The sequence below is a fragment of the Boleophthalmus pectinirostris genome, unplaced genomic scaffold (genome assembly GCF_026225935.1).
Source record: "Boleophthalmus pectinirostris isolate CB_2022bp ecotype Guang Dong unplaced genomic scaffold, ASM2622593v1 HiC_scaffold_17, whole genome shotgun sequence".
In the NCBI taxonomy this organism is placed as follows: domain Eukaryota; kingdom Metazoa; phylum Chordata; class Actinopteri; order Gobiiformes; family Gobiidae; genus Boleophthalmus; species Boleophthalmus pectinirostris.
In genome coordinates this window covers 19887186-20030739 of record NW_026571115.1, presented here as the reverse complement: position 1 = coordinate 20030739, position 143554 = coordinate 19887186, and the positions used below count along the sequence as shown (strand labels likewise).

At 40.0% G+C, this 143554-nt stretch overlaps 8 protein-coding genes and 1 long non-coding RNA gene across 18 annotated transcripts in view; 1 reads left to right on the top strand and 8 right to left on the bottom strand.

The window, feature by feature from the left end:
• arhgap17b (Rho GTPase activating protein 17b) overlaps positions 1-8463 on the bottom strand; it is a 13760-nt gene extending 5297 nt beyond the window's left edge. For 3 of the 5 annotated variants that reach the window (XM_055152350.1, XM_055152348.1, XM_055152347.1), the window contains exons 1-10: positions 8066-8462; positions 5267-5306; positions 2321-2425; positions 1226-1302; positions 1023-1134; positions 823-899; positions 632-734; positions 466-534; positions 308-389; positions 71-198 (exon numbers count right to left, since the gene is read on the bottom strand). In XM_055152350.1, coding sequence (XP_055008325.1) covers positions 71-198; positions 308-389; positions 466-534; positions 632-734; positions 823-899; positions 1023-1134; positions 1226-1302; positions 2321-2425; positions 5267-5306; positions 8066-8118 — 846 coding nt within the window. In that variant the 5' untranslated portion in view covers positions 8119-8462. Of the gene's footprint in view, positions 1-70; positions 199-307; positions 390-465; positions 535-631; positions 735-822; positions 900-1022; positions 1135-1225; positions 1303-2320; positions 2426-5266; positions 5307-8065 lie in introns of all 5 variants that reach the window. The other 2 variants (XM_055152346.1, XM_055152349.1) reach the window with 1 other exon arrangement.
• A 2704-nt stretch (positions 8464-11167) lies between these two features.
• Positions 11168-14075, bottom strand: LOC110168203 (meteorin-like protein). Its single transcript, XM_020933626.2, has 4 exons — positions 13993-14075; positions 13503-13897; positions 12398-12457; positions 11168-11810 (listed from the first exon to the last, which is right to left on the bottom strand). Exons 1-4 carry the CDS (start codon positions 14073-14075, stop codon positions 11470-11472), a joined length of 879 nt encoding a protein of 292 aa, XP_020789285.2. The 3' UTR covers positions 11168-11469.
• A 1795-nt stretch (positions 14076-15870) lies between these two features.
• On the bottom strand, positions 15871-17996 carry cbx8a (chromobox homolog 8a (Pc class homolog, Drosophila)). The gene is made up of 5 exons (XM_055152353.1): positions 17758-17996; positions 17612-17655; positions 17231-17296; positions 16925-16991; positions 15871-16663 (listed from the first exon to the last, which is right to left on the bottom strand). Exons 1-5 carry the CDS (start codon positions 17824-17826, stop codon positions 15968-15970), a joined length of 942 nt encoding a protein of 313 aa, XP_055008328.1. The 5' UTR covers positions 17827-17996; the 3' UTR covers positions 15871-15967.
• A 3110-nt stretch (positions 17997-21106) lies between these two features.
• On the bottom strand, positions 21107-27430 carry cbx4 (chromobox homolog 4 (Pc class homolog, Drosophila)). Its single transcript, XM_020934548.2, has 5 exons — positions 26979-27430; positions 26851-26894; positions 26257-26322; positions 24451-24517; positions 21107-23741 (listed from the first exon to the last, which is right to left on the bottom strand). The coding sequence occupies exons 1-5, from the start codon at positions 27045-27047 to the stop codon at positions 22368-22370; spliced, it is 1620 nt and encodes a 539-aa protein (XP_020790207.1). The 5' UTR covers positions 27048-27430; the 3' UTR covers positions 21107-22367.
• A 46313-nt stretch (positions 27431-73743) lies between these two features.
• Positions 73744-95384, bottom strand: tbc1d16 (TBC1 domain family, member 16). Of its 3 annotated transcripts, none has more exons than XM_020935115.2 (13): positions 94991-95384; positions 92755-92976; positions 92467-92629; positions 92048-92329; positions 87011-87205; positions 86386-86533; positions 86130-86294; positions 84021-84169; positions 80544-80678; positions 79143-79329; positions 78319-78498; positions 77032-77178; positions 73744-76101 (listed from the first exon to the last, which is right to left on the bottom strand). In XM_020935115.2, exons 2-13 carry the CDS (start codon positions 92933-92935, stop codon positions 75802-75804), a joined length of 2232 nt encoding a protein of 743 aa, XP_020790774.1. In that variant the 5' UTR covers positions 92936-92976; positions 94991-95384; the 3' UTR covers positions 73744-75801. The 3 variants fall into 3 exon arrangements, with proteins under 3 accessions (XP_020790774.1, XP_055008948.1, XP_055008949.1); XM_055152973.1 differs by lacking the exon at positions 94991-95384 and adding an exon at positions 93130-93457; XM_055152974.1 differs by lacking the exons at positions 92048-92329; positions 92467-92629; positions 92755-92976; positions 94991-95384 and adding an exon at positions 91074-91211.
• A 97-nt stretch (positions 95385-95481) lies between these two features.
• On the bottom strand, positions 95482-101392 carry gaa (alpha glucosidase). Its single transcript, XM_020931692.2, has 19 exons — positions 100590-101392; positions 100364-100521; positions 100091-100256; positions 99913-100009; positions 99702-99821; positions 99060-99178; positions 98804-98935; positions 98590-98700; positions 98298-98411; positions 98112-98196; positions 97884-98001; positions 97661-97794; positions 97438-97589; positions 96872-97020; positions 96661-96802; positions 96226-96324; positions 95987-96151; positions 95755-95907; positions 95482-95641 (listed from the first exon to the last, which is right to left on the bottom strand). Exons 1-19 carry the CDS (start codon positions 101079-101081, stop codon positions 95576-95578), a joined length of 2772 nt encoding a protein of 923 aa, XP_020787351.2. The 5' UTR covers positions 101082-101392; the 3' UTR covers positions 95482-95575.
• A 244-nt stretch (positions 101393-101636) lies between these two features.
• On the bottom strand, positions 101637-113041 carry LOC110166443 (serine/threonine-protein kinase/endoribonuclease IRE1). The gene is made up of 22 exons (XM_020931680.2): positions 112770-113041; positions 110426-110549; positions 109203-109236; positions 109006-109078; positions 108767-108839; positions 108207-108329; positions 107465-107566; positions 106919-107180; positions 106649-106727; positions 106236-106395; positions 106036-106151; positions 105764-105961; positions 105415-105679; positions 105246-105333; positions 104976-105165; positions 104759-104858; positions 103666-103865; positions 103409-103556; positions 103189-103316; positions 102987-103110; positions 102847-102914; positions 101637-102775 (listed from the first exon to the last, which is right to left on the bottom strand). Exons 1-22 carry the CDS (start codon positions 112845-112847, stop codon positions 102272-102274), a joined length of 3237 nt encoding a protein of 1078 aa, XP_020787339.1. The 5' UTR covers positions 112848-113041; the 3' UTR covers positions 101637-102271.
• Positions 113042-113130: 89 nt separating this feature from the next.
• LOC110169937 (uncharacterized) lies at positions 113131-113942 on the top strand. Its single transcript, XR_008632084.1, has 4 exons — positions 113131-113362; positions 113428-113498; positions 113683-113716; positions 113890-113942. It is a non-coding gene; the product is annotated as an uncharacterized LOC110169937 (long non-coding RNA).
• A 115-nt stretch (positions 113943-114057) lies between these two features.
• On the bottom strand, positions 114058-136585 carry tex2 (testis expressed 2). 4 transcript variants are annotated; one of them, XR_008632083.1, is made up of 14 exons: positions 136237-136582; positions 135548-135641; positions 125964-127527; positions 124613-124813; positions 123467-123815; positions 121138-121430; positions 120532-120675; positions 120360-120459; positions 117270-117390; positions 116781-116903; positions 116326-116535; positions 115748-115868; positions 115283-115517; positions 114058-114637 (listed from the first exon to the last, which is right to left on the bottom strand). XR_008632083.1 is itself a non-coding variant. In XM_055152972.1 (13 exons), exons 3-13 carry the CDS (start codon positions 127497-127499, stop codon positions 115362-115364), a joined length of 3345 nt encoding a protein of 1114 aa, XP_055008947.1. In that variant the 5' UTR covers positions 127500-127527; positions 135548-135641; positions 136237-136585; the 3' UTR covers positions 114058-115361. The 4 variants fall into 4 exon arrangements, 3 of the variants coding, with proteins under 3 accessions (XP_055008947.1, XP_055008946.1, XP_055008945.1); XM_055152972.1 differs by having other exon boundaries at positions 114058-115517; positions 123476-123815; positions 136237-136585; XM_055152971.1 differs by having other exon boundaries at positions 114058-115517; positions 135515-135641; positions 136237-136583.
• Positions 136586-143554: the final 6969 nt, after the last annotated feature.

Genomic DNA, 143554 nt, shown 5'->3' with positions numbered 1-143554 from the left:
CACTTCTGTTGCTAACATGTTTATATAGCCATCACCCTCAAATCAGGGTGTAACTTAACATCTTGCATACCTCCTCTTTCATTCCCGTTTCCAGAAGCATCATGACACAGGCCTCTAATGGCAGAGCAATCTCCCGGTTACTCTTCTTCAGATGCTCCTCCAAAGCTGTACCAAATGCAGGTTTTTCCATCCAGGAGTCTAGCCAACAAGAATTCAGGTTCACATTATGTTAGCAAGTTTTCTGTAATACAATATTTTCTGGCTAAATCACCACAAATCCATGATACTGCTCAAATGTAGGTGCTACCTTGTTGCATTTGTATCGTTGGTATAGCTGTCTCCAGCACTGCTAGGGATTGTCTGTGGAAGTCAGCCTGGGCCTGCAACAGCTGTAAAACATACAAACATATAATTATATATTTTCTCAGTGTGTAAATATTTAGAATGAATACAGCGCATACCTACCAAAACATAATAGCGTGCATATTCTCCCTCCTTGGAAGCAAAGTTGTACATGTCTGCAGAGAGCTGGTCCTGTAGATAATGTAAATAAAAATATAGAATTTTTTTTTTAAAGATTAAATATTAGTGGCAACATTAATACCACAACAATGGGGCTTGTATTACTAACTTTGCATATTTCTACTTTGTTCAGAGCCTCATCCATTTCATCTTTGAGGGAGTCAACTTTAGCTGCCATGGCTGGGTTGTTAGACTTTGTTGCTTGGTACCATCTGCAAAGGGTAAAAGGGAAATACAGCTAATAAATCCATATAATAAAAATAAAATAAAAATAATTATAAATAAAAACAACTTTGTCACCTTGTCTTGGCTGAATCATAGTCTAAAACCAGTTTAGCGAGTTGCTTCCTTTGCTTTAATATATTTGGAATATCCACCTGTAAGAAGAACAGTGCCTTCAGCAGCAAAAATAAACTTGTTTTTATGACAAATTAGAGTGCGAGAAAACTGCTTACTCATGAAAACACAGGCATTATAAACCAGAGATAGATGAAGTGTACCTCTGCCAGCTGATTGAGGGGCTCCAGGACGTCCCGCTCCAGAAGAACCTCATGCTGCATTAGTTCAGTGGCTAATCTGCCCTCAGCCTCTGCACAGGCATCCATCATTTTGCTGTTATGCACAAAAACATTAAGACAAGACATGCTGGTTACAATCTTACATTTTTAAATAGAGATAAAGCTTTTTTGTTTTAAATTCTCACCCAATCATACTTTCTTCTCCCAGCTGACTGCCTCCTTCTTGCATGGCTTGAGATAGTGCTGTCAAGGGTAGCTTTTTCTGCAAAGTACAGAACACTTCATTCAAACCTGCTCTTTATTTGTGCACTCAATGAAAGACTACATACTGTGTTATTTTGTATTTGAATTCAAAGGATTTGGTGAAGCATATACTGTAATTCTTATACTTAAAGGTCCCATATTAGACTATATTCTGATCTATGTCATAATGTTCTTTCCTCATTAGAAACATACCCAGTTTTTTGTTTTGTTTCATTCACACATGTATAACATACAAACCCTGCATATTTAGGAGTTCTCTCGCAAACAGAAAACACCTTGTGATGTCATGTGGTAATACAGGAAGTGATCCACAGTGTTTTCAAACTCCATACACACTACATTTTGATGGATAAAGATGTTAACTTACAATATACCACTTGATGACATTATGAGGTGGAACAAAGCATTTTGAGCTTTGGGGCTGTAGTCAGGCTAATAATGCAGGATTACTTAGACATGTGTGAATAAAAACAAACAAAACATAACTCCAGGTATGTTTTTGATGAAGTAACAACATTATAACATGGCTTAAAGCTCAGAAGAATCAATTTTGTGCAATATAGTGCATTTAAATTACATGGTAAATGCCACGGAGGTAAAACTGGCTGCTCCTACCATTTTCACAATTTGTAGTGTGATATATTTAACTTAACTGTATTGAATTTTACTCAACAATTTGAGAAGAACAACTGATGTCTCTTAAAACCACAAAGTTTCCAGACTGCTGCCAAAAGCGGTGCCTTGCACAGAGGAAATTTCTGACATTGTGCCAAAGCTGAATATTTTTCTCCTGAGTATCAGTGTTACATAAGCGGAGAAGATGCTGTGTGCTCATTCCACTGGATAGCGAAGCCGTGCTAACACTGACACTGCAGTCACACTCAATCACTTTACATTCCTGTCAGAGCTGCATCTCTCCAAATGAAACTGTGTGGTATGTTGTTTACAATGCTATAACAAGACATTAACGACAGTGCAAAGTCCTAGGGTAGAGTTACAGGAGTCAGAAGACATACATGTCTCTTCTCTGTGTCCGTGCCCAGCTGTCCTTGTAGACAGGACACCAGCTTCTTGTGAGCATTGTGAGACACCAGGCGTACCAACTCCATTCTCTTCTCGATCTGCGAATATCACAAATATTTTAACACCTTACTCTGGTTTGTTAATAGTTTGTTTGTTTTTTTCATATTACAAAAGTCTAATGAATATATAGCAATATGTCTACAAAAATATTTTACATATTTAAAGGTGTGCTATGTAACTTTTCTGGTTAGGGTCCGCTACCTACTTGTCTCCATGGAGATGTTATTGCTTTGCCAGGGATGTTACACAGTATGGCGTTTAGTCTATCCATTTTGCATTTTTTTTCATAGCTCAAAAATACTATATAAATACATGCATTCTTTCTACAAGCAGGGTTGCCTCTCCACAGATTTGACCTGTAACTTCTCCTGGTGGTATTGATGAGTTTTAAGTTTAAAGCTATACTGTGGAACTTATAGGCTAAACAATAACATCCCAAAGGAGACAATCTACCGTACAGTGGAGCCTCCGGAAGAGTTATATTATAGCAAAACTTTAATACTGCATTTAATTTTTTCTATTTTTGTATTTTGTTTGTGTCATTGCTGATGAGGAATCACTGACTGTCATCACAAACAACTCCTCTATCAACTACAAATAATCAAAACATTTTCAAATATATTAATTACACTTGAAAGCACAGGAAATGAACTTTGACCAAAACTAAAAATGATCATAGTCTAGTTCCTCTTCCTGTTTCAGTGTAAACAGACTTTGACAGTAATTACCATCTAAGTCTCCCTCTTCCGTTACTTTTATGCTTACAGATCGTCTTCTCCCTATGCGGCCCATAAAGCATTAGGCATATGCTTTCCATCTCTTCACTACTGCTGAACAAAAAAGTCACAACATTGCAGTTCGAATGGTTGCACTACGGTAATCGCAAAGGTGGCAATTATTTAGCGGTAATAGACTTTAAAACAAAACATGATTTATTCATATGGTCATTTTACAACATTAGTCAAAGAAATCATTCAATTAAATATTTCTTCCAATTTTGTTCAGTCCTACTCTACACTTTTTTCCACTGGGTCAGACCACAACTGGAATTCAGCTTCCTGGCCTGGTTGCCATAGATTGATCCCAGGCTGTGATTAATCCTTGGAAGTGTAGCTCTTTTTAGGAGACATTCTGATTGCATCCAGACATCTTACATTTAGTGCCAAAGAGGCTAATAAAAGAGGCCAGACTGGAGCTTTGTGGGCGGGACAAAAGAGCTGGGATACACTGGGAAACCCCATTGTGTCTGTTAGTGTAAAATGTGCTCTCAGAATGAAGTGAGGCAAGTGATAGCTATTTAAATGATGAATTAATATATTGGGAATGCTGAAGTGTATGCCTCTGTCTTGCAAAACTCATTGTTCTGTTGCAATACTAAAAACGCTAATGCTAAACGCTAAACACAATTCTGACAGGCAAGTCATAAAAGCAAATTTTAAAAAGAGCTTGTTGGAAACTATACATTTTAGACATTATAGATTCCAGTAATGTTTCATAAAAAGTAAAGGCAACAAAGATTTACAATTCTAGTCTGACAGCTTTCCCTGCTCTATCAACACTGTAGACATGTCTAAGCAGGATCCAGAAGTTCTTGCCTAATGCAGAGGATCACAGACAAATGGGGAAAGTGCTGAAACAAGCACCATAGAAATCACTGATAATATGTATAATAGTAAGTATAATGTTAAAAAAATCACAGAGTGAATAAAATACAACATAATTTCTCTGTTAAACCTAAGAAAAAGGGGGGATAGTCTACTCAAAATGACCACTGAGAGATATCTTCAGTGTTGGTTTGACACAGGCATTCCTTACAAAGACTGAAGGAGTGTCCAAAGCTGTGCAATCTCCTGCCAGTGATACAAGCGCTGAAGTATGGCAGACGAGAAAAACATACACTTGAAGGGCTGGGTTGCTTTCTTAACTTATCTTAACCAAGGACAAATGATCCACTGTAGTAATGATACAAGTGTGTTTTTATAACTGATTATATAAAGGTCTGTGTCGCTGAGTATGTTCTACTTGAAATTTGGTAGCTAAAGTTTTGTCATTTATAGCCCAGGATGGAGATCCAAGATGGACCCAAGACTCTGTGGTTTTCAAATTCCTGCAGTTTTAGTATCTATTCTTCTTAGCAACTTTGCCAACAGTTTTTGGCCATAGCCTTTTTGTACAAAGACATATATTCATGAAACTGCTTGCTTAGCACACCCACTACCAAGCCACACAGGGTTCATAGTTCACCGCTGCTTGTCATAAAAGTACTAATTAAAGCTTGTTCAAGGATTTTTCATTCACAGACATTAACCCTTTCACTTCTTCTCCAACTCAGTTTTTTTTTTTCAAACTTGTTTGAAAAAAAAAAAGACCTATAACGTCTTCAGTGCCAACCCCAGATGTGGTGATGCAATAGTGAGGGACTTTGAAGAAGAATGTTAATAGTTCAAGGCTCCAGATGGACTTGGCCTCTGCACAGCGTTGTGGCTTAATAGCTTTAACAGAGTTTCATGGGAAACTGTAAGTCTCCTGGATTATGTTTTATTACAACCTCCCCAAAAACAACGTTAAAAGCACACTCTGATACACAACATTACACACTTCGTTGGTAATAAATCTTATGACTAAAACTGAGAAGGAACATTATTGTGTCATGGGCTCACTTCTAGTGCCTCCCTGCACATTCGAGTTTTGCCATCCTTTTAAATGCAAAAATAATTACACATTTTATGGCTTAACTTGTGCAACTATACAGTAAATAAGTTAGCTTATTTTGCTAAGACATAACTAAGACCAAGACATTACAAATTTTCTATTTAAAAACATACACTATTACATTATTTCCTATATATTTATTCAGTAGGAGACATCTGAAACCTCACCTGTAATAGATCATCACTAAGCACCTCAGTTTTCTCAGCCCTGTGAACAAAAACAACACACATAAATCAGATTACTAAAAGAGGCAAAAAAGGCATTAACTTTCTTAAGCAACGGGTTTAGAAGATATGGATTTAATTATTTATTATTTTATGAATAGATGGTGTATTTGTGATGCACAACGGGTCATTTAGCCCGACCTGCACTATTGCTCATTAGCCACTGGGTAGTGTGTGATAGTAAACACGTGACTTATGTGTGTGCCTAAGAGTACTACTGTTGCCCTGGGGTTCCACTCTGATGCATTTTACCGGCCAACATGTTGTGGAACAACATCTATTGACAGATTAATAATTAAAGCAATCATATAAAGCATCACAAAAGATATAAGATTGTTTTTATTTTTCCAGCTGATTGAGTTGGTGCCTGTGGCTGTTTTCCATGGCAGAGCTGTCAGATTCCTCCGCCCAGTCCCAACATGACTTCCTGTTGTATCATCTGCACCTTGTTTGTTATGGCAACAGTGAAGGTGTGTGAAACAGGGCGGGAATCGTCCAGTCAAGAGTTGTTCTTCGAAGCACAGTACACATTTGGTCATAGTTTCTCACATACTGGACAGTGACATCATGCTAAACATGCAAAGAACTTTCAACACTAATTTGCTAAATGTGATGGACTACAAATATGACCTTCAGTATTGTATGGATGTTTATTATACAGTCAAAGAATAGGCACTGGTTTGAGTTTCTTCTGGGCAGCAGAAATGACATCACTTAGCCTCCTTGCACAGCAAACGTCTCCATAACACACACATGAAATCCCAGCTGAAGTCTCTGGAGACTCATCCTCCCATCATCACACAGAGCCATACATTTGAATCTCACAGGGATCAATTACAGAAGTCATTACCTAATGCTTTTGTAGGACTCAAATCTAAATGTTACCCCCTCAGTGACAAGTGTATGCTAATGAACAAGGCCTTGGGATCTTCAGACAAAAACTGTAGGGAAATTTATTTATTTTTGTTGATTTTTTTTTTCATATTTATATATTTCTTTTTTCCCCAATCAAATTTAAATTATGGTGACAGCTCAGAAGGTAAAATGTTAAACAAGAATAAATCAAAACATTTGCAGAATTGTGCCACTGTGACAAAAATGTCCCTATATAAATACATGTCCCATATATACCACGATAAAACTACAGAAAATAGGACAGTGGGTACATGTAATGTAATGATCATTACTATGACAAACTGATGCAGGGATCGCTTTAGTCACAGCATGCTTTGCATGTCAAAGTAACTGACCAAAGGCCCATCACAGATTTATGTTAAACCAGTGACACAAGTCTGACTTGTTTAAATGTTGACATCTATGGATTTTTTTATAACAGCTAGACCTGATCAGTGTTATGATGTCACTTTATTTATCCATTTAACATGTATAGAGTTTGTTTATTTTACAGGGCAAGTAAAACATGGCAGTATTTTGTTTTTATTTCTCTATATACTACAATCATGCTTTTGTACTACAAGACTGATAATATGAGTAAACCAGGGAGTTATTAGATACTAGTTGTTTAACTAATGTTCTGTAGAAACTGTATGTGTTGGCATTCATTACAATCTTCTCTCTGGTCAGAATAATTACTGTGCTCATGTTACAGAGATCTCTGAAGGAAAAGACTACATGTACTATTTTAGTTTCTTGTCAATATTAAATTAGCATTGATTTGACTAAAAGCACAAGTGGTCTTGCTGCAGACGCTCTAGGTTCCAAAAATAGATCTCACTCTGAGTACAGGCAGCAACATAGGACTACAATGTAGTTATGTAGTAGCATGTATTAACATAGAAGTAATATGCAAAAAATTGGCTTCTTCAAGTTAGGCCAGTTTGCTTTTTTTAAACATGCCCTTGGTGTTCTTGGCTGTTTCTGTATCCCTCATCAACAATTATGGAAATGCTTACTCCACAAAAACGGTCTCTTCCTGAGTAAGACGACTACAATGTGGACAGAAGTCAATTAAAGTACTAAAGAAAGATGGTTTGACTTCAAGCCATGATGACTTATGACTTAGTATTCTTCCTGGTTATGAAAAAAGGTGATTTTATAGCTTCACAATAAAAGTATGCAAGGAGGAGTCATTTTGTTGCAACATTCACGGACATTAAGTTGTGGGCAGGAGGACCACAGCTCTGCAGATGAAAGGAAAGAAAGATTACATGATTCTCTGGCACTGGGTGTGTTTGCAGGCCTGGTGCATGCTTTATGATACTTGCCTTAACTTTGTGCAATATATATTACTCAATGAACACACTTTTTTCCAATTCTACACATATTTAGCCCAGACTATATTTTGAAATGCAAAACACATTGTTGTATCAGTGGTAGATATATTTACAGGTGAGGGTCTGTAGCTGTGTGAGTTTGAAAAAGCCCATTTCTTTAGCATTAGGTAGGCCCTTTCGTCACGTTATCAACTGATCTGGAGTTGTGGTTTAGAGAAAACTGAGACTCAACAACTGTCCAGATTTGATCTGATTGGTCTGATTGGACCAGTGGTTCTATATTTAGGTTAGAACAGTTCTTTAGATGTTGGGTACAGTTCATATAATTCCTATTTTCAGTCTGAGTAAAAAAGCTGCTTTGTACACTCTTTTAACACTGAATAAACACAGGCCTACTACGGCTCATTAAAAAGTAACAAATACTACCGTCAGTGTGTGCCTGTGACTTTGACAAATGTGTCATAGCTTTGATAAATACACTGACAATAAAGTGGATTGTAAAACTCACCTTCCCACTGTCTGGTTGGCGAGTTGCCTCATGCGATTGAACTGTTTCTTCATGGCTGTTTCTCTTCAGGCTCCTTTAAACGTAAAAACTTGGCGACACGCCGATTTTCATCCAAAGAAGAAAAAGTAAAGTTACGTCGCAGCCATTGTGGCTGGAGCTCCGATCACTTCTGTTCAGTGCGCAGTAATCCCAGTGACATTCGCCGTCAGTCTCTAAGCAAAAGAACAACTATTAGTCACTTAAAAGTGTCCCAGTGCAGCCCCTGGACCCCCATATCCAGCAGTTTGACACGTCTCAAGAAGTGGTCCGGGTTCAAGCAGTGCGCGAGAAAGAAGGAAGTGCGTTCACTTCCCTACTGCAGCCGCGGAGCTGCAGGGCCCTGCGCTGACATGTGATACCTCAGACCTCAGCGGGAGGAAAGGAAAAGTGACTCAGCCTTCGCCCTGGTAATGTTGTCATGGTAAAGTGGGCTATTGATTTACTTTGTTGGCCTATAGTAAAACATCATGTAGTAATCGATTGTATCTAAATCTGTTCAAAGGCTGATCACGGGCCTATAAACGCACTCAAAGTTTATATTGTGTTTAACTCATTAGGCTGTTATTAACTAAAGGGCTACTGCATACTTTTGCAATGTAAGTGTGTTTTACATTGGCAATTTTACATATTATACTTATTATAATATAGGCCTACATCCAATTTACCTACTGATGTTACCCTTTCAATGGGATATATTGCGTTTTTATTGATGGTAACAAACCCGCGCACAACTGCACTTCAATTTGGTAACGGATACTCAAGCTAAACAGAAATCTGCTGCCATCTGGTGGTCCTAGCGCAGTGTAGCAGTTTTGTCTGACTTCTTGCCTTATTGTTAAAGGCGTAAAATCGTGGGACATTGGCCTAAAATAATCTGCACAAAGTTGTATATTTGTTATGTGGTCTGTATCTTGTCAAGCAGTTGTTTATTGACTGTGATGATGATGACAATTGTTGAACACCGTCCGAGTTGTAGCTCATGTAGACTATACATATTTACCATTGTTTGTATTATAACCTTTAAACGACTGATCAGTGGTTGCCTGGAAAATCCACCACGAAATCTCTCTGTATCACATCTTTGTGAAGTATGGTGGCGCGTGTACTCTGGATCCCAGGCAAGGTTAATACACTAGTATTGTTCACAGCACCATATTGATTTCAATGGTACAGTTTTACTCCACTATAATTATTATGTATATATATATATATTTTTTTTAATTATGTTCATTCCAAAAATTCTAAAACCTAGATTTTCCATCTTGAAAATAGTGAAAAAACAGATGTTTCTTTAAATGCAGAAGCCATCAGTCTGACTGGTCTGGACACCTGTGGACACCAACCAACTTCAAAAATCTAATTCTCAATTTCAAAGTCTAACTGCTTTAGTTAGTTTTCAAACACTTATATCTCTGCACCATCTGTAGCTCGACCTTGGTGAATAGTGGTTGAGGCTTTCTGGGCATCACGCTGTTCCCATATTGTACCCCTGGGCCTCCCCTCAGCAGTGGCCCACATGGGAACGAGGGCCAGGCGCTGGGATAAACCAATTACCCCCCGGCCTGGGCGGACTCCTGCCGCTGCCCCGTCCAGCCGCACGGCCTCAGCCCTCCTGGGTATGTCCCGTAGAGAGCCACAGGATTCCCATACATGACAACTGTGTGTTGTCAAAGGCCTGGTGAGGGGTGAGGTGAGTTGGCATATTTGACATGGTGGGCCCCTGGGACAATGCTGAAGGAGAACACTTCAAAACGGGCTTTAAGCCAAGAGTTTGGGACAACAGGGTCATTATTTTTCACACAATTTATAGTGTTATACGACTGGGCATAATTTTTAGTTCAGTTTTGAAAATACACCTTTTGCAGCATTTCAATTTAGTAGAAAAAAATTATACAGTTTTGTGAAAAAAAATAGTACACAAAAATGAGTATCATTCTCTTTTATTTTAAAGCTGCTGTAGGAGATCGCATTCGTACCCTTTACACTTTACTATTTAAACATTTTCTATTTGTCTTAACAAATTGAAATTAAACAAACAAAAACTGTGAGAAGTTATATGAGCTATTGTTCAGATTTTTTGCTTTAAAAACATATTTTTCTTGGCAGATTTGTACAAGCATTTGTGGACCAAGGACATTTTTCGAAAATAAATAACTTTTATTTTCCGATATTATTTTGTAGCACAATTGGAAGAGCTTGTGATCAGGTCTACCAGGCTCTGAGATTTTTCTGGAAGATAATATCATGTTTCTACTGACTTGACATTGATACTGATAATCTTTTTCTCATTTTTTATTTTATTAATTCAGGACATACTATTTCAGCTTTTTTAGCAATTAAGTGTCAATGAGAGTGTGAAGCTTTCCTTCAATATCTAATTTAATATACAAATAGTTGCTATAGATGTAGCAACTTGGTGCAATTATGAAACCACATTAAGATGTTTTCTGGGCACTAGTGATTATGTCTGCTGTCCCTTGTCACTGTGGAGTCCTCCAGTCATTTACATTTTCATTGGTCCCATTTAGTCCTCATAAAGCATTCAACACAGCGATTTGTGCCCCCCACCTGGCCACGGAGAATGTGGAATGAGGCCAGCAAAAGACACTGTTGCTTTAAAAGTCAATTAATTGTTTAGCTCTTGTGGGCGGAGCTGAGGGGAGGGTCTGCACCGGATTTGGGGTCCCAAGTCTGTCTTTTTATTTATCTCTGTCATGATGGAGAGGAACAGGGGCAATCTACTCATTCATTCAATTTTGAAGTATAGAACTGATCTGTCCTTAATTCTATCATAAAAATCTGATATAAGGGTGAGTGGGAGATAAGAGCTACAACATTTGATGTCTCACTCTGTAGATCAGTGGGGAAAGAAATACACGGTTTACAGGTTTCAAAAGCCAAAAGTTTACACTCAAAAACAAGTAAGTAAAGACAAGTATCAGCATTTAAAAGTTTATTCACATTCATTTTACAACCCTGAGACCAAGCAGTCTGAAATGTACCTTTATGTGTCAGACAACAAAAACATCATTACATAAAGCAACTAATAAAGCTATAGGGCAGATTTGGTGAGTAGATGAGGGGGTGGGGCATCTAAAGAACAGACCCCACCTCCTCATAATGTCCCACAGAAGCAGTGGAACAAAGACATGAGACTCTCATGGAGCTGTGGGATGCCCCAGCGGTGAGCCTCTCCAAATGAGTGCTCCAGCAGAGAGTAAAATACCCCGTCCTGGTTGGTGATGCTGCGTGCCACCTCCAGGGCACAGCTACTTGCTATGACAACATTAGACTGGCCTCTGAGTGCTGTACAGAGGTGAGGAGGCCTGTGGATTGGGCATGTACCAGACAAGTTGAGCTGTTCCTCAGTCCAAAGGAAAATCACAGGGGTTGCTACGTGCTGCCCTGGCGCTGTGGTACACTGGCAGGAAGTCTTTGAATCGGGGGGCACACCCTAACCAGGCGTTCCCAAAGTGCCCTGACCCTGTAAATAAGAACTCCCCCTCTCCTGGTTTGATGTGGCACTGCAGGAGCGTGGAGATGTGTCCGGACCAGGAGGGACTGGACATGGGGTGTAAACGGGTAAACTTAAGTTGTTGTTCAAACAAGCTGCCATGCTGCCTGTAGACTCTGGTCACAGACACGTGTATCAAAGAGGTTTGTCTCTTAGAGTTATGAGAGACCTTCTGGATGGAGCCTCGGACAACTGCAAAGATAAACATTTGTGCAGTTAGATTCTGATCAGTAATAATAATGATTTGTAATACTTGTTTTCTTTTTATAAATGCTAACTTTTTATTGCCATTTTTTATACATTCTTACAGCAAACATTTGTAACTGTCTATAACAATAAGCACACACAAAGTGAAAAACAATGTGTGTAGATAGATTATGGATCAATATTTATCATTTATAGTTTTTTTCTTAAATGCCAATATGTTTATTGCAGAAAAACTTTGAAACCATCTACAACCATTAACAGACACAAAGTGGGCCATTGTTTGACTAATACAAATGTAAAAATGAAGGAATGTGCTTTTCCTCATATTTATTTAATGGCCCATCCCATGTAATAAAGAACTTTTATAACATTTCCAACAGATTGCCGAGGACTCTTTTTACCGCTTTTTTACTATATCACGTTTTTAGACTACAAGCTTGGTCATCTTCACTGTTTGTCAGCTTTTGAGCCTTGTTCTTGAGAAGCATCTGTTCAAGACTTTAAGTAAGATGCTGAAGCTCTCACTTCTTTCGTATTTTTATTTTTTAATATAGTTTGGTTCCAGTACTCACCAAAGTCACTGATGCAGACAGCCATGAGCAGCTCAGTGTTGTTGCAGGGACGACACAAATCTGTAAGACAATAAAACCCAAAGACTTTTAACTATATGCATTTTAAAATACCAAATTATTGTGTCAAGCTAATTTAGAATAGACAAATTACACTCTACCCATCTCATTACACACATCAAAATTCTTATTTGCAGGAACCACGGTTACACCAAAGAATGCTACTAACACACTTTTGTCTCTTCTCAAGATCAGAACCTAGACATGCCTTTGCTCCTCTATACCCCCTTGAATGACCCCACACTGATAGAACTTGAGGAGTCAAAAACTGCTCATTTAGAGGTTAGACAGACAGCTGTGCTTAATATAGGTCCAGAATGACATCAGTGCCTTGAGACGCTCACAGACAATCAAGAGGCATTTAAGGAATCTGACAAGTATTTGCACACTCCATTCAGCCTCTGTGGCCTGGTGCCCTCTGCTGCCCTGTGATTCTCGTCTGCAGTCAGTGCTTTGTCTCTCAATCGGGGCCAGACCACCAGACAAACAGAGGTGACCACCACCATGCACTTTATAGTGTAGATACTTAATGGCATTTTCTTTTGCTACTAATTACCGATGCATATAGCCTACTCTGATTTAAGAGAAAAAATTACTTTATATAGGCCTATCATTGTGCTCAATTTTATTTAGGTGAAAAACTGTTTACTAAATTGCTTAAAGTTGAAAGTTGCTTTGCTCAGGCACGTAAGGGTTCAGTTTTTTTTTTTAAGTATTATTATTATCTTGAAATCTTGAAAAATGCAAGCAGACTCAAAGGGCCTTGTACAAATATGACAAAAAAATGATTACTCCCTTATGTGCTTAGGTTTTGATTGAAGACCATCTTGAAAAACAACAAAGTTTATTATTTGCCAGGCTTGAAACCAACGCATTGATTTTAAAATGCATATTTATATTCACTCAAAAGTGCATTTAAACGGGCTGTTTATTAGGATGATCACTGATAGGCTATTGCATTTGTACTTTTATTACATGTTTAAGACGGATTATTCTCATAATAATAAAAGACTAATAAGTAATTCCCCAATTCCCCAATAAAACCCACCTCCTTCTAGCCCTGTTTGGTCAGGACTGGCCCCAGTCCTCGGGTAGGTCAGCTCGTACTTTAAGCCCACGCTGCGTCTCCTCCACGACACAGCATTCTGGACACTAGCCTCGAGGTAAATGACCGGCATCGGCCCGTGGTCTCCATCCGCCCGAAAACACGCCATCTTCTCCATGGCCAGCAGCTTAAGCCGGCCAGAGCGCTCAATGAACACGTTGACCCCGCGTAGGGACGGGGAAGGTTTGATGCAGACAGTTGGGTGCAGAGTGGAGGACAGAGTAGGCTCCAGGACAACCCTGAGCGCCTGACCAGGGGAGGACCACCTTATCCAGCCCGTAGCGCAGCGCAGTCGCACCTGCAGCACCAGCCCGGGGCCCTTCTCATCTGTGAAGCTGCTACATCAACCACAAAGACCCAAGACACTGTGACAATGCATGGAGAGTGGGGAAAGCTACATTTCTTGATTTATTTTATTTTCATGCATGCTTACCTCCCAGTCCAGTTGCAAAAATCAGCTGTACAGCTGGTTAAAAATGCTGCCAAATATACCCAAATGATCACGTTGTACAACATCTCATCCATAAAAACTGTAGCCATCCAAAATGAAATCTACGGTGACACATTGGACCAACATCAGGGATCATTCGCTGTGGTCTATCTCGTTCTCAGAATGGGGGTAGGCCTATATAGGATAATCACTTATATAGCAACCCTCTCTCTCTCTCTCTCTCTCTCTCTCTCTCTCTCTCTCTCTCTCTCTCTCTCTCCCCCCCTCGCACACACACACGCACACACGCACGCGCGCTCAATTCGGGACGGTGGAAATTGAGGACGCAGGGGGGCTGGGGTGTTGTCCATATATAGGCCGTATAGGCGCCTTAAAAAAAAGTTTTGAGCTATAGCTTAAAAATATACTTAGTGTTCAAGATATTCATTGTTGAATTCCTTTTTTAGACCCTGAAAACACTTATTGCAATCCACTGGCTATAAGTGCTCATACCTGATGTCGCCGAGGATATTTGGTTATTTTAAATAGCATATGGTTTTAGGCTAGGTCCAACTCGACCGCTCAAGCAGTGGTTCTTGGGCTCCCTCCAGCGACAAGAAACATATTGACCACACCATCGGGGGTGCGACGCGACGTTGGACATGCACCTAAACGAAGCTAAATCACAGCTTTTTATAACGTCAGAGGAAAACCACTGAGTAAGCCGTGCGTAATGACTCACATGGAGATCATTGGCAGCAGGTCAAAGTCTAGGGGGCAGGTGGAGATTTAAGCCTATAGAACGTGACCATTGTGCGCAAATCTCTGCAGGGTAATTGTTTTACCTAGAGATTGTATCGGGCCTCGTGGTAAATTGTCGGTACCTCAAACTTTGACGTTTGACGTAAACATTTGACGTTCTACAAACCGTGACTGTAAATTACGGAAAACGCGCACTGCATTCAGAAAGTCTGAAAAAACTTTAAACAACTAACTAACATCACTTTAGGCCTCAGTCTTTAAGGCTGCATCAATAAAACCACTTGACATGATTTTTTTTATTTTGGCTACAATTGTGATATCTAATCGTTGAGGAAATTAACTGTCAGATGTGAGTAGGTTTATAAAATAAAAATAATAGGGTACAGTGGCGTTAGTGTAATTGAAAAATAAGCGTACTATGCGGCCTGTCTTCAAACAGCATTACCACATGTTCATACGCACTGCAGACGCACGTTCATGCTGACTTCGTTTAATTTCTGGCAGTTAACTTGGTGTGATTCCAATGGGCTAGGCCTATCTTATTGTCTTTTGGTTACTAGCGGTTCTGACACCTGAGAGTTGATCTTATAATATTTTAACAATTAAGTCCAGAAGCGATGCTCTGTTGGAAGTTGACTTGAGATTTTTTTTAATTGTGAGCTTGCGAGAAATTACTTCTTCTCAGGTCTGACCTTTCGGCCAAAGGGTGCCTGGGCCTGCGCAGATCTTAATGTCGCTTGGCCCGTCAGAAAGACATATTGTGCGTTCTGAACTCGAGACTTGGCGTGAATAAAACGTTAAAATTAACCTACTGCAAAGAGGCCTTGTAGGCTGAAGTGAGACATTAAACTAAATCTTTTTGTTTTTAATTTCCAAGGCAATAGGCCTGTTTATATAAAATATGGATAGATATTATTTATCCGAATGCACTTGGGTGTGCCAAGTTTCATGCTTTATGCTATATAGGCTACAATGATTTAATCCCAATAGGCCTACATATTCTACAGATTTTTACAGAACTGTGATTACGTATCCATTGAGTCTATAGGCCTACTACAATTCCTTTGGGAAGTACTATGCCTCAACACATCCCCATCAATTGACCAAGAGCAGTCTTCATTAACACTGGAAAATTTATTTTAGCAGCGTATTAAAAGTGTACACAATAGCAAGCATCTTTTAGTGCTGTGTTAGATCTGCTGATACAAGAGGACGCTCATCTTTTGTCTTTGAAGAAGCCTTTAGCTGTGCTGCTTTCACGGATGGTCACTGTCAGAAAGTTCATAGTGACGTCGGTCACGGTCACAGCGTCCAGGCGGTTTAGAGGCGGCATCCACGAGGAGCAGTAGTCTGGAAGGGGCGCGTGATCGTTTGGGTCTGAGAGTGCAGGGATAATGGCGGGTCGGTGTTTAAGCGGATGGAGAGACATTCTGTTCACAAAGTGAGTTCTGGTGTCCCCTGTGCGGCCCAGCGAGCACGTGTAGGGCGCACCGGACTTTGGGGTGATAGTTGTTTCCTCTTCAAATCTTTTAGTCAGCATATTGAGTGTGTGGTCTGACGTCTCGGCGGAATAATGTAAGGACCTTGTTGTAGAACACTCCTCCAGTGACCTGCTGCGTTTGACCTCTTGGTATTCTAAAGGCATTTTGGGTTTGCGTCCACGCTTTTTGGGCATCACCTCTTCGTTAGTTACGGATACTCTGTGCCTTCTGTCCGAGTCTAACAATCCAACAGGGACACTCTCCCCTCGGTTGACTGCGCTGGGTGGGTAAATAGTGGGCACCACTGCGCGCAAACCCTCACGCGCCCTAGGTGTAATGACGCACTCTGAAGTGGCATAAGAGACCTGTCCAGCTGGCCTTGATGCTTCCCTTCGGAACTCATATGGCTTGTCTCTAGCTTTGGCCTGCGCCTGTGGACAAAATAATTATTAGGCTATATTTGTGAAAGTCAGACAGCGTTCAGAAAACTAAACGCGCGCTTGTTACGGAGTAACATTGGGCTATTGTGACAACACTGACACTTCAACACTTGGCACTTGTTTATGGGAATGTGCGTGCAGGTGGCCTATGTCAAAATTAATTATTGACGGGAGATTGCCAACAAATCTGACCCAATGTTAGCTGGTCTGTGACTCCAAAAGAGTAAACAAAGTTGACAGAAAACAGCATACCTTTAGAAGAAATGTCTCTGGCTTAGGCCCCCTCTTTTTAGGACCAAACCGCTCCCTCTCTCTTTCCCTGCAAGAAATGGGCTACAATTAAGACAGTTGTCAATGTTATAAAATTATTAACAGTAAAAAAACTATAGTTAACAGAACTGGGACTTGTCACACAGTTAGAGCATTGCATCGCTCGTTCAAACCCGAGCTTTCTTGAAGAAAAGCGGCATATAGAGCCAGCTCTGTATTTGAAGCGTACTGTTCCTGTTACATAACCCCATGCAGAGCGGTGTGCTCGGGCCTGTGTCAGGTCCTCACCTCTCCTCGAAAGCGGCGAAGAGTCGCTGGTCCAGGATGTTCTCCTCCGGCTCCCATGTGCTGTATCTGCGTCACAACACACCACCACACACACGTTGAGTCGCGAGGTTACAAAGTTGATCCAGAGACACACATAACCACCCTGTACTCGGATCAGCGCTGCGCAGCGATTGCGTATATAATAGCGGATCGTGACGCAGAGGCTAAAGCGTGAGGAAACATGCATCTGAGCAGCTTGTGGACGTTTTTAGTCCGAGCCTGATGTGCACAGATTGTAAATAAACTATGTGAAGCATAACAGCGCACAAAAGCTGTCAGCTAGGCGCTGCAGTAGTGAGAGCGTCCAGAAAGGAGCGCTGTCCTTCGCCGCCTCATACTCACTTCTGAGACCAGCCCTTCCATTTCACCAGATATTCCCAGCGACCCTGCAAAATAAAGACAGCAAAGGTTAGGAGGATTGCCTGTCGACAACACGAGAATACAGTGGACGTGTAGACAGAGAAAGGACGCAGAAATGCACGGAATACCCGTCTGATTCGCCTTTTAAGGATGGACTCTGCCGCAAACACGCTTTCCCCCACAGCAGACAGCTCCATAGCTTCCTGCGCTCACAATCCGTCGTTTGGTGTTTTATAAAGCGTCCCCGTGTTGCTCTGAGCTTGTTTAATTCGCCACATCCCATAATACGCGCAGAAACGTCATGACGTTTGAGTGCGTTGCCAGGCACAGAGAGCAGGACGCTGCTACGTGCCTCGGTTTTGTGAGCGCGAGGAGAAGGCGGAGTCCCGCTGCTTGGGCGCGTGCGCTGGAATGTGTGCGTGCAGCAGCGGCAGACGCACGCGGGCCCAATGGCTGCACTGGGCCTCGGACATAAGGACCACAGAGCATTTGATCTAAGAACAGATTCATATGAGTAGAGACTGAAATGGTAATGCACCAATAGCATATTCATCAATTAAAAAAACAAAAAAAAATTGTAAGGAGAAATAATAGTCTAATGGAAAATATATTTAAAATAGAAGGAACAATTTATTTGTGAAAATGAATTTATATTAGGCTGTTAAATTTAATTATTCTCTCATTTGACCAGTATTTAATTGAATGGGCTCTTGAACCATGTCATGGTTAGTTTTTCAAAATTTAGCCAGGCTTGTAAATGCTTTATAGCCTTTTGTTATACGCATAAACAAATAATCAGCGTAACACCTCTGGAGCCATTCTCCCCTGAAAATTACATTCTAAATCTCGGTAATAAATGAATAGGCTATATTTTTTGCGTACAAAAAGAGTTGTCAGGTTTTGCGCACTAATCCTTTATAGCCTAGAAAAAGGATTGATACGCGAATTCAGACAATCCCCCAAGGATGTTTTTTTTTTACACATTTTATTTCCTGTTTTAATAAACTGTTTCACTTATTCGTATTGCGTTAAAGCACAAAAACAAAACAAAACAAACAAACAGAAAACTACATTTTTTTAAAGTGTCTCTTCCTTTCTTTTTCTACTTAAATCTGACAGTGGAACACTCGAGATGAACGTTTGAAGAGAGGAGAACATGAGATTTCTTAATGGCGCAATTTGTAGAATAGGAGTTTATTATTATTATTATTATCATTATTATTATTATTATTATTATTACACATTTTTTTTTTATATGTCTCACCACCAATTTATAGCAAATTTGATGAAAGAAAGAAAAAAGGTGAACAAAATAACGCGGGCTTCCCTTTGGATTTCTCTCGGGATTTTTACTTTTCTGAGTAAGGTTGTGTTGTTCATTGGCTGTACTGAAGCATTTATACACCTATTCTTTGGCTTCAAACTATTTGTATTCAGCTTTATATTGACTGAAACTTCTTTAGAGAGAGAAAGGAATTTTGAGTAAATGGGCCTAAATGTGCGGAAACAAATACGTTTGTGAATTAAGCATCATTGATATATATATTTAAAATAAATTCAGAGAAGTCTTTCTTATGCTTTTTTTTTTTTTTTTTTTTTTTTTACTTTGTCAATTGGCCCTCAAATCATTGTATTTGCATGGAGACATTTCAAGGGGACATCGACACCTTGCGTGTGTCTTTGGTGTAACCCTTCTGCAGGGGTGGTTGGTCTTAGACGGTGGTCTTTTTAGCGATGGGCACCATATCTAAATATCAATGTAATTTGTTGGTTGGTTTGTTTGATTGGTGTTTTTTCTGCAGCAGGCGCATACAAGCCAGGTGCTTCTTTGGCTGTCTCGCAGCAGTCGTGTGTCTTTTATCGTCACCTTTCGTCCATTTTGATCGTATATGAAAATATTTCTCTAGCCTCTGGCACGAGTCTAAACGTGCAGTGGACAAAAAGACGTAGGCTATGCTGCAGCCACTGGAAATATATGAACCACCATTTTGATAGCGCGTGCGGACCGACATTTCACGACGTAGTGGTGGCTCTGCTCCGTGTTTGGAAGTAGCTGCGAGAAGTGTGAAAAGCTCAAATAGAAAGCGCGAGGCGAGCAGCAATGGCGACGTGAATAAACAGAGACGCCACTGTGCCTCGTGTGAGACACCACTGGTACCGCTCTGTTTCTGGGCAACTACTGCCCCACTTTGCTGCGTCACTCCGACAAACCACAAGCCCCGCTCAGGCAGAGGCGTGTGGCTGCGACCTGCCATGTTTCTACATTAACAGTTGCACGGATAGGCGAAATAATCCTCATTCAATACAATTCCCTTTGCAACACTGGCACAATTTCAGGTGTGTCCCTTATAAATAAAACATTACCAATCAAATACGTATTTTTTTTAATCAAAGGACGTGCGTGGCCTCTGTCGGGTCACATTCCTTTATTGGGCTCCTAAATCAGTCAGCTGATCCCGGTGCTGACACAAGCTCATAGCAACTCACACCGCGCGTCCTGCAGCTGCAATGATAAAGAGGGAATGTGAAACATCACACTGCCTCTATAAATATGCCCCTATGCCCCGAGCACTGGTCCACTTTCTCGCCCCTAAGGCCAAAGACACAAGTCTATATTCTGGGTTGCTACCTTGACGCACAGGGTTTACAGCTATAGGCCCTTAAGTGGAAGAGACACAGAGCCAACGCACTACGCATTCAGTTTAAACGGCGCAGATGATCTATGACCTGTGAGTGCTCACCTGTGAAGTGCGACTCTAACTTTGCGCGTCCAAAGCGCCTTATGTGGGTAACAATTTGGCCTACTTAGACTAATAAAATGTGTTTTGTTTTACAAACACAGAAGTGCTCAAAATTACATTCTAAAAAGTAGATCAGGGAAGTGTAAATTGTGACTTTACAGCATGTAGGCTATAGTAGGCTATTATGATCCCTAAAACGTAAATGTAAAAAAGTAATTACGCCTATTATATTTTAAATCATGGACATCTTTAGCTTGAAGCCATATTAGAACTACCATTAGTTAAACGTGACACTGATGTAAAAGTAACATTAAAGGCCTATAAATCAGAATTTGTGCGTCACTGTGACGCAGTCACACGAGTAAAGGGAGCTTAGCTGTAAATCCCGTGAAACCTGTCTGTCGTTAGTCGAACGGTACTGAAATATGACAATGTCATCACTCTACTACATCTCCATTATGTTGCCTATTCCATGCAGTAATAATGGAAGTTCACATTGAACCTGGTGGATTAAGAGGTGCTGATAATGCAACAGTTACAAATTTTTTTGCCCATTATGCAACTGCGCTGTGCTACTCTGTTCATTTCTATTCCATTGTGCATGGTGTGCATCTTAGGAAAAATGAAACTGTTTCATGATTTTTAAATAAATAATCAATTGTGTAACATTGATTTAATACAACACGCAGATGGATTTTTTTTCTGTTTTATTGTAAGACAGCATCCAGTAGGCCTAAGCTGTGCCAACACCAACCATCTTTGAAAACATACTTCAGAACAATCATTTTGACATTGGACCAAGTGCAAAGTAACAAAAAAGCAAAAGATTAACAATGAGTAGTACACAATCTAAATGTGCAGAAGCCAAGCAGCTTAGTGGATCACTTTCAGCTTCTGATGCAGAGAACATTGTTTTGTTTAGAACAACAAATTAACCCTCAATAAAATATGTTTTCATAGCAATTTTGCATTCATACTGGCTTTGCATTAACTGTGCGTAGAAGGCAATTCAAACTCAAATGTGGGTTTACATCCAACATGTTCCCTCCAACTAAAACTGACATTTGAACTATAAGCAGCAAAATGGAAACAGTAAAATAAACATGTTCCACAGCTTAAACTAAAACAGTACACGTTCATTTGTAGGAACCCTGGTAGCTTGTTCTAAACATAAAGCATTCACATATTCTTCAGAGCATATATTTAACTTCAAAATGAGATGATTAAAGCGCTAATCGCTGTGACGTTTTAGGCATTCCTACAGACCTACTACTTTTCAAAGCAACTCCAGCAGTTGTAAGGTCCATAACAAGGTCATAAATCACAGCCTCATTATGGGCAGAATCAATAGGTTTTCTTAACAAGAGCGAGTTTGAAAAATGACACCAGTTCCTGAATGGGAACTGACCTTTGAGAATGTACATGCCTCCATTTTCCTTTAAACATCAATGAAGATTGAGCAGGCAAGTAGAAACGTCCATGTTTTGCTAATAAAAAATCATGTACATGTAGTTGTAGAGCTGACAACTAAACATCAATATGAAGGAGGACGACCAATTAAACTCACACTAGCAGTTTCATGACTTCAGAAATGATTAATGCAACTAAGTGCTTTCAGTTTGATCTTTTATCAACATACCTAACCATTTCCTTTCAAATAGGACCAAAACAGATTAATATTAGTTATACAAAATAGTTATGAAACTTCTCTGGTAAGGGTTATACATTTGATACAAGACTCCTACCAAGATAATATGTCACTACCAAGCTGATATTATTCAGAAGTGGAATGCACCCAAATGCATTCACTCAAATTCTTGAGGGCACTTTCGTGGCTACATCACAGAACAGTTGCAGTATAAAATGTAAGAAACATATTGAATTTTGCATTATAAATTATGAATTTCAATATATCCAAAATTTGTATATTTTACATATTCACATAACATTTATTGTCCAATAAGCTGTCACTGGTGACCTTAATATTTTTCTCTTTTTTAAAAAGAAACATATTCCTTGAAGGTGACAGTGAGACTGTTCGTTGTAATGTCTGTAATAATAATATTCCCCATAAAAGGAGAGGGCGTTTTTGGTGCTTCTTGTGCCTTCTCTGAGTGTTTCAGTGCATCCATTGGAGGAGGGTCTCTGACTTCAGGCTGAGACTGTAGCTCTGGTTGTGGTTGTACTTCCAGTTCAGGTGTTTTTTTACTCTTTGGACAGCTTAGGTCCATGGGTTCATCTTGGCTGTCTGTGGTGTGATAAGTGCACACACTGTTATAGGATCGGCTGCAGTGAAGGTCCATAGGCGTGTCCTGTGGAGGGCTCACCACGGCACTGGGCACGCTGAGGCTCCGAGACATCAGGAAAGCTTTAGACACACTCCTCTGCTCCACTGGGTCGGACAGCTTACGTTTGCGGTCTATGGGGAAAGAGGGGATCCTTATCTGGTCCACAGCGGTCGGTATGGGGATGTTCGTATCAACTGTCCATGAGGCAGGAGGCGAGCTTGCAGTCAGCTGTAAAGGCAAGTCGTCTGGTAAGTCTGCTTGACCGCGAGCCACCTCTGTATTGTACTCCTCTGCTGTGCTTGGCGATGGTTTGGAAAAGTGCCGATCCTTTGGGGAACACTTGATTGGGATTTCGGCTGCTGGGGGAGACTTTCCGTTATCCGGGTGGAATGCCTCGGATACTTTGGTTCTGTGCAGTGGACTGCTCTCCAAGGGCTTGGTGCTTTCCATGGCCTTGTCTTCTCCTGAAGATTCGCCATGTTTAGTCTTTAATCCATTCACCTTACTGTCCATATATTTGCTCATGACAATAACAATACGTCCATTCTTGTTTTTATTCTTGATTATCTTCATTTTACTGCTGATAGTGCTGGGCAGGCTTATATCCTTAGGGTCTGATTTCAATACTTGAACAGTGTCAAGCTCTTTAGCTGGTTTTCTCACTTCTACTGCCATCTCCTTCACTTTGCTCAAGCAGCCTGTGTCTTTGTCTCTGACCCATTTCTGTTGCAGGGCCAGCGGTAAGTTCCAGCCAGGATTGGATGGTTTACTGGGCACCTCCTGAACTTTGACCACCTCCTTAAGCCTAGAGGCCTGGGTGTCATACATGCTGGGGTCAGGCTCATAGTGGTGGTGCTTCTTGCTGTTTAACTGGTAAATAAACTTCTTCTTTCCAATGCTCTGGTCAGTCGGGAGCTCCTGGCTGCTGGGCTGGTACTGGTGGTGCTTCTTACTGTTGAGCTGGTAGTGCTGCGGCTGGGACCGTAGCACCGGGACAGGATCCGCCTTTGGGACACCCTCGGGTTCTGGAGGGATCTCCTCCAGGGCTTCAGGGATAGTTGATCTCCGTGCAAAGGATGGGACCTAGATATTAGAAAAAACATCAACTTGTATTAGGACAACACCGTCAACTGTAGATGGTAAGTCTGCTAATCCAATACATTAAATTGTGATTACAGACAAATTAAAGACAAAAATTGAGTGTCAAAAATGCAATGCCCCTCCCCCTCGTGTCTGCCTGACCCTGAGCCGTCATAGAGGCAGTGCAGCAGAACGTTCGAGACACTTTGGCTGTGACCCGGGGTCAGCCCGGTGCCACCAGACGTGTCACGCTTTAGCCCTGAGCACTGGCCACGTGTGACTGAGGAGGAGTGGCATGCCTCTAAAGGACGGACACTGCATAGTAATCAGCTCCGAGCCACTCCAAATATATAATCACATTTGGCCCTGAGGAGATGCCTGAAACAGTCTCACCATAGAAAACCTCTCATTTTAGTAATTTTTTTTTAGCTTGAACAAAAAGGGAAATGAAAGCCAATGAGTCAGTGGTACCGAAAAATCTACCACAGTTCAGTAAAAAAAAAAAAAACAGGACATCTGCTAAATTTTTCAATTTAGTGCAAATAAGACACAGTGTTCATGCAAAACATTATAATGCAAATCTGGTTTGCCTCTGAGCTTACGAGCGTTACACTCTTGTACCACAAATCTACCCCATTCATCTACCACACTCCCAACAGCTCTGCAGAAAACCTGTGTTACAATTTTTTCTTATAAGTGAATTTCTAGTTACCTGGAGGAGCATGTGTTTTGGCTTGGGCCCTCGTTTCCGGTATCCCATCAGCTGCTCCTGTCTCTCTCTGTGAAGGAAAAAGCAGAATTATTTATTTGTTTACAGTTTAGTTTCTGTGTTCACATCTGCTTTATATACACAGCAATTGTGACTGCCATACTGACAAGTGCAATCATGATGACACAGGGAGTTACAGGTTTGACATGAGTGAATCTATTCATTTCTGTCTTCCTTTTCAAGGTCAAATGCAGAATTTAGATTTGGACTGAGTAATGAATGCCCTAGTGCAGCCTACAGAAAGTATTATGATCCTTATTTGCATAGCTCTCCATGGTAATCGTCCTGTTCCATATTCTCATTATCCTGGGGAAAATTCAATTAAGCTTACAACACGGAGGATCTGTGCTTCCTCCTGGAGCCAGGCCGTCCTGCCTTTTACACTTGAACTCTAATTAGGGTCACGAGGTAGGGATGAAATGGGATAAACATGGCATTGTGGTATATTTCTGGTTTACATTCGGTTCTCAAAAATGCTTACTGACTAATATCATTAAGGTCACAAGTTAGTGTTATTTAGTGTATAGTAAAGACAAAACAAGGACTCTGACAATAACTGGCCAATATTAACCTTGATTGGCTCAGCATGTAAAGGAAGGCCATACACCGACTTCCCCACCATGCTATTGTTTCCCTTTCATTACAAATGTCATTGCAACCGGAAAATTGCCACAAGAAACACACTAATGCTATAATGTGCGTGATTTCAAACAGCGTCCGACGTGGTGACCCCTATTCATAGAAGATTTGGCAATTACAGGCTCCCTCTCTCTCTCTCTCTCTCCCCTCCATGCACCCCTCCCCCATCCTCTGGGAGCCGCGAGGAATCCGCACACACACAGAGGCAGTCCTCCATGACCATCGCAACACACTTACACAGGGCTAGCAAAGAGGCGAAGCAGACTGCAAGGGGAACCCGAGAATGAAATGCTACACTGGGACCGCGGCGTGTCAATTAGCCTTTTCACAAATGTAAATTCCTTTCAGCAGCCATCTTGTCTTTGCCGGGCTCCCACGGGTGCTCTGATGGCCCGCAGAGAGGGTATATCCCACATAGACCACTAATGCCAAGTGAACAGGCCAAAATGACAGCCACATTTGTATTCATTACTCTTTCAACCTCCTGCTGACATTTCCGCATTTGTCATTATTCCAGTCCATTATCGGGCATTACTAAGGGTTTGGTGGTATTGGAGGTCGACATGCTGTAATAACATAAATGAGGGATTTGTGCATGATGTGTGAAAAAGAAAACGTAGCTGCACTCATTTGCCCTGAATGATGAATAAATGATTCAGTAACGCTGTGGTAGAGTTAACAATTGTGTGTGACAGCAGCATGTGTAGGCCTCTTTGCATGGACCAACTCTGATAAGCTTTTTACAATTTACCAGATAAATCCAGTGTTCCACAGCTAAGTAGGTCAACGTTAAAGTTCTCTTGTCCACATGAAAAGGCAATCATTTGTGTTGAGCTTATCTGTCATGCATTTCTTCTATCCGTATCCAATATTAACAGTAAGGTTTTAAAGAATCCAGGCTACCACACATCCCTGAGTCTTTTCCCCAAGGAGATAGTGCAGCAATGGGGAGAGAGGAGGGAGGGAGGAGTGGGGGATCAGAGTGATAGAGTTACTTGAGCGCCCCTCCTCCCATGCCCATATAAGGTCATTGTTGAAGTGGAGGTGGCGCGCTGCTGTTTGGGGCCTCCGCTTCAGAACTGTCCAAAGTCCACTCGCTGTCACTCTCACCTGTGTTGAAACGCGACCAGCAGCCGGGGGTCAAGGATGTTTTCTTCGGGCTCCCACGTGTTATATCTGCAAACACAAGGCCAAAACAGTCAAGCACATGCACCTGCTCACATAACACATTTAAAAATCAATTTATACGACTAAACCCGCGCATTTAGCCTGTGTTCAAGAGTGCGTTCGCCTCGTCTCCATGCACAGCCCGTTTTTATGCATATGCTTGGACTACGTCAAGGTCCCGCCACATGCAACTCAAATGTCAAAACTCCCTTCACGCAAAAACTGCTCTGGCAACATACAGTCGGCCATTTTCGCTGCACAGTCTCGTAAATTCGCTGGCAGAGCAGAAATAATTAAAACGGGATTACACTGCTGTGCCTACCCCCTTCGCTCGCATAAATTAGTGAAGGCATCCGCGGATACAGTGGAAACACATACCAACCGCGCTCTCCCCAGCAGCTCCACCAACAAACACAACACAAGCGCCACACACATGCACACATCCCGCCCTTCACGATCCCCATTTTGGCAACTTTGTGCCTTTGCAACGAAAAATGGTGCATGATGTTATACAGAGCATAGTGCACTTGAACTTACTTAGGAGACCAGCCTCGCCACTTTACCAGGTACTCCGTCTTTCCCTGTGAGGATGGACATGGAAAAGGATTAGACTCGTTACGGTTCGTGCCATACGCTGTACATTTTGAACGTGTGTGCGGGGATACCTTGCGAATGCGCTTCTTTTCTATACCCTCCACCGCAAAGACGTGCTCTCCGGCAGCAGGCAGCTCCATTCTCACCTCAAATCCCGATCGCAAAAACACGGGAAAGGCTCCTCCACGCAGGCTTTACGCGCAACGTTATAAATAATTGAAACGTGTCCCTCCGCTGGGTTCCAGTTGGTCAGGGATTCAGTTAGGATCCAGGTGAAAAAAAGAATAGTATTCCCCTCCACCTTCCCTCCTTTTTGCACACGCCAGTTCAGTCCTGGCAGCAGCAAGCTTACAGATATCACAGTTGTACGGTGGAGGGTGAGCAGCTCGTTTCGTGCACTGCTCCAGCTCGGCGCGTGACGTCAGGACGGGGAGGGAGGGGGTGGAGACCTTGCACTGAGCTGCACAGGGGTTCATCCCAGAGTTTTGGTGTCTTAAATTTTGAAATCGTCCATGCCGTTACTGTTTGTGCGCCATGTGGACGGTTGAGTTTAGGAGCTGAACGAGCTCTCCCGTTGAAAACATTATTATGGGTGTGGGGTTTTCTTGGTATTTTGTTGATTCAGCTCCTTATGAGTCCTGAGTTTTTGAATCTGCACTACACTAACTGAGCCAACTATTGAAAGAGTACAGTTTGGTAGTTCAATTTATATGTTGTTATTACCACAATAGACAATGTGTTTACATCGTCTAAGCTTGAGTTAACTGTTCCGCAAACACAGTTCAACATTGGATACCTGCTAGACAACGAGACAAAATCTCATCATGCAGGTTTTGGGTGGATCATGTGGCTTAATTGATCGTGCGTAATGATGCATTTTTAAACCAACTCATCTAAAAAAAAAAAAAAAATCCTTGTTATTGTAGACAAGTGCAGTCTCAACGGTATATAGGTCACACTCTTAAGCAGCCAGTCAAACCTGCGCCATGTCCTCTAGCTTTAACTGTCATTAATTTGACAAGTAGCAGAAATGTGGGTTGCCTTAAGATACCTGTGGCAACTTTTACAACTGGCGGCAAAGAAACACGCCGCTATAAATCATACAGATTTACATTACTGATGATTAACCTAAGAGCCGTATGGTGACACTTCAAATCCTACTACAGATCCCACAATACCACTGAGCATGTACTCTGCGCTCTAACTGTCACCGCATGAAGTTAGCTGAATTATGTCGACTTGATTGGAAACATGAGAGGAAGCTGTTAATTAAAATGTGAAGACGTGGCTTTGAACGTGTTTGTAGAAAGAACATGAAGTATGTAATATATCTGCAGTGTTACCGCTCAGACAAAACAAAAATGTAGCTTTTCCCGTTTTAAAAAGTAATTCAGCAGAATAAGGGTTAAAGCCCGAGACGAGAGCAGAGCGGCAGCGGCTGGCCAATTAAACACAGGCACGATATATCTCTGCCTGCCATATAAGGTAATGGACAGAAAGCGTCCGAATAACGCCACTTTGGTCCGTTCTTTCGCGCCTTTCAGGTGTATGATGTGTGCGTAAAGAGGTCGGGGCTCTAACCAGTGACCCCATGTTCGAGCAGAGCCACGGATCACGCGCTTTCCCCGTTTTCCTCCGTGCCCTTCAGGCAGCGAAAACGCCCTGCTTCCCTAGCAACAGCGAAAGGAAAGACAGTGACAGTCACACAAACACATCCAGAATTTAAGTTTCATAAATATAACAAGTCATAACGCTGAATGTGTGTTTTGTTTCATGAGAGCGCATTCATTCTCGCCGAAATGCGTGTTTAGAAATGTTCCCTGATACAACAGCACATTTTTCATCCTCAATCATTCTGTTTAGTAAACCAGATACCCAAAATACAAATTATCTCATTTAGTCAGTACCTCTGACGGGAAAGTGGATTGTGTATGGAGACGAACACGATCATTTGGAAAATCTTACCACTCAAATATAATCCCCGTGTCTAATTAATGCGATCTGAAGTATACAGGAGACAGTGTGATTTTAAATCCTTTAAAAATTGTCAGTACCTCTGTTTGATATAGCCGAGTGAATGTGCGTCATTACTGCGCTCCAACGCTTGCTTCATTGTTTCCACTATTGTATGGAAAACAACTCCGCATTGTCTAATCATAAGCATTATGGGAATTTAGACATTACCTTATTGTCTAATCTTTCTTGCAACAACTCAGAAAAGAGAATTTATGGATTTAATAAGCATTTGTTAAAACATCACATCACGTCGTCGCAGAGGTTTTGCGCACAGGTAGAGCGATGAGCGTTGCACTTGTTCACCTGCGTCCTCTTGAGACATCCTGAAAGCTTGCGGACCCGGACGTTGATACCACAAGCGCTGTAGCCTTTCCAAAGCGCGTCCAAATGCCACAGTTAGGTCTGAAAAGAAAAAGGTACACGCACAGGCAATTTAGACAACTATTTACAGTATTTTTATTTAACTGACTCGTGAGTTTGTGAGGCTGGAATTCTCACTTGTATGAATGGATTGTGTGTGGGCTTTTGCGAAAACATTTGACATTTATTTTGTCCTTGCAGCCAGCGCCAAGGTCATCCTAGCTGCTATCTACAAGCGACGATAAAACCAGGGTCAGCAGGTTTGGTGTTTATCTGTTGTTTGACGAGATTTTTACACATTCCTCTGCCTAAAGTGTTTTAGCCCACTTTTTCTATAAAATGTAAAATGGATGCCTTTGAAGTTTTTAGTATTTCCCAAGTCTGTGGTTACAGTATGTGGGTGTAATGAATGTGTGGCCTCAGTTGCATGTGGAGCGGAGTAGGAGGAGGGCTGGGGTCAGGTTAAGTCCTGATCCCTGGTCTGGTCTCAGCAGGAGCCAAAGAGCTCCCTGCTCCTTGACCTTTTGTGTTCCAACATCCTGGATTTAATTCTTCCTTTATTTTTTTCCTTCTTTCGTTTACAGTCACGTGGAGCCTTGCAGTCCACCAAAAGTGTTTAAAAAGTGTAAACCAAGAGCTGTCCGAAGAGATCAAGACATAGTTGTCCAGGCAAGTGCAAAAACAGCTTATCTGTCCTTAGACGACTTGTTAACTCACACACTTTTTTTGTCCATAAAACCTGAAAAATTAACTAATAGCCAAAATACACATGCAGTAACAGTTTTAACCAATATTGCAACACCTTTCCAGAGAGGTTAGGGAAAGATATAACTGAAGTCTCAATGAAACAGAGCATCCCATGACTCATGCATCTCCTCAGCAAAGAAAAAAGCAAGTCATAACAGCCCTTTGTATATACTCTATAATAAGATATTTTTAAAAGGCATGTTGCTTTTATTTTGCTTTTAAATCTCTATATTGTTGAGATCTAGGAGTTAAGGGTAAACAGAATATACATACAAAAAACCCTCCTCACTCATTAAAAGCTTTCTCCAGACTTGGTAGACAGCCTAGTCAGCACAATAACAGCACAAAATGGTGACTCCTGGGAAGGCCTCACCTCCTTGGCAACCTCCAAACCAGAAGTGCCCACAATGCCAAGCGAGGGACAAGGAAATTGAAAAAAAAAAAAAAAAAAAAGAAGAATTGCTCCCAAGGAAAGGAGTTAGGAATCATGAAGGGAACGAGACAGGATTGTACAGAGCAGGGGGAGACAGGCCTTTTGCAACAACCAAGCAGCTAATTCATGTCAAAGGAACAGCAGTGATTGGTTTAAGAGACAGAATGCAAGGACAGAGGAGACGAGAGGAGGAGGAGGAGGCTGGTATTACAAAAATGTTAAGAGGGCCCTTGCAGCCATTCTCACCAAGCACAGCGGGCGGTCATTAAACTCCACTATCAAACAGACTGATGTAGCAAGGACACATACAACACACACACACACACACACACACACACGCACACACCACCACCACGTATAGGCGGACAAGCTATGCTGATTAGCTACTTAAAGAAAAAAAAGAAAAAAACTCTTTAATTAGTGACTGTAAATATGTCGTATGATAACAATATTTGACTCAATCCGGGCTAATTATGCCATAACAAAAACCTATCCCCACATTTAGCATTCCTCCTTCAGGTGCTAACATAGAAATCTCAGCGTTCCCTTTGTCTGCTCCTGACATATGTTTAATTATGATAATTGTAACAAATGAAAGCTATTAGCAGGCCATTCATTGCGGCACCACTGAGTTCAATGCGCTGAAGATGGGGTAAGGGGTGTGTGTGCGTGCGTGTGTGTGTGTGTATGTGTGTGTGTGTGTGTGGAGGAGAAGGGGAGGGGGGGTAGCGGAAATTCTTCCTCCAGTGTCATTGTCAAAGCCATTGTTGCAGCGAGGCGACAGGTCTGCGGAGAGGAGCAGCAGAGATTGGGGTGCCGCTATTCTCTACCAGCAGGGTGGGCTTCTACGCATGCCCCCCCCCCCACCCCCCACACACACACACCCACCTCCCCTTCTGCCCCCATCGCTACTAGTACTCGTCTCCCCCGCGAAGCTGCCAACGTGTGCGGTTCCACTATACCCCATTGATCCCGGCAGCTCGGAGTAGCCGGGGAGGGAGAGAGAGGGAAAGGTGAGGGAGGGGGCGGTGGGGGGTCTTCCAGGGTGGTACGGGGTGTGGAAAAAAAGAGGGTGCTGTGGAATTTTAGGAGAATGCTGCAGCTGAATACTTATCAATACTGTATGAAGCATTTCGGTAGAGAACATTGGCAGATTGAGCCAAAGATTTATAAATAATTGGACTTGAAATATTTGATTCTATGGGCTGAATCTTGGAAATAGCTGAAAATTTCAAAAACGCGGCACCAAAAAATTCAGGGACGATTCAAATCCTTTCTCCTCTCTTGCTCCTCTCCCATTAAGTTATTTTGCAAACCACCCGAAGCCCTCTGCTCGTTTTGCTGCAGGTGACAGTGATGCAGTTACCGTGGCAACAGAGGTCTGTCTTCAAAGTTGTGCTGTGACTAAAGCAGCTTAAGTTTTGTATGATACTGTATCGTTTTTTGTGGGCTCATGTGTCTGTGTGTGATCATAATGATCTATAGTGGCGTTTCCATCCATGTCAGTACATCACAATAGCAGAACATACATCTAATGAGACACTTACGAAATGTAATTGCCAATTATCTGGGCCAATCTGTAATGACTAGTCCTTGTGGTTTCATTCTCTACTCATTTTTCTCCAAACAAAACAATCACACAAGCATATTTTTTCACAAGCTTGTAATTAAATAGTAATAGCTGTTAATTTAGGTAATTATTTAAGACTATCCTTTGATGTTCAACCTGATACAAAACACTGAGACCAAGCTTTCTGCTACTATATGCAACATTTGAACACTTTTTCTTAATTCAAAAGACATATATATTTTAGAGATGTAACGATATCCAAGTCTCTCGGTACAATATCACGATATGAATCTCACAGTACAATATTTATTGCAATATTTTGGTGGGGCTAATACAATTGTAGATAGGGTATTTTAAAAGCAAAAAAGCATCCTGACAAGTTTTTTGTGACTTATTGCAGTCATAATCCCAAGAATTTAAGTCAAAACATATTACTTCATGTTGTCTGCACTGAAATGAATCATGGGATATGTAGGTCCCAATGTTTATAAGCTGTTGCTACTAGAAAATCATGTATTTAAGCAAAGGGACTTGTAATTCGATATATTGTGACAGCCCGCGATATTATTGTGAGATTTTGACGATACAATATCACGATATTTCAGTTAAATTGCTAATCACTATGGCAGTCAACATATTACTCTTTGGGGTGTTTTTATAAAACAGTATAAATGAGAAATACTTCAGATGACAAACTGTGTTTCTGAATTTGAGAGACCTTCAACTGAAACGACCTGAACTGAAAAGTGAATTTCAGTCGAGCTGTAGCAACCTATCCATTGGTTTTGGAAAGATGAAAAATTAGGACGGCTGACATAGCGATTAACAACAAAGTATTACATCTTTTGAATTAGAAAGTTCTCGAAATGTTGCACGTAACACAAAGCTCAAATCCGTGAGTAGATGAATGAGAATCAACCACCCAGTTTTTCATAAACAAAACTGAATCTATTGTCTTTTGCTTTTTCTTTCTGATGTTATTGCAATCTGGGAGCACACCCTGGTTCAGATTTGGCTGTCTTTGCTCTAATGCCACTCTAATGAAGACTGACACAGACTCTTACCCTGAGACCCAATGCTTCACTTCCCTGTAACCCCTCTCTCCTCTCCCCCTCCATCTCCAGGGAACTGCTTATTTGCCTGCTTTTAATTGCGTTTTAATTTACATGTAAGCCTCGGAGCACTGGTGATGAGAAGCCTGTCTTTTCTTCCTCGACTCCGGTGGCATTGTGAACCGTGGAGAGCCCCAATATGGTAGCCAAGACCTCCTGTGTACATAACAAAAACAAGATCAAGTTCTAGTCCTTTTATGGGGTCAATTGCAATGGAGTGTCCAGCCAGATAGGGGCACGACATGTGAGAGAGGGAGATAGTGGGAATTGGTAATGTAAATGAACTGGGCTTCTCTCCATCAAAATGTAATAGGACTCAGAGTGGACAGATAGACAAGTTTAATGTGCACGTCTATCTATATGGAAATTCGTCCGCGCTCGGCTGTCATCACCAAACCCCACTGCCAGATGCTTTTTTTTTCATAATTCAGTTTGGGTTTGTGTATAGAAAGAAAAGGGAAAACGATAAGATGCACACAACGGAGATTTATGATCTGCATTGTGTTTGTTGAGATAATGGGGCGATTTGGTTTGAAAAATGCCAGTCGCTGCACTTAGAAAGCTTAGTAGATTATGGAAATGGCTGTATCATTTATTGTTTATAGATAGTGAAATGAATGGAGGGAGGAAGACAGTTCTTTTGTTTTCTGAGAGGAATTGATTAATAATTGTGATTTCATATTGAAGACATGATGGTTTTTTTGCACATAGTGAACATACATAAATAATAGTTTTACATTTTGTTCAGATAAATCGGCATATTGATCTAAACCACCACCATATCAAGCCACAGATTATCATGTACATGTTTTTTGTTTTGAGAAGAGGCTATATGATATTTTAGAACAATACATGTATCACTCAAAGTCTGACTTTTACTAATAATTGCAACAAAAATACACAGTAGACACAGTAGCATGTATTTAAAAGGTATTGTTAATCATTTGTGGTTGGACTGTTTGTTCAAAGTAAATACAGCTTCAGGTTGTGGAAATGCAATGCCAACCCTTGTAAAATGATCTGTTTGCTATGTCTGCCAGGCTTGCGTATGAAAAAAATCACATGTACATTAAACACATTGTAGTATTTGTGTTTTTGTGTGTAATAATGCCGTACTTCCTCAGTAATGGCCCGAGGCAAAGCTGTCAGCCTGTCGAGAAGAAAAACCCTGTGTCACTCATCAGACGAACACCACTTCAAGCACACACAAAAGAACCGTGTGTAACAGGTAGTACTCACCACATCCCTGCTCCACAGCACACGTAGGCTGAGCTCTGTCTGCTGCTTGTTCTCTGCCCCCTCCCCCCATACAATCTCTCTTATTAACTTTACTTTGTGCGACATCTTTTGTGCAGTATTTTTATCTTTCATATAGGGCAGTTTGTGACCCTTTGCATTGCCAATATCCAAAATCATCCAGTCTCAAAAGTCAGAAATAGCAAGTAATGGGCATGCAATGTTGTACAATTATATTATAGGTTTAGTAGTATTGCTTTTGCAGATATATAGTATCATAGTAATTTATGATTTAAATGGATGACACTTATGCATGGCAGCTTTTAATTGTTGCATATAGACTTAGACAAACTTTACTGATCTACAGGGGGAATGTTTTGACACAGTCGCTCACACGTCACAATATATTAATATAACAAAGTGCAAAAATATTAATAGTAATAATAAATTCAAAAATAGCAAAAGTAATAAAAATAGCCAGAGACTGAGACTGCAAATATCATAATAATAGTAAACTAAAGTAAGCTAAATATATTAATAAATGCTTGGCCATTTCCCTTCAGTAGGTACTGCATTAAAGTATAGCAGTGAAAACATGACTTTGACTGTGCTACTAGTGATGTGGCAGATGTACAGGAAGTGTAAATGAGTAACCACCAGAAGCTTGCACCTTTGAATATTAATGCATAGACCTACAAACCCACAATGCACAACCAGTACTCTCAGTGAAGGTGACAAGTATTATCCTGTATTTTGAATGACCCTATACTTATAAAATATAGTTGTTTTTTTTATTTTACTTCCTTATAAGTGATTGGGCTCAAATCGCACACATTGCACTGTAAAGTTTCACTTTAAGAAGTAGGGCGTCTCTTTGATGCTATTTTAATGACGCCTTACACTTTCTACTCTAAATTAGATTAAAGAAAACAGTGTCAAGTTTCACTCTCTCACAGAATTATCCAGGCTAGAGGTTAGTAATTCATTTCACAAGACATTTACTAGCTTAGTTTATATTAAAAGAAAACCAACTGTGCAGTTTTGTGTGCACTCTGCATACAAACACTATTTCATTTTGCAAGTCAGCAAAAGTGAAAGCCATTTTGCATTATAAAAAAACTGAATATTATATCATTTATCATCATTCTGTCAACTACATATTAACTAGGACCCATTACCAAACATGCATTGGAAATCTGTTATCTTACTATAACTTTCTTTGTGTATATCCCTCCAGAGTGAAAACACATTATCATTAAAGCCTGACTCAGCAAATCCCAACTTAATTCACTTGCTCTGTCTTTGTCACACATAAGACAAACACAAAGGCGGCTCTGCTCCTCCAGCTTGGCCCTGGCGCTTCACATCCACCATGATGTATCTCCCCTGTCTTCATCTGATGCTTATTTAAAGGGAGAGTCATGGATTTTCTACCCCCATACAACATAATGGCAAATCAATACACACAGCCATATACGGCAGACTGGGCATTTCAGAAGGACAGGAGGATGAATTGAGACCAAGAGAATAGATCGCTTTTTAAATCGCATTATAAAAGTAAATATTTAATCATTTTGTGCTTGAATGCATAATTTAACATTGAACTGAAATAGGTCTAATCAGGTCTGCTTAAAGGTGCACGGCGTAACATTTCTGGTGGAGGGGATCTGCTGCCTGCTTGTCTCCATGGAGATGATATTGCATTCTCTGTAATGCTCCACAGTATTGCATTCAGCTTTTCTAACGATTATTTTAAATTGCTTGTGTATTTAGAGCTAAAAATGCCTTCTTGTATTCTTACTGTGATTGGCCTTGCTTCTCCACAGATCTGACCTGTAATTGTCCTGGTTGGAGATAGAGACAGTAAGGTGAGGTGATGCTTAATACAAATCTGTGGAACAATCCAGAAAAGCATGAAAGCAGATGGCCAGAAAAGTTACATAGTGCACCTTTAATAACTTTTTTTTTCTCTTGTAAAAAAGTATATTGCTGGTGGAATTTGGAGCTGATTTCATTTTAGGATCACCTGCAAATTCAATTCAGGTTTAACACAGACTGGCTCCAATTATAAAAGTTAATGTGAAATCATTTTGTAAATATAATTTCCTAGTATTTCTTCTCTGCCAGTCTACAGAGGAATGAGGATGTGCCTGCTAGCTCCCGATGGCACGCAAGTACAAATAATATAAAAAAAGGTGTGTGTTTTTCCCATGGCAAGACTTGTCAGCCAGCAGACGTCTGACATCATGCTCTGCTTTTCCACCATCTGCAGTGTGTGTGTGCGTGCATGTGTGTGTGTGTGTGTGTGTGTGTGTGTGTGCGTGTGGGAGGGAAAAAGGAGGAAGGCGGTTGTTATCATGACTTATGGATTGGACAGCAGTTTCCTACCGGGCAAAAAAGACATGATTGGTTACACAGAGGAATGTGGAGAGTGCTTTGTAGAGAAAAGGGTGAGAATCAAAGTAGAGGGATGAGACAAGTGACGAAAGTCAGATGCCCTGCAGGTCTGATATGTTTACACCCCTGTCAGTTAAAGCGTCTTGTGAGGGGCATGCGGGGCTACTCTGATTATTAGCAGACATGCGTAGTACTCAGGTATTGTACTTCTGAATATGTGCATTATTTTATTTTTTTATGTTTTGTTCTTCCCCATTGTGAAGTCCAAATACTTTTTTTTTTTTTTACTCTTTTTACTCCTCCTTAAAGGACCTGTATTATGCTACTTTCTGATCTATGTTATAATGTTGTTTCCTCATCACAAACAAACTGTTGTGTTTTGTTTCATTCCCACATGTTTAACATATTTAGGCTGAGTTCTTCTCTCAAAAAGAAAACGCTCCCTTCCACCTTGGGATGTCATGTGATACAAGAAGGTCTACTGTGTTTTTAATTCCGTACACCTTGACTAGAATCATATGCACCATTTCAGCCCTGGAATTACCCATCTCTACTGAACGAATGTTAAAAGGAGCTCTTAACTTGAAAACTACTGCTTCATGACATCACAAGTTGTAATAGAGCATTTTGAGCTTTAGAGATGTTGATAGATTATTAATAAAAGGTCACGCCAACATGTGTGAATGAAATCAAACACAATTCGAGGTAGGTTTTTTGATGAGGTAACAACATTATGACACGGCTTAATTTCAGAAGCGTCAATTTTGCGTAATATTTGACCTTTAAGCTGGACTACTCTTTCTTCACAGCTGACATTTTTTGTCAGTCAAAGTCACCAAAAGAAGTTGTATGAGATGACTAGTGTTGGTAATCTTGTTGACATTTCTCCATGGTGAATAGAAAAATAGTCTGAGTTACGTAGCAGTGAAAAGCAACAACATGACACGAGCTTGTTGGTGATCTAAGTGGCCGTAACACGTGTGAAGAATCAATCTCTCCTCATGCCCTGTGTGTGATCTATACCAGACTGTGTAATGTTTGGCCTGGGGTTCAAACGCAGGTCACAGATAAAAAGAGTTGTTGCTGTGTCTCTTGACCTAATTTACAACATGTCCTCTGCTATATATAAAATATTGCTGTCTTATTTCACTGGTGAATACTTTGGTGTAGTTTTGACATAAATCTCTATATATCGGAATAGCACCTAATTTATCCTAACCCTAAAACTATTGCTTTGCTTCAACTTCAGAAACAAAAAAAATGCAGTACCATAATATTGTTCCTGCAACTTTTGTTAATAGGGCTATTGCAATTACTACAATTAGCACTTATAATATTAATGCTAATTTCCCTATAGTCAAGTTTTAAATATTTGTTCATTAGATCAGCAATATGAAATTCGAATTGCCTGTTGTTTAGTACAGATGCACCTTGCACCATATTCTGACACTTTTCTATTATAAAAAATATATTTCAGAATATAGAATAAGTTTTGCATCTTTATTTCTGGCACACTCCCTTTGTGAGTCAGCGCACTCCAAACTCAGACATGGTAATCAATGTGAACAATTGACACAAATCCTGTTTAATCACAGCTGCTGTCAGGGCCGCTCGGAGCCGCCGGGCACGAGACAGACACAGAGACGTGGGCGGGCATGGGGAGTCACTCTACTCATCCACAATGTTGGCACGAATACTTTTAAACTTTACTTTGTTACACAATACTAAACACTTGCTTTCAAATATTCTGTAATACGTTCCGTTACATGGTTAAATCTGAGTATTGTTTTCTGAATACTTGGAATACTTTCACACTGAGTTTCATTATATCATAGACGTAGGGTTTAAACTGCTTAATGCATGTTGCACCACTTATTATGTATTTATTGATTACATCATCATCATTGTTTTTTCTAATACTGTGCAGACTGAAGCCTAAATTGCTGAGATATTTATATTACTATATTTCTGTATTTTATTTTTACCTGTACATACACATTTATATAATTATTGCCTTATTTGACACCAGTCTCTTGGTATTTTTGCTGCTTATTTAGAATTTATGATCACCATTTATACTCTTACTCTTTGTTATTTTATTTTATTGTAATGTGTGAGCTACTTTGTCCAAATAATTTCCCTTGTGGATCAATAAAGTTTGTTTAAGTCTAAATCAAGTACTACAGTGAATTCCTTTGCTTTTAGTCAAGTAAAGCTTCTGAATACTTTAAAATTAAATTACTGAACTGAAATACAGTTACTCAAAATTAGTATTCCATTAGCATTCTATTTGTATTTTTATTTCAAGTATTTAGTTACATCTCAACACTGCACATCCAGATATACAGCAGTGACAGTGGTTCCACTTCAGCTCTCAGTCCCAGTCTCTCCTCTCACAAAGAGCAGGTTGTTGGACTGAGAGTCTGTGTTAGACTAAAACCGTTGCCAAAACTTCTCCGACGCGACTGGAGCAGTGTAAAAAGAGCTTTTGTGTTGATGCAGACGGAGAATGACCAGGGAACTGTCAAAAAAGTGATCAAAAAGAGAAGTGTTGACAGGCTGAGGTGCATATGAGGCAAGTGTTGTTTTAAATGAAGTACTTAAGAAGGAGGAGACAGGTGCCAGGCTTTCATTTGTGTGCCATCATCTTTTCCATTGGCGTTTACTCTTGTAGGAACTGTTTCTGCTGCACAGTGCACACAGGTTTAAGCCAATTTAATATAACTACAAGTGCTATGGAACCAGGAGACACCTAAACAAATATGGGCAAGGTGTCGTAATTTAGACTGGCAGATTTGTTTAATCCAAGAAGGAAATTACTTTGACAGAGTTGTAGAAAAAATATTATATACAGTATAAAACACTCATGTGAATTTTAGCAGTAATAATACTGTTTACATTGCAGCAGGGTACACAGATTAAGTTTGCATCTTTGTAAGTTTAGAACAAATACAGCAGGGGTCTCCAAGGATTTCTGAATTATACATATTGTGCTGAAGGACCATTGTACATGTGTAATTTTTATGTCTAACTCTGTGCACAAATAAATGGAGAAAGTTTATGTTTTATAGGTATCGAACTGTTCTCCACCTAATGCTCAGTTTCTTGCGACTGCTAAAAATGAGTAGCTCTTTGGTATTTTGTTTTTGTAAAAGTCACCGGAAAAAAAAGGTTGGAGACAGATATACAGAACAGAATTGATGAATTTCCTACTTAAAGGTGCATGGTGTAACTTTTCTTGTTTCCATGGAGATGTCTTTGCATTGCCTGCGTTTTACAGCACGTATCCATTTCCAAAGAAACATGCAAGTGACGCCACAAGGTCAGTCAAAGGTCAGATCTGTGGAGAAGCGACTATGCTGATGAAGAGAATGGATGTTTTTAAGTTATTTTTGAGCAATAAAAATACCTGTAATTTACTTAATGTAAGATAGACATTTATGACATCCTGTGGAACATTCCAAGCAAAGCAGTAACACAGGGGTGTCAAACTCATTTTGGTCCGGGGGCCGTATCCAACCGACTTTGATCCCAAAGGGGCCGGATCAGAAAACTCATGTCATATAAACCCCAAAAATAACAATAAGTTAAAATATTTGTGCAGAGAAACACGAATGTATTACAGAAATCTTTTTTAATTGATGAACTCTTTTTTTTACAAAATATTATAATATTATGAACAACCTGAAATTTTAAGAAAAATGTATTTTCAACACAATGTTTGAACATTAAATTGTATGTAATCAGGAATAAGTCAATTTTTGTTGTAAAATCCTGCACTCGGCTCCACTTCTCTCATGTTGGACATTTTTCTGATGAGGGTGTCACGGTCAGCAGTAAAAAAGATCGTCCTTTAAGAGCGTTTGGAAAGAGACAAGTCTTCATTTGTGCTGCTCTGGTGGGAGGGGCCACATACAGAGACGCTGGAGACGCTGCTGTGATAAACAGAAATAGAAATAGAAAATCAGCAGAAAGCCACATTAAAGGTCTTGGAGGGTCGGATCTGGTCCCCGGGCCGTATGTTTGACACCTGTGCAGTAGCATCTTCATAAAGGCAATTTTGTTCCAGACTCTCTACCTGAAAAGTTGCATAGTGGACCTTTAATTAATCTGCGAACTCCTAACCCTAACCCCTTAATTAAGTAGGTATAAGCCTGAATCATTCTTAATATTATAATATTTGATTATGAATTAAGTCTTTGTTCATGCTAATGGATAATTGAGGTGTAGTTATAAAGTGGTTGAGTAAGGAAAACAGAAAAAGTTGAATGAGGAAGCAGTGAATTATGTTGCTTAAACTTTAGCTTGAAAAGAGAAATCCTATAAAGATAATTTTACCTGAATCAAAACCATTGAGTTTACAACAATGTCTAATCAATTTGTACTGGAATAACACTGACAAATCTCTTCTCTCATTTACATATGAAATGAACATGCACTAAAAGCACCTCACAACTACAAAGCGTGTAGTTCAAAAAGAGAAAGAATACAGTGCATTTAGAACTTTGAGTGTGGCTATATTAAAACCACAAACATCAGGATGTGCTTCACACCTCGGCACAACCACATCACATGCTCTGAGTCTGCTGCACGCTAGAGCCTCTGGACTCACACAAACACACAGCAGTCCATTAAACGGCTCTATTCAACAACAGCAGCTTTTCACTACTTCATAGTTGCATTTTTAGTGCGATGGTTAGGTCTGTGGATAGAACAGGGGGCGCGCTGTTAACACTTAAGAGGCTGAAAAGGACTGGACACCACACATCACACGCAATGTCACACAGTGCAGTAGTACTTTTATATGCATACTTTTTTATTAAGTTTTAACAAAAGATAACAAGGATAAAACATAAAAACATTAAAAACAACGAGGAGTAAAAAGTAAAACCTTAAAAGTAAGAGCTAAAAAAAAAAAAAAAAACTTTGATGACAAAAATTATCCCATTCCTCAGTCACAGCTGTTTCACTAAAGATATACATGAATTTCAGTCAGTTTTCCATTTGATTATTTGTTTTTTTTTTAAATGCTTGAAAACTGCCACTTCATGACATCACAAGGTGGAACAGAGCATTTTGATATTTGAAGATGCAGACAGACTAATAATAATGGATTAGTCAAACATGTGAATGAAGCAAAACACAATTCTGGGTTTGTTTTTGAAAGGTAACAACATTCTAACATGGATTAAATCTGATTTTCATAATGTAGGTGCTTTAAGAAACATGCAAAAGAAATGTCCACAAAAGCAATTATAATACAGATAACTGAAGTTTCTTATAGTGATTATTATCTATATAAAAGCTTGTCTGCATGACCACAACTCTTGTAAACATCGCCTATCACACAATCATGTTTTGCACACATAGTACCAGCATGTGTTGCCACTTGCAAACCAAGTGTGTGTAGCTGTATTGCTACTTCCACCTCTGTCAGTTTCCTCTACTGTGTTAGTCTTGATAAGATGTTTTGTTTCCAAATTTGTACTGAAATATTTATCAGCAGTAGTCAAAAACAGGACAGGGCAAACTGCCACCCTCCTCCAGCGTGTAAACAAAATCTAAATTACAAAAGACATGTCCAGTGGTCGCCTGGTCACACGAAATAACACCATACATACATGCATAAATACATACACAGGCGCTTGTCATCTGTTCTCTACTTTTGCCCAAATGCCATATCATGTTGTGTAAGGGGCCTGTTATATTGTTGTTTCCTCATCACAGACATAAGTGGAGTTGTGTTTGGTTTCATTCAAACCCTGCATATTTAGGCTGAGCTCTTCTCTCAAAGTCAAAACACTCCATTCCACTTTGTGATGTCATCTGGTAATACAGTGCTCCATTGTGTTTTTCAATTCCATACATCTTCAATAAAATCATCTGGATAGTTTCAGCCCTGGAACTTCCTATCTCTACTGGACTCAAGGTCAAGGTAGCTATTAATCTTGAAAACTACCACAAGGTCAACAGAGCATTTTGAGCTTTGGAGATGTAGACAGACTAATAATAAAAACAAACGTGAATGAAACAAAAAATACAGCCCCAAGTATGTTTTTGATGAGACAACAACATTATAACATGGCTTAAAGCTCACAAGAGTCCATTTTCTGTAATATAGGATGGACCTTCAAGTATCTGAGTGCTGCTTAAGTCTTCCATGTATGCATGCACTCCCCTCTATGAAAATGTCTATTATCCCGGCCTTGTTGAATAATTTATTTTTGGGAGTTGTACTTTTATAGTATGGAATAATAGCACACATAATTACATCCGCATCCTTTGGGCGCTCCAGCTCATTTAATAAAACTGCTTTTGTGGCTCGGAGATGCAGCAGAGGAAGAATCACTTTGTTTATGCATCTAGGCAGAGGGAAAGCGCAGTGACAATGGAAAAACGCATTGCTGATACTGTATAATGTAAAAAGTGCATTGTGCTATGTAAATTAGATCTGTTTGTGTTCATCTTGCACATAAATTCTCTATATTTTTAGATGAGGAAAAACATGATACAAAAGCAGCGTTTATAGCGATGATGAGACAGGATTTGCATAACAATTAAAGATATTTTTATAGTGCAGAAAACAGTAATGAATAAAATGTTTCAATTACAAACAATTAGAGGCATTAATTTACTACTTTAAATGCACAAACCTTCACCACAGATTTAGTTATTTTTGCAAATAAATGCATTAAAAAAACAGTTACTGCAACATTCCTCTTGACCTAAAAACTTGGTGCAATGTGTGACTTTTCTGGTGGAGGATCTGCTATCTACTTGTCTCCATGGAGATGTTATTGCTTTGCTAGGAATGTTCCATGGTATGACATTAAACATATCCATCCACCATTTATTCATTACAGTTTCTATTGCTCAAAAATACAATAAATCCTTCTGTGAATAGGGGCGTCTCTCCACAGATCTGGAATTGTAATGTAGCTTGTCTCCCTTGTGATAGGCAGGTTTAATCTATACTGTGGAACATTTTAGACAAAGCAATAATATTTCCATGGAGACAAGCAGGTGGCGGACACTCCACTAAAAATGTTAAACAATGCACCTTTAAGATAGCATGTGTCATTAAAATAAAATGTATGTAAACGTATGCATGGGAGTTTGAATACGCCTATGTTGCTGCACTTACTTGCATTTTTAAAAATAGTTTCTTACACACTATGGTTAAAATATAAAGGCTTCTCATAAACTCCACTAGACCTCATATGAAACTAATCTTAGCATTGTCTGAAAATGTCCCTTTTACTACCAGCACCATGTCACACAGCAGAAGTTTAACCTCTGATCGTAAACTTGAACTCAAACAAAGCCAGCTAATGTTACCGAACAACCATTGCACTCCTTTTACACAGACTATTGAATGGCCCTAACACACTGCTGCTAAACTCCACATAGTAAAACACACAGATGCTATAAAATGAATGGGGAGGCCCCTGTACATCACATGACCCGCCCTGAATGTATGGATTGAACTGGCTGCGTGAATGATTGCTGGAGTTGTCTTATTGGCAGGAATGCGGAGGAACTGGGTGTAATTAAAGAGTCCCACGGGTGCTCTCAGGTCACCCGTACGACCGTCCCCAATAAACGCACGCAAAACGATCAATGCCCCAGCTCCCGTTTCACAATAATGACATGATATGAGTTCAGGGTCATTTATTGGAAGGATTATTTTGATGTAACACATTTTGGTTACTGCCAAACATGTCCGAATTTGTTTCCCATGAGCCTTTGCGGGGGAGAAGTAGTCCATCAGATTGACTTTGATTCCGGTTTTAGTCGCTCATCTCATCCATCTCACGCTGTCTCCCATTGTGTGAGGCCTGCATTTAAATGACAGTGATACATACGCAGCATTACACTGACAAAGAGTTGACAAGGCCTGGTTTTTATTTATTTATTTATTTTTTCTTCTCGCCATGCTGCAGGTCAGATCTGTGGAGAGGCCTGCTACCTGAAATCATTTTTTGAAGTAATTTTGAGTAAATAAAAAATCTTAAAAGGCTATTTTCTTATATGTCATCTTATATCTATTTCTTATACTGTATGTTGTAATGTTGTCATCAAAAGCATACCCAGAGTTGTGTTTTGTTTTATTCACATGTTTAACACGCAAATCCTAACAAAAATCTAGGCTGAATTCTTCTCTTAAACTGCAAAAGCTCAGTTCCACATAGTACACATCATACAGGAAGTGCTCCAGTGTGTTTTAAATTCAATACACTTTCACTAGAATCATTTGAACTGTCAGTCTCCACTAAACAGAAAGTAAAAGGCAGCTGTTAATTGGAAAAATACTACTTAATGACATCACAAGGTGGAACAGAGCATTTTGACAGTAGTGTAGGGTTATTCAAACATGTGTGAATGAAACAAAACACAACTCCAGGTATGTTTCTGATGAGGTAACAGCATTATTACATGGATTAAAGCTTACAAGAGTCCTTATTGTGTAATAATGGACCTTTAAATTGAATCAATGCAAGATAAAAGGATTTAGTGTCATACTGTCATACTAGAATAAATTGTAGTAACTCAAGAGTTGAAAAGAAGCCATGACACCAAAGAAGATTATTTACCATCAGTATGGGACTGAGCAGCCGGAGACATTTTGTTACTGTTGTCCATTTTAGTCTAAACTAGTCCAGTCTGGCTATGCTCCTTTATATACAAGAAGTATACAAAGGAGCATATGAGGTCAAGAAAACAAGGACTGAGCTGGCAGTGTGGGACTGGCACAGCCCTGAATTGCAATTTTAAAAAGTTACATGGTCACATTTAAGCCTCACAAACTTGTTATGGTGATGTGTGAAAAAATAGATTGCCATATAATTAAAAAAGAGTGAAATATAGTGCAAATAATATAGCTGTAAAGGCCTGATTTTTGTTGATGTATAAAAACATGACCAAATTCACCATTACCTGCTTCACCCCTCCTCCTCAAAAAGTCTAGCTCATCCAAAAACTGAGGCTCGGAGGTGTGTGTCTATAAGGATCCCATTAAAATGCACTACGCAAAATGAGATTTGGGGAGAGCCCTGTGAAAAACCATGCGTGTAATCACAGCACTTCCCCTCTTAGTTTATCTGCTGCTGAGGATTTGGAGGAGGATTTTTTTTTTGCTTCCTCCCCTCCCTCCCTGGCCCTCAACCTCCCCCATAACTCCTATTAATATTCATAGAACAGATTCATGCAGTCTGGTGCAGCCTGTAGCACACGCACACTTAAACACACCCTTGGCTTATTAAGAAACTAAAATATGGATTGCAGATTTCGTGTTGGGAAAAGCTAGACTCAAATCGGGGAAGTAAATCTTGAGGCATTGACAAAGTAGTTTTCATTATTCAAGATCACTTCATGTTTTATCAGCAGATTTGTTGGATTAGATTAGAGTGATAAAAAAAAAAAAAAAAAGACAGGAGGCTGTGGCTTTAGTGGTTAGCACCCCTACCTCACAACAGCAGGTCCCAGGTTCACTGCCCATACCCACTGGGCCTTTTCTGCTTGTTTTCTCGATTTTTCAAGGTATCTTTTTTGCAACATTTTTACCAACCACATAAAATATACATATCAAGGAGCAGGACAACCCTCAGGTGAGATTTCAGACTTCAGTGAGATTTTATAGTTTAAATAAAAACTATATTATCTAAATATAATAGATACTAAAAGGTCCTGTGGTTATATTTTAGAGTGACAAGTGTGGGTGCTTTATAAGTTAGATTTGTGATGGTTAGGTACAAAGATGAAAGAGTTCATATAGAAGGATGTTGAGCTTGGATCTGGCTGACAGTGGCCTGGAGGAGATTTATGAATGCAGTGAAAGAGGACATGAAGTAAAAGTGATAAAGACTGAGGCAGATGATTTGCAGGAACAAAGAGAAAGAGAAAATGAAGGTGGCATCTATTTGAAGGTGTATGAATGCGCACTAGCCTGTGAAAAGTATCCAGTTTGGGTAATTTAGATCAGTGGTTCTTAAACTTTTCACTTAAAGAACCATTTAAGAGTCCCAAAATATCTACACCAGATTTAATTAATACAGTATGGTAATGCAGTAACCATACAGTGATTCTAAATGCTAAATAAATTACCCAAAGAAGGTCAAAAACATTGAAGGTCCTGTATTACTCAAAATTGACTATTGTGAGTTTTAGCCATGTTATAATGCTGTTCATTAATTAATTAAAGCATTTTACAGTTCATTATTCATTCATTCCAGCTCAGTGGTGGCAGGCTACAGCTGTAGCCAGAGCTGCCCGGGGGCAGACTAACAGAATCAAGGCTGCCCCTTCGACCATCACCATCGCTCACACACATTCCACTTTCATACTGTTATCTCATCAAAAAAACCTGGACTTGTATTTGGTTTTATTTACACATGTTTTAGTAATCCTTTATTGTTAGTGTGGCTAAATCCCCAAATCTCCAAATGCTCTGTTCTTCAAGTTAACATTTACCTTTTACCTTTTGATCAGTAGAAACTTCTCAAGGGCTGAAATTATCCAAACAATTCTAGTGAAAGTGTATGGAGTTTAAAAACACAATGGAGCACTTCCTGTATTACCACATGACATCATAAGGTGGAACAGGGTGTTTTCTGAAGAACCCAGCACAGGATTTGTGTTTTAACCATTAAATTTAATTAATTGTAATTATAGGATATTATGGTGAAAAATAAGCCCGAGTTCCAAACATATTTTTGCTGTTACTTTGCTTGTTACGGTGAGTCAGTCAATGCATCATGACGAACACCGAGCTGCATGACTCACACTTTAATGACACTGTTAAAGGCATTACATCTACCTGCACATCACTGAACTACACGCCACCACCGACCCACGGAGCACTGCTGTTGTTGTGTAGAATAATTGCGGCTCTATTAAAACACAGTCATTTCCTCCTCTGTGCGCGCGTGTGTGTGTGTGTGTGTGTGTGTGTGTGTGTGTGTGTGTGTGTGTGTGTGTGTTTGTGTGAGAGACGAGAACGACATGTGGCCAGATGTCCATGTGCTAACTTCCAGCTGTTGTAAATGCAGTCAAAACACCCTAATCAGAATTTAGATCTTTTATATTGTATTGTATTGTATATTATATATGTATTTTAACAAGGCAAGTGTTATATCATGATAAGCATAATTTTTTGAAAAAGTTAGTAAGGAAGTAAGGATAAAGACAGTACTATATTATCATGTATTAGTAATGTTTTGTCATACATTTTTCAAAGCCACCCTCTGCAGGTTTGGTGGGGCAAAATGAGAGCATGTGTAATTCAGAAAGGAATGTATTATTCTTTTATAGATTTTTATTTTTCTAAATCTTGAAATACTAAAAACAAACATAGATTTTAATATTCATTTCCTGAGCATAAACAGCACAGACTTACATTGCCGTTTAACCCAAAGAATAGTCACATTTCTCTCTCCAAATGTGAATTCTACTCCAAATCACATGTTTTTTTTTCTCTATAGGATGATATAGAGCACAGAGAGATACAGCACTCTCTGTAAAAAACAAAACACATGACTGCCAGTGACTGAAACTCAATTTTGATTTAAATTTGATTAATAACTCAACCCTATAAAGGTGTTACGTGCTTCATTGCATGTCACAGAACTCACAAAAAGAGCAAATATAAATATATGCTTGCTGCTTGCCCAGACTTTCTGTTGTTTTGCAGCATCGATATAAAAAGCAGCCATGACGGTGGTCTGTGCTGTGCCCTGTGGTGCCCTTTTCTCCAGACTAAACTCTCCGGTGAGTTCAGATCGTCCAGCGCTGATTCTGTCTCCTCTGCTTCCTCCCCTCGCTCTCCTCTTTCACATGTAAATCAGCCTTTAATCTCCGCTGCTCTAATAGACCGCCATGGCAACGGAGGCAGGCCTAATGAGGCAGAGGCGCAGGTTCAAATCCCCAGCACTCGCACAATCAACAGTTTAAATGCACACGCCCACTGGCTCATGCATGCATACATGAATCTTCATATAATCATAGGAGAGGGAGACGAGGCTGTGGTTTATAAATAACAAGATACTGACCTGACACAAAATGTACCGGATCAATTATTAAGGTGACACGACACAGAAATACGTAGGGTTCAGTGAGGCAAATTACAGATTAGAGAGCTACAAGTAAGCATAAAAATATTAGACATTAATAATTCAAGCATCTGTTTAATCTTGTGGTTAGTTGTGTTATACAGGCCTGTTCAGTTGTAGTAATGAATAATTGTGAGGTTAACAGGGCTGTACCCAACTATTATTATTATTTTTGTGTTTGTGCGTTTAATGTTTTTCCCCTCCAGGAGAGATGTGTTGGAAAAGCAGCTCATTTGGTTAAAAATAAGACTTAAAAAAAGCATTATATCCTCTGTGAACCAGGTAATAGGCAATGTAAGCATACTAGTTGTCAGAATAAGCTATTTTAAATAAACTACTTCTGTTTATCAAGTTTTTATGCAGCAAAAATCTAGTACAGCGACTTGAAAAGATGAAAAACGAAGAAAATAGTCTAAATGATCAAGTACAGGCAGCCAAAATGGACACACATGACTATTACTGCTCACGTTAAAGCATGTTGAGCAGCTCGGAGTACAGATGCTGCTCCTCCACATCAAGGGTAGCAGTAGAAGAAGTGTCTGGGGTGAGGTCAGTCCTGAGAATCCCTAATCAGACTCCTGTCTCCACTGCCCAACCCCAGATAGTTGCAAAATATGGGTGAATATTTAGAAACAGGGCTGACTTATACAGATACTTATAAAACTCACTCAGTCATGTCACGCAGTCAGCTCACGTATGACGAATATTCTGTGGCACGTTGCTATTACTCTACTCGACTGTACATAAACACATAGACAGGCAATCCTTCACAATCACTGAGTGGAGACAACCTTCATAATGCTTGAAGGCCACACAGACTTGGAGAGGTTTGGTGTCAGCTGGTCCAAGAATTTAACACACAACCTATAAGCTAAGAGGCAGCAGTCCTGAAAATAACTGCCAGTAAATCTAACTGTTCTGGCGTGAAACAAAGTCTTTAAAAAGCAAAAACAAAACAGATGACTCATTATTATCAGGGTTTCCAGATTTTCAGAGAGCAAATGCCTTTGAAAAGAAAAACTCAAAAGCAGTAAGCCAAGCCCCAAAAGTAAACCCAAAAATGAAGCAAGTAAAAGGTTGTATTTTAGTCATTACTGGATTTATTTATACACATAAAACAAAACTGAAAAGGGCTTTAAAGCGCCTCTTTTATGATGTGGAATTGCTACCTCAAAAACGCATCCCATCACCATCAAAATTTGCAGGCAACTTTCCAAAAAATGAAGCCCAAAGTCAATATAAAGAAGCAGACTTGGCAACCCAGGTTATTATCTTCTTGAATCCAGTTATGTGTGTTAAAAATGCGAGAGTACCATGGTGACGAAGTGAATCTGAAGTGTCAAACCCACTCATGTTATATATGGCCCACTTGAAGGAAACCTGCTAAAAGATGCAACAAAGTGAAGACACATTGTCCAAATGGAGCCTTGAAAAGCTTTTTAAATAGCTATAGAGTGCAGCTCATTTCCATGTGAGTGCCACCGAAGTCGTGTCAATGGTAATTTACTGCCATATTCCATCCATTAGTCTTACACATGTTTTTGAACAACCTTCACACACCCATAACATCACCACATTCTTTGACAAAAACAATAGACATTCCATGATTCATTTAATTACAATATAAGGGCGATAAAATATAGTTTCACAGCTTATTTATGTCTTTAGATGGTGAATCGCATACGCCCAGGCAGTGTGTTTACAGTAGCTACCTTTGGAATGTAAAATACTTGGTGCACAGTTAGCCGAGGCAGACAGACTCAGAGATATGAGACCGAGAGTGGCGGACATTTTTATTACCTGTCAGTTATTTTGAACCACGGCTAAGGCGCGTTGACATGAGGAGGGCGGTGTGTAGAGGATGTGTAATGGTAGCACAGGAGTCTGACATAGTTCACATACTTTTATCTAAGCTACTTGTTGTACAGAGAGTGTGGTATGGTCACAGGGCCAAAAAAGGCTGGGATTTGAGAAGCAAGCAGTTTCAATCACAGTCGAACTTAGACATATCAAGGGATGACAATTAGGTGGCAGTTTTGTATCTTAATTTAGAAAACAAGACAAAACAAAAGTATTCAGCAGATTATAAAGTGAGCCCTACTAAAATTCTGAGGGCTCATCCTGGGGCCTTTCTTTTCTAGTCTTATATTTACCCCAAAGAATTCAGGAACAATAGGTAACATGTTACGCACATTTTACTAGATACAGTCAATCAATCAAAATTCTGAGTTCCCACACAATTTGACCACAAATTTGTCAAATTTTTTACGTAAGCATAAAAATTACAATTTAAAATACATTTTATAATATATGACATTGAATATCAGAATGATTTGCTCAGTTTTTTGATAGAAATGTGCTATATTTATTAGGGATGTCACAAAAACAAAATACTGTGATATCGTATCATCAGCGTTCTTATAATAATATCGTGGACCATCACAATATCGAATTGCAAGTCTCTTTGCTTAAATTAAGAGTTATGGTGCAGCAATACCTTAAAAAAAGACAGAGGGAACTACATAGACCATGATCCTTTGCTCCATTTCATCGTAGACTTCAGGAAGGAATAACAGTTCAAAGGACTTTTAAGTCTTAGTGCTTTAGATTAAGTCTTGTCAAGGCATTTTAAGAGGAAAAAGTAACATATTCACAGTTTTGTTAGGTTAGAGATTTGGATATTGTTACACCCCTAATATTTATTGATTAACAAAACTGAAAAAATATACAGAAGTAATAATATTAATAGATTAAAGTTATTATTAATGTTTGATTAACAATAATCCAAGTCAACAAATATTTTAAAGATTAACTGAACCTGATGACTTAAGGAAAAACCTTTTACATTGTTTATTGGATGTGTATTAAAAAATGCAGTGTGTTTTAGCACATTGTTACATTCCTCCCTGTTTTTTTTGTATATTTTTCCTTTTTTTTTTTTTTTTGTAAGTCATAGTTATGTTTTTGTAGATGCAAATGATAATTTTACCCTCATTTCCGGCAGGAGCTGTTAAATGGACGAGCCCTGCACCCTCTCTCTCTCTTTCTCTTCTCTCCTCTCCACCATGCGGCCACAACTTTATTAGCACCTTGTTTTTAAATAAATATGTATTTTTGTAAACCTTTTTAAACATGTGTGGACTCCATCTTGTCCAATCCCTGAGCCAGTTCGTGACAAATAAAAAGTAGTAATATAAATATGAATAATTTGCATCCACAAAAGACACAGCTCTCTCTTGTGGATCACATGACCTGTTCAGCGAGCAGTCCTCTTCACAATCCTTTCTTCTTGCTCCTTTCCGGCAGCAGATGTTGACGTGCTCTTATACAACACCTCTTGTTGTAATTATTGCTTGTACATCCACACAGAGCTCACACCTCTCGCTGGGCTGTGTATCTGCACCATGCTAATTAGCAATTAACGGTCATATCCTGGTGCAAACACGTCCAGAGCCGGAGCCCAGAGGAGAAGAGATGCTTTAAATAAGTAAAAGACGCATATATTTCCTCTTGTGTGTTGTCAGGTATGTCAGTGTGATGTGTGTTCTGACTTCTGAACATATGACGCCATTCTGTCTCCTCTGTCATGTTATGTTTGCCCCTAGGCCCAGCACAATTAACACCCCTGTCAACTGTTAGCCGAGCTTCTCTACATAAACCCACTTGTATTTGCGAGGAAATCTGGCATTCCCCGGCATCATTTGTTTTCACTTGTTACAATATTTTCTACTTGATTAGTGAGCTCCCTCTGTGACACATGCTGGTGTTTTAATCACACTGAAATGCGGTAAAAGGTGGGCATCGCTCAGACTGTATGAAAACGTTTATCATTTTAGTCACTTTATAGGTTGATATTTAGGATATACTTCTAGTGAAACCTTTTAAATACAATTGCACTGAGTTTCCGCTTACCTCAATTGATAAAATTATTGCTCTGTCTAAAATGTTCCACAGTATTAAACCTATGAATCACAAGGGAGACAGGCAGGTTACAGCAATACGCAACAGTACAGTTCAGATCTGTGGAGAAGCGTCCTTTTCACAGAAGGAATTTTAATATTTTTGGGCAATAGAAACACCCGTAATGAATAAATGGGAGATGTTTAATGTCATACCATGGAACATTCTAGGCAAAGCAATAGCATCTCCATGGAAACAAGAAATGTCGCTGAGCGTAATATTAAACCAATGGAGATTTTAAGATGCTTCATACTAAACATATCGTCGACACTAGTGATGTGTGACCCATGGCTCTTTTGTTGACTTTTTCACATTGTTTTTGCAAATGCATCTTAAACTTCCCATGTTTTTCCTCTCCTTTTTGACATTCAGTCCAGAACTATATTTCCCACTAGCTTTTTTTTGTTTAACTGTGGTTGTATGTGCCCTGAGATTCAACAGACTCAGATGAGTGGTGGCCCGTCTTCACTAGAAACATAAACAACTACATTTGTTTATTCTTGTGAGAACAATTAGCATTCCCTTGCATAATCTAGATTCATTTGTTGGATACATGTCTCAATTATCCTTGGTAATTCTTTGATGTATTTCCTGTATTCCCCCCTTATAATTATGCGCGATGTAATTTGAGTTCATTCCTAGATAAATTAGCAATAAAGCTGTTTAGTTTGGCTCACACAAAAATGAAAAACCGCAGCTGTTAAGTAGCACAAATGTTTCTTGATGGATCACTCACAGGCAAATCGATGGTGTTTGGACATTTCAGAACGCCTGTGTAAATCAATGGAACCAGTGCAACAAGAAACAATAAAGCCTTCTGCAGAGGTAATAAAAGAGCAAGGAGCGCAGTGTTAATTTATGACCCCTCTGTGTGTGCATGTGTGTGTGTGCATGTGTGTGTATGTGAAATATGAGTGACGTTTCGTGTCCGGTGGTGACTAGATCACAGGCCAAAACTGGTGTTGAACCCCTGCCTGACCTAGATGATGGTTTGTGTGAGGGGGGAACAAAGGGGCCTAGAAAGTCTAGACGCCAGAGGCGATTTGAAAAACAGCTAATGCTAAATGATCAGAATCAGAAATTGGATGTGGATGAACTATGGAAGGTTCCAGAGAATATTGCCGAATTACAGAGGCAGGATGTGACATTGAAACACTGTTTTGATAAAGTCAATGGTAATGCTAATTCTAATGTAACTGGTAAAGAAATGTTCTCTTTGATTGATGATGTGTTGCATGTCTGTAACAATGCTCTCAAACGCCTTGTTGTCCCTGCGCCTTGTAGACAGCTGGTTATGCGTATTGCGCACACCCTTCCATGGGCTGGGCATTTTGGCCGCCATAAGACCTACTTGCGCGTTAGTGCTCGTTTTTATTGGCCCGGCATGTATCAGGACATTCAGGCCTACTGCACTACCTGCCCTATTTGCCAAAAGACTGCCCCAACCCGAAAGTCAGAGCGTGCTCTCCTCCATCCACTGCCAGTCATCTCCACCCCCTTTCGCAGGATAGCAATGGACATTGTTGGCCCTGGAGAGTCTCAAATACTACCTGCTCGGAAGGGAATTTGACCTGGAGACGGACCATCGAGCCCTCACGTGGATCAGCTCGATGAAGGACCACAACAGCCGATTGACCCGCTGGTATCTGTCACTGCAGCCCTTCAAATTCATAGTTCGACACCGGTCTGGAAAGTCTAACGTCGTTGCTGATTACCTTTCCAGGTTGCCAAGGCTTGGTCCGCCTTGGGGAGGAGAAGGATGGTGTGACGGAGTCGCTCCGTCCGAGCGCGCGCTTACTTAAGCACGCCCGAACAAGCCCGCGCCAACTACCCACCTGTTTTCATTCATTCCGCACCGTACCCCGCGCTGTTGCTCACTCCTCGTCTATCCACTCCGGTCCCCGCTACATATTTTCTGTCCGCTCACCACCGCAGTAGCCTTGGGTGCACACAAGTCCGCTGCCAAATCCTTCACCTCCATAACTTCGTCTTCCATCTACCTTATCCGCATTATCCATCCCCTGTCCTCACGCCCCACTGGCAAACAGAGCACTGATCTGACACTTCCTTTTTCCGGTTTCGTGCGCGGGACCTTCGCATGTGACGTCACTGCGACGTCATCACCAAAAAAACCACAGTTAATAATAAAATATTAATTTCTCATTTCCTATTGCTGCTACAGGCGCAGAGATATGGCCATATAATTTACTGTATTTTTCTGGGTTTTTCCTTATTTCGTTGTTATCAGTAATTTGGGTTTTAAGGGTGAAAACCCACATTTCTTTGTTAATTGGCTTGGGGGAGGAGTCATGGGGGATAAAAGAGGGCCACTCTCCCTCCCTCAGTCAGTTCCAACCTGGACCTGGAAGAGGAAGGTAATATACCAGAGATTTAAGCAGACTTTTGCTGGTGTGTGTGTATATATTGTAAATACTTTTTCTTTATTGTTTCACTTGTTGTTGTATAGCACTCTTCAAACTTTCTTTATTTGGGAACATTAACACCTATTAAACACTCAAAAAACATCCTTCTGACTACGCCATCGTTATTACAGTAAGATAGAACCCCGTCACAGTGAATAATCGCTGCTCTGAAATTCTTCCGGCACAGTGTGGTCGCCAGGTCAGAATGTGTGAGGAGGAATGCGGAACCTGATTGTGTTTTAGAACTCAGGGCCTGTTTGCACAAAGTCAAGGAAGAGAACTATTAACACAATAGAGTTCCTGTATGATTCTTCCACAAGCTATTCATAGGCTTCAAGTGGTGTAAATTAGGACCGTTGCCATATTGATAAACCATATTCATCATCACTAGTGTCTTCTGAATGATCGAAAGTGTTCAAAATGGCATCAATAGCATGGAAAAGGCCTGACTAAAACTAAAATAAATTGCTTTATAATATTTGAACATGCACGTCAGTTGTTACACCTTTCTATTTTGATGTAATAGCTTTTTTTGTTTGTTTGCTTTTTTTTACAAATTGTGTTTCATTTTAAAAATGTATTCAAAGGTGTATTATGGCACATTTCCTTTGCCTGAAATGTTCTACTGCATGGCATTAGCTTTGCGGATTCAAGAATGTGCCACCATCAGGTCTGATGTGTGATGAGGTGATTTTACATATAGTAACGATGAAAGTGCCTGTAATTGAATAAATGACAGATAAGTTTAATGCAACACTGTGGAGCATTATAGCCTCGTGCAGTAGATGAATTCTCACAATATATTTGTGAGTTCACAAACTCACAGCAGTCATACATGTCCTTAGCAGAGTTGTGCTGGTGCGATAGAGCCCGGCCACTGGGGGGCCCGAGACTGGACCAATCACAGGGCAGTATTGTGGTTTGGAGGAGAAGCCAAAGGCGAAGTGCCCAAGCAAACCAAAACAAACATGTGCATTTGTGAACGGGAAATATGTGTGTGCTTTTCTCTCAACTGGATTAAACAAACGTTTGTTTTGTTCCACTGTTATGATGTTTTCAGTTTGAATATCCTGATAGGTCTTGACTGCTTTCAGTAAAAGTCATTCTTAATGAGACATGTTTGGAGCCAAAAAAGTCACAGACATAATGAAAGTGATTCTGTTTTGCATAGAAGTTGATGACTGGCTGTTATTGGTCAAAATCATCTTAATATTACACATATGTCATTATAGTTTGTTAAATAATGATGTTAGTAAATTGTTCAGTGCTATGACAGCGTATCTTTAGGAGGGTGTGAGGAGAGTCAAATGTGTGTAGAAAAATGAAGGAGGAAAGGGAGATTATCACACCAAAGGAATGATGGAATAAACATGTCCAACCTCTCCACGGCTTTCAAAGATGTTTGACTAGAATGCACAAATGCCGACCAGAGCCAAGAATCTGCTCTGAATACGGTGTCTTTTCAGGAAAGCTGTGTTTAGGTATGTTGTTTATTAAATGGTTCCGAAATCCCCTCATAAAAAAGGGGGTTTACCACAATAATCACACGCATTCTCCACCTTCATGCTGTAGAAAAAAAAAAACGATCCGTCCTTCCCGTGCATTTGTCATAAATCTGTTTAAATAAAGAAACCATTTTGGATTCTAAAAAAATTGAGGTGTGAAAAGATGCGTCACACAATACGATTTGGAGGTGTGGAAATCTCCCCTCCTTAATCCAGAAATCAGTGCGCTGGAAAGAGGGATTTGGGGCTGTCACCGCTAAGCTCCTTGTTCCCTGGTGTATTATTGGAGCTGCAGGAAAAAAAGGGGGGAAAATGGAGGAAGGAGAGGATGCATCTGTTGGTTGCATTGTAAACAGGTAGCTTGTAAAGGAGCGGCACGTGAATTTTGTATGAGGGAGGATGGTGCCGTGACTTTATCACATCTCCATCTGTGTGCGGATCTGCGTTGTGCGATGGTTGTGAACACAGTGTCACAAAGGCTGTTATATTCAAGAGAAGTAAAGAAATACTGCTTTTAATTATAGGTCCTCTGTTACACAAAATTGATTCTTGTGAGTGCTAAGACATGTTATAATCTTATTAGGTATGTTCTCAAAAACAGACCTGGAGGTTTGTTTTGTTATATTCACATATGTTTGAGTAACTCTTTACTCTACTCTACATCTCCAAAGCTCAAAATGCTCTTTTCCAGCTTTCATGTTCATGTGATCCTTTTACCTTTAGTTCCAAAGAGACTGGCAATTGCAGGGCAGAAAATATCCAAATAATTCTAGTGAAGGTGTATGGAGTTTAAGCACTTCACGAATGACATGAACTCATGAGGTGTTTTATGTTTGAGAGAAGACCTCAGCCTAAATGTGCAGGTCTGTGTGTTTAATGTGTGAATGAAACAAAACACAACTCTGGGTATTTTATTTTATTATAACATAGATCATGAAATAGTATGGTATGGGCCCTTCTACCACTCATTAAATCTAGAAACATTCTGAAAGTGTAGATTTTATGCACTGACACTGAAGTAACATAAGGTATTTAATTTCCCTTAAACCATCTCTTGTACAAATAAATATTTTTTTGATTACATCCACAATCCAGTGACTACAAAAGCCAAGTTGGAAATCTTTGTATGTAAAATTATTATTTCCTAATAAAATATAGTACTCTAATTTTTTTTTAATCTCCCACATTCTGCAAATGGGGCCAGGATTCACCCATGAATTAAAACGCTTTTGTAATAGATGTGTGTTACATTTGTATTCTGTTTAAATTTGTTTTTGCCACCTGGTTCAAACATATAAAATGATCAGACATATATTTGCTTCCATATTTTCTTTCTTTTGAAAACATCACGTATTTGCCTAACACTTACATATTGTTAACATACTTAATAAAAAAAAAGTTGGTCCGTGATTTTGGTGGTCCATTTTGGCAGTGGAACACAACGCTAGAGGGATTCTGGCATGCAGGCTCAATGCATAAGACATGAGCTATGTTGGGAGGTGAGTGGGTCGCAGTGCTATTCATAGACTGTGCTGATAGCAGGTTGACTTGTCAGGGATCGAGCGTGTGCGTGTGAGTGTGTGAGTGTGTGTGTGTGTGAGTGTGTGTGGTGGGGGGGGTGACAGACAAGAGACAAAGAGAAAAGGGCGAGGGGAGGGGGGTCTCACCTGTAGAATAAGCAGCACATCGTGAGCAGTGTTTAAGGGTTAGGGATAAAACAGGAGCTGTAATGAGCAAAAAGCAGGAGCATCCTTCCTCCCACATGCACCTGCACCGTCAGACTGACAGCCACCAGTGTGATTTAAGCTGACAGCACTGAGGAACAGTCAGATCACCCACAAAAAAGACTTACATGACGGAAAGAAAAAGCAAAGACCAATCTAAACAAACCTCAAGTACATCATTCTATTTTTGTGACATGCTTGTGAGGTGAAGTGGCACCGCAGCAAGTTTGTTAGTCTCTTTCTATTGAGGGAGCTGTCAGGTCTGCTTAGTATTACTGACTACAACAATTCAATTCAGCAGTGCATGTAAAAATCACTCAGTGGTTTGGTTTGAGGAATTATTTTTGGCTGTTCATATTCTGGGTGAATGAGCAGGATTTCGCAATTTTAAAAAGGTATTGCTTTGACTTTTTACACTGAAACTCATATGAAAATGTTGGAGAGGTAGTGAAAAGCTTGAAAAGGAAGTACAATCTGTATTTTTAGGCAAATTAGGGACAGTACACTAGTATTAGTTGCAAAGTACAGTTGATTTAGGTTTAAACAGTTATGAAAACCAATGGCACAGATCAGATCCAGCCATCAGGTTATCGCTCATGTTTGACTTTCCTCTATTCAAACGACTGCCCTACATTGTTTATTGAAAATACTGACAGGACAGACCAAACAGACATCTCTATATCAAATATAGATATAGAGATGGCTTTGAACTTTTACCTATATACTCTTAAAGGTAACTCTTCGTCACCTGGGGATGTTGCTTTGCTGAAATGTTCAACAATGCACCATTAACCTCTTGTATGTATTCAGTTACAGGTGTTTTAGTGTTAAAGTAATCCCTCAAAATCCTGCATTCTTATTACTGTGAGCAGTGTCGCCTCTCCACAGAGCAAACTAGAAGCTTGTCTTCGCAGAAATAGATGAGTTTAATGCCATATATTGTGGATAGCATAGATAATATAGCATCATCATGGAGACATACTTGGCCAAAAACTTGCAAATTGCACTTTTAGGTAACAAAATTAAGCAGTCCATAGCTCTAACCCATAGACTGTATATATAAATGAACATAGTTAACCCGTTATTCGTCGTTTTCCAAGTAGGAAGTGAACAATTGAACTTCTAGCTCCATTGAATCTGGCTCCAGTTGACTCACAGTGAAAAATTGTCACCCGTCTGTTTCTAACAGCTGCACTGAGCTTCATCATTTTAATCTTAAAATGTTCATATTAACCCGCTCTGCATGATCTTGGTGTTTTTATTTTGCTATTTTTCATTGTAAATAAATTCCTATTCCTAATCTGGGACTCGGCTCCAATTTCACCCCTATAACAGCTCACCTCGTAAGCTTCATTTTACAGGAGCTGAACACTTTGGGTAATGTCACACTCCCTTAGTCCACTTCTTTATACAGTCTATGCTCTAACCAAAGCCACCAAGGTTACGTTATCTTTCAATATCTTACAATATCCGAGTGGCCAAATGCCTTTCAAAATGAGCCGTCAGTGAGCTATAATGAGAAAAAGGAGCCAGGCTACAGCATGAATTGGCCTCTGTGCTGCTCCGGTCTTTGATCCATTGCTTTATCACAATTTCCGTACTCTGCCCAAAACAGTTTTGTGCCCGCGCAGCCAGGCCTCGGTGCCAGCGGAAATGGCCACCTGAATTAAGTGAACCGACCGCATTCCTGCCCTAAAACAAAGCAGTGGCTGTTCACAATAATAAGGCCATTTGATCTACAATGCACACAGTGAAGACATCAGAGAGAAGGGCTATTTGTCTCTATGTGTGTGTGTTTTAAAATGCTCTGGTTAAGATGTAATTCGCCTTTCCATATAAAGCCTGCAAGGTTATGATAGTAGAAGCAGGTGCAGTATTGCCTAGGAAATTTTAAACTACACAAAAAATATAACATTAAGTATATCATCTACAGTAACTTTGCAAAAATAGGTGATAAAAACTTCACATTGCCCTGATGAAGACTTCTATGTCAGCTGAAATACGTTGGTGTTCTTGGACCTCCTGCTTTTTCGTCTATTAAATGTTTGAATTCGATGAACATCTGTTTTTTTGTGTGCGTGTTGTTTTATTTTTTTGCATTGTAATTTTCCAGACACATGTAATTTGATATTTCTGCAGATGATTTTAAAAACAATTTCCAAAAAATAATCGTACAACCAATTAGAGACCCTCCACTGCAAAATAAAATGAACAGTGGTTGTAATTTTAACTGTGATAGCGTGTTAAATTAGTTTGTTATGTTATTGGACCTCTTTCAGATACTGTTTTTAATTAAAGAATAGTTAAAATACAGTGTCAGAGCCTAATTGTTTTATTATATTTTGAGTCTCGCAAATCCCCAGCTCAATGTCTTGCCACCACCACTTTGGGAACCACATAAAAACTGCATCTACTTTCCCAGTTTCTAGACCATTTTCTTATTTTCCAAAATGTATAGCTTATACGAGACTCCTCTGCACAGAAACCCGCTGCCCTGGGATTCTGTCTGTACACAGCCTTTTTGTAGTGTTGTCACATCCGATACTCGGGGTCCACACAAAGCTGTTTACCATTGACTAAAAGAGAGAAGTGCTGACGTGACCAGCGCTTTGCTCACCCTCTGTAATTGTATAACACCGCCAACTCCTCAGGGCACGTCCCCATCTTCCTTTTATGCTTAGCCCATATTTGCCGGTTCCTCTTCCTCACCCCCCTTCCTCGCCCTTTTCATTAGCTCTTTCTCTCTCTCTGTCTCACCATGGTCTCTTTTACACTGTGGCTCCCCTAACCAGTCTAATGCTGTTACCAGAGTCCAGTGAAGTGAACTGTATTCGAGTACAATACATTTGGTGGTATTCAGAGTACAGTTACTCTTCTAAAATCTAAGGAATACATGGCAGTAAGAAGAATAGGAAGCAATGCTCTTATGGTGAATGCAGCAATAAATAAATGCATAACAACAAATGTGACACTGTTTTTAATCAAGTCTTCAAATTAAATGCAGCCCTGCATGAAAGTATTCTAAGTATTCAGAATACAGTACTCTGGTTGGGCCATGTAAAGGAATATATTAGAAAATACATTTTAATGCATGTATTCGGTTTAGTTAAGTATTGTGTAATTAAATACATTTTCTTAGTATCCTCTCTCTCTTCCTCCCCCTCTATCTTTCCCTCTCTCACCACTGCTCTCTTTTACACTGTGGCTCCCCTAACCAGTCTAATGCTGTTACCAGATTCCAATGAAGGATTTTTTGAGTAACTGTATTAGTTAGTACAGCACATTTGGTGGTATTCAGTTCAGTTACTCAGTCCAGTTACTCTTCTAAAATCTAAGGAATACATGGTGATAAGAAAAATAGGAAACACTGCTCTTATGGTGTTTTTGCAAATGTGATTTTTCCTTCTCTGATCAACAATAAATATATACATACAAAACGGTGAAACAAATGTAAAATTGTTTTTAATCAAGTCTAGGCTAAGTTAAATGCAACCCTGCGTGGAAGTATTCAGAATACAGTAGTCTGATTGGGCCATGTAAAGGAATATATTACAAAATACATTTTAATGCATGTATTCAGTTTAGTTAAGTATTGTATTGTAACTAAATATATTTTCATAGTATCCCCCCCCCTTCCCTTTCTCTCTCTCTCTCTCTTTCTCCCCCTCTAGCTTTCTCCCTCTCACCACTGGTCTCTTTAACACTGTGGCTAACCTAACCAGTCTAATGCTGTTACCAGAGTCCTGTGCAGGCCTCCGAATGCTAATTTTGAGTAACTGTATGTGAGTACAGTACATTTGGTGGTATTCAGAGTACAGTTACTCTTCTAAAATCTAAGACATGGCAGTAAGAAAAATAGGAAACACTGTTCTGATGGTGAATGCAATTGCGATTTTTCCTTCTCTGATCAACAATATACATAACAAAAAGCGAAATAAATGTAATCAAATCTAGGCTAAGTTAAATGCAACCCTGCGTGGAAGTATTCTAAGTATTCAGAATACAGTACTCTGCTTGGGCCATGTATCGGAATACGTTACAAAATACATTTTAATGCATGTATGTATTTAGTTTAGTTAAGTATTGTGTAACTACATTTTCATAGTACCCCCCTTTCTCTCTCTCTCTCTCTTTTTCTCCTCTCCTCTCCCTCTCTTCCTCCCCGTCTCTCTTTCTCTCTCACCACTGGTCTCTTTTCCACTGTGGCTGCCCTAAACCAGTCTAATGCTGTTACCAGATTCCTATGAAGGCCTCCGCTCCACCTCCGCAATTAACATTTCACCCGCTCCACACTCACACCTATGCAATCCCTAACGACGAGATATTCAAGGAAAGCAAATATTGGCGCTGAAAAGCTGTCTCCCGGCGACCGCCAAAATGGGGGTAATTGAATGGAGCGCAGAGTTGTAAAAAATATGCAGGCTAGGTAAATGCAGGTCAGGCTGGTAAAAGCAGAGGATGGAAGAGTGGAGATGATGGCGCGTAGTGACAGGAGAATACGAAGTCAGCGGGGGGCGGAGGAGCCTGCTGAGAGGGAAGCTGTGAAGGAAATCCAATAGCATTAAGACAAAACCATGTGGGAGCAAAAGTAAAGCAGGTACTAACCAATGTGTGTGTAAGTTTATTCAACTGATGGCAACTAGACCCTCGCAGCAAGACTTATTCTGCACTTCTAGTTTACATGCATGTGAGAAAATCCAACTTCGGCTTTTCTGATTAATTAGCTTGATAATTATAAATATTTCAGGTGTAATGTGACAAAATGAAAAAAGTGTTAAGAATGGTGGATGTGGCAGGTGTGAGAGAAAGCTTAAGAAGGGAAACATAAGATTCACACATCCATAATACTAGTAGCTCTGTGAAATCAAGTTAAAATGTGCAACAATTCAACATGCTCAAACTACTTTACTCATACAGGAAATGAACAAGAAAAACTACATTTTCTAACTGTCTATCGATCTACCACAGCATCAGACCATTTACCACCTCATCCTCTTCACATATTATTTTCTATTAATTCTTTATCTTTATTGCATATGAGTTTATCCACTTAACAAACTCAAGCTATGTTGTAATTATTCTTATCTGTTCTCCCCTGGTTAGAGTATGGCATACTATATAGACTCAAACATACAATTTTGTTCGTGTAGTTCACTTTAATGATACTTATACATAATCAAACTTTCAACAAATCAATGTCTATCTATAAATCAAATATTTATGTACATACCAGGGGAGCCAAATCTGTGTAAAGCTAAAAGATTGTCACACTATCTGGAAATGATCACCATAGTCAATTGCAAATCAGCAATTTATTGTCTTCCTTATTTGATAATTATGCTTACCTAGCATTTTTCACCTAACTGCTCACAAGACTGAGAATGTACATCACTTCTCCAAACACTTGATTTATCATTGTTTACTATGTGCACCTGAACGCATCATTGACCTTAATTGGAAGAAAAGACACACAGCAACAGCCCAACTGTCAGTGTTTACTGTACAGACAGACGACAATTTTACTGCAAAAATACAGGCTAAGTGTACAAAAAATATGGCTGACAAAGACACAGACACTTTTCCAAAAGAAGCAGGCTGCGTACTGTCCTCCATTCCCCCGAAGAACACCCTCCCTTCTTTCTTCTTCTTCTCCACACAGCCTGTCTGCGATAGGAGGGGGAGGGGTACAGCTCCGAGACGACCGGGGATAGTGATGGAGAAAAAGACCACGGGATGAGCCGCGAAGGACGCAGAGACAGAGAGAGAGAGGGAGAGAAAGGGAGAGAGGGAGGGAGATGGAGAGAGAGAGGAGCACTGAAGATGAGGACGGGAACAAAAGGAGGCAGATGAAAATGGTGCTCATGGCGTGCTTGGTGCTGCATTGTGGTCCACCTGCGCAGCAATGCTCACCGTTAATCACCGCCTGACTCAGCAGCGTCGCATCCACACATGTGACTATTCTTCATCCCAAACACACCCAACAGAGCAGAGCGTGCACAGATTTTTCTTTTACAAAATGTGGGAAGCTGATGACATTTTAAAAGACATCAATAAACGTCAGTGTTGAAAATCCTAACTCCTCTGTAAAAGGCCAGAAACTGAACTGAAGTATGTTCTTGTTGTGAGGCCATCTTACTACTGTGCTGCTGCTGTGTCTGATGTTCTACTTTGATTTATTTATTTTTATTTTATTTATTTATGGACAAAGCATAGTGTTGTAACAATATCATAGGAATATTCCCTCTGATGAAAACACACAAAATAAATTGACCATATAAGGATACAGTGAAGGTATTTGAAAGAAACTGATCTGATTGATAGTCCTAAAATACCCCAATACAGCTCCTGAGACATCACTTTCAATAAATGTGATCCTGCTTTGAGTGAGCGCTCAGCAGCTCCATCAGGAGTATCTGACAGTGAGTTATAGTTTTAGATGGACTTTCTCTTTGTTCTGTTGCACATATGTACATCATGTGTCAGAGAACTGAAGCCAGTCATAGACATCACAGGAGCATTACTCAAGAATGGCAGACAGTCACTAAAACATTGTGCTAAATTGTACTTTTCTGCCAATAAAATGTACACTTGCATTCGTATAAACACATGCAGAGCCTCTTATGTCAGGGGCCTACACTAAAGAAATAAATGAGAGAAAGCGCAGTGGTTGGCTGCAGAAGGTCTTTCATGTGGATTGGGGTAAATGTATGTGCACATAAGTGAGACAGCTGGAGCTATCAGAGCAAAGCTGCCCAGAGCCAGCACTCTTCAGATGGAGCTGAAATGTGGGCTTTACCGTATCATCTGCCAGTGCGCTGCTGGGAATGAGACGTCACGTCCAGAACAGCCCCACTGCCTTATAAGGTAATTATCTCTCTCTCTGCTCTCGCTTTCTGTCGCTCACCCCTCCGGTGGGGGAGGGATGAGTGGTTTCAATTATGTGCGACAAAGACCAAATTAAGCACCTGGTAATTTCAATATGGCCTCCTTCTGTGCATTACGCTGATAGGATGTGGTTTTGGTGAGGAGGCCTTGTGGTTGTGTGAGGTGTTTGCTGCTTTACAAACAACTCGAGCAGCACAGTAACGGCTCACAGCACAAAATGACCAACGATAAACAAAGAAATATCAGCCTGTTGTTCTGTGCACGCTCCACAGCGCAGGCAGGTTCAATTATGCAGGGCAGGGCTCAGCGCGGCCCTGATCGATCAGAAGCAGCACTGAGGGCACATTGAGACTTTACTCTCATTGACTACTTCACAATCAATAACAGCTGATTACTGAGCTGCAGCCGCCTGCTTATCTGACAGTGCTGCTGCACTCCTCAGTATCACACTCCACTGTTCACCGGTAGCTCCTGTCTCCTGCTCGGCCCCTCTTTTACAGTGTACTGGAGCACACCCACACACTGTGCCGTAGATTATCTCTGTAATGAGCGGTGGCAGGCTGCAGCTGCAGATAAACTGTCACATGTTTGGAGGAGGTGAGGAAACTTCCTCTAATGTTGATGTTGGCCAATAGCTCTTTGAAGTTCGACATTATCTGACACTGTATTCAAAGAGGCGCACTGAAGAAAGAGAGATCACATTCACACACATCAGTGTGAGTGTTGAGCGGAGCATGCTTTTTCCATGCCCATGTATGGAGCTGCAGCCGCAGTAAAGGACCAGTGTGTTCCTCACAGTGGGCTCAGCTCTAATCCACTGAGCGGCTGAGGGCAGTGCTGACTCTGGCCTTTCCTCTGGCTCCATAATCCCACAGGCTGCAGGTCTGGGGGAGTAATCCTGGATTAGAGACTCCTTCCCGTGGAGCGGCCCTGGGGTCCCCGGTGGGGCCCGCTGCAGTCAGCTGTGCCTGAGGCGCTGCGCCCCTCGCTGCATGAGAGCACATTACAGTCGCTCCAGAAAAATAGGCAAACAGCTCTGATTAGGGTTGAATTGCATCAAACCTCGGCTTGTCGCCCTAAGGGAGAGCTGCTTACGGCACATGAAGAATGGTTAAGAGGGATAATGGAGCACGGCCTTGTGATGTTACAAGTGCTTTTCAGCAGAGGTGACATTTGGATTTGGAGCAGCAGGAAGTGAGCCCTCAAAGCAGCACTTTGTCACTCGATGATACACTGTCATTTGTGCATTGTTGAAAATGCAGCTATTGTGTTAATGAGAAACAAACAGCATGTGTGTTCCTCCAAATACCACAAATGCCTCAAGAAACACAAGAGATTATCACTGCAAACCAAGACATTTATACAAAAGATTATATTGAAATCAAATCAAATATGGGCTTTAATTTGGTCATTTCATTTATAATGTTTTTATTATACTTTTTAATGTACGTTTTTACTGTTGACCTTGAAACATGTGGTCATCTGATCAGTGGCTCATTTTACACCTGATGATCTCCCCTAGCTTAGCTAGGTAAACTACCAGACTTTTTTTCATAATGAAAAAGTCATTTTGTCTGTCCAGGCAGCCCTGAGCAGACTAGAGTGGGTTATTTACCTCCATCAGTGGAGGACAGGGATTTGAACTTGCGTCAGTGCACATGTCCCAGGGCTCCATCGAAGCACAACAAGAAGGCTTAATGCACGAGTGCATGTGGACGCCGCATGGCAACAGGACAACGGTTGTCAAGATGACACAGACTTCCACATTTACATTACAGCATTATTTACACAGGGGCAAACTTGTGGCAACAACTTAGCTCTGTACTTGAACAAATAATCCTGATAAAACTCTTGTGAAATCTTGGTCCACAAGGATACATTTCCTAGACCATTTACAGTCTACAAGTTCTTGGGTTTCAGAATGATGAAAAATTAGGTTTGATGTAATAGTAATTTACAAGTTAAAATTAAATGTCCTCAAAACGTCACCTACAGCAGAAAGCTAAAAGCCATAAATACATTGCTAAGAGACAAAAACACCCATTGCAATGTTTAAGTGTTTTGTCAATGATGCAATCAAGTGCTTGCCTTTAAAACATACGCAAAGTGTTTAAGCCTTAAATCCACATCATTTTGAAAGATTTAATATTATGCAAAACCAATCTTGTGATTGTAAAAGAAAAATCCTTTCCATCTTCTATCCATTTTCCTGTGAAATCTTTATGTTGCATGGTCAGACATCTTAAGCTGTAAAGTACACAGACAGTCAGTGCGTATCCCTTCACCTCTGTTACCCCTGGGCTGCCTGCACACGCCTGCAGCTATTTTTCACATAACTTCTCATTTCATCTCCAGCGCTTCCTATACCATTGAGTGCCACAGCCTTCACCTAAAGCCACTGTGAGCTGAATAGAGCAGCAATGAGCTCCAGCTACCATTGTGATGATAAGTCAATCTATTTGTATCCAGGGTGAGACGATGATCCATTTTAGTCCGACATGAATGGTGAAGAGGCAGCCGAGAACACAACTGTCTAACAATATGAAGGCAGTGATGTATGCATGTATTGTGTCACACTCAATGATTTAGTATGCACAGATATTAGACATGCTACATGCAAATGACTGCTCCAACAGTAATAGCATAGCAGAGTGGTTTTGTGTGGCAATCCTATAACATATGTCACAGTGAATATTGAAATAGGACCTTATGGATAAACGCAATTTTTTACTCACTGCATCAAATATTTAAAGAGTCTATATTACACTATTTTCTGATCTGTGTTATAATGTTTCTTCATCATAAACAAACCTGGAGTTGTGTTTTGTTTCATTCACACATGTTTAACGAAAACTCTGCACATTTATTTATGTCATGTGGTAATACAGGAAGTGCTCTGCTGTGGTTTTAATCTCCATACACCTCCACTAAAATCATTAGGTTAATTTCAGTCCCGGAAATGCCCATCTCTACTGAACAAAGATAGCTGCTAACATGAAAACCACTACAAGCATTCGGGCTTTGAAGATGCAGACATGCAGACAGAATAATAATCATGTGTTACTCAAACATGTGTGAATGAAACAAAACACACAAAAAAACAACTCCAACATGCAAGCTCACAGGAATCAGTTTTGCATAATATGGGACATGTAAATGCTTTTTATGCTCATGTTTTCAATTTTTCACACATTGTTGCATTTATTTATTTTGTTAATACCTCATAGAGTTTTATTCAGCGTGATCCAAAAATGTTTGGTTGGCCAGCTGCGTTGTAAATTATGATTTTATTTTATTTAGTTTGCTGAAAAAAACAACCTATGCTTTATTCTACCTATAGTGAGAGTGAACTTATAACCAAATCAGCAGCCTGGAGGGGCACCATATAGAATTAGCCTTGAATTAGCAGCCCCAGAGGATTTGGGTTGAAGATGAATGGAACCAGTGCGTTTAAAGAGCCCCTCTACTGATGTAATTAGCTTTACATACAAGTAATTAGAGAGGGAGGGGTATAGATTTGGAATAACATCATTATACAATACGCAGTAATTTCATGTGTTTTGGTAAAAGGAAATATGTTAAGTAAGTGTTTTGTTTTTCTGTTTGTTGGCTAAATGTAGCTTTAGCTGTGAGTGCCTATTGAAACTAAATACATTATATTCTTAAAGTGCGTATGACAGATCTTTTATAATTCTGTAATTTTGATTTAATTTGGTGAGATTAACTATTGTAAATATATATGATAGTTACAGGAAATAGAGAGTTCACACCGAAGACATCACTCTTGAGAGAATTCTGTCTCAAAGTTTGACACAATTTCCACGCAAGAAACACATTTTCTGAAACTTTAAACATTAATTTAACCATTTTGAGCAAATTTGTCAGATAATAGTTTCTCTAGATACAGTTATGGATTCCCTAGTGTGATGTTATGATTTCCACCAAGGAAGTAAAATTGGGAAAACGAATGTGAATGTTAAAAATAATGATCTTAGCTGTGTTTTAGTAAAATGAGCAGTCTAACCTGTCATAGTTAATATTGTTGGGTAGACAAAGAATGATGATTGTTATGGTTTGGGGTCATATTTGAATAGTATTGTGAATTTATGTTTTTGATTTGTTAAAAAAAATAAATAAATACTGACATAGTATCACAGGGTTGGCTTGTCACAAAGCTCCACTAGTGAACCCACCCACTGTGCTCTCTTTCCACACTGTATGTCTTTGTCAAGGATGACCTAACCTACATATGGGTTTGTCATCAGACACTATCACAGAGCAGACCTCACCCCTGTAAGTCCCATTAACACCTTGGGGGAAGTCCGGCCCAGCCCCCTCCATAAACAGCCCAGTCGGCGGTGCTTCCTAATGGGCCAGCCTCATTCCCGACCCGGCCTGCTCCAGGTGTGGAAGCCCGGGCCTGTAATTGATAATTAGGGGGCAATAAGGCAGAGCTCACTGTAGGCCTCACGACAGGAGAGCAGCCAGGCCCCACACTGTCACTCAGCTAGGGGCAGAGGGAGGAGGGGTCAGAAGGAGGGAGGGGCAGTAATTCAACAAGAGGGATGGAGGGGCGGACGTGCGAGGAAGAGAGGTTTAAGCTGTAACACATGCAAGTGACAGTGATGTTGGATGATGTTACAAAGGACAAAAAGCAGGACGGATTACGAAGAATATACACTACACACGGTAAAAACTTTTAGAACACCCACATTTTTCCAGTTATTTATTGCAGTTCAAGTCGTGCGAGTCCAATGAACAGCTTGAAATGGTACAAAGGTAAGTACTGAGCAGCTAGAGGTTAAAAAAAGATAAAAGATAACAAAACACAAGTTCAAATCATGCCAAAACTATCTCAGGAAAAAAGAACAAGATGGTAAGCATGAAAACGTGGAGTGTCCAGCACAGTCTCCAGACTAAAATCAGATTGAGCTGGTTTTGGGATGAACTGGACAGAAAAGTAAAACCCAAGCAACCTACAAGTGTCACACATTTGGACTTGGAAATAACTTTCTGAAGAATATTTGATTTCTATTGTAAAAAGAATGAGCCACAAGTGTGTTCAGCTGTTGTATCTGCCAAAGGTGGACACTTTCATGAATCAAAAGTTTAAGTAAAAGTTATAGTAATAAATTTTGATCAACAGTAAACAGTAAAAAACTGCAAAAAGTGTGGTGTTCTAAAACTTTTGACCGGTACTGTATATGATGCCGTAAAAATATAATAGACATTATTATAAGGCAACTTTTTAAATAGAAAAAAAAAAAAAGTATAAATTAAACGTATCATGAGAGACACAAGCAGGTTACAGCATTACGCTACATTACAGTTCAGATCTGTGGAGACACCTGTAACCTGCAATGAATAAATCCTAGATGGTTATGTATAATATTATAATGGTACAGAAAAGTTATGCAGTGCACCATTAAGACTGCAAAATGTTTTACTATATTACTGTAACTGTTTTGGGATGTAAAATTATTTGATTTAAACTATCACCTTCAACTTCTTAACATGGAGTTAGGGGCAGCTGAAAATACAGTGTATTACTATATTTCAGCAGCATCTGAAATAGTCAGGAGTTTCATTTTAGGCAGCCAAGTGCGATATCAGGGAGTGAACAATAGTGCCTCTGTTTAGTTTATCTTTACAACAATAAAACCTTCAGTTTTCAGTGGAATCCACGATAAGGCACAACAAAACCAATACTGTATTCAAAAACATTTCACTTTACAAAATGAAGTGAATATTTTTCTTATCTGAAATAAATATAGGTCAAATTTATCTCACTGGTTCCTATACAGTTTTTTTATTCATGCTTATATGTTAGCGTTACTGATAAACCACGTCTTACTTGCGTCTTACTCTACCAGCAATAAAAGTCTGCTACTCTAACCCTGTGGACTCACTTCCAACAGAGTACTTGTAATAGAGAGATATTGTGTCCTTACTTGCACCTTTGCAGTAATTTAGTTCATTATAGCTCTAGAAAACTGCATTATCCACTCAAAGGACACAAAGAGGGCAAGGATCTGAGTAATGCGAAGTGTCGTTTTATTCATTTATGTATTTATTGTCATTTTCCCTTTCTTTCCTCTGCAATAGAAAGGCATTAGCCCTTAGAGAAGCTATCAATCAGGCGCTAATGGGCTGTAATTGCTGGCAGGCGCGTCCCACATCAGAGGCAGCGGGGGTCTCTGGACAGCGCCGTAATCACTGGTACAGTAGAGCAGTGCGCCGTGGACCAGGCCCTAGGCAGTCCGGGTGTACCATCATTCCCCAGTCATTATCAAGATTAAGGCTTCAGTTAATCTGGTTCAGTTACAAGAGAATGTTGAGTCACAGTGTTGGAGTGATGGAGCCAGTTTTGTGGAAATTTTAAGGTGCTCTAAGTAACCTTTCTGATGGAGGGTCCATCCCATGTTTGTCTCTGTGGAGATGTTATTGCTTTGCCTGGAAAGTTCCACTGGGCATTAAACTTACTCATCTCCATGGAGACTAGGAGGTGAAATCAACAAGATGCATGTCAGATCCACTAACAGGAAGAATTTATGTTTTTCAAGGTATTATTTCAGTAATAAAAACATCTGCAATAAAATTATTAAATTCAACTTAAATTAAAGTTAAATTCTGTACTGGGAATATTTCAGGCCAAGCAATACCATCTCCACGGAGACATGAAGATGCCAGAATCTGGAAAGTTACAGCATCTTTAAAGAACTGAATGTGGACTTGGAACATGGAAAATATCAAAATTAATGGTATTTTAGCAAATTTAGCAAATTTGATCATAAATCTTGAAAGAGGTTTGTAAACAATTTACTATTTATCTATTATGTAGTACTTTTTACTCAGGTGGTGAGCTGAATGTCTTACAACATTTTGATTTTAATGAAACTGACCCTCATTTAAACTCTAATAACTTGCATTGTGTTCAAAACGTATAAAGAGTAGACTGTAGGATATAATGGCTTGGACGAGACTTTTACCTCAGACATAAACTGATTAGTTTCTCTTAAACCTGTGTGACTGATACAGACTTGACAGGTGATAACTCTTACTGTACTTAACTCGAGAAACAACCTGGACATTAACTTGTAAACAAGACTTGCACTCTAAATACATTTTTAATGTAACATAATATTTGAAACCTCAAGAATTTGCGTCTGAACAATGACACTGTCACTTTGCATAGAAATAAGATGCAGTCATCTCATAATCAATGAATACCTGTCATTGTCTCTAGCCTTACAAAAAAGAACTTGAATGTTGAGTTTACACTGCACACACACACACACACACACACGCACAAAAGGCTGATGAGCCGCATGTTCAAACAGTCATGTTTTATGCACTTATGGGTAGTCCGATGACTGTGTAACATAATAATTCCATTTATAACAATATTGACTTTGGTATGGTTGTGTAAAATTTATATAAAACTATATGTAAATCATCCTTATTTTCATTCAATATGTGCCCACGACAGCACAATCTAAAATTGTAGTTTACTTAAGTCCCATGGTACAGATGGCTCTATGAATCTCTAGTTAAAGCCGTCATGTCAACATAGCTGTCTGCAAGCTGCTCGGTGTTGTGATTGGAGCTGTTTTCCTACCAGTCGGACAGTGTACTTGTGTCCGCTCACTCCACATTTTGTCAACACTTTGTGCTGCAAGTCCGGGTTAATTGCTTTGGTTTGTGCTGACACAATCTTGTTTTTCTGTGCTCCTTATGTGGGAGCACTCAGCCGCTAATGTTGGCCTTTCTGTAATTGTGCTCTACAGCTGGAAACACTGGGTCTGTTGTCACTACTTTCTGCTAAAACTGGTTCAGACCATGAAAAAATAAACAGTCTGCACCACAGTTACACCTATTATTTTTATTATTATTATTATAGCTTTATTATTATACCTAACTTTAACTCAATGACAATGGTCACCATAGAGCTTTGCTGTTCAGAGTTTGCATAGGTGGAAATATTTTTTTTGTAAATTAAGTTGATTTTTTGGGGCAGTTGTACTCTGAGTAGATTTTTTGACATGTACTTACACTGCGTTATTTTATTTAAAATTACATAAAAAGTAACTTGTAACTATTTTGAGTGTTTTAGCAGTGTACTTAACGATGTAATCAAATAATTTAACTTTTACTTTTACTGCCCAGTACTCTTTCCAGTGGGAGTTTGTAGATTCTCCTCATATAGGTTTCCTCTGGGTGCTCCAGTTTTCCACATCAGCCCAAATAATGCAAAATAGGCATATCCTCCAGCTATAGGTACTCCAGAGAGGGTCCCTAGGGCCTAAGAGGATCACTATGGGAATAATTAGGGAGACCAAGTAAAAGTTAAAAACAAAGATATTCTTAGATGCACAAGTGTTTTTTTTTTATTAATACAGAGTAAGAATTGACTCAATACTGTGAAGTACATTCAGTGGCTGATCCAGTCGTCTGACATAGATTTGTGACTTAGTGACGATGTCATTCCCTTATGGGTCCTGTATTACACAAAACTGAGACTTGTGAGCTTTAAGCCATGTTATAATACTGTTACCTCATCAAAAAAACATAACAGGAGTTGTGTTTTGTTTCACATGTTTGAGTACCGTAATCCTTTATTATCTGCTCTGTTCCACCTTGTGATCGTTGTAGTTTTCAAGTTAACACCTACCTTTTATCTTTAGTTCAGTAGAAATAAGCAATTCCAAGGCTAAAATCATCCAAATGATTCTAGTGAAGTGGAGTGCTTCCTGTATTATCGCATGACATCACAAAGTGGAGTGTTTTCAGTTTGAACTTGAAGAACTCAGCCTAAATATGCCGAATTTGTACACTGGACATGTGCAAATGAAACAAAACACAACTCCATGTATCTTTGTGATGACAAAACAACATTATAACATAGCTCAGAAAATAGTGTAATATGGACCCTTTAAACAAAATTCACATATATTCTCCATAGATCTATAACACGATCATATTACACTTCCATCGTGATCTAACAGTAGCCATTTTGTATTTAGCTCACTTTTACTTTCCCCGCCACTCTTCCAAACTGTGTGGGTTTGGAGCAAGCAGCTGCGCATGATAACTAATAGGAAACGGAGCTGTTATGCATGTCATTTGCAGGGGACGGCTTGCTGAGCGGCAGACCACAGGGAGGAGGAGGGAGGGCAGAGAGCAGAGGAGGGGAGGAAAGACTGATTGAAGGTCTTAATGTTACATTTTAGCAGCTATTTCAGATGTTTTTGCCCCCCCAAGAGTGTCACTCACTGGCTCTCGAGGGAGGGGGGGAGCCTGCGCGCCGAACAAGCATCTGGGATTTGCAAACCACACAAGCGTCGCTCACATCACTGTACATCTCCCAAATGCTTTCAAAGTCGCAGAGGGAAATGCTTGCTTTATATTTTGAGTTTGTTTTCTTATTCTTACTGAAGAGCCCAAACAGCCCAGTTTTCTCTCGCAGGTTTCCTCCCGATGACTACTATAATTTAGGAGATTGGTCAAAAGCGGGGGTGGGGGGTGGGGATGGGGGGCTGTGTCTGTTCTTCAACTCATTACCAGATGTTTAGAGGTCGCCCCAGTTTACACACACACGCAAAATAGTCGCCAACTAAAGACAGCCATGGAAAAGCTGAAAGATACATTCGTGTGACTCAGCCTTGGTGTTGACAGTGCCTTGTTGACATCACAGTATGCTTGAGAGTGGATTTCTGAAATATGCAGATGAAAATAACAACGCTGCTGACAATTCTTCACAACCCTGTCCAAACAAAAAGTTAAACAAAACCATTCATCTCCATGTCAAGATAAAAACGTGATTTAAACTGGAGCAAGCAGACACATTCAAATGAGTTTCAGATAGCAAACCCTGATGCCTAAATGCTTCTATTGCTCAAAGGTTTTTTCTTGCAATGAGATATGCAGAGCCCTATCATAGTGTGGGTCGTGTAAACACATTCAAACCTGTTTTACAAACACTCTGTGTCCTCTATACAGAAAACATGCAAGGATAATATATTGCTTACAGAAAAGTCATTTATACTTGTCTGTGCCCTCCTGCAATAATCCTACAGATTCAAGTAGCTCATGTCTCCACAACTCCCCATTATGAAATGTCGACTTCTTATGAATGAATCTCCAGTTTCACTTGACCCTGGTTCAAAAAGTCTGCACGAATCCGGGCCTTAGACCCTGTTGAAATCCTGAAGACCACTGGAAGCGAGCCAGAAAGCTAGCAAACCTCAGTTGGGTTGAGACGAACACAGCGCCTAGTGATTGTCTGCTCTGTGTCAAACTGAGAAGCAGCCTCTTCGACTCTTGGCCTCATCACTGGAACTGTCCCAGACTCTGATAAGGCAGTGTTCCACATCACACACAAGAGACCAGTGAGGCCAGCACACACACAGTTACGCACAGTCATGTCTGTTTCCTGAAGGTGAATATGTCCCTGGTTTTGGAGGTCCTCTTGCAGTCCGGAGAGGGCGTGGAGGCCGGGTGGGGGGACTGTAAAGGCGTGGTTGAGGGGGAGGGAGAGGAGGGCTGAGGGGTGGATGTGCCTCCGTACGGACAGCTCTGGGAGTCAGGATGCTCTCCGGAACATTCCACAGTGGGGATGTAGCGGCTGTCCCACATGCCGGGCCCGCACAGCTTGCACAGGTCATGCAGGCTGCACGGGATCCTGGGTAAGAGGCGGAACTGGTACAGAAGACTGCGAGCCTGAGGGAACAAAAAATAGAAAACATTTTGATTGATTCATGCATATAAACCAGTATTGTCCTGCATTTGAGGCTTCAGTGCTCGGAAAGATCCTGTTTTCCCCTACCCCCTATCTCTCAACATTTTTCTGTATTTACTTGTGATTCTTCCAAAAGGTCAGACCATACATGTTTAGTGACTAAGTGACTGCAGTCTTGAACATGAAGTCAGTAGACCTGTTTCTATTATTAAGTAGTTTTAGATCAATATTGTAGTTCAGAGAGCACAAAAAAACGTAATCTATGTATGTTATAGTTTAATATGTCTTCTTTAAGCAAGAAACATTCACATAAATCAGCAAGCAAGATAACGAAACCCAGGCAAGGTCAGCTTTGCATTCTTTGACCTAAAGGTAAAAAGGCGGCTCTTGATGCTAAATCTCGTGAGCTACAGCAGCTGCATGCTAACATGGACTCACAGCCTCTGGTCTGGCCCTGTACTAACACAGAATCCATAAACATGAGGGCGTACACAAGCAGCAGTGAAGCACATCGGCAACGCTCCGCAGCACCAAGGCCTCAGTACATCCAGTGCTCTACCGTGTGTGCCACTTCAACTGTAATGTACCACTTATCATGTATGTAATGTAGTGTGCTCAGTGAATACTCTTCATGAACTATTGGCAATATCTAAAAGGTCACATGGCTGTTTTTCTCTTCAGCCTGCAGTGGTTTTAGGCCAGGCGAGCTGCATCTTCACCAAGTTAAAATTTTATGACAATATCAAAAGAATGCATTTTTTACACATTCTTTTCTGAGGCTTTATCTTGGAGGCAAATTTGTCCATCCACTATATGCCTCTTTTTTGCCCTGTTGCCGGGAGCAACAATGAGAGAGAAGAATATATCTCTGCTGAATAAACAAAACTAGCGCAGCGCAGCCTGTGCAGTACCTTTCGTAGCACCAGCTCTCCGTTCATGTGCATGGACAGGTTACTGAAGTGGAGTAACATTTGATCAGTGGCCAGCTGCTGCTCTGTGACGTCCTCCCCGTAAAGAACAATGATGGCCACACACAGAAACAGGTGGAAGTAGTCCGTCTGCATAGGAAGGGTAAGACATCATGCATATCTTGAATATTTTTACATATTTTTGGCTGTTAAATTGTAATTGTGTTTAAAAAAATGGTTTTAACAAATGACCTTGTTTCAAGGTTATGTTACACAGGAGAACAGTATGCAAATGACAGAAGCAAAACATGGAAAGGATATGTTAATTTATGTAGTTTGTATGTACGATAAATAGTCTTCAAGAAACATTCATAATTGACTGTTATCTTTTTTTTTTTTTTTTTTTTTTACAATTTGTAAATAAAAGCTAATTAAATTTGAACAAAATTTTTCAAAATGTGTATACAATAAAGCTTTCAGCACTAAAAAAATATACATTTTAATAAAACCAGTGTTCTTGCTTTTACATTTTACTACTCTTTCAACACTTTGTTTTGCTAAATTGCAATGGTCTTTATGAACCCCAAAATGAGGTGTTAATCAGACATGTATGAAGTTGGTGACATTTAAGAGTGTGGATTTGGATTTCACATTTCTACCTGCTCTCAGCACCTGCAGAGCATTAAAGAGGAGCTAACAGATGGCATGGAGCAGGACAAGTGACATTTGACTCTTAACAGCGAGTAGAGGTGTACGTGCCACGAGAGCACACACCAGCACCAATTAATAAGCAAGTGCAAACAAGACACATATGGGTTTGTAAAGGGGAAATTAACAGGTTTAGTGCAGTTCAAGCATTTAATTTATGACATTATAATAGCTGGCAAATTGCAATAAAATATATCTGTATTCTTAAGACACAACTATAAGTACAACTATATACCAGTAAATTAAAGGTGCACTATGAAACTTTCTCCATCAAGGTGTTATTTCTTTGCTAGGAATATTTGACTGTATGGCATTAAACTTCTAAATTTTGCATGTATGCAACAAAAAACATGTATTCTTATTCTGAGCTGGCTTGCCTCTCCATAGATCTATCACCAGGCCAAGTTACAGATCAGATAATTTTAAATTAATTAAAAGATGGAAAATAGAGTTGTTTGCAGTGACTCTGTTTTTTTTGTATTGTAATACTTATACTTGCCAAAAAGTATTGGAGTTCTATTCGACCAATTCTCTCACAAAGTTCTGCATAGGAGAACATTCTGTATTTTATTTTCCTCTGACCTGGTAGTGTGCCCAGCAGGCCTCCCACATGCGCAGAGCTTCGGTGTCGGGGAACTCTCTCTTGAAGCAGAGCAGGATCCAGCGATGGCAGAAGAGCAGCTGCAGCCCGTCCTCCCCCAGACGGGTCAGGTGCTGGTGAAACCGCGGCAACATGAGGCGGAGCAGCTCACGAAGATACATCTACGTGAGATACAAATACAGGCTTATTCAAATTAGTGTAAGAATAATTCTGTTTTAAAGATGTAATTCTCTTTAATTACTTAATACAGTAAAAGTAACGCATGGACAAAATAGTTAAATAGAGTAAAATGTACTGTTGGTGTCCACTGAGCAAGAAAATATCCTTCACAATAAAAAATATTTTCCAGTTAGATCAAAATAAACATGCTGTAATGTGACCAAATTCAAATACTACAAAAGTGCAGACTAAATCTTTATAATTGTTCCCATTTTACTATGTCCTATCCTAATTTAGCCTTTGGTATATTTTGATTTTTTTTTTACTCTGCTTTAATTGACATCAAATGAATACTGGATTTTTTAAATTTTAGAATTTAGTTAAATTGTAGTTTAATTATGCTCTTAGAGGACAATGAATCTGTGAGTAAACTAACAAAGTTCTGACTTATTGCTATGCCCAAAGTCATTAATTTTTTTGCAAAAACAGACATTGCATCTGCTGTACTCTAAAAACGTAGTGACATAGTATTTGTGATATTCAACACAGATAGATTTTTTGTGATGCTACTGTAAATTATGCTTGAATTGCACAGGAATAAATGTTTTATTGAGCATCCCATGTTGTGAATAACCCACAGTCCTACCAGCTGCCTCTCCATGTCTTCATCACGCGGTGAGCTGATGAAGATGGTGTTCTCCATGAGGCCCACAAAGCACCAGAAGGTATCGCTCTCATCCTGGATTTCACTGAGCAGCGGGGCCACCAGGTCAGACATGCCTTGGCAGTAGCCCATGTCGGGATTAAACACAGCATAGTTGAGCAGAATGCGCCTGAAGCAAGATCAACACACCAACATATTATATCTCGGCAAAAATCAGAGCTCCTAATACGAAAGGGTAAAGGGTGTAATAACAACAGCTCTCTTTTCCTTCAGGAGACTGAATGTATTGACAGGCCTGAATATGGTTTGTGATGAAGCAGCTCAGCCAAACCACACGAAAGTCAGGTCCCACCCAAACACTATGAAAAATCCAACATGTGTTTCATTGACACTGGTAATTCTAAAAAAACAAGGCAAGTTTATGCAGTTGCTATGCCAACTTCTCTGGAAACTATGGAGCTAATAAATAATTTATCATTTTTATATTGAAAAATGCTCTTTTTGTGTAATTGTATTATATTTCATCTAAAACAAAAGTATAGGACAGTCATAAGTTTACATAACATGTTGCCGTCTTTTTGCACATAAATCAAAAGGTTGTTCTGTCTGTTGTTGGGTCCTTGGGCAAGACACTTCACTTACTATGCCTATGCCCTCTGTGATGGCTGGAGAGGCTGTAGATACAGATTGACAGCCATATTTTTTACGGTTTGCCCCAGGGAGTGTCTACTGAAGGAAAATATAAAGTAAAGTGAATCCATAATGCATGAAATTGTAAAGAGACTTTTGAGTGTCTAGAATCTTGCTTTAGAAAATGACTGGATTATTATTATTATTTGGGATATTAAATTATGACCTGAAATACTTTTAAGCAGGTGGTCTTACTGATATTTGTCATTGCCTCACATCCCTAACTCTCAAGCACGGCACGCTGCGAAGGTTTGATAAGAAGTTGAAATCTGGTGCCAGAAAAATAAATATCTGTGGGATTCTCCGCGTTCACATCTGCCAGGCTGATAGGAAACAGATAAGACATACAGTGCAAGTGCAGAAGCGCGATCCTCCCCTCCCCCAGACAGAAGACATAATACCTCCACAAACATAAGGGGCCTCCACGAGACACTAAACTAATATCCTATTTAAATCCTCTGCTCCTCGTTTAGAAAAACCATTAGCTCTGAGTATGCATCAAAAAAGTGCTCAGACGGCTTAGTCAGAGTCAATAAAGCATGAAACTCATTTGCAGCTCCCCCGGGGTTCAGAATATGAAATGAATAGGTGCGCCAGTGCGTCGGCCCGAGGAAGAAGCGATAAGTACGGACCATGTCGAGAAGAAGAAGGAGGAGAGTTTAAAAATTAGATAAGTGAGAGTGATGGACTAACCTCATGATCTCCACGTTTGGGTTGTTCTCTCCTTGGAAAAACTGGTTGCTGCGATCAGTTCTAACCACGTCTTTGTCCACTGTGAACTGGACCTTCCTCCAGAATGCACTGTGCTCTTCAGGGCTCATGGATAACCTTTAAAAACATCAAATTGGAGCAAGTTAGAAAATGTGTGAGTGGTACTGAGGATTTTATACAGCTCTAATATAAATATTTGTTTCTGATATTTTAGCAAAATCGTTTTTATCACTGTATTTTAGAGTAAACTGGCCTTTTTTAAAATTTGTCCCATAGGTGACTCTCTAAAATAAATAAATACTGAAATAAATGTAACATTAGACAATGACCTTGTGCAGCTTTGTGAACAGACAAAGAAACCAGCAACAGTAATCAAATACCAGTAGGCTATAAAGCACTGAAAGCTCTATAATTATAATAATATAATGTACCTCTGTATTTATTTAACACTAGAACTAAGATACAAAATAACCAGCTAACAAATACAGAGGTAAATAAGCAGTAAACTAAAACTATTTTCCATCCCAATTGCTCCACCAGGAATAATACCATGACCATAAAATATCAATCTATTGCTGCAAGTGCTAGCATCAATATTAGCACCGCTCTGTGTGCTGCTAATGTAGTGTTCTTCTAACAAGCTGAGGGGATTTAATTAACACTGTTTGTTTTCCATGGAGCTCCACCAGGAATTCTGAGCACACACCTGATGCAACGCTGTGCAACTGTTTAGTTTCAGGGGCTGTGGTCACATTCTACTTCAGCTTTTACCTTCATTACATAATGTTTGGCAGGAATCAATAGCTACTACAGCCTTCCTCTAATTTAACATGGTGATTGTTTGGTCTGGATCATCGACAGGACATGGATCCACGCCATGTTCCATTTCACACCAAAAGTTCTTTGAAAACTCAAGGAAATGGCTATAAGTAAATGTGTGATTTCCTTTTACTGCTCTGAATATTTTCATTCATAAAATACACATTAAAAAAGGTTAGCCCAAGGATTTTATGTGCCTGCTGCTATGCCATTTTATTTTTATTTTTTTAATACAGATGTTTTTCCAGTGACAGATTTAGAAACTAGGTAATAAATTGAAAACTGTTATAGCATATGATGATACGTTTATAACTTTTTAAACAATAAGAACAATTTAAACAATTTAAAGGAAATGAACCAAATCAGCGGTTGTAGGCTGGCCCTTTCACCTCATAGAAAGAAAGTTCCAGGTTCAGTTTCTGGGCTGAATGTGGCCTTTGTATAAAGAGTTTGCACGTTCTCCTTGTGGTTTGTTGCTCTCGTAAATCTAAAAGATGTGTAGAATAAGTCAGTCCTCTGGTTAGGTAGGTCTGATTACACTAAGATTTAGACAAGCTTTATTGATCCACAAAGGAAATTATATGGACACAGTAGCTCACAACATATTCAAATAACAAAGAGAAATGGTATAATAAATTCTAAATGAGTGGCAGAAATATCAAGAGACTGATAAGGCATAATTTTATAAACCAAACCAAAGAGCTGGAGTTATAAAGTAATCCTTAATGGTTTTCCTAGTTCTTTTTTTACCATTGTAACATCGAAGGCAATGATGCACAGTTACAAAACAGGGAAACTGGAGCAGGCACGTACACTTGCTCTTAATGATCAACTAGTGGCCCTGGAGGCTGCTCTTGTCAAACGCCTTTAACGGAATCTGCAGAACAGGCTCTCTAATTACCCCACTCAGATAACACCTTTTGATGGACTGTAAATGTTAATGGGCCATGGAAGAGAAACCTGTCCAATTATCATCTTCATTATAAGCCAGAAGCCGTGACATTTCGTAACATGTGGACAGTTCGTCGTGTTGTGCGTTGGTCTTTTGTGTGTGTCTGTATATGTGTGTGTGTGTGTGTTTGTGTGTGGGTGCATACCATTGCCATTTCACTCCCTCTCTTCTCTGACATGACTATATGATCTGATAAGCGCTGACATGTTTGCTCTCTGGAGACCTTTTATTTCACGCCCGGCACCTCCCCTTAACACTTCCCTGATTGTGCCTATTGATTGCTGCGTGCGGGTGATGAGAGGATCCACAATACGCTCACATATGGTTTAATGTTTGAGTGAGTGGGCATTTGGCAGGCACCGGAAAGGCCATGTGACCATTTCACAGAGCACAGAACACCGCTGAGAATCTGTCAGGGACTTAAACGTATAATTGATTTCCCTGTTATCGTCTGGAGTAAAGATTGTGAATGAGAAGCCACGTCATTCCTCTTTAAAGTAAACACTCGTCTTTCTTAATACAACCGCCATTATCCTGCCACTCATGGTTTCACACCAAGATCCTCCATCAAACCAGCCGCTTCCAATTTTATGGTATGTGATTAAAAAAATATATATATTATTATTATTTTACCACCATAAAATATAAATAACTATATTATCTCTTTTTGAAAATGGAAAAATATTGTGAAATATAATTGAGCTGAATTTGTCAGGGTTTATAAAGTCAAATCTAAAAAAGTATCAGCACCAGTAGGACTTATCTGGTGTCAGCAGTGACCTTGTTATGTGTACTCGCTGTTCACTTTGTATTTTTGTTTTTATTTCTTGTAGTAGCGTTAGGAATGCCAGTATAGCAAAACATAATTACATTGTTCTTCCTCACATTGATCAATGACAATATTTAATTACTTTTTTCTTTCTAAATAGGTCTTTGAATAATGACATGTGCGACTTTAAAAGAACCTCAACCTAATTAACAAATGAATGCTTTCCATTCCAGCGCCAACACAAAGCAAAGTTACAATTCATTCCACCTGTCCAAACTCTACTCCGAACAACATGCTTTTGTCGCTAATAGATATGACGTATTCCTGCCAAAAAGCCATAAGCTGATAATTAATGATTTATGATAATGATTTTAAGATCACGATTTTAAATTTGATTGACTGACCAGCCCTAAGTAAGTTCACATTAATTGCCATTAGTGTATATACAATAACATACATTTCAGAAAGAACTTTGTACTGTAAATAAAAATGATTCAAGTGCCCTGCCCACCTCCTCTGCTGGGTGTCCTAGTAGTGTGATCTTGTGTTTTTAAATGAATGATTTAAAAATATATGATCACAATTTTAAATATGATTGATAGCTCTCAGTAAGTCCATATTATTATTTTTGCTAGAGTGTATATATTGTATATATGCTATTACTGTAATAACAGACATTTCAGAAAGACCTTTATATTGTACCTAAAATATCTCAAGTCTGCTGCCCCCCTCCTCTGCTGGATGTCCTAGTAGTGTGATCATGGGTTTTTTAATTAATTAAAAATACTTGATTTTAAATTTGAATAACTGCCCAGCTCTAAATAAGTTTTTTTTGTCATTAGTGTACAGTATATGCAATAACATACATATCAGAAAGACCTTTATACTGTACATAAAATATCTCAAGTCTACTGCCCACCTCCTCTGCTGGATGTCCTGGTAGTGTGCTCTCTTCTGTAGCCTCCAGGCTTCCCTCTCCTCAGAGCTGGAGTCATAACTGTAGTAGTGCAGCAGGAAGGGCCACACCTCTCCACGGATGGACGGGTCGATCCCTCCGAAAAAGATGGCCTGGTGAAGAGGGAGGAGGAGGTTATCTGCTGCGGTGTGCACTGAGGGAGTGCAAAAATGCAGAGGGCAATGACGGTTCAGCACACAGCAGAGCAAGAGCGTAAACACAGCTCTGACAATACAGTGTGGGGAGGCTGTTATTTTGCACACCATTTCAACAAGGAAACTGCACTATCGTTTGTCTTAAAAGCTTAAATTATGTTATATATTTATGGATGGGTGATAGTGGTGAAATTGGAATTCTTGGAAGAGTTTTGCTATTATTAGATGTAATTTCGGCAATTCAACAAAAATGTGATAAAATCTGTCTCTAAATGTGACAAATGTGATACTCTTGTGTACTGTTGAAAGATAACTTTGTTTGTTTCAGTTTTTGCAGCATTTTTATGACATTTATGAGTTTATAAGGGACCCACGCATGGACTAAAACAAGACTAAAACCAGGGCTAAACCAGAACTAAAACCAGTTCTAAAGCAGGACTAAAATCAGGACTAAAACCAAGTCTAAACCAGGACTACAACAGGACTAAAACAGGATTTAACCAGGACTAAACCATTAGGCGCAGACTGCGATTGATTGATTGATGATTCCACACCATTTTGAGCAAAATAAACATCAAATATTACTGATTTTCACTGGGCTGTGACAGTGAGTAATAAATAAGCTGGGTGTAAATAGCATTTTTGTCTAGGAACACCCTGGTGCCCTTCTATGTGCCACGCTAAATACACCCTGGTGTAAATAGCAACAATGGCTATTTGCCCTATGTGTGAATAACAATGTTAGCTATTTACACCCAGGGTGCAAATAGCATCTGCCTTTGAGATTTTGACATTTTCAGAAAGACTTTTTATATATAATATTTAGTGCTGAATTGCTATGGCAACAACCCTAACTTATCATCAATCTGAAAATCCATGAATAGTACACCATTAATGAACATGATGCAATCATCATCAATATTACATCTTATTAGTTTCATTTTAATGGAAATGAGATTTATAATTTGGTATGTGGGGGTGGAAGTTGTCACCTTGTAATTTTTACTTGTGCCAGCAACACAGTTGAAAGATATATTGCGTTTCAAACTCAATTTAAAATGGCACAAGACGTACGACTGAAACTGCAGCACAAGCAAACTCAGCCGTGCGCATGTGCCTGTCCAGCAGAAAGACCCTCCTGTTTTCATGCTCTTGAGTGTTTACTGCGAAAACAGCTTGGTCACAGCCTAACTGCCACACAGTCATTTTAGGAAGATGGCAAACCAACTGTTGAGTCAATACCAGAGAAGAGAAATGACTCACAGGGAGAGACTGGCCAAAATCAACCATGACACTATTTACTGAAGAGGGTGCTGATTAAGACTGAAACACTGAGGTGAAGCATGCAAGGCGTCTGTGTATGTTTTAAGGCCAAAACAAATAGACTCACAAGTGCGCAGATGTTCAGGTTGAATTCTCACTGTAATAATCACTTTTAACTCAGTCCTTTCAGTTAAAGTAATGATGACATAGTAGAGTATATAGGGATTAGGAATGCAACAATGGTTATTTTTATTCTGCAAATTAAATTAAATTACTTTAATTGTCCCTGCACAGCAATTAAAATGTAACTGTAACTGACAAATATTTCTGTTAAAAAACAACTAAGAAAGGTTATTTAATCGTTTGGCATCAATTCAAATAGAACAGTCAGTGTCTTGCTGTCGATACAAGATTTTAAATGACATTATAATTTATATGCAATATCTTATTTTGTAATAACATACTGCAGATCTGACAGAAACATCATTCATCAAATATCTGTCATTGAAATTGTGCACAATTAACTGCAAATCAGGGAAAACGTGACTCAACAAGATCCTCTTTTTCTTACTAATCCAAATGAATTGTTTCTTGTATTGTAACTGTACAGTACTAAGCTTCATGTGAAAATACAAACCCCACAGATGGCCAGTACCTTTCTGAGTTTGTACTCTTCCTCGACTTGTCCACTGTGGTTGAGGTGACGCAACCATGTGGTGACATCCAGCCGTCGGTACAGCTTCTCCTCTGGGTGAGTCTCCGCTGATGGCAGGGTGGGTCTCTGGATGGAAAACTGCATGCAAGACTTCTCATCAGAAACCTAGATTTAAAATAAGGAACCAAAAAACTTCAAAAATGAAATGAGAAATGTTGTATTTCAATTGCAGGTTAAACGCAGGTGTGAGCAGGACCTGGTCTTTGATTTGAGTTTCTCGACAGCACTTCCACTGTTGGAAAACCTCTGCCAGCTTGTCCAGACCAGCATGATGGAAATGGAGAATCTTATACTGGCTCTCACGGCTGGCTATCACCAACTGTCCGCTGGTACAGGCTTCATCACTACAAAAACATGATGAAATATTAATAAAACATTATATCAATTATTCATCACTTTAATTTGCGTATGTTCAAAAAGTCTAGTACACACCAGTAAGCGATTATTTGCCAATACAATACATTGAATTTGCTCTCTGTTAGCTGTTGGGTTTCTTTACATATCCTGCCTAATATGTAGTCTATTTATCTAACATAATGCTTAATGCGATGGGTAAACTATTGAAATATTTAAGCAGGTATCTAAGCACAAACCAAAGATGCAAAGCTGTCATAGGAAAAAGTTGTTCACCACACAAGGAAAACATGACATAATTTTGTATTGCTCAGTTTAAAACGGTTTTATAACTGGGGACAACCACCTTCAAGAATTGATAGACTACTACTACAATGGACTTTCAATTTGACCACCAGCGGAGAGCTTGCAGCTACTTCACAAGCTCAACCTTTGACCTTTGAATGACCTCTGGACTTGAGCCTGACCTGAAGAACAGCCTAAGCGACCTCATGTGACCGAGGTCCACCCTGAAGACGCCACACAACTGCTCCAACGCCAGGACCTTCTGCTGCTCCTCCCACCGCACTGCCTGTGATTGGCTGCTACTGTCGGAGGGGGCGTGGCTATCCAGGCTGGAGGTGGAGCTTATAGAATGCGCCATGGATTCTTCGCACAGCTCCCTAGGGCAAAACAAAACAGCTTTTAAAAACATATGTGTACATGAAGGTCAATGACTGGAGCCATGTTAGGTTTCAGAAACAGCACTGAATATTACTGATTAAAAACTGATGCTGCAATTAAACTAAACATACAGTTGCTGCAAAAAATACACATTCACATTATTATATAATATCTGTTTTATCTATATCTATATTTTTTGTTTAAAACCAAAGTAAACCAATAATGTTAATGTACAAAAGAGCAAAAATATAACTTTGGATCAGCTGGACAGTCAAAATTGAATTAAAATTACACGGCATGTTTCCAAGTATCAAAACTGGTACAAGACTGGGTTATCTCATACTGAATCAAATTAGGTTCATCATGCACCAGTATTAGGGGTGGGCGATATTGTCAGAGATTAATGTGTGATTCTTCTTCTTTTTTTTTTTTTTTTCTTTTTTTTTAAATTCCAATGACAATATTCAGACAAGATTACACAAACACATGCCTGCAAATGCTGTGGTTGACTTTTAAGAATTGTACAAAGTAAATGGAACAAAAAGTTGACTGCAAAAAAGCATAAAGACTATAAAATATTATATTAGATTTTACACTGAAAATGAAAATGTTGCCTATCACCACAACAGCAACTGCAATGACAACTTTTCCATACATCTTTTCTAATAATTATAAGAGTTTTGTATTTAGACATTCAGGCTAAAGCAATTTATATGTCTACAGGGAAAACACATAAATTTTACCGTATATTAGCCTAAAAATGTTTGAAATCTCCTGAGGGCAATTAGAAGTAATGATGTGCTGTGAACACAAATACAGGTGCTGTGAATCCATGTCTTGACTCCTAACCCTTCTGTGAAGTCATATATTCACCGTTTGGTTCTAGCCTGTTGTTTTGCGTCTCAATATGACCCTGCCAAGAAGCGGGGAATGAGAGGAATGCATGGAGGCTTCTGAGGACACACACACTCCAAAGACAGCCGCACACATGCACACACACACAAATCATACTGTCCAATTTCACTTGTCATTCCCTCATGGCCAGCGTTGTGTTGTTCCCGGCATTGAAACTTGAGCTGGGGTTCCTCTATTACAGAAAAGATGCACAGCACGCCAAATAAAGCAAAAGAGAAAGACCAACGTATGGGCAAAGAAAACACAAAATACAACGTCAACTCTGTAAGCGCAGTCAATAGACACATTACACGATTGTAAGAGCTACGCACACCCACACACACAGTGGACCGTGGATAATGACCATAATGCACTCTTCAACACGTCTCGGGCCAGACTAATGCTGAGAAACAGGCCAGAGCTAAAACATGTTAAGCCAAGAGACATTTGAGAGCCTGGATAAATAAATGCATTTGTTACACATTAGAGATGTAATGTTCTGCAGATTATATGTATCATTTTTCCACTTTAAAAAATGTAATACACGAGAAACAAAGTGGCATTTAGAAGACAGGTTTAATCTGTAACAGGCCAGAATCAATCAAGTCTAGCTAATCATTTCCCTGTTAGCAGATGGGAAAATAACAAGGCTGATCAATCCAAGCTGCACTTCCCTCTGCTATCAAGTGATTTACAGCGCACTGTCTCATGTATCACGCCACAAACCAGACAGCGGATTACGAGAGGACTGGCAACAAGCTCTGCAGTCAAGTCCAGCCTATTAAAATGAAGGGCCTACTGTATGTGTTTTCACAATGTCCCAGCTCTCTATTCTAAATGTTAACAAGGACTTTTTAATCCATATAAAATGTGAAGCAATATTAGCAGTACTTTGAAGCAACAGGATGCTATTTAGGGCTGCGTTCATGCTTAAAACTGGGATCTAAGATTAAACTAATGCTGAGCTAGACCAGTACAAAGTCAGGACTAGAACAGAACCAAACCAAGTCTACCTCAGGGACTAAACAGGGCTCAAACCAGGACCAAAGAAGTGCAAGTGCGATATGTGTGCAATACATACTTTACCAGTAAAATGTTTGGCCACACTAAAATGTAGACAGTAGTAAAAATAAAGACAACAAACACTGAATGAAAGGGTGCATCTAATCTTTTGACAGGTATTTTAAGTAACAAAAATGTTAATTATTTAGATAACTACCATATTTGGAATTGTAGTGCACTGTAGTGTAATATAGCATTGGATTACACTATCAGTATAAAGCCCATCAGCATGTCAGCATGTTATCTGTGGGTTTCAGAATTATGAGAAATCAGGACTGTTGTGATTGAGATGATCAAAACGCTGCATATAACAGGAAACCCATAAATAGTACTTGTACTTGTAACCATAGTAACAGTCATAATAGTAGGAGAATTAGTGACTGATAGTAAAAAACAGCCTCAATTTAAACAGTGAAAAATGAAGTCAACAGCTTTATACCAAGACAAGCATGTGGTATTATGTAAACAAACTGTTTTGATAGTTGCGCTGCTCTTGCCCAGCACGTCTCATCAGACTGAAGTGAGGCTCAACTGCCCCCAGCCCCTTCATAACACCTCTCCCCACACAGGAGGCTCTTCTCTGGGGACGCCGCTGCCAGCACTCCCTAAGAATCACCACCAAGAAACAGTCATCTCCCAGGACTCTCAGGCCCTTTGGCTAATCCCCAAAGAGAGCTTTACAGAGTAGACGTGAGACTGATGTGAGACCTGCAAGTTTGCATAGTGGTCTGTACATTTCTAGGGGTAAGATGCTAAGCATAACATCAGTCCAGCTGTGTAATACCATTCAAAATGCTATGCCAGTAGAATGTTAAAAATTCTGTAATGGAAGCAAATGTAGGGAAAATAACACATAACACCATAACACATTTTCAGTAATTAACTGACATCAGATTTGCATGTCAAGTACTTCCAATAATACGGTAGAAACATTTGAACATTTCTTTAAACCAGGCAATATATCACTTACACGTTTCAAAGTCCTTTGGCAAAACCAAATGTGATTTTTCACATTTTCTGATATTATGTGGGTAAGTTTTTTCTACTGAAATTGCATTATGTTCCAATTCACCTTTGTCTCCAGTTTTTGCAGTACATAAAGAACCTACTGAGCATTTCAAGTTGTAGTAGTGTTTTTCTGGACCTTACACAGTGCTTAGATCCAACTGTTGAAAGTTAACTTCATGTTTGATATTACATATTTTTGAGAATATCCTTTCAAATGAATAGAGTTGACTTTTTCTTGACATAAATCAGAAACAAATGTTGATCAAATCCAAAGCTACAGTATAAGCCAAGGCAGTGACAGTGGTTAAAGCGCAGATTTCTCTCCCACCACCCTCTTCACTCTCCTGCCCCCCTTTCATCTTGTGCTGCTCTCCCAAACGCAGCTCTTTCTGTCTGAATGATTCCAAGTGACATGTTTCCAGTTCCTGGCCCCTTAACAGTGTCAATTAAAGCAAGGCACAGAGAAAGAGAGATTGAGTGGGTTCCAGGGTTTGGCTGCTGCGGCGCTCTCTTCAGTGCCCTAATCCGGAGAGCTGACATTCAGCCCAGCACAACAACCCCGGGAGCACTGGGAATCAAAGGGCTTCACACAGACTTTAGGAAGGGAAGGGGGACAGATATTTGAGGGGTGGGCAACACCAAAAAGAAACAATATTGAAAGAAAAGAGTGATCAAGAGGAAGAGATGCAAAGTAAGGTGGAGGACGGGCAGAAAGAAATGGAAGGAAATGATGGTGAGGAGACCACACAAAGGATGTGTCTGAGTGCCAAAGGACTGAAGTGCCATAAGTGAATGAGGATCAGAGCACCAGAGGAGGACAGAGGAAAAGGTTAGAAGCTGTGAAGCACTGAGCGCTGCCAAGTCCCATACTGACTGTACTTACAGCACTAGCCTCTCACTCACAGACTCAGCCTCAACATTCTGGGCAGCAGATCAGGATCACTGTGCAACCGCGAGGGGAATCGTAAAGTCAAACGACTGCACCACAATCACTGTCCAGATGGCTCCTCTGATTAGGGGACAATCTGGAGCCAGCGAGGTTTGTAGGATTTCTAAAAATTATTTTACACCATCTGTGACAAAATATAACATTTAAATAAGAGTGGATCTATGTAAATAATCATCTTAAATTGTTAAACATGAGATCATCCTCTTAACGATTTACCTGCTCTCACTCCAGAACACTACGGGGTTCCTCAGCAAGACAGACATATAATTTGCTTATTTGTGGCTCCACCTTGTGGCAAAATATTTAATTGCAAGGGAAATTTTCTTTAAATTGTGCAATTTCGTAAACGTATACAAAAAACAAAACAAAAACAAAAAAAACGTTTTAATAAAGCAAGCAACATAAGTGCACTTTTTCCAATCATCTAGGACTTATAGATACGTAAACACTTAATGTGACCCAGTTGAGACACTGGTCTGCAGAATACCCAATACAAATTTCCCTCACAGAGTCACAGGCAAAGAAAATATGAAAGAAATCAACTTTTAATAATGTGGTTATGTGGAAAAAATAAAAGTAACCCTTAATTTTTAAGAAGGTGACCATACCAGTTTTCAAATAAGCAGGAATGCCGGCGGGGGCTGCCAGGTGCTGTAGTAGGGCAGGTGTGACTTGCCTAGTATTTACATCAGTATACCCCAGGGCAGCAGAGGCTATTGTAGCTTATGAGTGTGGTGTGAATAAGTCACAAAACTGTGAAGTGACTGAGCATCTGGAAAAGTGCTATACACAACTAATGCATTATTATTATTTTTATACCAGGCATTATGAGAATAGTATGTGAATATGGGTGGGTTTATAAAAAGCCTAAATGCAAAGGAATGGTGGGATAATTAAAACAGGTTTGCACCGCAGCCTTTACACTGACCTGCACTCGCTGTCCAAAAAGACTGAGTTGCTGCTCTCACAGAGAGCCTCACTGACAGGGGACAAACAGAACGGAGAGGAGAAGGTGTCCGAGTCTGAGCCCATGGTACTGTCCCGACTCACTTCATCTGAGAGCTCACAGGAGCCCTCATCCCCCTCTTCACCAGCAGAGGGCAGCTCTGCTGTAGTCTCCACCACCACATTGCCCTCTGCTGAGGTACTGCTGCTCAAGACCCTCTCCTCCTCCTCCTCCCCTGGAGCTGCAGGGGGCAGACAGTGGTGCCTGTGGGACACAGTTTGGTACAATAGAACTGATCTGACCCAGAAGACATGCAATTAATGATGTCTTAGTAGGCTTAGTATTCATAATTTAACTACAGCTTATAAAATTAATGAGTATGGTCAAACAGTGCGTGGTACCTGCGGCCTCTGCGTCGTGCGTGGCGACGCACGGGAGAGCTCTCTGGAGTGATGTAACGCATGGCTTCCTCGTCCTGCCTCTGGATGCGTGAATTGGGCACCCAAGTCAAAATCAGGGTAGTTCCCAGACATTCATCCTTCTCCACATGCACACACAAATAACCTGCAGAGAGATTTTATGTGATTTAAAATGCATTTTAAATAATTGACTTTTGCCATCTTTGCATAATCAAGTAGGCAATAAATCTTACTTTTTAAATGGTTACCATCGTGTGCAAACATACATACCTGGGTGATGGTCTGCCAGGCCAGGCAGTGGTTCTGCTGGATGCACACAGACATTATTTTTGGAGAAGATGATCTCCCCATCTAGACCTGAGCGTAAGGATACACCCCATGCACTGGGGTTAAAGGTCAGGAGGTCGGAGGCCTTGGAGGAGGCACGCCGCAGGAGCCGACCCAAAGACATCTCCCCAGGCTCTGACAGGCTGGGCCCATCCTAAACAACAGCTGGATATCAGAAGAGGAAATGTCAATGAGGTAAATTAAGGAGGGTTGTAATTTTCAAATGACTGGACATGATAATTTTCAAGGCAGAGTGACTTGAGCTGAACCTAGCCCCACTGAACATAGTATAGCATGTGTACACTGCAGTGTCCTTACTGCTTTGCTCCTGTGCGTCTCCTCCCTCTCCCTCCTGGTTCAGCACTTCTAGTTGCACACTGCCTCTGCATGCACCTGCTTATCCTCACATGTGTTCAGCTCACTTAGAAGTCACACCTTGTGTACACTCACAAGACAAACAGTAAGACTGAGAAATGCCTGGCTGTTATCAGTAGTCACCAGATGTCATCAGCATCAGTGTAGTGCAGGACAAATAATACAAACTTCAGAGTTTGGCCGTGACAAAACCCAGAGAAGTAAGACCCAAAGGTCTGCAGCTCATATTATTGTAATGGGTTGTAGCTTCATTGAATAACACATTATGTTTCCCACATTTGTTTTGTTTGGTTGTCTTTTTGGCTGGGCACATACCCACTCAGTCCACAGAATGCTCCCTCCTCTTTCCTCAGAGGGCATGTTTTCCTCAGCCTGATTAACCAGCACCCTACTTCCTGATGCCACATTTGAAAAAGGAAGTCTGCTGGCACTGAGGAACAAACCTTGTACATGTGCAAAACATTTGGCCTTCATTATTTAGATAGGCCTATGCTGAAGATTACAGACAAATCATTAGCCTATTTAACCTTTTGTTATGTATAGACTATGTATGTAGCCTACTATAGCTGAACACACCAGCTTTTTCCTCGCAGCCTAACATTGCAGTAGTGCCTACTGCCCAAGGATTGGTGGATATTTTAGTCTGGTGTGATTGCAGAGGCTTCAGTTGGATATGCCAGGTGCCAAAATACATTCTACTGTGTCAATGCTCACACACAATACACTTGATAGAACAAATTACTCATTCTCAATTAATTTACAAACTCAAGTTCAAAATAATCTCTGTGTTGTGGAGAGTATGCTTCACAAATAAATTGTGTCTACTCTACACCACTGCGCTACAGAAAGAAAAGAGTGTTTTGCGCCCCAGAAGTGCCTCGAGCATGTGGACGCAACTGCCACAGAGAAGCCTGAATGACAAGGTTATTTAGAAACAAGAGTCTGAGACAGTAGTATACAGAGACAGTAGTATACAGAGTATAGGAAACATTTGATTAACTTTTGTCACAGACATTTAACAGTAACATTCTTAGACAAAAAGACTAATTACACGCTACTCAAAACAAGACATACCTGATGATAGTTGTGGGTTACTTAAAAATAGTAAACAAAAATAATAGCCCACTGGGTATTAAACTCCTGACTATTTATCAGGCCACAGCACTGAATAGGCTAAATCACTGAACTATGTTACCTTTACTTTGCTCCATCATCATACTTGGAAAGTGAACTTGAGTCATGATCAGAGTCTACAGCCAGTGGCTGGCCTTCAAATCACTTCAGATGAAAGCAAAAGGCTTAAATGATAAGGGGAGATATGTGGTGGCGTGGACACATTTCAGGACAGTGGCAGATTACATGCTAGCAGAGGAGTGCCATGGTGTCTAGGCTCTATCAGCTCCATCATCTAAGCGGAGCATCCGCCTGACACGAGGAGGAGGAGGAGGAGAGAGGAGCACGGAAGACGACTTTCACAATCCCGCCACGTTTCCATTCATTTCTCCAAGAAAACAATCTGCTCTTCATTTCCATCCGGAGGAGATCGTAAAAGCATGTTATTGTTAACATTACAATGTTAGTTTAGCATTGTGTCCTGTTTAGTTGACCATGCTTAACTTTGAAATGTGTTTTCCCTGAAAGAGTAACGCGAAATTATAGCGAAAGCCATGCTCGACATCAGTGCATTTTCTCTTTTAAAATCACCGTTCCACCTGCCCCAGCAGAAGAAATAAACCAACAGCACATAGACTAAACAGAGCGTGCGTGTGAATGGATGGCCGTATCCAGGCGGCAGGGCTCTCACCTTCAGTCCGGCCGCAGCTCACTACAGCCCGCACAGGACATCCAGGTCAGCCGCCCTCCAGCACCGCGTACCTGGGGCCCATCACCGGCTTTCGGCGGATTTTATGTTGCTTTTGAAGACGGGGGTCTTGTTTGTGATCAGTATTTTCCGTCAGTGATGGCAAATGTTTGACTGCTGTTGTTACAAGCCATGAAAGCACATCCGACTAATATTTTCAAAGTAAAATGTCCTCAATTTGACTGAAGCGCACAAACTACAGTCTACCCTTTATTTTGAAAAACGGGGTATCTTTATTACAGGAAAATTGTTTTGAAGCTTAATTGTGCAATTAATAAACAATACTAATGATTATTAAATTAAATTTTCTACTTTTTATTGACAGAGAACAGAAAAATAAAGGATTGAGTTTATCAGTAGGCTAGAGCCAACTAATAAACTTTATCTGTATACAAATAAAAACTAAAAAAAAAAAAACTAAAAAGAGAGGTGTGTGTGTGTGTGCATGTTTTATTTAACAATATTTAAATAAACGTTATAAATGGAGTTTTACTCAGCTTTTGGGTTAAAAAAAATCTTTAGTATGTGTCAAAGAGCCCACTGAACTGTGAAAACCTTTGACATGGGCAAGGCCAACTTGTTCACAATTAAAGCCTGTGGAAAGCAGACATTATGAATACAGATTGTGTCATATTTAGAAACACTAAGGGGCCATTAGCATGAACACCCTTCTCATGTATATATTTTAAGTAACAAAAAGATCTTACTTTTGTGTCACTGTGGTAGGTAAAATCACTGACTTTCTCCCCATTGGCTAGAACATAGTGAGGTGGGGAGGATACACCAAAAACACGGACACCTCCCAGCACCAATCCATCTAGGTCCCCGTTTAGTCTCACGGGGTCACTTATAATCTGTGCCTATCGATGCAGGTATACAGTAATTAATACTAACAGCCAACCTTTCATAACTGACTCATACAATATTGAATGATCATACCTGCCCCGCAATGAAGATGACATAGCTATAACTACTTTTCTCAAATGTGTCAAGACTTTCTCCATCATCCCAAAACAGGTCACCCCATGCCCATCCTCCTGCTGACAATGCAACTGTCAGAAAGAAAGGATTGGTGCGGGATGCCAAGGTTGTCAAAGCAGTTTCCTTGTACAAATAAAATAAACAGTTAATACATGCAATTTTAAGTTTCAGAAAATACAATCTAATTTTTCTCCTACCTGCTGAGGTATTATGTGTCCCTCTCTGACATGAACATTGATGGTGTCCAATGGAGCTGAAAGGAGCAAATATTGCCCCTTGCTGTAGAAAGGTTGCCCCTGAAGCAAAGAAATGAATCACGGATCTAGCAAATCATGCGATGACTGGTAGGAAGTGTATAAAAGACTTTCTTTTCATTATAGACATGCTAGTTTGACCTCAAGGAACACAGAGAGGAATAGAGACAAAGAATATTTCAAAATACAGCTCATGCGCCTTCTCCAGGTCTTTGAAACAACAATGCTAGTTCTGAGAGATCCTACGGCGTAGCACAGTAATATCCATTCAAAGACACATGTTAAAAATAAATGTGTATTATTTTTATTCGCTTTTGTTATGCTAAAAGTCAGCATCATATGAAGTGACACTATACTATTGTATACAAGTCAACTTACATCGAGGAGGCTGTACCAGGTGCCAAAGGGGAAGTAGGCTGAAAACTCTACCACTCCTTGTTCAAGGACTGGGCTGATGAGAAGAGCACTGCCCCACAAGAACTGTCGGTCAATGGTCCGACAATTAGGGTCATGAGGAAATCTTAATGAAGGGGAAACTTGGTGAGAAAAAATACAATTTCAATTTGACTGCAATACAATAGATACCTACTCAACAAAAAGGGGTCTGGCCACAGTCTCAGCAGAAGTGTGTGCGTGATGAAACAGTGTGTAAAGGAATGGAAGGAGAGAGTAGCGCAGGTTTAGAGCACTGCGCATGGCTGCTTGGGATTTCTTTCCAAATACATAAGGCTCCTGGGGCTAGAGAGAGATACAAAAAGCAAAAACACAAAGCAAATGTCTTCGGTTACCACTATTCATAAAACATGGAAGAATGGACTGGTTTTTAAGGCCAACTGTTTTTAGGCAAAGAAAATATGCATGATGTACCAAGAGAGACCTGAAAAACAAATTAGAATCCACACTATAGCTATATGCAATAAAACATTCTCATGGTAAATGTGCACTATGAAACTTTTATGGTGGGGGGGTTTCATGCAGATGTTTTTTTTTTGTTTGTTTTGTTTTTACCTTCTTGTTGCAATAAATATATAAATGTATTATGTTTGATGGTAGCAATATTGTGATGGACTTACAAAACAATGTACAGTTCAACTTGGTAACCTACAAATATTTTGCGATTCTACAAAAGGAAATTCAAAACAGGATGACACATACTCTATTTTGCCTATCATTGTGGTTCCTCATGAATGGATAAAAGGCTCCAAGCTGCATCCACCGCACACATAACTCTTCAGTAGTGTTCCCTTCAAACCCACACACGTCTGCTCCCACAAGTGGCACCCCGTACAGACCAAACATCAGGACAGCTAAACGGGAACAAATCAAATATTTTTACTCTAATTCCTAAAATGTGACTATATTTCGTAAATTTCCTCACTAGGGATTGAATATCTAAGCTGATCCCAGTTACTTGTGACATCACCAGTCCACACTCCAGAAAAACGTCCAATCCCAGGGTAGGAAGAGCGAGACAAGACAAAGGGTCGTTTTCTTTGAATATTTATGAGCGCCCTAAAGTGCAAAACATATAAATTACTAAAGTTATTGACCAAATGTGTAATCATACAGTTACACAAAAATATGTAACCATGTGCACGTACTTGTAAGTGGCAAATGCTTCTGTAAGCCCATAAATATTATGCAGGTTGTAGTGAGTAGACAGGAGGTGTTGAGCCGACATGCAAAGTGTTTTTGAATTTAACTGGCCGCCAACAACCGCTGCAGGGTGTGAAATTAATATGAGTAATATAGTATGTGCAGAAATGTTAGCATGTTATTGTGAATGTTACTGTATGACAATATATAATGTGGCATGAATAACTATTCACGTGGAGTGTAGGGTGGACTCTCCAGATCAGTGTCAGGACAGCCATCTACTGAGCCACGCACAAAACTGGAGGGTTCATTCATGTCCTGGGTGGAGCAGAGAGGTATTCACAAAGTCTTTGAAAATTATTCATGCAAAAATCAATGTTATTAATATCAACACTGATACAACAAACAGCATGACTCACAATCCACAGGCCATCCACAGGCACCTTTGAAATAAACTCTTTAATGCAGTCCTCCCACCATTGTCTGGTCTCTGGACTAGTGAAGTCAGGAAAGGCAGTCGGTCCGGGCCACACCTGATTTTACATATACATATACATTTTATATATGTGTGTGTACACACACATACACACACACACACACACACATGAATGTATGTATGTATGTGTGTATATATATATATACACAACCAGTATTAATGACAATTTATATATCGCATAACTGTAAAAGTGTATATGAGGTATAATGTTTAACCTTCCCAATGAGAAGATTTCCAGTGGCATTTTTGATAAACACATCTCTTTTTAAGCCATCATCGAATGGAGGGTATGATCCAGGAGGGCTAGTGGTACTGATACCTGGATCCTGTTAAAATACATAAAACAAAATTCACAATACCAAAAATCACAAACATGGAAATCAATGCTGCCATCTAGTGTTGTAAATGTATCAAGTGAATGCAGATTACCAGAATGAGGACATATTTTAAGCCTCGTTCATGAAAATCCTGCACCATCTCTGGAAGATCACCAAACCGCCAAGGGTCAAAGGTGAAGATCCTGCGATCATGTGCATAGTCTAGGTCGTTCCATTGCACATCCTGCAAGAATAAAATAAACCTCCAGAACATTAAAAATGGTTGAAGATATCTATGTGGAACATACTAGCACATTTAAATCTATGAATTGTGTAAACAAAATAACAAAATAGCGTCCTTTATTTACCATGGGAAAATTGGCATCATGCATGTGTTGTGCCACTTGTCGGGTTGTATTACTAGTTGTGTATCCCCAGCGACAAAGGTGAAAGCCCAGAGCCCAGTAAGGAGGCATCATTGGGTAACCTTGAATCATTTACATAGACACAAATTGACAGATTTTTAGAAGACATAAAATATGAATCCACATTTTGTAACACATGTAAACATTTGTGGGAAAAACTAAATCTAATCTAATTTTCCATATACTTGGGTTAGATTGTCTAAACAATGACAAACACAATAAAATAATACAAATAAATACATAAAAATGTAATTTATTTATTTATCTATTTATTTATTTGAGACAGGGGCAGCGCACAATTTTTACATTAACCTTGACAGGAGAGATGCACTGTACCAGGTTGTAGCATCAGTGCTAATTTCCACCTGTAGTCCCTGGGCAGGTTCATTGATTGAATGTATGGGGATAGAACCCATAACCTTCTTGCTGTGAGGCATGAGTGCTAGCCATTCGTCATATGCCTTATGTCATATGAAAATACATGTATAATTTTACCAATCTGCTAAAGCTTGACCATTGCAAAATCAATAGAAATAAGTTTAGTGGTATTATTACAAAATGTTATTGGTGTGTGTTTTAACATACCAATAACTTGAAGATACTGGCGTATTACACTTTCTGGATCAGGTCCCAAAAAAACATACAAGTCCAGAATTCCACCAAGAGCGACCAAAGTAAGAGCAGGGGTGGGCTGCAGTACCACCTCTACAACATTAAAAGGAATGATGTAGTAATGTAATAAAGCGAATGCCATATTTATACATCTTAACCTTAAAATCAAGCTTAATCTTTTTACCAACTGCATTGCTGTTTAGCAGGAAAACTCCATGTGCAAACCCATCCTCTTCTTGGACTATGTAAAAGGGATGAGAACCATAGAGGTTTGCATCAACCTGAAAACATAAAATGATTTGGAACCAACATGGGTGAAAGGTGACTTTTTTTTTTTTTGTCAGATTACGTATCCTACATACACGGGGTTTAGTGTCTTGGTTCCACAGTGTTACAGATGTCCAGTTCAGGTCTAGACTTAAGGAAGTGTAATGTTCTCCAAGGCCAGACACAAAGGGGGAAGCCAGTGTTGTTGACAGCTGAAGGTACTGATCCGCGAATAAAAGAGGAGCCACAGTTGTGTTCATGCTTGAACAGAACCAAGAAAAACAGCAAAATAAAACTCCAGGAAATTCAACATGGCTATAAGGTTTAAGAGAATAATATAATTTGGTAAAAGATGATAAAGTACTTACATTACTCTATTATTTGAATTACGAAGTACCGTAAAACCAAAAGGGTTATGTTGAAACAGAATGGAGTATAGGGCATTCTGTGGCCTTGCTTTCCTCTGAGGAGCAGACTGCTGCCCTGGCAGATGAACCTCATACCTTGGAGATGTAGGGTCTTTTAGCTTGGAAAAATACATTTCAGCAGTGAGTGTTTTTTATAAATCCTTCAATCTATAGAAAAGCAACTTACAGTGAGGTGTAAGCATTCTGCAGTCTCTTCCATCACCTCCATATTGAGAGTGGGTATCTCTTTGGGAAGGTATGACGCTTTGGCAAGGGTCAAAGTGGCTGCCCGTCCTCTTTGACTGGGAGTGAGGGGACCCATGACGTAGCCAGGATACAAATGCGGAAAATAGCACCATGGTGGTCCAGCTAAATCTGACAGGGGGGCGTAGCAGCACCCCCTGTCTTCGCACTCTGACTGACTGACGACTTTATCTCTGGCACAGTCAAAGCGACGCTCGAGCGCCATGGCACACTTGTCGTTTTTAGAAAAAATATTAGACATTTTCTCATTTTTGGAACCTGTACTAATCTCCCTCAATGTGTGGTTCTTAATTTGATTTTCATATCTCCAAACATCACTGCAGGAGGCAGCAACTATTAACAAGTTAACATAAGCAAACGCTACAGAAACTGCAGCGATTGAGCCAGATTCATGGTAATGCAATCTGAGTCTCATGTCTTATCTTTGCAGCCGAATGCAGTGCACTCTGATAACTAGAAAACGCACACGGAAAAAATCATATCTACACTTTGTTTTTAGCTTAAGTTAGCCGTTAGCATTAGCTAGCAACTCCAAAGTTTCTGTGTGCGGTGTCATTTCCTTTTTAGTTGACAAGTAACAGTTACGTACCGACTTGCCAAAGAATCAAGAATCATCATTTGTAAAGAATGAATAATTTAGACAACCGAGTGAGAGGACAAGCTAAAAGGTTGTTATGGGTCAAGTAAGGTAAGCTCCAATGGACAAAAATCCTTATGCGCTTCACACTCGCCGATAAACACGTGTTATGTGTGAGTTGATATCAAAACATCAGAATTCCTACAACATCCCGATCATTGACAGTAGTCTTCTGTTATTTGGCTTGATATGATGGGCCTGGTTGTTCTTGAATAAAAAAAATAAAATAAAGTAGCTTAATGCACAAACATTCACGATGTATGTCTCAAGGACAGACTACAGTCTATGGTCCCAAATGACTTGCAAAATAAACTTGAAAACACAAATTAACAATTTATATTAAATAGAAAAGTAATAAATGTTTAATGTGCAAATAATCATTAATTTATGCCATGTCTTACAAAGTTGCAACAGAATTATGGCCTCTGATAAAACCACATATGATCACTGATTTTAATTTGAAGTATAGAGAAGCTACACAATCTTTCGAGCAGTCCATTTCTGAGCTTGATTTGCAAATTACTAGGAGCTAGCAGCACAAGTTGGAATCAAGCACATTTAGCATAGTTTTAAAAAAAGCTGTCTTCAGCACAGTGGTAAAAAGGCACATTGGCCACATAAAATTACCAGTGATCCATATTTAAGAATCAGTCTGTACAAAAATATGTGCACTGAACACACTCAAATACTGTACAAGATTGCACAATAAAACTACCCAAAAATCTCAACAACATCTACATTTCTTACAAAAGGCCATTTACAGATAAATACCATTTTGGACGTTGTTGCAAAATAAAATATTCACTTAACAGCCCTGTTACAAGACAACCCGACAAGTAAATGACATGGCAAAACTTGGCGAGCCGAAGGCACTTTGTGAAAGGTAAGAGCTGCTTCAACCAGTGCATCCCAGGCACTGCAGGCCTGGTCCTCATCAGCAAAGCAACGTTCCCTTTTTGAGTCCACGTTTAAGGCAACGTTTGTGTCTGTGCGATGTCCTCGAAACCTGGTTCCACTGAGTCAGGTTTATGATCCGGTGAAGAAGGGAGGGCCAGTGACAATTTGGACTGTTCTTCCTTCAATAAAATGTTAGAACATTGTACCTGATCAATCAGGTCTTGTTGCTGCACCGTTTCAACAGGCAACATTTGTGATGAAGACAACTGTGTCATTTCACAGGACTGTGGTGGTGGTTTCAAAGGTTCTTGTGTAGTTCCTAATGATGTTTGCGGTTGGCATTGGTCATTTTGTTTTTGTGCATCTTTATGAGCATGTTCAATTACTGTTTGTAGAAGCTGCATTTTTGGAGAGTAGTAAGGCAGAAAAGGCCTCTCTGTTACACAGGTCCGCATGGCTAGGTATGTGTGTATGAGTAAATGAGGAAAACGGGATGTGAAGTATGACACAAAGTCATCTGGGACAGAGCCAAGAGTCTCTTGGACATCAGCAGGCAGCTCTCTGTAGTGATGTTTCTGTTAAGAGAGGAAAACTTCATTAAATTTGATGTAGCAAAGAGAAAAATTATGATCAAAACCAGTCATACCTTATTTCTCATTGCACGCAACAAGTCTCGAACAGAACCACCTTTATAGGAACGAAACTTCCTCAAATCTACAAAAAATAAAAAGTTAATGACTGTATTGGACTTAAAGTTTCTCTCATTTGTGCAGTCAATGGTCATACCTGTTTGCAGTGGTACAGTAATGTGCTCTCTCCAGTCGTTCTTGACCACAGCCCTTCCCCCTCTTTCCAGCTGTCTAACAATTGGTCCGTCCAGCGGTTCCTTTTCAATTCTATCACTAACATCCTAAAATAGGAAATACAATAAAGTCTCATTCTAAACGATGTGGTAAAACACGAATCATCACCTGTACTCCATACATACCTGGAAGAACTGCAACTCCTTTTCCAAGGTCCAAAAGAACGGGTGTTTAAGGATACACTCTGCAGAGGGCCTTTTAATGGGCTCCATACTCAGCATTTGCTCTATCAGATCTCTGGCTACAATATCCTCTGTTGAAAAGTCATAAGCAACTCAGTAATATCATATATATAACAATGTCTAACATATTAAAAGCTTTTGAACCTCAGAGAACCATTCTCACCATGTTTGTCAATTTGGAGGTGCTCCAGACTGTATTTACTAAGTAGAATGTTGGCTTGCCTCTGTATAGATTTACCAAAAGGATGACTGCCTTGGGACACCACATAGTAAAAGACGCAGCCAGCAGAGAAAATATCCACGGCACATGTCTATGGCATCAAAGAAAACATGTCAGTGTCATCAATAGTCTACAATTCCTTATCTTTAGCCTGCTGTTTTCTTGTTTTTATGTCTACTACCCAACTGTTAGTTGCTTACTGGGTTATCTTTGCAGTCCTCACTAAGAACTTCAGGTGCGATCCATCCCTCTGTACCAGGGACACCAGACCTTCTGCTGAAGCTGTGTCGGCCCACAGCAAGTTTTTTACACAGGCCAAAATCTGAAATCATGGCCTTGGCACGACCATGAGCATTGGGCATTGAAACTAAAATGTTGTGAGGCTTCAGATCTCTGTGCACTGAGGAAAAAAAAAAGACAATTGTGTAATATACATACATACATATATGTTGCAAGATCCAAAGTTGTGTTTAAAGCTTGCCACACACAACTTCATTTTTTAGTCTTAAGAGATGTTTTTAATGTGTAACAAAAAGTGCCGACATAGACACAAGGAGAATCATATGAGATTTTAAATCTCCAAACGCAAAGACTAATGGGATATGGCAGCAACAAGACCATGCACCACAAGATAAAAGTTGTGAGCGCACATCCAGCTGTTTCCTTTGTACAATAAAACACTCTGAAACTCAAAAGTGTTCAAAAGATCAGCGCATTGCATTTCTAGTTTACTCTAGTCAAAACTGCGTTATATTTGTGAAATGTGCAATTCACATAAATGCGATAAACTACAGTGGAGTCACTGGCGATAAACTACAGTGGAGTCACTATTGCTAATCTGTAGCAGCTTCACTCTGGTCTTCACTGGATGTAAACAAATATGCCGTTTTACTTTTTAAAGAAGGCTTCAAACAGGATTAATAGCGCTTGTTTTGTGGACTGGGTGCCATTATCTGCGGATTGCAAACACTAATGTATAATATGGATGAGAATCTTCTACTTTACAACTTTAAGAGTGGTGAGTAATACAGTTATTTCCCAAAGTTTGTATCTTGTGCCTCTGTGTCCATCACTCCGTCTGCCCCTGGTGATACATTTTATTGGCTGTTGCCATGGTGATACTTTGTGGTTACATTACGGCAGAACAGCTCAGAGTCACAGTGACACCAGAGCACAGATTAAAAAACGCAAACTCGGGTCATGCCTCCCCAAAGTCGGGGAGAAACAAATCTTATCCTACATTATGAAAATGATCCTGCAGAGTGTGGCAGGTGCAAGTGTATCTTTAAATACCTATGTTGAGAGAGTGAAGGTGAGCAAGTCCTGACATTGTCTGCTGAAGGAGCATGACTGGTTCAAGTCCATGGCGATCAAAGTCTTTCCTCTCCACATACTAGACACACAAAACACAACATAATTATATCAAAACTAAAATGAAAGGCCACAGCTAATATTACATCACACAGGTAAGTTAAGTGTAACATCAGTGTATATATGAAAACCTTATTACCTCCTGAAGAGAAGCAGCACACAGCTCAATGGCAATATATTGAAACTGGCGATCTCTCTCCGTACAGAAGTAGCGGATCACATTCGGATGCTCATCAGACTCCCTAAGAAGCTGAACCTCTCTGTCTGCAAAGCTGAAGCACTCAGGGAGGATTCTCTTCACTGCTACAGGCCTATTATCAAACTGACCCCTTTGTAGAGGAATAACATTATTAGATGTGGTTTTCATTAATATACAATACAAAAAACAATGCTGAACAAATGAACAAACCTGTACACAATAGTTCCTTCTGCACCATGACCTAGGACTTCTTTAGGATGGAATGTTATGTTGCCCACCCTTACCATGCTCGTGTCCTCTTTTAATGAGAAAGAAAAGATTTTTAGTTTTAGAAATAATGTCAATTTTTTTTTCAACAAAAGCAGTTTTCAGTTTTTACCTCCATCATCATGTTCATTGGCCAAGTTTCCCATTTCAGATGTAGACATATTGGAGTGGTTGGATGCTCGGGGCGTGACATTGGGGCTGCTGTGGTCAGAGCCCTCTGAGCGAAGGTGGGCCGCATCCAGATAGTCACTGTCCGGTGTGAGAGTCAGTCCCAGGTCTGTGGTGGGAAATGGCTGCTGCCTCTTAAGCAGCTCCAGTCTCTCTTCCATCTGCCTCTGAAACTCCTGGTGCTGAAGCTGCTGCTGTTTTTGCACACTCTACAGATAGAGAGAACAATCTAGTAAATGTTCTATCCATCAGGTATACTATGAACTAAAAAGACATACAGGGGGCACACTTGCCTTTGGATAGGTAATGACAAAAGCCAGCCAACCAGCCAAAAGGAAGGTAGAGAAGATTATTGTAGCCATGTCTTTGAGCATTGAGTCCACTGGGGCCTCGGGTTTCATAGAGCGCCCACTTGCTCCCGGTTCTTGTATTGAAGTTTCAGGAGGAGGAGGTGTCGGGGTACCATCATTCATTCCGCTGTCATTCACCTTCTACATGAGAGAGGACAAAAGGATGAGAAAAAAAGCATACAAGGACCAGGTTCCCATAATATTCATGAACTCACCTCATCTAATTTCTTGTCTGTTGTAGGTGGGATGACATTGCCTTGATTGCGAGGAAAGCTGTCAGGAAATTTCTCTAGAATCTTGTGGTGAGCTTCTGGAGGGGTCTCATGGTGACCTAAAACAAACGGAGGCAAGTTTAATAATAACTTATATAGTTATACATACCGGGGGCAGCGTTGCATACAAAAGTCAAACATACCAATCAAAAGTAGGTAGTTCCTCATAAAATTGATACGATTTCGTTCCCGAAGTGCAGCGTTAAACTTGACACTGGTGCTTGGAGTGATGACACATTCCTTGTCCTCTTCAGTTTCCTGGCTGTCTGGTCCCTCTAGCATGGGAAAAGTACTCCCACGAGGCTGCACAAAGACACCAAACATTAAATCACCGTATATGCAATAATGAGCAGGCTTTTGGAAATCTATACAAAAACAGACTATGATGAAGAAACAAGAGCCAGACCTTCTCTGTCAAAAAGTGTGAAAGATACAGTTGTGTAGTATAGGTGTAAAAGTATACCGTGACATTCACAAGCTATATTTTTTCTTTCACAACAAAAAGGGACACACCTTACTAAATGTAACTTTGAAAGCATTTGTATTTATTACTTACCACCACAGTCACACCATCATGAACAAGAGAGGGAGAGGCATAGAGACTTGTGGAATATTTGCCCACATATAATGTGGCCCTGAGAGAGAAAAATCATTTATGAATTTAGACAAAATAAAATAACCAACACATTTTATTCCAGACATGACATTACCTAAACAAAATACAATAGACACACTTTACTTAATCATAGCAAACCAATATGGATTACATATAAAGGAATACACTTCCTACACATTTCTAGCTGGAGAAGAATAGAGAACTTCTTACAAAAATTTGTTCTTGGGCTTCTGCTCTTTGGGGAATGGGTACTTCCACTGTGTAATGCGCCCAACATCTCCTGACATGAAAGTGAGATAACGCAGGGTTTCCACGGCAACATTTGTGTGAGGCACTTTCCGAAGGCCCTCGCGCTGCCAAATGTACATGGCTACTACTGGTGAGTTGTAGTTCTGCACCCACTGGACATCGCCAGTATCACTGTCCACAGTTACCACAAGGCCATCACCATTTGATACAAAATGAGCCATTTCTGCAAAAGAAAGGAATGCGATTATTAGACTAATAAATAATAACTTTTTAACATGTTTTCACTTAAAGGGAAGAGTAACTGAAATAGTATAAAAGTGTTTTATTATAATCACGAAAACACACACACACAGAAATAAATGTTACAATTATTTTTTTTGTATTAATAGTTTTGGTTGGTAGAGCAGAAGTTAAAATGTGAAATGAAGTCTTGACTTGACAAAAAATTTGTTTTTAACTGCACATATTTTATGATAAATAAACATAACAAAGTCTGTGGTCACTTACTGTACTTTGTATCATCATCAGGAAGCGTTGAAGCATAATCAGAGTAAGTGGCATTCCAGCGCAGCTCTCTGCTTTTGGTGTCATACATTGTAATGGTATACTCTACAAAAACGAAAAGAAAAATCATTTGTACAGCTGCGAATGCAAAGTGGTGCTCAATACCCCCGTCGTTAAAAGGTTGAGTTACAATGAAATCTGGCACAAATGCTTTTGGGCTACACAGTTAGCTAATACTTGACACCACTGACTCCAGGGCTTAGGTCATTGTCTGCACTAACTTTCTCACACAAAAATTACTGGGGGTAGCCATAGCAATGTTACATACACCAATGTAGGATAACATTATGAGTGACCTCTAACAGGTAAGGTTAGAGAATAGCATACACAGAGATAATCTGTCCTCAGTAACAGCGTTAAAAGCAGGAAGCAAGCAAGCATAGCAAGATGTTTAGATGACTTTATCAGAGATTTTCAGTGTTTTTGGTCTGCTGTGGTTAGTACAAATTAAAGAGCGCAGGCATAATTGTGACTGGTTCATTGTTGTGGGTAACGAGAATGTGGGACCATTCTATTTCATTGTCTATAGTTTGTCAGATGAGAAGTAACTCTGTAACTTGTTATCATCTTACGCAATTGGTCTGTGCAAGGAACTAGAGGTTTTTCATACACACATACAATAAAAGAGTGAATGCAAAGAAAAAGTATTAGATGAAGGCTGCAGTTTGCTGAGCTTTTTAAGCACCTGTGCGTCCCAAGTAGAGCAAAGATGATGATGGACAAAACATCTCAGCGAATGAGGACGTCAGGGTCTGCTGCTTTTCTCCAGTCAAAAGGTCCACCACGTACCATAAGTCCTGCTTCTTACCTGCAAAGACATAGTCCCGTTATTGCAACTCAAGACTTTATGAAGCATTTCAAGGGATTGCAGCCTCAGAACTGTTATGTTGTTTGTTTGTTTTTTGTTTTAGATGGAATATATTTCAGTTATTCGGAAGTAGCAGCTTCAGTTGACAGAAAACGAGTTTGAAAGAAGGACAGATAATATTGCCAGTTAAAACTGTTTAAAACAAATGAGCACAGGCAGACTGGGAGATTACGTTTGCATTTTCATTACCTGTTATGAATGTTATGAATGCAAATGAGGCTGAAGCAAAACATAAGAGGAGTTAAAGATAAGCCAGGTATTATTGCCTTTTGTCATTTTATCTATTCTAAAATTACATTTGTCAGTACAAAAATATTTATCTCATGTTAACAGTACATTTGCACCTGTGTAAACACAAGATGTTGTTTGCTACATACCCATATAGAGAACTCCATCTGAACTGCGACACGGAGAAGCTTGGACTAACTCAGGTATTGTAAATGGCAATTTCTAAAATAAAATAAAAAAAAATATTATCCTGTATAGTATAGTATATATCAAAATTGACTGCTTGAAATTTTGGCAGCATTACTTTATTTCTTGTGAATAGGGAAATTAGTAATAGATTTTTTTTAGCAAAAGGGAACTGATTTTTCATAAAGTTAGTTCCTCCTACCGTGAGCCCTTCATTGTTTTTTCCTCCAAGTGAATACAAGCTACCATCATTTGGATCTGGTAAAAAGGCAGGCCTGCAAACACATGAGGAATTTTGAAATTATTACAAGACGACTAACAGGTTTACACTGGTCTGGTGACTTTTCTAACAGACATTTGCATTGCAGTGCATGCTTATGAACACAGAAATGAACTTACTCTGCAACATGAGTGGGGACCTGAAGAACTGGATCTGTAAGGCGGAAAAGAGAGAATGTCAATGAAGAAAGTAAATGAAATATGATTTGTCAGCAGCAGTAATGATGCTAGACATAGAATATTGTAATTCAAGCCCACTGCTAAAGCTGTAGTCTAACCAAATCACCAAAGCAAACACACTCCACCCGGTGTTGTGAACTCAGAGGGCGTGGACCAGATGGTGCTGATCCCTAATCATAGCCAAGGGGGGTCATCAATAGCCAAGAGCTAGTGGAGGATTACTCAAAGGTGGGCAACTGTCAACATTCATTATAAGACTGGGGTGATAAACCATTGCTTGCTGTAGCACCAGCAATACAATTAACCCAGTGGGCGGATACTCATAAGCATGTTTGCCACTAACCCAAGGAAAACCATGCACACAATGGAACACATAGTTTTGTCTATGTAGAACTGGCTTGTGATTTTAGATCAACCCTCCTTATGTGGCTGTTGAACTGGAACAAAACAACAGGTGTGTGCAGAGCCAGGGCCAGAGCTGCTCAAATTAATATGCAATACATTTTCCAAAAAAACAAATGAAGTGGAGGAAGCAGTCTGTGCCTATTAACTTGATTTGAATATTAATGGACAATGCAGTGTACTGGTAGTTGTTTTTCTGAGTAAAATAAGAATAAACTTTACAGCCTTGAGGCTTGAATACTGAGCCAATCTTTTGAAAATATCTGTAGCTTAGTAAAACAACAAAGCACCTTTATCATTGTTGCTTGATATAGCCACAGAAAAGATATGTGCTGACGCTGCAGCTATAGACAGCTATGCATCAGTGTTCAAAGCTGATCTGAAGTGAGGTCAGGTTTGTTTTTGTTAATGCCAAAGTGACCCAGACCTCTCCAAAAATCTTTCAACTATGTCCAAGATCATGTTTGTGGCAGATAAAACCCTTGCTCTGACAACATTAAAACAAACCATTGTGTTTATAGAGATTGTGTATCTTATATTTATACTTCTATTTAGTCTGTGGATGCTTGTGGATACCATGCATACAATGGGTCCAAAGCTGACAATATGATAGTCAAGCCCCCTACCCTTACCCACACTGTCCTTGATGTGTGTTGTAAGTTAATCATTATCCAGATTTCATGTCTAAGTATAGTGCTCAGTCAACAACAGGGCAATCAAGCATAAATGCACCTCTATATTATAATACAGTTCTACTGTACCTTCTTTTAAAGTCCACTTGATAGAGCCCGACTTCTTGCTAACGGCATGGAGGTTTCCATCCAGAGTGGATACAAAAAGCAGACTCTCAGGAAGGGAAACTGTGCTGGCATTGCAAAAACAGCCCTACAAACACAATAAAATAAACTATGTTTAAAAAACATGAAGTGTTACGCTAACAAATTACATCCCAGGTTTAAAGGTGCACAAATAGGTGCAAGTAAAGTCACTACCCATATAATTTGGTATAAAAAAAATCCTCATTTTAGCTATTGGGCCAAATGAATATTGAAGCGAGTACTTTTAAAAAGGGCCCTGGGGCCAGAACAAACAGCCCTTAGCAAATGCAAATGGACCCATCTCTAATTGCATATGGGCTTTATAGCAGTTATTCAAGGGCTCTTTGGAGACACTAAACCACTTATGTTGGTGGGTTAGGTTGGAGCATGTGGTCTACAGGGGACAAATGCAACCACATCTGGGTATTTCTGCTGGTTACTTTGCAAATGCATCTACTATGGCCAAGGCCAGAAAACTCTTATCCCAAGGCTATCAAGTGTTCTGCAGAAAGGAACAGAACACAGGCTACTGTTGCAGTTGTACTTACTTTCATCTAGCTTTTGAAACAGTAGGCAAATGGCAAAAGTCAAATGAACTGAAACACTGTTTTTATGTTACCATGGTAAATGAAACTGGTGACCGGACCGCCACTTTACTCTCAAACACACCAGCACCTGTTACAGTTCCCATCAATAAACCACACGTGCATCACACAAATGAACAGAAAGAAAAAAGACGGCTCTATTAAATTAGTAAAAGCCCTGTAGGATATGAACCAACCAAGTCTAAAATCCCTCTATAATTTGCTACATTGAAATGTTTAGGCAGTTGCGCAAGTGTATTACATAACAGGATAGAACAGGGCGAAACCAAAATCCGGGCCAAACTTCTGTTCTGTGTCTTTCTTAAGGAGGCCTGGTAGTGTTTGATGAACTTAAAAATCCACTATAAATAAGTGGAAATATCATTTTATGATCATCAAAACTCTTCACTCATATTACAACTACACTGACCATCTTGTAGCAGATGCAGAAGGTCTGTTTGCACAGTCACAGGAACCACAAACAACCACACATCGGGTCTTGTTGTAGGAAGTGTCATGCTGTCAAGTCATGGATTACATGTTGCACCATTTATTAATGCATGTTACTGCTGCATTTCAAAAAGCGTTAAGGCTGTCGCGCAACAAAGTCTAGCCATGTGTGAAATGAACATGTGTTGTTAAACAGTTGAACAGTTCAATCTGCCTGGTCCCAAAGCAGCAAGGGAGTATTAAACGTTTCTCATTTTTTATTGTTATCCATTTTAATACATTCATATACACTGAGGACACTACAGGCAATATTGGCCTATGTCTGCTCTTTGCATTCATTGCTTCATTCTGGCAGATGTCACATGTTGGCCCTCGTTCATGTACACTTCAAACTCCCACTCCCAACCTCCAACAGTGATAAGATAGTGGTTGATCACATTTTCACTCAAACATTGCTTTAGTTCATTTGGCTCTTCAACACAAAGTAAGCATGTGGCAATACTTACTCACAGACTTAAACATGAGTAACAACTTTGTTTAATACATGCTGCAATTGAGGAAGTTAGAAATGAACAAAATTATAGATTCACTTCACTTACACAAGAGTAACATTGTGCAAACAACTTAAGCTTATCATTAGCAATCTATTTAACCAGACCCTCTGGGGATAATAAGGGATTAAAAGGCTAATTTAATTTGCATGTTAGCTAGTTCAGCTGTGTGGTGATAAATGAAAAATAAATTGTGATTTGTGATTTGTTTCACAAAGATGCTAACCCTTATATTCTACCCACTGCTCCATCAAATGCAGACAAATATTGTTATATTATATCCAAATGACAAAATAACACAAAACATAACATTGTGTGTGTGTGCGTGTGTGTGTGATACAGAGATACTGACACAGACAACATTTGATCTTGAGGGCATAGTATTGGCATCTCTAAATGGTAAACAAAGAAAATGTTACCTTGAATTCAAGGATATATCGTAAGACACTTCAGGTCACCAGGCACATTTTAGATCGATAGAAAGACCTAAAAATATCTGATAAAATTTAATTTCATGTAAAATATGAACAGTGTGTTTGGAGCTAAAAAACCTGGCTAGCATTAGCAACTAATTTAGAGAACGCATGTGTGTGCCACTGCGGCATCGCAGTGCATTTAAGGATTGCTGATGACAGTGGGGTAAATATTAGGGACAATGGTGTTAAAACCACAAGCTTACAACTTATTAGTGATAGCTCTCACCTTTTGTGGGAATCCAAAGCAGCAAAGAAATGCCAAAATGCACCACACCAGGGCCCGACTGCTAATCGTCCAGTCCATGTTTCTGGTCTCAAACCGGCAGACACTTGGGTCGTAGGCCTGTTGGCTACATAGGATGCTTGAGATTGTAAACCTCACAAATATCGTCAAATCGCCATAAATCGGAACAATAAAACAACTGAGGGAAAAACTCTCTACATGGCGTTTGTGTTAATTCTTCCTGAAATGAAAGCCGTGGGGGTTGGACTTTGGGATAGACGAGCACACAGGCGGAGGAGGGAGACGCAAACAACAGACCAACCAATGAGAAGAGACTCCAACCGGAAACACTATAAACCACATCCGGACAGGTTTGTGGCAGTCTGCGGAGCATGCACGTGTGAGCTTCGAGTAGCTCGAGAAATAGCTTTATGTCTTATTTTTAAAACGTGCATATTTAAGTATTTTATGTTGTATTTACAGTTTTGTTTCTTGATCTGAATCAGCAGATGATGATTTGTTTTCATTATTTTCGTTAGCTGCCAGCTCTAGGTCTGGCAACCTCGTGTGGAGCCATGTGCTCGAACGTCTTAAAGGTAAATTGTATTTGATATTTAAATGTAAATGTATATATCGCTGTACTTGTTTCGTTGCTTTTCAGTGAAAATGGCAGCAATGGATTGAAGCTGTAAGCCTCCATCACATATGGATTATTGGAGTTAATGTGCGAAGGTGAGAGTCACAGATCTCATTGAAAATGTAGCCTGTAGTTTCTTACCGAGTGATGATTTAAGTGCGTTAGACTTCTGATATTGAAATGAAGTCATCTATAAAATCTGACTTAAGAAATTTGTTACACAGACCCACCTCGGTTCATCACAGGTCAAGGAAAGATTTTAACTAATTTCTTTTGCAGGCCTGGCTTCACGACTTGAAAGACCGCCAGTACGGTAAGCATAATAATGTATATGTGCAAACATGGGTTTGTGATGATCAATGATGCGTTAGACTTCTGATGCTAGACTGAAGACAAAACAAATCTGAAAAGACCCACTACACATTGTTTTGTTTTGATTTTGTCTATACGTACTGCAAATACTAAAATGTGTTTCTTTCTTTGCAGGTATTCTTTTTCAGTGTACATCTACATAAATAAAAAAAATCCTGTATAAAGCCTTTATGTTGTAAATCTATCATTACTTGTGATATGAAAATTATCAAATGCTGTCTTTCTTGCCATGGCTAGATCATCATGTAATTTTGAGAATTTATTGGAAAGTAGGCCACTCCATTTTCAAGCAAAAGTTTTTATTGATCCACAATGATCAACTGTAACATTTTGTGACATCACTGAACACAACAGTAATGTTACTATTTTAAGCACTGTGCAAAAACACCAAAAATGGAAAAACAATGGGACTTGTAAAAAATTAAAAGTAATGGCACAAAACGCATCCACTTCATTCTCAAAATGTGATGGCTCACTATGAGGGAATGTTGATTATTTAAAGGCACTTTCTGCCTCATTTCACAATACATATTAAAACAAAACATAGATTCACCTTTAAAAGCGGCTGGATGTCTTGGCAGACTGGAATAGGCTGTTCTAGTAAAGTTGTAGGCGACAGTACACACATACAGTACAGAAAGAACACAATAAATACTAACAGCATTCATTAGCTGGATGATTGCTTACAATAATAAATAATATGGCTGATATCCAGTTAGATGAAAACATCCATGTAAGTCTCCTGATGTGAACAAACACCTGTACATTACATCTGTTACAAATAAACAGTGCTTCAACTATTGGTCATTCAAGTCCTGCTGCAGTTCTCCAGTTCAGTTGATTGCTTGTTTGCCACCACATACTGTACACACAAAACACAAAAAATGCTTTGGCAATAAAAACGGTTATTACTTATTTTCGACCCCAAATAAAATGTCAAAAAGCACAAATTCTTAAAAGCTCATATAGATGACAAGTAACTTTTCCTTTTTAACATTCATCTATAGGCATTATTGAGCTGCTGTGTTGGTAAAGACATTTTCACAACCCTTAAAGCCAGTTTTGTACGACCTTGAATCTACTCTAAGCACAGCCTGGATGTATTGCCTATCTACAGCAGTTGGAGCCGTTACAGTGGACCCAGTGTCAATATTTTTTGCATACATGACACCTGTAAGAAATGTCGAGATCCCTGTTAAATGATTATTCACAACCTCAGAACAAAATGACTATAAAATGCAGACAATAACAGTAATAATTTTCTATTAATCAAATAAAAAGTGACCTCTAAATTGTCAAATAAGAAAATGGTCACATGTTGTTTAAATGTGATGGCTATTTGGCAATCCTATTAAGTGATATCTGAGTCTTAGTTTTGGATTTTTTTTTCAAACCACTAAATTACTTTCAGTTTAAGAGCTTCAAAGGCAGCCACTGGCAATTGGACAAAAATGGAAAAAAAACAAAAAAAAACAGGAAGAGACCATTGGGATGACCTCAGCTGTACCTTTAGCAGCTGATGGGCCAGGTACTTGTGTATTCAGTCATATTGCCATGATGGTGGTTTACGTGTCCTCCTGTTTACATTACGTTTCTAACTCAGAGACCTCAGATTCGGACAGTTCTGGGTCCTTCAAGGCCTCGTTTGTCACAGTCACCAGGTTGACATTTGAACGCGTGTCCATTGCAGAGTGCATTAATGGGAGCCACACGTCGTCCATGTTTGGCATCACAAAGATTTTCTGCAGCATAAGACAAAATATCAATGTTAAAGCAAGCTATTTTTAATGTTACATACTTGCTATTCTTCCATCAACAAGTCTGAAACTCAGTCTTTGCTGTGCGTAATATTAATTCAAACAGAAATAGGCCATAATGAAGGTGTGTGGTTAGACACTTCGCTATTTCAATGTTTATGTGTGATGGAAGAAAAAGTATATATAATTCTTTCCAAAAAAGATAAATAAATTACCTGAAACTCCTGATTTAATTTTTTCTCAATCCAGTCAGTTACATGTCCCAGGGTAACCTCTCTTTCACCCAGTTTAGGCCGTGCTTTAAGTTCCAGGTGAGGTGGAGTCCGGAAACCATACCTGACCCAAAAGAAAATATTCTTTTAAAAGTTCGGTACAGTTGTTATCTGCTTGTAATGTTATGGTGCTTTATAACTTTTATGGTTGCAGAGCCATTTCTGTATCTTGTAAGCATTTTCATAAAGAGCTAGATAATACAAAACTGCATGGTCACTGTGGCAGGTACTGTTTAAAAGTATGCATAAATCATATGCATTTATTTGAATGTGACAATGAACATTAATAAATATTTCTTTAAATGCACCAGTATTAGCTATACACCTACTTTCCAACTGTAGTCCCCAGGTAGCTTGTAAAATGCCAGTACTAAAGGTATTTACATAAAGGTAAATAAAGAATTTAGATAAAGGTAGTACATTTTCATACATTTGACCACCAGAGGGAGCACTGACAAACTGAGTGCACTAGTGACCTGCATTCATGTTTTAAAGCACTGGTGCCATAGAAATAAATGTACCATATTCTGTCCGTGGGAGGGGGTGGGATGTTGACAGCCAGGGTCCCCTTGCACTCCTGCACCTCCACAGTGAGTAACAGAGGTGTATTGGACACCTCCTCCATCTTCTTCTTGATGAATTCTGTTTCTGTGGCTTTCTGAAAATATTTTGACTTGGCAATTTTGTCCACAAAGCGCATGATCTTACTTGGCCGGTGCCCTCCCACGTAGCTACAGGGAAAAAAGGAGAAGGAGGCGAGGCAAAAAGTGAGTCAGGTTCATAATTAATTCATACTAGCATCTCCTGCCTCTCAGCACCCACACAAAGATGCTGTGTGATGACATTACATCAACAGAAAGCGACAGACATTTGCAAATAAGTAGGTGGCATAAATTTAGTGGCTAGAACAGCATGCCCCATCACACACACACATTTCCTTCATTTCAGGTTATGTTTTACATTGTGTTGAACTCACCCCTCGCCTCCAGGTAAAATGGTTTTGTCACTAAGCAGCTCGGGCGGCTCCTCCTCGTCTGATGAGCCAGCACTTGAGGATTCCTCGTCACTGTCCGCTAAACAGTAGGTTCTGGGCCTGGACCTGTTAAGCACACATATATTCTTTATGTTCAGTGGCAAGCACATACATCAGTCTTTTCTACACGCTGCATTCCTTAATGTTTATTTATTTCATTAAAATATTTATCATAATATTTATGATAAACAATCCAGGCAATTGGGCAGATATTGGCATCTTTTCCCAAACTCACCATTGAATGTGTAAATCCACAGGAGTATGCATTTAGAGAGAGAATTGGTGGAAGAAGAAAAGGGTGGAAGAACCAGCAAAATAGGATAACATGAATACTAATACAGCTAGCTCAACAATTATTAAGGTAAAAACAAAGTTTAAAATTGATAAGTGGATTTTATTTTATTTTTTTCTTAAAACAGAAATCTGTCTCACCATTCTTTGCCTTGCTCTCCAAGCCCCTCCCCCTCTTTTCCAAGGCGAGCTAGGTTCATCTTGGTTTCCAATGTCATAAGGAAGGACCCTGTGTAAGTGATCTCCAAATCAAACCACAGACCTAAAAACAAAATACAAACAGGGTTAGTATTTAAAGAATACATATTCCACTGTCAACTGCTAGATTCATAGTCTTCACAAAAGCACAGTCATATGGTCTGGTAATATTTGTATTGATAGAGTATCAGTCTGGAAAGCACACATTAAAGGTCCGTTATCAACAAGCGGCATTTTTTATTGAAACTTCCAGTCCACTTTGACAAAATCCAAAATGTAGTAACCTTTTAGATCAATACAGCCTAGGATCAAATGCAAAACGTGCAAAAGGTGCAAAAAGTCTATAGGGAAACATTTGCAAAACAAATGAGCCGTAGAACCCGATAAGATGCTGGCTTACTAGTAACATTTATCATACTATAGTGTCAGAATATTTTGAATGAACATTATTTAGCATCTTAAAATATCCAATGGTTTAACATTAGGCTAAATTCTGAGATGTGATGTAACATTTCAGAGCTTTATTGCCATAAATAGTGTGTTTGTTTAGGTGTATACTGTATACAGTGAGATTATCTTCAGCATGATGTCACCTCTACACTTTTACTATCTATGGCCATGTTCTTCAACGCTCAACAAAAGCCATTACTCAGATACTAATTATGTGCTTGGATCTACTGACACAGCGGCATGAGTAAATGTGTGGGTGTGTACTTTCACAGACACAAGGCAGTAATAGCATCACACTCTGTGCTGTAGAGCAGTGGCTGCCAGTGGAAACCGAAATATGACAACAAAGATGCCACTCCTCAGTAAATGCTCTAAAAATATACATTAAGGAAATAGAGACTTCAAATAAATGAGTTGAAAAAGACTATATGCTACACATCATCTGAGGTAGAAATCTCCAACAAACCTCCCATCTTGCAATCACAGTTAAAGAAGAAATTGTCCCTATTTATTCTCATTTCATTGATTAGTTGATCATAATAACTGTAAATATAGCCGCAAGCGGCAATGATCGGCCCTCGCGCGTGCTTACACCGCGCCCCGCAAAAGCTGAACCCCTCAGCACGACGCACCCCTCAGAACGCTGCACCCCTCAGAACGCTGTGCCCTGCACTAACGCTAATAACCCTCATCTTAAATCTAACCCTAGTCGTAATCCTCACCATTGACCCAGCCCTAACCCTAACACTTAACCTAACCCATTAATTTTTCTAAATTTTTGCATGCGTTTATTGAAAATGTTAAAAAAATCCAAGATGGCGGACTTCCGGTTTGTAAAGGGGCGTGGTCACAATATACATTTTTGGTCTTGTTGCCATGATGCATCTGCCTACAAAATTTGGTTTGGCTCCTCCTGGGGTGGGTAAACTATGGCCCGTATTTAATCCGGCCCGCTGAACTTGAAAAAATTATAATTAACGACTTTTAATGTCCCACTTGTCTAGATGATACAGAATGATTCTGGTGAGTTTGGGTCAAACAACCTAGGACGAGTTCGTTCAAATATGAGGACAGGAATTTGTGCCTTCGTCGCCTGATCAATCCAATATGGCCGACTTCCTGTTGGTTGCCTAGCAACCACGTAATATACTTTTTTGTTCCTATTCCCATGATGCATCTGTGTACCAAATTTGGTTTGGCTATGCCAAAGTTTTTGTTGGGCGTCCTATTGGCGAGGTCAGATGTTTAGCCTGTCACCATGGCAACACGATGGGGAAATGGCATGGGGTCGTCCTAAATTTTTTGATCGAGACCATGTCATGAATCTGTGTACCAAATTTTATATGTCTGCGATAAAGTAAATTTTGGCACTACCGTGCAATTTCCCTAGGGGGCGCTATTGCGCCCACCTGAGATTTTCTTATATAAATCTGTTCAGGGTCGGGGTGTGAACCCGCGATTAAAATTTGAAAGAAATCGGCCAAAGTTGTGCCAGAATTTGTAGATTTTACCAATGGAGAGTTTATGTCATCGCTATGGCAACGCCATAAAAAATATGACATGGGTGTCATTGACTTTTGGATCAGGATGACAAAATGGAATTTTGTGCAAAATTTCAGAAATTTTTGAACAAGTATTTGGGAACAAATTATTTTTTCACATATTAAATTTAGTTTCAATCTACAGGGGGCGCTAATGCGCCAAATTAATAATTTTCACATTAGCTTCAGGGCAGAGAGTTTAACAACTGTTTCAAATTTCATTGAAATCGGAGTTCATTTGAGCAAATGGGAGCAATTTGTAAATCTTCAAAATTGTATGCATTTTTTGTTGCTTCACTGCTCAGAGATCGTAAGACGTGTGTGAACAATTTGGATAAGTTTTGATGTTCCACATCTTGAGATAATGTGGACCAAATTTGAGCTCGTTCGGGTGAACGCCCTCAGAGGAGTTCGTAAAAGCTTAGCAAACATTAAGTCAATATTACTGCCCCCTAGTGGAGCACACGGTGTTGGCGTAATAATATTTTTTCCTTGTCTTGACATGATCGACTTCTGTGTCAAATTTTATGATTGTACATGCAAATTTTTTTTTGTGTCATTCGTATTCCCTAATGCATTTTTGAGTCGTTTGGGGGCGCTGATGAGCCATTTTATTTATTTTTGGAAAATGAAAATAGCCAAAAGTTAGAGAAGCGCGAGTTTTACCAGATGGCAAAATTTCAGGACTTTTCGTCATTGTTCAGTGGGTGAAAAATGGGTGAGTTGGTTAAGAGAATAACCAACCGATACGAGAACAATGTTCCGCTTTTTTTGGCCGACAAACTATACATTTTCGGAAACCTCAGGCGCATTGTTACGTGATGGGGAGGGTCCCTGGTCAGTACGGGCGAGTCACGGCGCGCCATTCCATTTTTTGGCCACTTGGAGCATTGCTTTGCGATACTAATAGGCCCTTCGCCAGCCTCTGGCGCTCGGGCCTAATTAATTTAGAGCAGGGTATGCAGAAGAATAGACTTTAGGATGGGATTAATCACAAAAAAATAGAAAACACATATGAGAGCATATGAAGTGGGGAAACTACCTTGGTGGTCCACAGAGGGTTTGGAGGCGTGGAGGATCTTTGGGATGGAACAGCCCATGTCTAGTTCAGTCAGGGTCAGCTCATTCATAACATAGGGCAGCTGAAACAACAAGAAACTCATCAATACAAACCAAAATGTTTCTGAACTGAGTTACCTTGTACCACTACTCACTCGAATCTTACTGAGTTTCATTTGGATCTTTTTGGAGACAACATCAGCCCAATACTTCTCACCAAGAAAGTCCCAGAAGATCCTCCCCAGAAAAGCATTGACCCAGGCCTCAGGTTCAGCAGGGTCTTCTGAACTCCTCTGCTCCTAATGGGAAATGGGGAGATGTAAAGGCTTTCATTTAATAACCAAAAATGTTAAGTCAAACGTTAAGGGATATTTTTTTGTTTTCTTAGGTCTTAGGTTCATTACAGTCACTTTTGGGACTGATGCAACAGATGGCAGTAGAAAATTATGCAACAGAAAATCAAGTTGTGATGATTTTTTAACTTTATTTTTGTGGATTATTGGACCTAACTTTAGTATCAAAATCACATACATTATAAGATGCATAAATGTTTTACCACAAGAGACTGACAATTAATTTTTTGTGTGAAAATCACACATTATTTAAAGAATTTAGAAGAGCTTTTTAGTGATTGTAATATCCTACCTTTAACCTAGATTAAACCACTATACCAAATCCAAAGATAAAAAACCCCAAAGATAATCCTTAGCACGAAATTTCCATATCACCAACATGCACACAAATTGTGTTTTTTGCCTTGCCTTTCTGGCTGCTTTGGGGCTGCTCTCAGGGCTGTTGCCAGAGCTGTCTTTGCCGGTGGGACTTCTAGGTGGAGCTTGTGTGGTCACATATTTGGCCATATAGACATTATAGTCCAGGAGCATCTTCTGTTTGGCGGTGGGACAGGGCAGAGTGGTGGTGGGGGGAGGGTCTTTGCTTCTTCCCTGGACTTGGGGCACCTCTTCCAGACTGCCCCGACTGCTGCTGCGACTCTCTGCCTCCAGGCACACGGACGTCTGGGGACTGCTGCTGCGGCTGTGGGCTGGCAGGAAGGCTAAAGGGGACAGCATTACAAAGGAGATCACTTTCTTTCAAAATTATACAAAATAATAAGGCACAGAAGAAGAGATTTAAATTTTCATGAAGAGTGCCATTTCAAATATAAGAAACTGGCAATGTTTGTCTACAAGATAATATGCTATATATAGATAATATTCATTATAGTGTAATATATTATGTTGTCTATCATAATGTATAGTATTTTTTTTTAAAGCTGATTATAAAGAAAAAGAAAAGGAACAGTATATAATGTAACAAAAGGGTATAATGTGATATTTCTGCATGCTTCTGGTAAATTTTACAATCCTTTAACATTTGTGAGACATTTGATGGATTGAAAACATATTCCTACTGGGATAATGTTCATTACCCAATCATTTACACACACACACACACACACACACACACACACACACACACACACACACACACACACACACACACACACACACACACACACACACACACACACACACACACACACACACACACACACACACAGGCCTACATGCTTACATAAAAACAGAACCAGGATAGCATAGCATTTCCCATAACTTTCAATAGTAGCATTATTATTTCCATTCTCATATTAACAATTGTATCTGCAGAACTGCTTCATCCATCCTCACTAATCGTATGCCAACCTTTCCTTTTCACTAAGCCTTATTCTTGTCGGCTTACATCCAATAGGACCAGTGCTGCTTCTCTGTGCATGTAATCTTGCTGACCTATTCGCATACCCCTCTTTTCATTCACTCTGGGGATTGCCCCCTGCCTAAGATGGGGTTTACACAAAGGTCTGAGACAGAAACAAACTAGCAAGAACAAACATGAGAAGTGATATATGCACAAGAATGAATTATGTACATGGAAAGCTGGATTTAAGAACAAAAAGCAATATTGCATAATAATCTTGACATAATTCTGACCCAAAGGCAAAACCTGGTCTTTCAAAAATGAACAAAACCTGTGGTATGTGGTACATTCCACGTACCAGAACCCAATCCAATGATGGTATTTAATTTTGGTGCTGATACTGAAAAATTTGCTGGATCAGATATTGGCTGCCATATACCCTGTTTGGATATTTAAACTGGTGTAATAAGACTACAGTACATACTGGTCGCAGAAAGTCTTTTAATGTTTAAACTTTTACTTATACAAGGTTGTTCTGTAGTTCCCTGAGAGATAAATAACAGCTACATGACACATATGGATCAGTACTGTCTTATTTTATTTTTGTTTTAAGGAAATAAATGCTGATTTCAGTTTCTGCACAGGTATTAGATAATACTGGGTATTGGCAGGTATTAGAAAAAGCAGGACACTTAGTTTACATGTGAGTAACTAGGACACTCATATCCCTGTATACTAGTACGCGCGCAATCAGAGTATCCTGAATATTTCGAGTGGTAACTAAAAAGATGTCAGTAACTTTTGAGCCTGTGTCTAACAATAAAGGGACAAGATAACAAGATGTCCATTCAAATAAGAAAGTAAGACTGTAAAGCAATGTCAGCATCAGTAAAAGTTGTTAGTAATAGTCCCAACGCAACAGTTTAGTTCAAGAGCAGCACCAACAGCCACAGAAGTTAGCCTTGTGTTAAAAGGTGCATTGTATATGTTGTTTATAGTTTTAAAATAATATGACTTAAAAGGTCCTGGTGGAAGTTTGAGTTGAAGTTGCTGCTCCTACCATTTCTACATCACCAGTTTAGAGAAATAAGGACACTGCGTCTACATGGCACAGTATCTTGGATGCTATCAGAATAGTGAGAGTATCTTGGTTTCTCATAACCTGGATTCTGGCTTATCCAGCCTACTGAAATCAGGATACTGCAAATATGTGGACACACCCAATTCTGGATACGTAAAAAACCTGATCATAGCCGGGATACTTGTGCGCATGTAAACACACTCACTGACAACATAATATTTCTGTATTTCAGTGATTTTAGTTAAGAAATTGTGAAATTGTTGCACCTTAGTAAACAGATGACAACATAAATGTGTGAGAGTAAAAGGTCTCACCACTCTTACTGACTGCAGGCAGGCGAGATTCCGACTTCACCCGTGATGCCAGCAGAAATCTCCGGAACCATTCCTCCTTCTCCCGACCAGTCCTCCCAAACAGGTAGATGGTCAGATCCCCTCCTCCTGAAGCTGGTCTTTTGGGCTCCTCTGCAGATGCTTCAGCTTTCTCACATTTATCTACCTTCTCCATCTTCTCACTGAGACTCGCAGCCTTGTCCTCCGCAGGCTCAACTTTCTCCCCCTGGGCTTTGGACAGGAAGTCGTCCTGTTTGGCCAGCTCGATGCAGATGGGATATTTTTTATTCCACACTCTCTTCCTCGCCAGGCTCTGGGGCATTAGGTAGATCTGTGAAATATACAGTAGATCCACATTCATTAGATGAGTGCTAAGGATGTCAAATGACAATTAAGTATGATGAAATGATTAGTTCTGCCCCTCATAAACCACCAGAGAGGCATTGTTATTATGCATTTATTACATTTCATAATGAAAAGATAATTAAATAGACCTATTATTGTTATTTAGTGCTAATTCAGTCGTGAAACCTTTCTGGTGGAGGGTCTGCCACCTGCTTGTCACTACAGAGATGTTATTGCTTTTCCTGGAATTTAAACTCTAATCGGTCTCTATGAAGAAAAGCAACTGACACCGGGCTACAGGTCAGATTTTTAGACACTCAAGCCAGTGAAAGCAAGAAAGATCAATTTAATGTTCAACTGTGAAGCATCCCAGTAGCAACACATAGTGCTCTTTGAATAAATTCACAATTACACCGGATTGCAAATCTCAATCTGTTTACATGCCATTCAATAAAAACAATGTACAATTTCAACTACAACTACACATGATTATTATAAATGTCAAAATCATTTTAAAATAAGATCACGATTTGCCTTAAGCCTGGATTTAGCACAGTGACATATGACCAGCAGATATATTAATGCTGTTTACACACACGCCGCTGTCATTGTCAAAATGAGTCATTTTCTCACTGACCTTTTAGCAAACATACTCTCAAGGCAAAGGCAAATATGAAAAGACGTGTGCTCGATGTCACAGCCATTTAAGCTCAAGTTATTTCATACTAGGCCATGTCCAGAGGCACAAACAGCGATGCATTAAAATACCAAATTCTAAAGCACCTTGCTGTTGGTGAGGTCATAGATCTTCTGGCTGATATAGGTGACGTCTGGTTTGGGCTCGTTGTGGGTGGCGCGGCGGGAGATATTGCGGTTGGGTTTGGACAGGCGCAGCACGGAGCCCTCCAGACGCACATACACAGAGTGGGTGAGGGTGGCGTGGTACATCTCAGGGTCATAGTTAGTGATCTCATTCATCCAGCCCTGAGAAGGAGGAGAGGGGAGATGTCAATTTGTCCCAAGAGGCAAAGGGTTAAATGAAAATGTTTTAATGTAGGGCTGTAGAGACCAGACCTAACAGCTGTGTCCTCTCCATATGCCCCCTCTTCTTTGCAGTAATGAAGTGTCAATAGAGAGAACTTATCATATTGACATCTTAAATGTTTTGTATTTACCAGCTGCACAATTCAGCTCAATGTGTTGCTGCTGTCCCCACAAGGCATTATAAAAGGCTATACGCTGCTCCTATATCAGCCTCAATAAGCAAAGACTGCTCAGATGCAACAAGGGACATTTCAGAGTCTGTTTCTAATACAAGGTTGTTAAGAAGCAGCAATGAGACTATGAGACTAATGCATTTGCACAAAATTGTAATTCTACACACACTATTGGATTTCAAACATTTGGCTGTTTTATTGGAACAATATACATAAATGGTACATGGTCATTTCACATTTATATAGCTCTTTTCTTCCTTCATGGCACTCTTTACATCAAGGACCTACTGACCCATTCACACACATTCATACATTAGTGTACACACACACACTGGGGGCAAGGGGGTTAAGTGTCTTTCTTGCCCAAGGACACTGCAGTATTCACCTGTAGGGCCTTGGATCAAACTGTGAACCTGTGGGTCAGTGGATCTGACCTCTCTGAAAATAATGTTTGTGCTGAGAGCAGGATTCAAATCTTTATGTTTCTCAGATTTTATGTGTGTGTCCTTTAGCCTGAAGGGAAAGGGACAAGCTATTTTTACACTGGCAACATGCTTTGGCCTTGGTAGCAGAAATTTTAATGAGGATGAAGGGATCTAAATCAGTGATGTTAATATATATTTGTATATTGTACCTATACTGTTTGAAGTAGATCAATAACAAGCTCATCAGCAGGATTTAGTTTCAGAAGTATAATTATTTTTAATTACTGATTTTGCTGTATTTCCATATTTCCAGTGTATTTTTCTGAACTACTAAATTGGTGTTTTGGTCTTTAGTTACCTCATAGTCAGATAATCACTGAAATATCTTGAATATTTCCAGCAGAAAAAGTAAAAGGGATTGGCAACAGGACTTCTCATGGTTTACCTTGGGAAGTCCCGCATTTGAAACAACAATTAATATGCTGCTCTCACCTTAAATATTCCAGGTTCCTTTATGTCCAGTTGAGCCACATTCCAGATGTCTACCCTTCTTCTGCCTCTCCTCATCCCGGAAGAGCAGATCCGAGGAGCGGACAGCCACAACACCAGGAGGGCCAGCATAAACCCTGCCATCACCCCATGTATCACTGAGTACATGTATGGGGGCAATGGCAGGATCAAATACCAGTATACTAATTGTGTTAAGAAAATGAGACCTGTGACTGGAATAGCTTCTGCTTCGTATGTGTCCTCTTCCTCTAAGTCCCATTCAGAAAGTCCTGTGCTAACAGTTTGGGGGTCCCTGCAAATGGGTTGGCTACCATCAGGCGTTTCTGTATCTGTACATATGTCAAAGTCCTCACTATACAGTTCACAAAAATCTTCATCTTCCTGTCGTGCCACTAGCGCCGACATGGAGCAACGGCCAAGAGTCAGAGAGGGAGATTTGGATAAAGGGATTGTGGGTAATGATGGGAAAGAAAAAAATACAGAATCTGGTGGTTTTCCAATTGGCGTTTCTTCATCCTCCTCCTCAGCCTCAGCACTCTCCTCTTTGATACTGTAACTGCTGTTTGCATCTGAGTGGCCGTTCACCGCCCCCATCCCGCTGAGTTCAGACGCGCTGGACGAAAGGGATTTACCTCGATGACCCCCGGACCCCCCATAACCTCCCCCCATCCCACCACTCTCATCCCCTATGATCTTACTGAAAAGCTGCATGGGGTCCGACATCACCTCTGATAGCCTCCGTCTGGTGTCTTCGATTTTGGCCTCTACCTCCTGTACCTTGAAAAATGACCTGCCGTCCGGTGACATGATGGGAGAGGAGGGGGCCGTTTTGGAGTCACCCCCCGCTTGGGTGACAACGACCGGCGCAGTGGACAGGCGTGGCTGAGAGAACTGTTTGAAAAGTTGCATGTTGCGGGGTGGAGGTCGTGAAGGTGGGCCATGTTGGTAAGAATGCGTGCTTTCTGGATCCTTTGAAGTTTCTGTGCTCAGAGATTTGACGAAGGACTTCATCAAGTGGCGATGGCGGACATGGGTTGGGGCGACTGTTGTGGGCACAGGTGGCGGTTCTCGAGACTCAACCTCATTGGACAAGGACCGGACCAAGCTTAAGAATGGTTTAGATGACGACAGTGGAGTAGTTTTACAAGGAGAAGATGTGTAAGAGCTAGTGGAAGGACCGGCCAGGGGCCTTTCAGAAGGCCAAGACGAGCTGGTGTTAGCGACCATGGGATTTTGATGGGGTGAAGTAATCGTCATGGCCACTGAAGATGAAGACGAAGGTTCTTCTGCTAATGGTTCAAACAGTAGCTCCTCCCTGGTCTCCTGCCCAGATGTTTTTGGAAGGTACAGCTCTTCCTCATCGTCATCCTCCTCCTTCCCCAGTGCAGAGAAGTGGATGGTGATGGTGTCCCGCGAGTGAGAGCGTTGGACCTGCAGTTTGGGACCAGGGGTGTGACGCGGGGGCGGGGTGTCCTCATGTTGGCCACTCCCCTTACTGCTGCTGCCCTGAGCACTCATCACCAGCCTGCACAGGGCTCACAGCTCACTGCAAAAAACAGGTAAAAGAAATACTGTTATCATTAAGGTATAAATATAAACACAGTATACAAGATCATGTTGTGTTTCAATTTCAATTAACTAAACTCCAACTATCTATTTAGGGGTAAACACAAGTACAAAAATATGTCAAAATCTTGACTAATCTTACCATAAACCTGCAATAAGCTAGGCAGGCTGGCACCACCTAGTGTCTCCGCTCAATTTCATTTCTCTCCAGAGAAATCGGAAGGAGGAATCGGAATACACTAGATGGTTTGCAAGAACCCCAGAAGTTGTAGACCGCGCCCCGGCCAGAGCTGCAAAGCCATGACCTCAAACTCAAGCGCCTGTCTGGGTCCCTTTAGTGGTACAGCACAACAGTAAACAAAGCAGTCGAGATGGATGTAGACGAAGCCAGACGTTCTGTGTTTGGCAACAATTTCCACGATTGAGGATTTAAAGCCGGAACAAAGAGAATGTTTTGTGAATTTTATCAAGGGAAAAGACATTACTGCCCTTCTTCCTACGGGATTTGGAAAAAAGCTTAATATACCAGTTCGCCCCATTAGCAGCGCATTACATACGTCACAACCAAATAGCAGCAAGTGGTTAAATTTTAAAAAGTACCCGCCTACCGAGGAGCAAACAAATCCTAATGCTGCAAGGTCAGACGGTTTCCACAAAGTGAAACCAGCTGATGAATCAGGCTAGCACTAAGCAGTCTAGAAGTTATTTTAGAAATAAACAGGATCTACTTAAATGTATATTTGAATTAGAACACAATGTACTTTCTTGCACTAATAATAATACTAAGATTGATGAACCATTGTTGATATATGCAAGTTTTCGTGTTTTTTCCAAATGTTTAATAATTCTGAAACCCATGGATATACTATGGTTACATTATAAATTAGATACTGAAATGGTAAATATGGCAATAATAATATATGAACTGTGATGATGCAAGTTCTCTTTGGTTCAAGCTAAAATTGTCTATAGTTCAGCTGGTAGCTTGTATATAGTTCAGACCATGAGACAGAAATAGGGGGGGAAATAAATGAAAGCAGACTGGACAGGTACAACTGTGCTCCTCAATCCATTAGCCTCATTATGCAGGTCTGTGTGTGACAGACCGAGTGGCTGTAGGCCCTGGCCTCTCCCTGCTTTAACATTAGTCCAATCACTCACTTGCTCTCACTATGGCAACATGATTAATTGGCTTCTTCTGAGCAGAGATCCTTCTGGAGAGCTCTGTCAACATTTTAACTGTGTTTCAGCCCACTCGCCACAGGGGGCACCACACAGCTGAGGCAGGAACAGAGAAGCAAAACAGCTACTGAGACTAGTCAAAAGGAAAAGGCATTTCATTTCAAAGCTTTATCTGTCACTTAGAACGTAAATATCGATTTCTACCTAATATAGATCTCTACACATTAACTCTACCACTCTAAGGAAGACCAGTGCTTGGGGATTAATGCACAGGCTGTTCTGTAATGCCTACATTCCTGCCTAATGGTCTTTGAACTGAACTACAAAAAATACAAAATTAAGCAACTGGCCTAAATCTTTACAAATGTTTTGAATACAGAAAATGAGAACTTCACAATTCTACTTATAGCATATTTAACGGTGGAATAAAATGTGCCAGGAGTATAAAATATTATAATACCTTATGCAACTTTCCTGCAAATGAATTTTCTATTATTTTTCCTATACAAAAAAGACTGCAGCATTACTATATTTGCATAACCACAGTGGAAGTAGTTGCGCCCCATTGCCTGCACAGACAAAGGCCTCTATTCTATTTTATTCTGTCTAAAGTGGAACGAAGCCCATTCATCATCAACTTCCCTCGACCATAGCCTTGTTACTGGGTTATTGTCCCTGTTTATTCTTGCACATCACATAGAGAGCATCATACTCACTTATCCCTATCAAAAAGACATGCACACAAACCCGCTACCTAAAATTGGACTGTAATGGAGGATGCAGGGGTGTACAGCACTTATTTGTGGTGATTGCGTGCCTCAGAAATGCCTCAGGGGCACTAGGCTGGCACTCTGACCAGACATTGGGAGGTCGACTAACAGTATTTGACTTTCCAGCCAGGCCATTTAAAGTGCTAGTATCATTCGGGCTATGTGGTGTGTGTAAATTTGACACGACCACACTAGGAGAACAGCAAATTCAATAAAAGCAAGAAACTGAGGAAAAAAATAAGTAAAAGATGAACCACAATGGGGGATTGTAATGTTTGAAGTGGAGCCAATTAGCTGAGCACTGCTACATGCTGTAAGAATGCAAATACTAAACCATGCATATGAATAATGTATTTTATATTGTTTGTCTGTTTGTTTTTACGCTGGTCCGTGAGTCTGCAAGAAAGAAATCCATCTATCTATTGTGGTATTATATGTTTTGTGGTGCATTCATTTGGATTTAATTGGATTCAGTGGAGTCAATGAACATGGATTCAATTCAAACCAAATGGAAGAAACATATTATTTGCTTTGTGCAGAAGGAGTAGACTTTCCTTCTTAACTATTTGACAATATTGGTAAAATAAATTTTCAAGATCCCAGCATGCGCTCCATGATAGCCAAAAACAAATTATCTTTCTAAATATCTGTAGTTGTAGTCGCCGTTGCTACATAATGTCGCTGGCTTCTATTGCCCACCATTATAAGTTTAACAGTGAAGTAACAATCAGTGACTAATGTTCCCTGTCTAAGGCCCGTAGTAGGTGAAGAAGAATAATTGATTGATAAACTGACCAACTCACAGCATGACAACCAACCTCAGAAGATCTCAGAGGCTGTGTAGTTAATCAGATTTTAATTTTAATTTGTAAATGTCAGTGATATACTGGGGTAATTTTAACCCTAACCCACTATCAAGGGATATTATAATAGTACCAAAGGTTTGTTCAAGGCTTTTTTAAGGCTTTTAAAAGGAAAAAGCAGTATCTTAACAATTTTGTTAGCCTCCACAAATATCCCAATAAATATTGTACCTTAAGATGCATTTGGTGAAAACAGCGTATCAAGAGATTAGGACATTGTTACATCCCTCTATCTAAACTGGGTTCATGTTGTGTGTTTGCTGCTGACAGACTGTGCAGTGTTTCTGTAAAGGAGGACAGACAGCAGACTGGCACAGAGACTACACAGCCAATTAATCAGACTGAGCAGTGCCTCTAATCAGCTCAGGCCAGTGTCAGGGAGACAGCAGAGGAGCAGAGCATGAAGACAAGAATTCAGCATCAGAGCAAGAAAAATGGACAGATCACCAGAACAGATCCACAACAAGAACTCTGGTCCCTCTGGAGATGCTGCACTGCAGTCGCCCACTACTCCTGAGGGTGTAGGGTGGGGCAGGGAAATGTACCTTTAAATACATATGACAGGTTAGACTAGTGTTAATACAATCTAGTTAAATGAATTATATTTAGGCTTAAACTTTACTTACTGATTGGACATGCACAGCTGATATGACATAAGTAGAGGTAATTCTATCATGACTATTACCAAGCAACCAAAGATGGGCCAAAACTTGTTAAATTTTCAAAATAGTTGCATAATAGCTTATAATAAAATGTATGGCAACATATGTATTTTCTTAAATGAGTGTTAAACTGTCCAAATTTTCTCTGCATTTTGGTCTATGCCCTGTATTTTTCAACTTTCTTCTTCACAGACTGCCACATGACCAGTTTAAAAACATGTAAACTTGCCATATGCACTTTCAACCTTGACTTAGATCCTGCCAGAGAGAAGGTTCATAGAAAGTAGGCTGGTAAGGTTATTATACTATTATTAGTGTTTTAGTATGTTGGTCCATGTAGTGATACGGACATGTTCATGTAGTGTTTTTGTAGTTTCACATTTGACTGCTGCAGGGGCCTCTCCTGATGGACAGATGCGGAGGCAGATTCCATATGTGTGGATATGTTTCTGACAGCCTGCAGCCCAGTGATGGATGGGTCCATAGCCTTACACTGTCACTCCCTCAGACTAATATGAGCTTAGCAATGCTCATCATCTACAGAGCCCTGGTGTGGAAAGCTGCGAATGAAACTGCATATTCTGAATTGAGCTGAATGTACTTCAAGACACATGCTGCCACTTTATTACTTTTTAAATTAATTCATAAAAGTGATAAACAATGAATATGATTTTCCTTATCCCCAACACCTAAAAAACAATCATAGCAATGATAATATAAATGTATTGAAATTATAATTTTAAAAAGTTATATTTATAATTTTCATAACTACTGCAGCCAGCACCTAACTTGTTAAAAGCAGTCACTACGGCGCCTGGTTTTCCCAGTGGTCTCCCAGTACTAACAAGACCCAACCCTTCTGAAATCTTAAGAGAACCGCTTGTTCTCAAGGTGTATTGGCTATTATTTTCTGATGATCTTAAGGGAGATAATTGGTTAGTTCTATTTCCAACTAAACAACAACAAAATAAATCCGTGTCTTTATGTAACAGTGTGTCACTAAACCAGTGCAATAGCAGGAGTAGAGGACACCCTGACGCAACCCCCACTCTGAGCTATAACTTGAATTGTATACTGTACACCTGCAAAAAAAAAAAAAAAAAAACTCACTCTATAGACAGTATATAAATAAATAATAAATGAGCCCTGCTTGTAGGTGACACAGTGTCCTTCGGTAATTATTGTCCAACCAGCTATGACCCAACAGAGAGGAAGTCACACAAAGGACGTCCAAAAATAACTCTAAGATGTTGGTCTCATATCAGCATTCTGGACATACTCAGTTTAAGAGAAGAGATTAAACAAGCATGGCCACTATAGGAAAAAGCCATTGTATGGGCTTGTCTGCTCATATATAGCAATAATAACACTGACATATATTAACATGTGCCTAGAATCCATAGAGTTTTAAGATCAGAGCAATCAGTGGTCAGTTCAGTTTTCATTTTTAATTTTGTCTTATTAAAAATGTGCCTTTTCATATTAATTATATGAACATAAAAAATACAGACTCAATGCCATTTAACACAAAAATACATATTTAATTCTCTAAACTCCCCTGAACACTGCTCTAAACCTGTTTTACTAACAGAGGATTGGCTGTAGACCTGTCAGTCAAAAACACCCAAGCAGATCATGGACTATTTGAAATGCAGCAGTATCTATGTATATTTTAGCAGATTCAAATCAAATAAAAATGGTGAATTTGTTCAGGTTCAACTAATATCACTAGTTCTTGTCATCTCTTCTGTCTGATACTGAATCTATATTGGTCAAATGATGGGAATGCTGGTTACCATAACAACAGTGAAGATTTCATGTTGTTCTGCTCTTCTTAAGCTTATCCTTTTGAGTGGCAGCTCAACCTTGAGCAGTTTGGTGTTTGCATATATGTATCATTCCTTTGTGATGGTAATAAAAATGGAGCATGCTTCTTCTATGAGCAAATGGCTTCCTTAAGCTTTTGCACTCTCTGTAGGTGACAACACACAGTCATAGCTAACAGGGTGTGCAATACAGACTAGGGGTGGGCGACATTACAAAAATGAAAAACACAATTTTCTTCAAGTCAGACAGTGATTTTGATTTGATCACAATTCATGTACACTTATTGTCCTAATGCCTTTAAGTAATCTGATTCTTCTGAAAGTTCAACACTTCACTGTGATTGGTTAAATCCAGCTGTCACTCACACAGAGCTTACAGACACTGACCAATAGGAGAAGTGGGTGGAGAAAAAAGTCTGTCTTTGAGCTGACAGCTGTACTGAATACAAAAACAATGAATCACAATATTATGACAATTTCACCAAATTAGCAAATTGTCAGAGATCAGATCATGATTCCATAAAACCATACGTACCAATACAGGCTAGTAAGTATGAATTAAAACTTGTGTCTTTGAATTTAAACAATGATATTTAAAAGGCCCTCATCTTATTTGGCTACAAAAAGCTCTAGGAAATCTAGGAATACACCGACTTCTCTGGGTTGCATGGGCAATGAAGCCTCATTATCTGCATAATGCAGTCAACAATAATATATTTTTGATGATGACTTCAGTCGGTGTTTCCTCATAAAATATAAAGCTCTCCTTCTCATCATTACAAGTCTGTCATTTACCCATAGGCTTGATAATCCTACGTGGCAGTGTGGATCAAAAGGAAGAAAGCACAAAAGCAAATATGAGAGACTCCTCACTGTATCAACCATCTATAATCTGTGTTAAAGCTGCCAGACACACAAACAGCTCCAGGCTTTAGTATTAGTCATAATCCTCCCAATTACAAGATGAACAGAGTGATGTAAAAACAGAAAGCATGTCCCTGTATCTGCAATGGGCATCCAACAGCAGCTAACAGCAGGAGTGTAGAGTGTTTGTTTTGTTCCAATTCTTTTATAGGTTAAAGCTCTTCCAACAAAACAAAACTCTCCTTAATTTCAAGTGCTTCTGTGTGGGCAAATGTTGCAAATAACACATTATTGCAATGAGTGGCACAGTAAAATAACTTTGCATTTAATTTCCCTTGTGTATCAAAGTTAGCCTAAGTTACTCTACAATCACATTATGAGTCATATTGAAATACTAATAACTTCACAGGACGCCATGACATTTTAGACAGAGCAGCTGCCACTGTTCTGTTTTGGACCAATCTGTTTGTGACATCTCGTCAGGACTTCCTCTCTGCTCTTTAACATTCACTTCCTGTTTTGTGAGATAACCACACAAAGAGGAAAGCACCACCCTGTAACATTCTTTCTGCTGTTTTAAATAAAAAATAAAATAAAAAAAACTGAATGACCAGGCTATGGACTTTCAGTTGGCATATGCGACCTTTTCATATCACAAAAACAAAAGGCAAGGATGATTCTGTAAGCACTGTGTAGAAACATATGTACAGTCACAAGATGTTGCTAGTGGCAATTCAGAACAAATAAAGCCATAATCACCCTGAATCAGTTTAAACCAGTAAAGTGTTCTATGTAATTATATCAGACAGATGGCATTTTAGATTATTATCAGTCCTGCATTTAACATCCTAGTAGTACACCACCAGAACCATGCAGCAATGCTTCACTGTGTATTGAAAATGAGTTGCCTAGTTGTTCGTATCTTGCCACTGTCATATTTCCAGCTACTAATTCCCTTTAAAGGTCCTGTATTACACAAAACTGACTCTTGTGAGCTTTAAGTCATGTTAGAATACTGTTTTACTCCCTCAAAAACATAACTGGAGCTGTGTTTTGTTTCATTCACACATGTTTGAGTAACTCTTTTTTATTAGCTTGTCTAAAATTGTGATGTCATGAAGCAGTGGTTTTCAAGTTAACAGCCACATTTTGCCTTTTGTTCAGTAGAAATAGTCAGTTCCCGGGTTGTTATCCAAATTCTAGTGAAGGTGTATGGAGTTTAAAACCAAAGAGAAGCACTTCCTTCACACCTCAGTTTTCTGTTTGAGAGAAGAACTCAGCCTGAATTTGCAGGGTTTTTGTGTTAAACATATGTGAATGAAACAAAACACAACTCCAGGTATGTTTGTGATGAAGAAACAACATTATAACAGATCAGCAAGTAACGTAATATTTACAGACAGGATCCTTGGGCGAACTACTGCTGACTCACAGATGTCTGACCAAAAAACATAAATGTTTTTCAATTTGGGATGAACTTTCATTCAACCTGAAAATATTCCGCCTGCAGTTCATAAGAATGAAGCCAGCAAGTGTGCAGCTCTCTCTGTTTGTGCCTCGTTTCTGTGGTTCACTTTGTCTCAGAAGGCTCTTGTGATAAAGAGCCGTCCAGCCCCTTATTATCAACACACAATTGCTTTGTCAGACAGTCCAGCTGCCACTGTTTGCTTTCACCCTGGCAGCAATTTGTCTAATTAGACTGTATTCTCTTCTGTGCACACGAAACAAAGACATTTATACAGCAGGAGATGGAAATTAACTTTAAAATATTGGTAGATTTACTTAAACTCTTGCACCAACCTCAGAGAAGCAGAGGAGGGAGGGCTGGCCTACCTCGATATTTTAGAGACATTCAATCTTCTCCTGCAGCACGGCGGGCTCAGATACAGGCCCTGCACAGCCATGGATCATGGTGCAGCTGACATGCCTGGGAATAAAACATAGTGGGGAATAAATGTGTTAGAGACAAGACACAGGGATGACTCATCTCTCCAAACCAAATTCACTTTCAGCCCAAAGGAGAATCTTCTCTTAAGGATAGCACTAAGCAGTCCCATGTGAATAAACCAAACCCTTCAAAACAAGTTCAGATAAGGACAGCCATTAGATAGGTACAAATTATATAACAAGAGAAACAAACTGGACTCTGATACAAGGAATAAAAAGAGAGACTTATTAGAGGACTCAAACATCAGGGTCCAGCTGATCAATGTCTCATGATCTTAGACACTGGAGGAGGGAGGGCTCTATACAAATCTGAACACTAACAGGGCAGCATTTCATATACTGGATGTGACATTTGTACATTTGGTCCAATCAAAGTGATGCAGTAAATGCATGTTTGGACGAAGGGTACGCGTACACCGAGACGCTTTAATTCATAGATTCTCGATTTTGAAAACACGACACTGATGCTTATAACAGCATCAAGTCCTTTGTTTTGTTCACATCTTAAAGGCAATATCCATCCATAACATGGCCTTGGCGTTGCTTAAAGCACACATAATCTACCTTTGTCTTACCTTCGGCTCTTTATCGCATCTCCGTAGGCAGGCGGCGGAGCAGCATCCTTAAATCTGAGTCCTGATCAGTGTCACCGTGGGCCAGCGCGAGGAGAGCGGCTCCTGTCCGCAGTCCCGCGCGCACCGCGGAGGAGGCGAGAAGAGGCTACGGCCGTGGGCTAAACCGTCACCGAGCCCGCTGTGCTGCACTGGGGTGGCCGTGGACGAGTGCTCTGTGAATGGGGCTGGTGGGTGCCACACCCCCTCCTTCACGGTCTAAAGGCTGTTTACACTCGCACAAGCTGATTCATTTTTGATTGTCTTGCAGCAGCCCAGTGTCAATTGCGTCATGGCGTTGCAGTATGTCAAAAGACGCGGGTTTCCCTCCTCAAACAGCGTAGTGGTAGCTGCTGCCGGTGCCTCTTGCTTCGCACCTATTGCTCTGACATAGAGGGAGGAGATAACATAGTGTGCACTGTGCAATTTATCCCAAATTTTGTCTACATTTAAAAGACAGATAAACAAAATGTAGGCTAATAAAATGTTAAAGCCAGCTCTGTGTCTGGGCCATTTTTTCTCGTTTGACCATGCTGACACCTAGTGGCCAGACACTGTAAGGTTCTTTGAGTCTCATCAGTGTTTATGCGCTTATGTGTCTCAACAACAATGCGCAACAAGTGATTCATCCATCTTTTTTTTTTTTTTTTTTTTTTTTTTTTTTTGCCTGCCCTGCTCAGATTACACGTGTTTAATGACCTTTCGTCATTCTGACAGGCTGCCGAATTTCTGTAGTGTTATAATGCAATCCTTGACTTAAAAGTGTGTGAAGCACTGGTCAGGAGTAGACTACCACCTGCTGGACACTTTACGCACCATTACGCGGGGGGGGGGGGATAAATGCCAATTTTGTCCCGACTTGTTCATCTTGTAGGATTTTGATTTAAAATGCCTTGGGCCCTGACGCCGTGAGTACACGTTCAAAGACGCACTGGGGGGAAAACATCTCAAGTGATGATAAGCCTATACGTACTGACTGAGGTGGAAAATAGCTCCCTCTACTGCTTGAAATGTATTTAGCAGCACGATCACATCAAAGCCCTGTGGAACCCCCACTGCTAAACTCAAAGAGCAGACAAGTCCATCTGTAATAACCATCCCTTTATGAAGTCTATAAACCCTCTCCTCACCAGATCAGTGTGCGGCTAATAAGTGGAAAAGCAGAGCCCAACACGACCCCCTTTGAACTTGACTGTATGTAAATTAACTCGGAGAAAGCATATGCATGTCTCTATAAAAGAGAAAAGGAACTATGTATTTCCTATGTACATGTGTGTACGCCTTTGAGTGACCTCCTTCTAATCCTGTCGCAGCAGGGCGCCACATGAAAGCCGTATGCTCTGCCTAAAATGCACAAGAGGCAACGCCATCAGGAAAAGCTCATCTGCACAGCAGGTTGAATTTTACAGTAGGCTACAACTGAAATACATGTTAAGTTAACACATTCAAGCAATGTTGAAAATTGTATTGTGCATATTAAATTAAAATACAGTAAAAGGTTCATAAAAGGTAAACAAAGTGGCATTAAAGCTACTATCTGAACGCTTGTTTGATTTCTTTCAACAGTACAGCTATGAACCCTGTACCACTCTCACCTGGCCCTTGTTCAGACTTACCTGTGGTCTCTGGTCTTCTTCTGACAGGCCAAAGAGGCACCGTATTAGACAGAAGTAATGTAGATAGCATATAGTGGGGCCGTGTCTGCATGTCAGCAGACTCAGGCATGCAAAAATGTCAAAACAATTCATATGTGGACATTAACGGTATTTTTATGGCCAAGTCAGTCGTTACTATATGAATGTGTTAAATCTTGCATTGCTGTTTTACCTTGGTTCCTTTTGAATTAAATCTTACAGTGTGTAGATTTTTCACATGACTTACTTTACTTCATGATAAACACATGATAAATATAATGTGTTCACAAGGTGTCCCTGATCAGTCAGTCTGCCTTTCCACATGAAGACATTTTGTTTGTATATTCTCTTGTAAATAAATTAAGTTTAAACATTTTAGCATTAGGTTAGTGCAGTGATGTTTTTGATGTTGTTGAAACTTTGACTAAATCAAAAACACCAAACTTTAGATGGGCCCAGCTGTGAGGAGAGGTGATGCTGAAGGAGGTTCAGGCCAAACATGGTCGCATCTTTTTATGTTAACTCTACTTTAGAATAAATGTCAGCACTAAAACAAACCTCTGCACATCACAACAACCATCTCTCCTCCTACTTCTGATTAGGTCTCCTCAGATGTGCCTCTGTTCTTAAAAAGGAGAAAAATAAAGTTTGTTCACTTTAAAAAGCTGTTTGAAGTTCTCTGCCAGTCAGAGTTCAAATAACACTAAAACATGTGCATGGCATTAAGTGGCTGATTTGTATTAAACAGACGAAAAGCGGACGGACGAAGAGATGAAAAGAGGTCAGCCAGGGGAGAAGTTCTAGAGCGGCTAAGGCCCAAATCCTCCAGACCCTGTGGCACTACATAAAGAGGACACGACTTCTTTAGGCTCATACTGTCAATTCACGATTGTCAGGTGTTTAGATCAAATCCTAGTGACTGTGGTTTTTGCCATGGACTGTTTTTGAAAAGTGGTTGTGCAGCTTCTATAGGTCAATGGCTGAGACCAGATGATCAATATCAAAATGTGTCTGTGTACTCTTCAAAGCATCAAAACCTTAACATGCATGCAAAAGGAGTTTTATTAGTCTTTCACTCTCTGTTTTGCCTCTAGCATTAATAAAGTGAGGCTAGAGGCAAAAGTGATATTCATGTCAGTTATAATTGATACGTGCAACGCTGAGTCTTGTTTGAAACATAACAAATCCCAAGTGTTGTGTATGGGCCATAAAAACAGATGTGTGTGTGAACTTGAGCATTATGAGTAATTCAGCTCATCACAGCCACAGATCCAAAGGTCCCTGACCCCACAACTGTTTGTTCACACACTCCATCATCCTACAGCTCTCATTAACAGTGGCCGACTGTTGTGGCTGCACACAAGTGTTGGATCCCTCCCAACAGTGTGTGCTCTTGTTGGCTCAGAACTCCGAGCTGGTCCCAGCGGTGCATACAGTCTCAGAGCTGCAGACGCTTTTTCCCATGTGTACAGGGGACCCCCAGCAGAGCGCCTTCAGCACTGGGTATTCAGGTCTGGGCTTTGGACTCACTTGTAAAGCCAGGCCCTGGGAGGCTCCCACCTCCGCTCTGATCCACTCAGGTCCAGCTCCACAGAGGAGGCTGTCCTGCCAGCTCCTTTATTCCAGCGAGCACACACCGAGGCCTGGCCAAAGCCAGACTGACAGTCCCCCGTTGCCTCCAGAGCCTGGCTCTCATTTCCCACTGCAGCCGCCCACTGCTCTTCTCAGCTTTTCAATCTCCAGCGCAATTAGACAGAGATCCTTCCTTTTGTGGGCTGTCTGCAACGCTAGAAAAGCCGCAGGATGAGAACAGAAGAAGGAGGGCCACGTTGTTGTTGTTGGTGTGGAGCTTGGGCCTAGCCAGGAGCCACTTGTGAAGCTCTGGGTATTAGGACTCACATGGTTTGTTTGGAAAGACTTCTCCAGGGGCCAAAGTGGGATTACGTTGCAGATTGCGAGTTCCCATGGAAGGGGCCTATACCGGCAAGGGCTGCAGTGGGTGGGTTTCAGGTTGGGGGCCATAGAAGAGGTCTTTATGAGTTTGGGGTCTGGCTGAATGGAAAGGGCCAACTCCCAGCATGCTAGCTCTCCATATTAGATGGACACAGAGAGGCCATTGAAGTTCCCCAGACATCCCCCTTTATTTCTGCTCCTTTCTCTCACTCAGTCCAGGCTCTTGAAGGCTTAACTGTTCACCGCTCATAAAAAGAGTACAAGGAAGTTCTGAGGGCCAATATCACTAACACAATTATTTAAAACTATAGTATGGTGAAAATACTCACTTTGATTTCACATGAATAGACAATATTACCAGCAACAGAAACCTGCACTGAAACAAAAATAGAAAGCTTGTGTTTTTGCAGCACCACACTCTACACAACTGGTTGTACATTAAGTTTAACATTTGCTGCAGACCATAGAGTCAATTTTAAAAGCCCTACATAAATAAAATATCTCCATTGCCACCACTGTTTGATTTTTTGCAGTGGTAAAGGTGAAGTATATTCTGCCCAAATGCAAAACAACATTGACTTAAAGTTGGCACCTTTTAAGAGATACTGATAAAAATCCAAGTCCAACACACAAAGCTAACAAAATTAGAGTTACCTTTGAACTTAAATACACAGAACTGTGTAGCTTAACCCTTTTCATAAAGCATTAACTGGCCAGTCACATTTTGAGAGGTATAAAACCACCATCATTGCTTGTCAGATGTTGCTTGGCCCCTCTTGCCCTTCAGAATCTCCTGTCACCTATAGCCCGCCCTCACCCTCAGCACCCTATCCGTCTTTGTCTGCCTCTGCACCCTCCCTCTTCCCAGACGCCTCCAGCCATACCCCTTTGAGGGACGCCGCGCAATGCATAAATACATGAATCGTCTGTCAGTGTACATGTGTGTGGCGGCTATAGGCAATGGGCCGGCAACCCCAATCTCCTTTCATGTGTCACAGGATCACAGGAGCCCCATGTTTACAGAGCAGTCAGACTCTTCTCGGACCCCCGCCCTGCCCTGTACTCCTGCCCCCCCAACCTGTCACCTCTCACTGGGACGAGGCAATAGGAGACAAGGGCTGGATGGTGCCAGCGCTGGTCTGTGATCTGCCCGGGATGAAGACGAGGGGTCAAAGGTCAAAGTGGCTATAAACATGTCGGTTGACCTTGGAAAATGTGGTTTCATTTTAACAAGGGTCTTCAGGCACTGATTTAAGAATGCCTGGTGTCAATGTCATCTCTTGTTTTGTCAATAGAAATGGTTGGTTTGTTAGTTTGACAGAAAAATAAATGATTGGGATTTGATTCTTGTAGGAGTTGACTGCATTAAGTCAAGGAGAACTATTTTGTTTTGTTTTTTTATGTTGTCCTAGCTCTAAATTTTGGTTATATTAGCTATTTTAATGTTTTCTATTTGAATGTTAAAGGTGCATGTTAGAGCCATAATTTAATTTATTAAAAAGTTATTTTATATTTTACCATAAATTAATATTTTTATTATACCTTAAAACCAATTATTAAAATATTATTCTTAAAATTATAGAAATGTTAAAATGATTTATTTTCAGTCCAAATTTAAGTTACTTCAGTCAATTTAAGTCTTTAGGTTTATAGTGTAAGAGGGTGGGTCCACGTAAGAGGGTGTGTCCTAGGTAAATTAGGTCAAATAATCAGGTCAAATAGGGAGACAGGTGTGTGGGGATGATGGCATTGTGGAGGGCGACCAACACGGTCTTTGACCGCACTGCACTGCATTGCACCGCATTGAACTGCATATGCAAATGCTGAAAATCTGCAAATAAAAGAAATCTAACAAACTACGGACTATGTGAGTTTTTGTACATTTCGTGTGAGTCAAGAAGAGGACGCCCTAAGGATGGTTATTTACATCTGTTACAGCTCATGTTAAACTAGAAGCCATAACAGTGCAATTTGTAACTTTTCTGGTAGGAGTCCGCCATCTGATTGTCTCCATGGTGATGTTGCTTTGCCCTGAATGTTTGCATTTATGTATTTTCACATTACTTAAAGGTCCACTATGTAACTTTTCGGTTGTGGGTCTGTCACCTGTTTGTTTCTATGGATTTGTCATTGCTCTGTTTCAAACGTTCCACAATATATAATTCAACAGATCTCCCTTGCATTTATTCAATTACAGGTGTTTTTATTGCTTAAACATATCTAGAATAACAGCCCTCTCCACAGATCTGACCTGTAACTTGGCCTGGCTTGGTCTCCATGGTGATAGAAAGGTTTAATGCCATACTGTGAAACATTTCAGACAAAGCTATAACATCTTCCTGGAGCAAAGTATGTGGCAGACGCCCTAGAAAAGTTACAAAATGCACCTTTAACAATATCTTAAAATGTATTCTTAGTGTGAGCGGGGTCGCTTTTCCACTGGTCTGACCTGTAACTTGTCTGCTTAGCTCCATGGAGAATTAAGATTAATGCCATACTGGGGAACAACCAAGCAAAGGAACTGCATTTTGTTACATTTAGAAAACAGTAAAAGAATTAGATTTTTGGAGATATCTTCTATTTGTTTCCATTCCTTTCTCATGACAGAAAACTCTAAATATGCCATATATCATCGCATCTGTTTTGGTTAACCACACAGTCATTTTCTAGCAAGATCCAAGACCTCTGGGACTCTTGCTCTTATTTTTGTAGATACTCAGGGGGAGTCTAAGAACTTTCATCCTCCAACAACTTACTTAGCAGAGACATTTAAGAAAGTTGTTAAATCTGCCATGTTTTTATGCTCGCGTTCTTCCAGCATTTTAAATCTTTCACTAACAATCTGTTGAAGTTTCTCACCTCTAAATTTGTAAAAAGATAGGAAGGAACAGAAAGACGAACACAACAAAGCCTGTAGGGGAGGCGTTTTATCTCGCCGTGTTAAATTGGGAGTGAATAGTCTGGATGATTCTGCGGCCCTGAAAAAGCATAAGAAAATAAACTCGCCAAATGTGCACATGCGCTCGCACACACAACAAAAACAAATTAACATCTAAAATACTTTGGCTCTTTTTAACCGTTCACTTCAAAACCGTCATCAGGCCTCTAATGGGGGGCAAGTTCAAAGCCGCACTAGATTCCCGCTGCTCTGCTGAGATGGAAGAACAACACTTTGGTCTCTCTCTCTCTCCCTCTCTAGCCTTCCTGTTTGTTTATCCAGCGCTTTGCTCTCTTCCCCTGCTTCAGTCCGTCTCTCCCTCTTTTATTTTTCATCTTTTCTTTGAGAGAAGCTTTTACTTTATTTAGCAGCGTTTGGTTTTTGATTCTGCGATTCATGCTCCAGCGCTCCTTGAGTTTTGCTTGTTCAGTCCTCCTTCTATCTCTGTCCATCTTTCATCGCACGAGCCAGTCTGATAGACATTGATCAGCGGGTAGCAGTGGGGTTGCTATCCTGCTGCAAGTCCGTTCACAAAGCCATATCTAACCCTGGATCCAAAGGAGAGCCTCTAGCGCTGAGCCCTCCAAAGAAAACCACTGGTCCTATACCCACACAGTTCAGCTCTGTACCATTGCCCTGCAGAAATCGGCCCGGATCAAAACTCCTTCTTCGCTTCTTCTAGTCTCTTCCTTTTCTCTTTCAAAGATGGCACTTCCACAAATGTTTAACTCCAGCTATCTTCTCATTAAGAGGTCTT

What these genes read in the sequence shown, in the direction of transcription:
- cbx4 (XM_020934548.2), bottom strand. Translation starts at nt 27,047, where the DNA reads ATGGAGCTGCCTGCTGCCGGAGAGCACGTCTTTGCGGTGGAGGGTATA. An exon ending in TGGCGAGGCTGGTCTCCTAA is followed by an intron (nt 26,323 to 26,850) that starts GTAAGTTCAAGT and finishes TTGTGTTTGCAG; the next exon opens with ATATAACACGTGGGAGCCCG. An exon ending in CAAAACACATGCTCCTCCAG is followed by an intron (nt 23,742 to 24,450) that starts GTAACTAGAAAT and finishes TCTAATATCTAG; the next exon opens with GTCCCATCCTTTGCACGGAG.
- cbx8a (XM_055152353.1), bottom strand. Translation starts at nt 17,826, where the DNA reads ATGGAGCTGTCTGCTGTGGGGGAAAGCGTGTTTGCGGCAGAGTCCATC. An exon ending in TGGAAGGGCTGGTCTCAGAA is followed by an intron (nt 17,297 to 17,611) that starts GTGAGTATGAGG and finishes GTTGTGACGCAG; the next exon opens with ATACAGCACATGGGAGCCGG. An exon ending in TTCGCCGCTTTCGAGGAGAG is followed by an intron (nt 16,992 to 17,230) that starts GTGAGGACCTGA and finishes CATTTCTTGCAG; the next exon opens with GGAAAGAGAGAGGGAGCGGT.
- LOC110168203 (XM_020933626.2), bottom strand. Translation starts at nt 14,075, where the DNA reads ATGTTGTACAACGTGATCATTTGGGTATATTTGGCAGCATTTTTAACC. An exon ending in TTTTGCAACTGGACTGGGAG is followed by an intron (nt 13,898 to 13,992) that starts GTAAGCATGCAT and finishes TGGTTGATGTAG; the next exon opens with CAGCTTCACAGATGAGAAGG. An exon ending in CCAAACAGGGCTAGAAGGAG is followed by an intron (nt 12,458 to 13,502) that starts GTGGGTTTTATT and finishes ATTGTCTTACAG; the next exon opens with ATTTGTGTCGTCCCTGCAAC.
- tbc1d16 (XM_020935115.2), bottom strand. Translation starts at nt 92,935, where the DNA reads ATGTCTTTGGGTCGGCTCCTGCGGCGTGCCTCCTCCAAGGCCTCCGAC. An exon ending in GCACGACGCAGAGGCCGCAG is followed by an intron (nt 92,330 to 92,466) that starts GTACCACGCACT and finishes TGTGTCCCACAG; the next exon opens with GCACCACTGTCTGCCCCCTG. An exon ending in AAGAGTACAAACTCAGAAAG is followed by an intron (nt 84,170 to 86,129) that starts GTACTGGCCATC and finishes CCTCTTCACCAG; the next exon opens with GCCATCTTTTTCGGAGGGAT.
- tex2 (XM_055152971.1), bottom strand. Translation starts at nt 127,499, where the DNA reads ATGAGTGCTCAGGGCAGCAGCAGTAAGGGGAGTGGCCAACATGAGGAC. An exon ending in ATGACCTCACCAACAGCAAG is followed by an intron (nt 123,816 to 124,612) that starts GTGCTTTAGAAT and finishes TATATTTCACAG; the next exon opens with ATCTACCTAATGCCCCAGAG. An exon ending in GGAGAGCAAGGCAAAGAATG is followed by an intron (nt 116,904 to 117,269) that starts GTGAGACAGATT and finishes TGTGCTTAACAG; the next exon opens with GTCCAGGCCCAGAACCTACT.
- LOC110166443 (XM_020931680.2), bottom strand. Translation starts at nt 112,847, where the DNA reads ATGGACTGGACGATTAGCAGTCGGGCCCTGGTGTGGTGCATTTTGGCA. An exon ending in TGATGATGATACAAAGTACA is followed by an intron (nt 107,181 to 107,464) that starts GTAAGTGACCAC and finishes TTTCTTTTGCAG; the next exon opens with AAATGGCTCATTTTGTATCA. An exon ending in CCTCCAAATTGACAAACATG is followed by an intron (nt 103,317 to 103,408) that starts GTGAGAATGGTT and finishes ACTTTTCAACAG; the next exon opens with AGGATATTGTAGCCAGAGAT.
- gaa (XM_020931692.2), bottom strand. Translation starts at nt 101,081, where the DNA reads ATGAGACTCAGATTGCATTACCATGAATCTGGCTCAATCGCTGCAGTT. An exon ending in ACCAAGACACTAAACCCCGT is followed by an intron (nt 100,010 to 100,090) that starts GTATGTAGGATA and finishes TTATGTTTTCAG; the next exon opens with GTTGATGCAAACCTCTATGG. An exon ending in GACACATAATACCTCAGCAG is followed by an intron (nt 96,152 to 96,225) that starts GTAGGAGAAAAA and finishes TATTTGTACAAG; the next exon opens with GAAACTGCTTTGACAACCTT.